A 144,179-nucleotide genomic window follows, 5' to 3' on the forward strand; every position below is an offset into this window, starting at 1 on the left:
TGGTGAAAACCAACAGAAGATAACATGACAATGTTAAACCATGTCTCAAAATAACAAAAATGAGTTATTGAATGCAATATAAAAACCCTGTTAATCTAAGAAATTAACTGACCTCTATAAGCAATTCTCGGGGCTGACTCATATTCTCCACTATGATAGGGCACCCCATAGTTTGAAGACCCAATTCCACTGTCGAGCTTGCACCACTTTCCAAGTTACCTTTTGAAAGAAATCCACCATCCTTATCAAGCACCTACATAGTTTCCAAGGTAATAAATAATTATACTTGACTTGCAAGTTTACAATGATATTTTTTCTTTTTTTAACTGTTGAAAGAACCAATTTATCAATTGGAGCACAACAGTCACTGCATGGATGGAAAATACATAAAGAAGCACAAGAAGATCAGAATTGAAAATGTAAATCCCCAGTATATCATAATGGAAATGTAATATTTTAAAGTTCTAGTAAACACCAAGAATGGAGGTGAAATACAAGTCTAGTTGTAGTAATTATAACTTGGTCAAGTTGTTGTTATAGTTGAGGTAGGATTTTGTTGGGTTCCCATGTTGCAAAAAATGTAAGGGTATTTGTGAGGGCATGATAGCTAAGGAGTGCCAGGGCGTGCTAAGGAATGAAAATGCATGCTAACACATGCCAGACAGTTTTGTGGTCTGATGGTTTGATTTAATTTTATGGTGTTATTTTTATTGCCTGCTTTGCATAACACTATTTTTCCTAGTTTGGAAAATTACATTAAACGAGTTTCAGGTGTGCTAAGGAGGGAGTGAAAAGTTATGCTATGCATTGCTACCAAGGCATGCTAGAGTTCTAGGGAAGCATACTAAGATGTGCCAAGCGCTAAGGTTTTCCAATCCATGCTAAGGAGTGTTAGGGAGTGCCAGAGAAACATAAGGGAGCACTAGTTCAAAATTCATGGAAATAAATGAATAAGAGTGTGTGATAAGGAGTGTCAGCGAGTTCCATGTGTGCTAAGGAGAGAGTGACATGGTATTCTAGGTTGTGCTAAGTCATGCTAGATTGCTAGGGTGACATTCAGCCAAGATGTTCCATGTGCCAGGGTGTGTCAACATGTGCTAGGACGTGTTAGGGAGTGCTAGGGAAACACAAGGGAGCACTAGGTCAAATTAGTGCATGCAAATGAACAAATAAGAGTTTGTGATAGGAAGTGTCAGTGAGATACAGGTGTGTTGAGGGAGTAACAAGGTATGGTAGGAAGTGTTAAGGCATTCTAGAGGCCAGGGAAACATGCCAAGATGTGTCAGGTGCTAGGGTGTGCCAATGCATGCCAGGGAGTGTTATGGAGTGCCAAGGAAACAAAAGGGATCACTAGTTTCAAATACATGGAAATGAATGAATAAGAGTGTGTGATAAGGAGTGTTAGTGAGTTCTAGGTGTGGTAAGGAGGGAGCGACAAGATATGTTAGGTAGTGCCAAGGAATGCTAGAGTGCCAAGGCAACATACCAAGATGTGCCATGTGCCAGGGTGTGTCAATGCGTGCCAGTGAATGTTAGGGAGTGCCACAAAAAAACAAGGGAGAACTAGTTCAAAATGCATGGAAATTAAGAGATAAGAGTGTGTGATAGGGAGTGTCAACAAGTTCCAAGTGTTTTAAGGAGGGAATGACAAGTTTATATGCTAGGCAGTGCCAAGGCATGTTAGAGTGCCAGGGCATGTCAAAGTGCTAGGTTTTGCTAGGGAGTGCAAAGCATGCCAAGAAATGTAGAGGATGCTAACACACGCCACATAAGGCTAAGAGATTGTTAGACGTGCCATGTGTTATGGCATGTCAAGATGTAAATTGTGTTTCTCAGTTGCTTTATGGCCATGGTTGGACGCGAGCCTTGAATTGGTAACTTATTAAGTGGGATGAGTTGAGATTGGACATGAGTAGCCTAAGATGTGTTATAGGCAGTTCTTAGGTGAACAAGGCATAGTATAGTAGTATCTATAACTTGGTTAAGTTGTTGTAGTCGAGGCAGGACTTGGTTGGGTTCCAACCAAGTCTAAAAACAATTAAGGGTAGTTGTGAGGGAATGAGAGCTAAGGAGTGTCAAGGCATGCTAAGGAATGAAAAGGTGTACTAACACATGGAATACCGTGTCAATGGATGGTGAGGAGTGTTAGGGAGAGTCAGGGGAACACAAGGGAGAACTAGGTCAAAATGCTTGGAAATGAAAAAATAAGAGTGTGTGCCAAGGAGTGTCAGTGAATTCCAAGTATCCCAAGGATGAAGTGTTTTAGGAGAAGTTCAGAATAGGACTTGTAGGAGGTGAGCCTATGGTTGTGATAAGCCATGGACAAAGTAATTTCAGAGAAAGGGAGACTTTGGGTTGGGCACAATATTGTTTTGCTAATGAATTGGTTGGGTTCCCAAGTCGTAAAAAAAGTAAGGTTATCTGTGAGGGTGTTAGTGTTAGTCAGTTCAGTCTGTCACCAGTGATCAAATATGCTCTTACAAGGTGTTGTTAGGGTGTCAAGTCAAATTTTTGTCATTTCAGTGAGTCTTCAAATAAAAATTTGGTCATTGGCTAGTGTGTCTAGGGCTATTTCCACTCTCTCAAGAATTTCATATGTCGGTCACTTTCATCACTCAGTTGAGTCTACCATCATGAAAAAATCATTAATATCACTTCAGTCACATCATCATGGTCTCCATTTAGCTTAGTGTCACCATTAGGTCATTAGGTTTAAGGTCACAAAATCGATCATTTCATGTATAAATAAGGCAAATGAGGAGTAACAATAGGTAAATGTGTTCAATAACACTTGATTTCAAATGTAATTTATGTTTTTAGATGTAATAATGTTCCTAAGGTTCTAAAGTTACAAGAAGAGGTCCTAAGGCTACAAAAATAAAAAAGAAAGTGAATTGGTGAGGTGGGCCATCCTACCTCATTAATCACTTAGACACCAAAATCAAATTATAAAAGCACATGGAGGAGCTCATTCACACTCATTTTCACTTGTCTACCATCCTAGCATCAAGATCCTCCCTCTCCTTTGCAAAAAATTGTGATTCCATATTCCTCATTGGCAAAAATTGACTCTCACTGCGCACAAAGAGCCTTCGCTGCGCATCTGGACAGCACACTGCGCACAGGAAGCCTTCACTGCACACAGGATGAAGTTGTCCAAAATTGATGTTTGACCACCAAAATTCATTTTTTAAAGCTCCTCTTCAGTCATTTCATCCTCCAAGCTCTATAACAAGTAAGTTTAATCATTTTCATGCCCTTCTTTGCTTCATATGTCAAGAAAATGATCAAATAATTATTCTTCTAGGGTTTACATGATTTCTATGGTTTTGATCCTCAACTGATGAGTTTCTACCCTAAACCCTATATTCCTTGTCCCTACATCTTGGTTTGAAGCTAATATACCATTTCCATCCATCACAAATCCTTATCCCCTCATTTTCTATCATTTTCCTCTATACCCTAATCTACCCTATCTTTTTCTAGGATAGGCCTGTGTTTTGGCCTTTTCCACCCCCTCCCCTCACTTATTTCCAAAAATTCCTTTTTCCCCTACTCACAAACATCATCCCCTGCCCTCCTAAATTTCCTTACAAATTTAGGCAACTCCTAAGTCCATCATACTACCTCATTCCCTCACAACATCAAATTTCACTTTTTTTGCTTGCCTTTCACCTAGGGTTTGAAGTATGGAGCCTGACTCATCACCATCAGAGAAGAGGAAGTACAACAAGGGGGGAAAGATACTGAGGTTTGAGCCCTCTAATTATAATGAAATCACCTCCTCCCCATTTTTCATGAAATGCTTTGAAGATGTCAATTGTTTAGGGTTTTTTTTCAAAGAGTGCAGGAAGTAGGTTACCATGAGCATCGCACAAGTATATTTGCCCTCGCCTCAAAGGAAGACAAGATCAAAATTGCAGGGACTGATTTCAAGTTTTCAGTGGATTCCATCTCTCAATATACAGGCATACCAAACCATGGTGAAAACTGGTTCAAAGGCATGAACCTAGACCTAGAAGAGTACAAACCCTACTTGAAATCACAATACAAAGGAGCTCACTCACATGTTTTCCCATTCAGATACTTGTTGGAGAGATATGCACCATTGATGAAGGTTGTCATGAATTTCTTCACATGTGAGGGCATATTTTCTAGGCTATATCAATACCACATAAGACTGCTCATGCACTTTACAACTGCCAAGTCTCTAAATTTGTCTAGCTACTTGTATAGGAGCCTAACCAAAATGTCTGAAAGGGTGAAATTGAAAGGCAAAGTGCATTATCCCAGCCTCTTTCACTATAGCTTGATAAATGTTATAGTACTCCATCAGTTGAAAGAGAAGAACATGACATGGGACAACTTCATTGAGGTAGCCTTGAAAACACATATAACCACTTCACCAAGCCAACACCAAACCATGTCAGTACAACCCATGGAGATCGAGTTATCAAGAAAACATGATGAGGTTTCCAAGGCACCTAGGCCTAAGGTGACCAAGACATATCAGAGAGACATAAGCCTTGTGTTTTCTCCTCAAATTGAGGAAGGGGCCAAACCTACTACATCAGTAGAACAGGGATCAACATCACATCATGAGGCTTCTTTGCATGATGAGGAGCCCATTGAGCATGACTTTGACCTAGTTGAATTGGAGGCACATGATGAGAATCAAACCCTACAACAAGTCATCAAAGAGAAGGATTCTCAGATCATGGAGCTCAAGGAAAATTTTGAAAGGGCCAAATTCATCATTTCATTCCTTGAGCAAGAAAACAGTCAACTTAAGGCAAAACAACTAGTCATGGAGAAAGAGAAATTCAAAGCAACAAAACAAGAGATGAAAGGAAAGGCAGTGATGGACCATGAGGACACTGAGCAACATGAAGGACATGTGGCAAGGAAGAGACCAAGGACAATGGGTCTTAGGAAGGCACTTCAGAGGGAAAGAGAACAAAAGCCACCAATGGAAGAATTGACCTTTGAAGAGAGGATTGCCATGGAAATAAATGAGGACAGGGAGTTTTGGATTGACAAATTAAATTTCCACCTTGAGAAGCTCCTTCACAAGGCCAACAGGGATAACAAGTTGCAAAATAGAATGTCCATCCATTATTACACAAGGAATCAGGTTGCCAAGGTCAAAATCAAGCAGTTGAAGGAAAAACTCAAGGAAACCCTAATCAGACAAGAGGATAAGGGTAAGTTAGGTTTTCTTGCTGATGCATCCATGATTGCATAACATACCTCATCAGGCATCTCTAGAAAAAATTTGGGAGGATTTGGAGAATTTTTTTTGTTTTGGTGCAGACTGGTGCAGACTTGCAATTTTTGGCAATTTTATGTCTAGGAGTGTAGCGAGCTCACGTTGTGCTTCTTCCTCAGGGCTCCAAATGATGGAAACTCATCATTTTTGGAAATCTTATGAGCCCCTCTCAAAACCCATTTTCCCACTTTCCTGGACTGGGGCTTAGCTTTTGAGAAATTTGCAAAAATGAGGACAAACATCATCTTTCTACCCCTCTTTTTCCATTTCATTGTGCACCTGAAGACACCTTGGGAGAATGGCCATATATCAGCCAAAAATGGGTCATTTTGAGTGCACAAATACTCTAAATACATATACACACTCCCATATTTCCATAAAAGGGTTCAGATTTGGATTTGGACTTCATAAAAACATTCAAAAATGGCCTCCAACAGCTCATTGCACACCTGTAAATTTTTGAGATGTTTGTAATATTTTCACTGTGTAATTTTTTGTAACTCCTAGTTTGACTTTGGTAAAAGTCAAAAGGGTGAAGTAGATGAATGTGAGGGGTAAAAGTAAATGTAAATAATGGGTGGTTAGTCTTTGTAATTTTTTTTAATGTAAATTTGACTTCATTTATGAGAGAGGTTGGAGTCAAAGTTAATTGTAGAAGTTGTTTTTAACTTTGCTAGACATTAGGGTTTGGTTATAATACCTCATGGAACAGTTCCTAGAGTCATGGATTCAACCCCTGAGAGTGGGAGATGTTGTTTTTGTCTTTATGTATCAGTCTCTCAGTGATAAAACGGGTTGGATTTCAGAGGAGAGAAATATTGTAGCTTGTACTTGGACATTTTATGGAAATCAAAGGACACAGTTTGCAACTATTATCTTGGAATTCATGTGCAGTAAGTTTGTGATGTTATTTTTTCTATGTTATAGCTTTATATGAAAGATATTCATCTTCTCTTTCCATTCATCAATTCTTCAATGATTTTCCTTACATTTTATAAACAAAATTCTTTGCATAAAGCTCTGTTTTGATGAAAAAATCATTATCATGTGTTACTTTCTTTCTTGCTTAATGAATTCATGTTTCATGCTCATTAATACCTTTTGCTTCTTCTAAACACTACACTACACCAACAAACCCTAAGATCCATCACAAAAGTAATTCTACCTTGCTCCTTTATATCTTTGTTGTTGTAACCCTTTGATCCTCTGACCTAGCTACCTAGTTTTTCTCCCTTATCCAGCAACAAAACCCTAAATTTTCCAAAACCCACCTGAGCCTAGTTATCTAGCCTAAAATCCTTTACATTCCAATCATCTCTTGGCTGTGATTTCATAGAGAGAGCCCTCTTTGGTTTGGTAGGGCTAGCTACCAAACTAAAATCTTGGTCTGTGGTTACCTCTGTTGATCTCCTCATCAGCGTAGGACATTGTGGAGGATGACATAAGGCATGATAACTAGGGAGTGCCAAGGTGTTCTAGTGAATGTAAGGTTCCCAGTTAATGGAAAAATGTAATTCTAGTTGTGAGGTCATGAATGCCAAAGTGTGTAAGGGAATGCTAGGGCATGCTAACATGTGTCAGATAGTACGAAGACATGTCAAACAAGCTAAGATGTGCCAAGTGCTAAGGCATGCTAAAATGTAAAAGGGTGTGACAATGCATGCCAGGGACTGTCAAGGCAACAAAATGGAGGAACAAGTTAAACTACAAGGAAATGAGCACATAATAGGGTTAATAAGTCATCAATTTACCTTTTCCATGAGGGGCATGCTAGGCACACCAACACTAGGTGCCAAGTGCCAAGTGTCAATGCATTCTAAGTGCCAAATATTCCTCTGTTTCTTCTCATCTAGTTTCCAATAATTGATCTCAAATAACTTTAATATTAAACCATGCCAAAGCATACCAAGTCATCTCAACACATGCCAAACATGCTAATACTTTCCAAGTGCCAACACATGCCAAGTGCCAATGTGCGTCAGGGAGTGTGATGCATGCTATGAAGTGGCAGAGCATATCGAAGAGTGCTAAGGTGTGCTAGAGAGTGCCAATGCATGCTGAGGAGTGTTAGGGAGTACTAGGACAACACAAGGGAGAACTAGGTCAAAATGCATGGAAGTGAATGAATATGAGGGTGTGTCGAGGAGTGTCAATGAGTGCTAGCTATCATGCCAAGGAGGGAGTGACAACGCATGCTAAGCATGGGTAAGGCATGCCAGGGAATATCAAGGAATGTCAAGAAGTGATAGAGTGTGATAGGTAGTTTCGGGGTGTACTAAAATGTTCCAAATAGTGCCAAGGCATGCCAGGTGCTAAGACATGCTAGGATATGTAGGATGCTAGAGTATGTGAATATGTGTCAAGGAGTTTCAAGGCAACAGAGGAATAACCAAGCTAAAATGCAAGGAAATGAACACATAAGAGGGTTAATAGGTCAGGATTTTATCTTTTTCAAAATGGGCATGCTAGGCACACTAATAATATGATCCAATACATGCAAAGTGCTAATGTTTGTCAATGCAATATTATGCCAAGGTGTTCTAGGGCATGCTAGGGACTACAGGGCATGCCAACACATGATAGGGGAGTGCTATGCTATACTAAGGCATGCCAACATGTGCATGGGCATCCTACTCATGGCAAGATGTTCTAGGTACAAAGATGTTCCAAGTACAAAGATGTTCCAAGACATGTGAGGTGCCAAGGAATGTTAGTGTACTGTTCCAAAGCATGTTAAGGTGTGCCATCAGTGTTGAGGAGTGTTAGGTCTCTCTCATTAATAGAATTGACAGACCTTGATTTTGTATTAAATAATATAGTTCCTACACACACTAGTGGAACTTTATTTAAAGGAAATTTGCTAGACAATAAACCTAATAGAGATGAATCATGTGTTGACTCATAGGAAAACTATATTCTTATGGCTTGAGGGAAATGATACACACTAATTTCTGCTTAACAAATTGACTGACTATTATAACCACTATGACCTTGGACACATAATGAAAAAGACTCCACAACAATGATCTTAAATCATTATCTTTTGAAAAAAATGTTAGAAAATTATATATTACAGAGCAATGGAACACATAAAATATTGCAGAAATATAAACACAGAAAACGCATAAAACAAGAGAGACACAAATATACATGGTTCACCCAGTTTGGGCTACGTCCACCCCAAACGGCCAGTCCTTCCTTTCTATTATCTAGCAAAATGAAGAGACACAACCTACAACAGATCCGCTGTAATATCCTCTGTTTTCTCTCACAGTCTCACCTCTCTGCTTCTCGCTTAGAGAATACACATATATTACACAGACTCAATACAATACCCTCATACAAAGAGAGGGGTTTCCTTCTAGGGCAAAAAACCCTAAACTAAACATAAGTTCTATCGTCAGATCATCTGCCTAATGAACGACCCAGATTGACTAGAAATTACTATACTTTTACAAGGAAATTTACATTTGTTTTTAGCTTTGGGGGCGCTGCCCCTAAGCCCCCGCCGGGGGACCGCTGGCCCACGGACCCCCCAGCTGGGGGGGAACGGCCCCCTCGCACCCCCCCGCGTGGAGGGGTGTACAAAATTCTTGGGGTATACATCCGGCTGAAACAAAGACCTCTGAACAATCATGCTCCACATCCAACAATCTCCCACTTGGAGAATGATCGTAGCAACTCCACCGCTACTTCATTTGCTGGACAACGACTCCTCTTTGGACCTGGCTGTTTCTCATCTTCATCATCATCCTTGAAGACCAATCGAAACTAAGCATATTCTCAGTTTCTCCCTGGTTACAACTTTTGTTAGCATATCTACAGGATTTTGGCTAGTGTGTATCTTTTCCAGCTTCAACTTTCCATCTTCCAACACTGATCGTATGAAATGGTACTTGATCTGTATGTATTTAGTCCTGGAATGAAATGCTGAGTTCTTTGCAAGATGAATGGCACTTTGGCTATCACTCTATAACGTGCCCATATCATGCTCCTTACCCAATTCACCCATAAACCTTTGTAACCAAATCATTTCTTTACTAGCCTCTGTAGCAGCAACATACTCTGCTTCTGTTGTTGAAAGTGCAACAACACTTTGGATTTTTGAAACCCAACTGACAGCTGTTCCACCAACAGCAAATACATATCCTGTAGTGCTCCTCCTATTATCTCTGTCACCTGCCATATCCGCATCAACATATCCCTGTAGAGAAATGTTTGAACCACCAAAGCATAATGCTTGATTTGTGGTACCTTTCAAATATCTAAGAATCCATTTCACTGCCATCCAACGTTCCTTTCCTGGATTGTTCATGTACCTACATACAACTCCCACTGCATGTGTAATATCAGGCCTTGTGCAGACCATTTCATACATTAAGCTTCCAACTACTATTGCATATGGAACTTTAGATATATAATCCATGTCTTCTTGGGTCTTTAGGCACATTTCCTTACTAAGTTTGAAATGGCTAGCAAACGGTGTACTAACTGGTTTTGCATTGTGCATATTAAATCTTTTCAATACCTTTTATATGTACTCATTCTTAGACAATGTTAATTTGCGATTTTTCCTGTCTCTAGTTATTCTCATACTAAGGATTTGTTTTGCAGCTCCCAAATCCTTCATTGGAAATGAATTTGCCAATTTTCTTTTGAGCACATTTATTTCCTACATGTTAGACCCTGCAACAAGCATGTCATCCACATAAAATAACAATATAATATAGCTGCCATCATTTTGCTTTTTCAGATAAACACAATGATCAGAGTGACATCTAGTATAACCTTGTTCAGACATAAACTTGTCAAATTTTAGATACCACTACCTTGAAACCTGTTTTAAGCCATACAAGCTCTTCTTCAACCTGGACACTAGTTTCTCCTTCCCTTTCACTTCATATCCTTGTGGTTGTTGCATATATATCTCTTCCTCCAAATCCCCATGGAGAAAGGTTGCCTTTACATCTAACTGCTCAAGATGCAAATCTTCAACTGCTACTAGAATTAAAATAGTTCTGATTGAAGTCATTTTAACAACAGGAGAAAATATTTCATCAAAATCAATACCTTTCTTCTGTGCAAACCCCTTCATGACAATTCTAGCTTTGTACCTCTGTTTTCCTCCATCTTCTTCCTTTACCTTGTAAACCCATTTATTCTTAAATGTAGTTTTTCCTACAGGCAACCTGACTAAGTTCCAAGTCTGGTTATGCATTAAGGAGTCCATCTCTTCTTCCATGGTTACCTCCCACTTCTTCCTACTATCAACCTGCATTGCTTCCTCATAACATTCGGGTTCACCAGAATCAGTCAACAATAAATAATATAATGAAGGAGAGTATCATTCAGGGGGTATACTTATCCTGGTAGATCTTCTAACACCACTTTTAGGTGTTTGGGGTGCCTATTTCTGTTGTGGTGGTTGTTGTTGTTGTGGTTGTTGATTATTATTATTTTCAAGCACCTTTACTTTTTCAGTGATTTCATCAAGAACTATGTATTCCTTGTTTTTTCTTCGTGTTTCTTTTCCTGCAACTAATTCTTATACAAGACCTTTTCATTGAATATTACATCTCTGCTCCTAATGATTTTGTGATTTTCATAATCATATAAGCGATAACCAAAATCCTTAACACCATATACAATCAAGGTACATTTCTTTGACTTTGCCTCAAGCTTTGTTCTATTTTCTTTATCAATATGGACAAAGGCCTCACAACCAAAAGGCTTTAAAAAGGAGTAGTTTACCCTTTTACCTGTCCATTCTTCCTCTGGAACACCACCATCCAAGGAAATTGAAGGCCCTTTGTTTATTAGATAAACAACAGTATCTACAGCATCTACCCAAAATTGTAAAGGTAATCCTGCATGCAATCTCATGCACCTTTCACGCTCCATGATTGTTCTGTTCATCCTTTCTGACACGTCGTTTTCTTGTGGTGTTCTTGGAACTGTCTTCTCTCTGCGAATTCCATGCTCTAAACAGTACCTATCAAACTCTTTGTTGCAATATTCACCTCCATTGTCTGATCTAAGACACTTCAATTTCTTTCCTGTCTCAATCTTAACCAAAGCTTTCCATTTCTTGAAAGTATTAAATACATCAGATTTTCTCTTAATACAATAAATCCAAATTTTTCTAGTTGCATCATCAATAGAATTAACATAATAACGAGAGCCACCGAGAGATGATACCTGAGCAGGTCCGCATACATCTATATGCACAGGCTCTAATTTTTTCGCTCTTCTTTTCTTTCCCAACTCTGAGAAATCTGACTCTCTTCTGTTTTCCATAAATGCAATTCTCACAAAAGTCCAAATCAACATTCTTCAAACCCGGCAACAAATTCCTTGAGTGAAGAATCTTCATCCCCTTTTCACTCATGTGTCCGAGCCTATGATGCCATAATGTTGCATCTTCTCCTTTGGAAGTTAAATCATTAATAGAGTTAGAAATACCATTGTGTAAATACAATGTACCAACCTTTTCGCCTTTTGCTATTACCAGGGCTCCTTTGGTGACCTTCTAAGCTTTATTTGTGAAAGTTGTCACACAACCTTCACTGCCTAACTACCCTGTTGAAATTAGATTTTTCTTTAGATCTGGAACATTCCTTACCTCCTTTAGTAGACATTGGTTTACATTCTGTTGTTTTACAAGAACCTTACCCATTCCAACAATTTTACAGGGTTTGTCATCACCCAAACGAACTTGTCCAAAATCTCCTTGAACATAGTCATGAAAGTATTTCTTATCAGGTGTGGCATGGAATGAGGCCCCTGAATCTACCACCCAGGAATCAGTAATATTTTCGAAAGAAAGAATCAAAGCATCTTGTAACACCTCACCTGTCACATTTGCTTCATGATTGTTTTCTTGTTGTGCATCTCCTTCTTTTCCCTTCCGAGATCTACAGTCTTTCTTTAGGTGTCCTTTCTTTCCACATTTCCAGCACACTATCCCTAATCTAGACTTGGATCTACCTTTCCTTGATTTACTGCGATATCCTGAGCTCTTTCCTCTTTCCATTTTTCTTCCCCTAGACTCTGCACTCAAAGCATTACCCGATGTCTCATCGGAGCTTTTCCGTCGCATTTCCTCGCTAAGGATAGCACCAACAACATCATAAAACTTTAAAGTACTAGATCCAGAAACAGAGTTACTAATGGCCATTACTAAACCCTTCCAACTTTCTGGTAATGAGCACAAGAATAACAAAGCTCTAACTTCATCATCAAAGTTTACCCCTACAGAACATAATTGACTTGTAACAGTATTAAAATCATTTGAATGGTCTGCAACAGATCCACCTTTCGACATCTTCATATTAAATAACCGTTTCATAAGAAATACCTTTTTTGAGGCTGAGGGTTTTTCATATAGTTTCTCCAACGCCTTAATCAAACCCTCTGTTGTTGTTTCCTTCGAAATGTTGAAGGCGACCGACGCTGCGAGGCACAACCGCACTGTTCCGAGTGCCTTTCTATCGAGAAGGTTCCATTCTTCATCTGTCATACTCGTCGGCATCTTTGTTTTTCTGCCCAATGGTAGGTATAGATATTTTTGATACTAATAATCTTCCATCTGCATCTTCCACAACGAGAAGTTTTGGCCGTTAAATTTCTCGACCCTAAACTTACCATCTTTCTCCATTGCTTCACTCGAACGAGGAACCCTTCTTTCCTACGAGTTTATCAGCCAAATAGACCTTCGACTTGATACCAGTTGTTAGAAAATTATATATTACAGAAAAATGGAACACATAAAATATTGCAGAAATATAAACACAGAAAACGCATAAAACAAGAGAGACACAGATATACGTGGTTCACCTAGTTTGGGCTACGTCCACCCCGAACAACCATTCCTTCCTTTCTATTATCCAGCAAAATAAAGAGACACAACCTACAACAGATCCGCTGTAATATCCTCTATTTTCTCTCACAGTCTCACCTCTCTGCTTCTCGCTTGGAGAATACACATATATTACACAGACTCAATACAATACCCTCATACAAAGAGAGGGGTTTCCTTCTAGGGCAAAAAACCCTAAACTAAACATAAGTTCTACCGTCAGATCATCTGCCTAATGAATGGCCCAGATTGACTAGAAATTAATATATTTTTACAAGGCAATTTTACATCTGTTTTTAGCTTCGGGGGCGCTGACCCTGAGCCCCTGCCGGGGGACTGCTGACCCCTGGACCCCCCAGCCTGGGGGGGATCGGCCCCCCTGGACCCCCGCGGAGGGGACAAGCGCCCCCCCCCCCCCACCCCGACCCCCCCGCGTGGAGGGGTGTACAAACTTCCTGAGGTATACATCCGGCTAAAACAAAGACCTCTGAACAATCATGCTCCACATCCAACAAAAAAGTATAGTAACAGGTACATAGGGTCATCAAAAACTCATTGGAATGATCAATGATGATGAGCATTTTTTGACCGTCACCAAAAGTAACCAAAAAGAGCGTTGGTGAGGGTCAATAAAAGATCGTCATTAGAAGTGTCACCAAAGATAAAATTAGTGATGGGCCTTTAACGACCCTCACCAAAATTGTCACCAAAGAGAGAATTAGTGACGGGCCTTTAACGACCCTCACCAAAAGTGTCATTGAAAATGGCTTTGGTGACAAACCTTAAAGGACCATCACTATATACAATTACAACAATGATTTTTTAAAGACTGCCACCATATGAGACATTGGTGGCGGACCTCACAGGCATGAAGCGTCATCAAAAACTCATTGGAATGATCAATGATGACGAACATTTATTGACTGTCACCAAAAGTAACCAAAAAGTTCATTGGTGATGGTCAATAAAAGATTGTCACTAGAAGTGTCACCAAAGAGAGAATTAGTGATGGGCCTTTAACGACCCTCACCAAAATTGTCACCAAAGAGAGAATTAGTGACAGGCCTTTAACGACCCTCACCAAAAGTGTCATTGAAAAGGGCTTTGGTGACAAACCTTAAAGGACCATCACTATATACACTTACCACAACGCTTTTTTAAAGACCGTTACCATATGCGACATTAGTGATGGAACTTTACATGACCCTCACCAATGACCTTTTTTCTTGTAATGTGCGGTAAGTTTTGAGCAGTTAAAGAAATTGTTAACAAATTCTCCAATGTCAAATATTGCAGATCTAGACAACTAGTTTGTGTTATGTACATATGCCTGCAAGAGAGGACTTGGTGGATTTATGGTGCAGGAAGGGCAGGTGGTATCCTATGAATCAAGGAAACTGAATGAGCTCAAGAAAAATTATCTGACACATGATCTTGAGCTGGCAGCGATCATTCATGCATTGAAAGTGTGGATGTATTATCTTCTTGGCAGGAGGTTTGTATTGATGAGTGATCACAGTGGGTTGAGATACTTATTCAATAAGTCGAACCTGAATGCTAGGCAAGCTAGATGGTTGGCCATGACTAGTGATTTTGACTTCGAGATCAGGTACATCAAGGGTAAGGAGAACACGGTTGCATATGCTCTTAGCAAGCGAATACTGGTGAATCAAATACCAACTATGATTTCTTATGGGACGGAATTACATGATCATATCTTACAGGCAAGTCAGCAGGATGACAGGTACACAAATCTTATGCACGATTTACATCAAAGTACGAGTATAGGTATAGGTGCAGGTACAAGTGATCAAGATGTGGACTATCTTCTTACATCAGATGGCTTGGTTAGATTTATAGATAGGATATATATGTCAGACAATAGTGAACTCAAGAATATCATCTTGAGGGAATTTCATGCTAAGTTGTATTCAGGTCACCCAGGATATCAAAAGACATTGACAACAGTGAAGAAGTTTTATTATTGGATGAATCTGAAGAAGGACGTGGAAAATTTTATGGCTAGATGCTTGCATGTCAGTAGGAAAAGATAGAATGTAAGCATCCAAGTGGACTACTACAACCGATTGCAATTCCAAAGTGGAAATGGGAGGTCATTTCCATGGATTTTATCACAGTTTTGTCAAGGACATCTAAACAACATAATTCCATCATGGTCGTGGTAGATAGGTTGAAAAAGGTAGCACACTTCATTCCAGTGAAGTCTACTTATTCAGCTAGTGATGTAGAATATTTCTTCATCATATATGTGGTAATATTGCATGGTGTTATGAAGAATATTGTGTCAGATAGGGATGCTAAGTTCACTTCAAAGTTTTGGAAGGAGTTATTTGCAGGTTTAGGGACATAGTTGGCCTTCAGTACAACTTATCATTCACAGACAAATGGACAGACATAGAGGGTCAACAAAATATTGGAAGATATGCTGAGGATGTTTTTGATGCATCAGTAGTGGAGGTGGGAAGAGTATCTTCCACTGGTTGAGTTCGCTTACAACAATGGGTATCAGGAATATCTTAGGATGATTCTGTTTGAGGCATTGTATGGGAAAAGTTTTAATACTTCCATCAGTTGGAGTGATCGAGTTAACTGATCCAGGTGGATATTGGTGGCCACCCACCAAGTCTACTTAGACCCCCACCATTGTTTCTTTCAGATTTTCAATTTCCTTAATTGTAGCACAGTTTACTATTTTTAGCAGTTTTTTGGGTCCTAAACTTCCAAAGCCAATTTGAGGCCCTAAACAACGTTTTTCGGGGAAAACTGGGAAAGTTGTAATACTCCCAAAGCTATAGTTCTCAGATAGATCTTTCTAACAAGATATTGTACGCATCAAACAGAGATCGTATGCCAAAGTTACAACCCCGGGAAGTTGATGTACCAATTTACCCAAACGGGGCCTACAGTTTGGTGTTTCATCTTCTAGGGTTAGGTTTTTGGATGTTTAGGGTTTTCCATTGTTTCTCAAAAATAAATAGGCCTTCGAGCCTCATTGTAACACAGTTCAGAGGCATGTAACCACCACATCTCTTCTCAGAGATAAGCTACCATCGCCCTAGCTGTTTATTTCCATTTTCTATTTGTAAGCATATCTCAGTATATTACATTAATGAAATGAAGTATTATTTCTACTGCATCTTTGTGTTTATGGTTATATCTGTAATTTGTTGCGTTCCTGTGTAAATCCGGATCAGTGGTATCAAAGCGGTCTGCTTTTTCTCTGTTTTTCTTTGCATGTCCCCAATGAGGTCGAGATATAAGGAGTTAGGGCTTGAATTGGTCGAACCTTTACAAGACCAACCTCGCAAAACCTGACGGCCTCCCATGGTGGATGAAAAGAAAGATGAGGGAGCAGGATATCTTATCAAAATATTGCTCGAAGAAGCCCTCGAGCGACAAAGGAATGCAATGATGGACAACTTTGCCCAGATCCTTCAGCGACTACCCAAGGGCGATGCATTGGCTTCCCACAGCTACTCTGGAAATGCCACGCCATTTAAGGTACAAGTTAATTTTGAAATCCCCATATTCGAGGGTCAGATAGATGCAAATGCCATCGATAAATGGTTAAATCTGCTAGAGGGTTATTTTTTAGTTCATGATTTTTCCAGTCGGGAAAAGATTATTTTCACTCCTCTCAAAGCAACACGCCCACGTCAAGGACTGGTGGGAAACCTACTGTGAGCAGAAGGATGAAAGTACTAGCTCACTATTTTCAGCCGCACCCACCTGGAATTCATTCTGGGATGCCATCAAGGAGCAGTACTACCCTGTCGGAAGCTATGAGGATCAATACATAAAGTGGACCACGCTGTGGCAGGGAATGGACCAAGACGTGCTGGAGTTTACCAATATTTTCCATACCCTTCGTACAAAGTTGGATATCAAGGATTCGGAGCAACATTTGATACTCAAATACCGTGGTTGCATGCACAGGTACATCCAGGAAGAAATAGAATTCCTGAACATCTCCTCGCTCGGCACGGCATACCAATATGCTGTCAAGGTCGAGAAAAAGTTTAAACAGAAGAAGCGAGACTTTGGATCTGCAAATCCGAAGCAAGGGAAAGGTGCCCTCAAACCGCAAAACAAAGGACAAAGCCAAGGCGGGGTGGCCCAAGACAACCTGCCAAATCTGCAAGCAAAGAATAGCGTCGCGAAGCCGAAAAAGGACATGGGAAAATGGTGTGAGTTCCATAAGAGCTCCACTCACAGCACAAGTGCGTGTCAGGCCAAGCAGTCACTGGTGGCTGAGCTAAAGGCTTTAGAATCACATGCATGTTCTGACTTTGAGTCAGAACCCGGAAAGGGGAATGACGAAGGGAAGCAAATTATTGATGCAGAGCCCAACGCCACCATTGCCACCACAAAGATCTAGAAGGAGGAACCCGAAGATCCAGAGGAGGAGGAGCCTCTCTTCCACTCCCAGATGTGGGTAAAGGGATCCCCGCTACAGTTCATTGTTGACAGCGAGAGCCAAAATAACATCATTTTCGTAGAGTTCGTGAAGCGGTTGGGCTTACCGACCACAGCACATCCACAACCGTACACCATCAAGTGGCTTCACCAAGGACGGGATCTTCGCGTGAGCCAGCAGTGTCGTCTTCCATACAACATCAAGCCCTTCACGGATGAGGTATTGTGTGACATTGCTCCCCTTGAAGTTTGTGATGTATTATTAGGACAACCATACTTGTGGAAGCGACATGCTGTGTATGAATCAAGGCCCCGTGCTGTTATTATTACTTTGGGAAATAAGTTGTACAGGATACCGGAGGTAGCACCGCCTACCACCATCTCTTTGGTTACTGCAAAACAATGTAGTAAGCTCATTTCCAAAACTGGGAAATTTGTTTTCCTGATGATACGCCCTCAAGGAAAGAAGAAGATGGTGGCCACGACCTCCAGACAAGGCCCCTCCGCATGACAACTACAGATGGACAAGGTCGTGGAGGAGTATGAGGACATCTTCACCTCCCTGCAGGGGTTCCTCTACACTGTCAGGTCAAGCACTCCATCGATCTGACCCCAGGTGCGCCACTGCCTAATGGACCAATCTATCGGTGCTCTGTTCTGGAGAACGATGAAATCAAGAGGTAGATTCAGGAGCTCCTATAGAAAGGTCACTTCCGTCCGAGTTCATCGCCCTGTGGGAGCTCGATCGTGTTGGTACAGAAGAAGGATGGGACTTAGAGACTCTGTATTGACTATCGGGCACTGAACAAGATCACTGTTCGTAATAGGTACCTGATCCCACGGATCGATGACCTCCTGGACCAATTGAAGGGGGGAAAATATTTCAGCAAGATCGATTTGAAGTCAGGATATCACCAGGTACCGATCAAACCCTCCAATGTGTGGAAGACTGCCTTCAAAGCCAAGGAGGGCCTTTTCGAATGGTTGGTTATGCCTTTCGAATTGACGAATGCTCTTACAACCTTCATGAGGCTAATGGATGACATCTTGTGGCCATTCACCAACTCATTTGTAGTGGTATACTTGGATGACATCCTGATCTTCAGCCAGAGTTGAAAAGAGCACCTCCAGCACATCCAATAGGTTCTCCAAACACTGCGGCAACACAAGTTATGTGCCAATTTGGAGAAATTCACTTTTGGCATGACCCAGGTTCAGTATCTGGGATACATTATTGATGAACAGGGGTTGTATGTGGATCCAACCAAGATCCAAGTCATTCGGGATTGGCCCTCTCCAACCACTCTAATGGAGCTCTGCAGCTTTCTAGGTCTTGCCAACTTCTGCCACAGGTTCGTGTTGGTATTTTCTCATATCACTTGGCCCTTGAGTCAAGTCACCAAGGGAGGAGTGAAAGCAAAATTATTTTGGTCTGAATCTCAACAGAAGGCATTTACAGAGTTGAAATACCACCTCTGCTCAGCACCAGTGCTCGCATTTCCAGACTTGCAACAACCATTTAAGTTCGAGACAGATGCCTCTGACTATGCTATTGGGGCAGTCCTTACTCAACATGGGCATCCAGTGGCATATCACAGTGAGACACTTTCAGACACAGTCCGGAAGTATCCCACTTATGACAAAGAGATGTATTCCATTGTGCAGGCCTGCCGACAAAGGAAACATTACATTTTGGGGAAGGAAACGGTTATCCACACAGACCACCGACCCCTCCAGTTCATACAGACCCAAGGGAAATTACAGAATGATCGCCATCAGAAGTGGTCCGCATACCTGCAACAGTTCCATTTGAATATCAAGTATAAGAAGGGCAGCATCAATAATGTTGCGGATTGCCTAAGTCAACCACCGATCATGTCATTAACCACCGTGCTGAACTCTTGTGGGCACAAGACTTCTGATTTGCCACTTGTCTACAAAAGCGACCCAGACTTTGGCCACACATACTAGACACTCTTGGAGGGTTGGCATGTTCCAGATTTCCACCTCCACGATGCCCTGTTATGCCACCTGGGTCACCTTTGTGTTCCTTCAAGCGAGCGTGACAAGATTATTTGGGAAGCCCACTATAGTCAGGCTGCTGGGCATTTTGGGGTTGAGAAAACGGTGGCAGTACTACAGAAGTATTTCTACTAGCCAAATCTTCGACAGGATGTCGAGAAGTACATCAGATCATGCACTGCCTACGCCATTGCCAAACCGACAGTCAATAAGCAAGGCCTCTATACCACGCTGCCTACCCATAGTCGACCTTGAGAATCCATCTCCATGGATTACATGTCAAGCCTTCCTTCCACTAAGCATGGAAACAACTGTGTTTTTGTGGTCGTCGACAGGTTCTTGAAGATGGCCATTTTGGCAGCTTGCAAGAAGAATATCACACAAGAAGCCACTGCTAAACTCTTCTTTGAACAAGTGTGGGTGCACTTTGGGATCCCATAGTCTATCATCTCAGATCGAGATAGCAGGTTCCTCAATACATTTTGGTCCAGTCTCTGGTCGATGTTGGACACCAAACTCACTAAGTCCAGAGCCTTCCATCCTCAAACTGATGGCCAGACAGAGGTTTTCAATAGGATGATTGTACACATTCTGCGCATGTACAACTCAAATCATCCATGCACATGGGATGAAAGGCTCCCCTATGTTCAGCACAGCTACAACCGGGCTCTCCATAGCTCGACTGGCCACAGCCCTTTTCAAGTGGGCTTGGGATTCCAGCCACTATGTCCCATTGATGTGGTCATGCCATTTGCAGCTACTCACGCAGATTCGACTCATGTCCAGTCCGAAACAGATAAGGCAAACAGCTTCATTGAGCACATCCAACATATTCGCCAGCAAGTCCATGACATTCTGGAGAAATCAAATGCCAAGTACAAGCAGTGACATGATCAACATCGGGTGCCACACAAGTTTCAGGTGGGCGACAAAGTCTGGTTGCATTTGCAAAAGGAACGCCTTACCGGAGCCTATTGGAAACTCAAACCACTTCGATATGGTCCTTACACCATTACCAAGGCTATGGGAGATAATGCATTTGAGCTCAGCATTCCCCCATTCCTTGGCCTGCACCCATTGTTCAATGTGGATCGCCTTTGGCCATACTTTCCACCATTACTAGACACATCTGACATTGCAAAACATCTAACACCCACATAGTTAAATCCAGATTGCATGGAACAAGTTGCAAATGATCGGATCATGGACATACAGATCAAGCACACTTGCCAGCAGAACATCCAACTGTATCGAGTTGTCAAAGCAGGCCAACTCCTTCACCAGGGCAAGTCGCTCACCAGGGACCAAGTTCAGCAGAAGTTTCCTCATCTCATGGAGGAACTCAATGCAATGGGGACCATTTCTTCCTAAGGGGGGAGGAATGATTTAGGTGGATACTGGTGGCCACCTGCCAAGTCCACTTGGACCCCCGCCATTATTTCTTTTAGCTTTTCAGTTTCCTTAATTGTAGCACAGTTTACTATTTTTAGCAGTTTTTCAGGTCCTAAACTTCCAAATCCATTTTGAGGCCTTAAACGACGTTTTTTGGGAAAATTGGGAGAAATATGGGTCCACGGATTGATGTTGCTCTTCCCAAAACTGTAGTTCTCAGATAGATCTTTCTAACGAGATATTGTATGCATCAAACGGAGATCGTATGCCAAAGTTACGACCTCAGGAAGTTGATGTACCAATTTACCCAAACGGGGCCCACAATTTGGCGTTTCATCTTCTAGGGTTAGGTTTTTGGATGTTTAGGGTTTTCCATTGTTTCTCAACAATAAATAGGCCTTCAAGCCTCATTGTAACACAGTTCAGAGGCATGTAGCCGCCACATCTCTTCTCAGAGATAAGCTACCATCGCCCTAGCTGTTTATTTCCATTTTCTATTTGTAAGCATATCTCAATATTTTACATTAATGAAATGAAGTATTATTTCCGCTGCATCTTTGTGTTTATGGTTATCTTTGTAATTTGTTGCATTCCTGTTTAAATCCAGATCATTAACAGGGTGTTGATTGGATCGGACATGTGGGTAGAAATGGAACAAGAAATGTAGGTAATAAAGAATAATATGAAGACAACATAGGATAGAAAAAAATTATGCAGACCGGAACAAGTTTTTTAAGGAGTTTCAAGTCGGGGAACAGGTGTACTTATGCATCAAGCCGAAGAATAACACCTTGCAGATTGGATCATGTTCCAAGTTGACACCTCAATTTTGTGTACCTTTCAAGATTCTTGAAACGATTGGACCAGTAGTCTATCGACTTGCACTTCCTCCAATAATGAAAGTCCATGATGTTTTCCATGTGTCATTGCTTAATAAATATGTTAAGATGTTGATCATGTGATTAACTAGTATGTATTGTAGGTGGGCCCATATGGATAATTCCATTTGGCACCTCAGTGTATATTGCAGAGAAAAATGCTCATGCTCTGAAACCGAGCAATTGAGCACGTTAAAGTGCATTGGAAGCACTTTAGTCCCAATGTAGCTACATGGGAGATGACGGATCAGATGTGGGCTATGTATCCTTCTCTATTCGTTGGTTAAGCGAATATTTTTGGTATATGGTTTATTGTGGTGTTTTGGTATATGTACATATGTATATGGATGTAAATACCGCCATCAGTGGTGTTATAAAGTGCCAATAAGCGGTATGGGTGTCATGTCATTATGGTTGTCATAAATAAAATAAAGGAAATTAGGAGAAAATGAAGGTGAAAGGTCACAGGTTGCATGTGAGGAGGAAAATGAAGTAAAATAATAGAAATTGAGGAAAATAGAGGCCTCATTAATAAAAAGGCTTATGAGGATCAATTTGCAACCTTTTGTCAGTTCAGTTTTGGAGCTCTCTCTCTATTCTTTCTCTCAGACTCTTGCAATGTTGCATTAATCATTATCGGGATAATATCGGCGCGAGGAAAAAATTGGAAAAAAATCGGAATTATAGGAAATAATTGGGAAATAATCGTTTGGTACAAAAATATTCAATTTTTTTTCATTTTTTTCAATTTTTTTAATATCTAAACCATCTACAACATAAAATAAATACATTGACACATAAATATGATAAAAAACTAATATATAATATGTTTAATATCATTTCTAATGCTAAAATCACACATAACATTGAATCACGTACTGAATAGTAAGTCTTGATTCCTGAGTCCCAACTCAGCCTCAAAATATCAACAAAAATATGATAATGTATCCCATCATGTCATAATGTCATATACAATCAAATGAAAGTCTAATCCTATTGATTTCCTCTGCCCCTCTTGCGAGAAAATGCCACAGCTTTCCCTTTCCCTCTAGATGTAGATGCTGGTGCCCGTGTTGGTGGAGATGGCAGTGGAGTCTAATGTGCTCTAGAAGCTGAAGAACTAGAAGTAGGAGCTATAGGAGGTAGACCACATCCTCTACTGGTGGCAGTGTTAGCCCGGGCAGGCGGTGTCACCTCCTCTTGTTCCTCCCCCTCCTCCTCCTCCACCTGCACCTCCTCCTCTTGTTCCTCCTACCCCTCCACTACATCCTGCACTAACCAATCATCAGCAGACTCCATGAGAGGCCTCTCGGCCTCAACCCTCCATGCAGCAGTGGTGTCAATCCCATCCAATGAGATGGCATCCACATGAGGTGTCCTCTCAAGTTGCCTCACCCACAATCGAAGATTGTAGTAGACGTAGACCATGTCATTAAGTCGCTAGGACTCCAACCTATACAAAGATCATGAAATAATAATTAATAATTATAAAAAAAATATTGTTTAATGAATTCAAAAATTTATTTGGAAATTTGCAATATTTTAAAAGTTTAAGTGTTAACCTATTGCACTTCTTGTTGTGTATTTTTTCAAATACACTCCAGTTGCGCTCACATCCTAAGGAGCTACATGTTTGGCTGAGGATGCGAATGGCAAGCTTTTGCAGAAGGGGTACCCTACCACCATGCATCTACAACAAAATTACAAATAAACTTTTAAATAAACATAAGAAAAAAATGGAATTTGAAGAGACAATGAAATTTGAAACAAAGTTACAAACTAAAAAATACCTAGCATTTTAATCGTCCTATCAGTGACAGCCATGTCAAAGCCAAATGTGCCACCTGCCATCCTATATCTCTCAATTTGTTTAGAGATCTCTATACGTTGTTCTGGAGATCGCACCATCTTCTGAACACAGGATAAGAATCCATCCATGATCTCAGCATCAAAATCAAACCCACATGCATAAGAAAATGCACAGTTCAGGAACAGCCCAGCAACATGAATGGGACGATGGAGTGTGTTGTTCCATCGCTCATCAATCACTCCCCATAAAAGGAGTTGTTTCTGAAACCCATCATCTCCCTTATCATCATATTAGGCCCGAATGGCTTCTTTGGCCCTATCCATGGCTTCATACAAATAGCCCATTGTGGGTTTCTCACCATCAACCAACCAAAGAACCTTTACCAAAGGTTCAGTAACGGCGCACACCTCCTGCACTCCTGCCCAAAAGTCTTCCTGGTATGAAACCAGTCTGCATACGGCCTCTCTCTCTGGTTTTTGGCTCATTGGCAAAGCATGCCACTCCTCTGAAAGAAACATTCTCTTCACATCCCACATAGAATTCAAGAGGGATTGAAGAGATATGAAACTGGTGGCAAACCATGTAATGGCGGGGTGCACCAACTCTTTGTTGTTGGTGAATCTTCTCATCAAGCTAATCACAGATGTATGGTTATATATAAATTTGTAATGCTTTTGGATGAATCAACAATATCTTTGACAAAGGGAATTTTCCCTATGTCCTCCAACATCAAATCAATACAGTGTGCAGCACAAGGTGTCCAGAATAAAGTAGGATGCTTATCCATAAGCATCCTGCCAGAAGCAAAATAATTTGCAGCATTGTCCGTTATGACTTGGACAACATTTTGTTCACCCACCTCCAAAATAAACACATCTAGCAAATCACATAAAGTTCTTGCATCTTTGATTTGTGCAGATGCATCAACAGATTTGATAAACATAGTCCCCTTGGGACAACTAACCAAAAAGTTTATAAGGGTTCTCCCATTTTGGTCAGTCCAACCATCTGACATAACAGTGCATCATGTTTGTGCCCATGATGCCCTAAAATCCTCCAATCTTTGGGTGCAGTCACGCTTTTCATTTTGAAGAATCTGGCCTCTGAAATCATGATAAGAAGGGAATTTGTACCCTGGGCCAACACTGGAAATAGCATCAACAGCAGGTTGGAAAAATGGATTATTCCTTACAATGCTGAAAGGAATATCACTCTAAAGGAGAAATTTTGCCAGCAACTTGTCAGCTTCTTCTTTCTCAGTTCTTTTTAGCATTGAACTGATAGATGGCTGTGAACCAGGTGTGGTTTGAGGAACAAAAAATGATGATGTAGCTACCATATTGGTTGATGTTGCAGTAGAACCAGTGCCACTTGGCCCACTTCCTTCAGCTGACCTTTTTAGTTGCCTTTTGAGTTCTTCTTAGGCCTCTCTAGTCTGCTCTAAAGTTTCCAATGCTCTCATGGCTCTTTGGATAAGTTCAGCAGTTGTATTTGTACAAGGCCCCACATCATGTCCAGGGATTTGTGCAAGGTGAAACTTCAACCTGTACACCCCCACTGACATAGGGTGACCACACAACTTGCAACTCAAGTTTGTTCTATCATTCGGAGAATCAGGTACACCATATTCCCAGAAAGGATCCAATTTCCTTGGCATGTTTGTTTTTGAACTTTGAAGTTGCAAATTTGAAGTCTTGAATGGTGTTTTGGTGCAGTTGTGAACCTATGGGAAAATAAGGATTAGGATTACAATTTAGCATTTACAAAATTACAAGTTACAAATTTACAAATTACAATTTAGTATTTTAATTCTTAGATTTTACATTGATGATTGTACAATGAAAATCCAAGTTACCCATAACCCAACCTAAAACAACCATTCCAAAGTTCAAAGTTTCAAACACAAATTACCCAACCATTCCAAACCCAAGTTACCCAACCAAATGAAAAAAAACATAAACAATGTTTAAAAAAAATGAAAACAAAAAAAAAAAATTGGTTCCCATAGTCATACCAAGTTACCCAACCTAAAACAATGAAGAAATACAAAAAAATATTTAAAAACAATGAAAACAAAAGAAAAATGGTGCCCATACCAAGTTTCCCAACCAAAAACAATGAAAAACATACAAAAACAATGTTTTTAAACAATGAAAACAAAAAAAAAAAAATCCACATACCGTTTCTATGGAGAAATCGGTGGTCTCCTCTTGATTTTCTCCTCTAAGCACTTAGATTTCGCTAAAAACCCTCTTCAACTTGGTCTCCAAGAGCTCCTCCTCCCTCCGCGCGCGACTGTCCAAATGAGTACATGAAAAACCCAAAAAAACGTTCTAAAACCATGCTGTCGCAACCCCCGGCGATTTTTTCTTAAAAAATCGCGATTTTTTCAATAAAAATCAGCAAAAAAAAATACCGGCGATTTTTTCGTTTATTTATCGCAATTTTATCGGCAGAGGGAAAAAATCGCAATTTTTTCATTTTATCGCGATGTTATCACGATTTTCACAACACTGCACTCTTGGACACTTAGAGTTTTCTTGGAGCACTTCAACATCAAGCAACTACAGTGGGATTATTTGCAAGTATCGATTTGCATGTGTGTTCTTAGTTCTCTTGCTATCATGGTCATGGGTTTTCCCAGGTGTGACAGTGTTCTTCAGCCTTGACTTTCCATTTCTAGATAGCCATTGTGTGATGGGTTCTCATGTTTTTGGTTGAGCTGGATTTCTGGATGGATTCGAAAATGAGTAAGGTGGATCTCTGAAAGAAACAACACATGGCCTAGTGACTCCTAAAATGGAATGTGGGTTACTGTAAAGCCGATTTTTTGTTACCTTGGTGGGCCTAGGAATCCTCAATCGGTGAATGGAAAGATATGTGGTAAATCCTAAAGGCAGGTGTTCTCCATCAAGCCTAAGAATACCAGGATGGGATATACAGTAAATCCTAGAGGGTGGAGTCTCAGCTAGGGCCTAGTGGTCTGGTGTGGATTATATTAAAGCCCAAAGACTGGAGTCTTTGTTAGGGCCTAGTGATTCGGTGTAGATTGCGGTAAAGCATAGAGACTAGGATATAGGAAAATTCCTCGCAATGTAGGTGGAGAAACTTTGTTGGCATTCATACATGTTTTGGCCTAGTGATCCAATGAGGATTGTGGTAAATCATGGTTCTATTGATGAGGGTGAGGTGGTGTAGCCTTAGGAAGCCCTAGTTGAGTTTTGGTTATGATTCCCACATTCATGGTTGGAATATGGCATGGGGGTGATTTGCTGAAAGAAAGATTTAGTTCAGCCAATCTATGTTTAGGTGGTTTGTGGAAGTCCCATACCTGACTGACTTTTGCATCCATTAATAAGAGTTCCTTTCCTTGGTATTTTATGAGAAAATGTACTAGTTCATATGTGGCATTTATGGTTGATGTATCCCTATTATTTATGTTGTTTATATGTTGGTTATGAGTATGTTTTATGATAGTAATGATGTATGGATTTCATCATGTTTTGATTTGTAAATGAATGAATAATGAATATATGATCTAATATATGATAATGCAGCTAATTTGATAAGGCATCAATGATTCCTAGAAATTCTCATAAAAGTATGAGATCCCTATGCTCATATATGTTGTTACGACCTGTAGATTGCATATTCTTGACATGTTTGATCAAATGGCTATCATGGCTAGTATGGGTCTAGTCAAGTCTTTATTCAAATGTTTACATCTGTATCATTGTCTTGATGTTAATTTTCATTCCTGAATGTTTCATGGAGTTCTAGGTATTGGCCTAAGTCTTGGCCCTGAAAAGGTAGCACAAAATCTGGGGTCGCGGGCTCAGAACTAGCTGAAAAAGACCCCAATCGCTTGCATTACCATGTTGTGAGAGAAATTGGAGGGCCCTAGACATGCATACCCATGTCATGGGAGTGACTAAGGATCTAGGGAAGTGAAGTGGCAAGTTGTCTCAGGGGTTGATAACCTAGAAGGGTTGGTTGGCTTCTGTACGTACTGTGACATGTGAAAAAGGTCAAATTGGTTTTGTTATGTTGGTTCCACTTCCCTAAATATACATGGGGAGTTGAATCAAATTGTAGCAGCCTCTCGTCACATTTTTACCCCAGCAAACCAGTTAACTTGGGTAAATGTGGGAGGAGTGTGTTACATCTTGCGCCCCTTCAAAAATGTTGTCTCTCCAATCAAATCCTCCTAAATGGGATATATCTAACTGGAGCATGATTCTTGCGACTTCAATGGCCATCTAGATAATGAACCCAACCAACATCAAATTTCCTCTGGAAGATCAAAATATGGTTGGAGATGACAAGAAAAATATTGATCTTTCTTGGAATGAAATGCTTCCATAGATAGATATCTCAATCCCTCACTGTTTACCGAGGAGTTTCGTCAGTTTTAGTTCACTCCAGACCCATCCTGATCATTTCATAGGTTTATATATTTAATGGTGAATGCAACTTCTAAAGCCCCAATGGTGTCCAGTGGTGTCCAAACAATATTCTTGAAAATCGTAATTATTTAATATTGGTTTTGTTAATATTGAATTCTACCAGTATTAGCTATGGTTCAAATTAGTTATTGTTAAATTCTTCTTGCCAAAATTTGTATAATCTTTCATTGTTATTATTGTTGAAATAAGGATTGTTGAGAGGGGGGTGAATCAATAATTTAGAAACTCTTTTTATTTTTCTTATTATGCTTACAGTCCCTTCTTATGTTCTTTAACTTGTGACAACATTCATTCAAAAAACAGTGAACCAACAATATTTTAGGCACACATATTCAAGCAATAATCACATGAGCAACACACACTTGACACAATGTTTTTCACGTGGAAACTGAGAGGGAAAAAACCAAAAATTGTTTGTTTATTTATGATGTAAATTAAGCACCCACTTAATTATATATGTTTGTTTGTGAGAACCCGCTCACAAGAGGCACCGACCCCCTTTGGTTAGAAAGCACCAACTAGCCAAGAGGAACCAACCTGCTCTTGCCACTGCACTACTATATCATACAATTTTCAAACTGAAAACAGAGGCATACAATAATACAAGTAAAATACCAGCAATGGCTACTTGCATATTCGACTTTTGCACTCTACCTTTTGTGATCACTTGCAGTAGATCTCCTCTTGTTGCTCGCAACAACACTTCCTCTGCTCTTTGCCTTCATTATCAAGGGCTCTTCACTCACTTCTCCTTAGTAATACCCTTTCAATTCTCCACACAATCCTCACACTACTCTTGCCATTGTATTATGTTGAGTCCTCTCAGGTGCTTCAACCTCTCTGCTTTGATGCACACACTCACAACATTGATCTATCACACATATGCTCACATCCTTTATTTTTCGTTGTTGGGGATGGTTTTGTTCTACTGAGGCACACTACACATGGGAGTCTCTTGACACTGTCTTGTAGCTGCCAATATGTACTTAGGCATGGCTTCACTTGTCTCTCTTGCATCTTCTGATAGTTTCTTGTCACAACGCCCAAAGCAAAGATGTTCTTTGTAGTTCTTTATAGTATTCCTGCACAGAGCTCCTGTACTGAGAAATTAATTCTCAGAGGATTTGGCCACTCCTCTGAGAGTCCCATGCTTATTTATCGTTTCACAGATCTTGACAGTCCATGAAGGTGACCATTTTGTTCTTATTTACCAAAACCATTTATGCACACAAAGCAGTCGATTGCTTCCTTCAAGCACTCTAATTCATTTATGTTGCCAATATTGTCCACTATTTCTTGTTGCAGAGTCTTCCACAGAATTAGCCCTTTTTCTATCACCAATTCCTATGTGCCTTCATTAAATATTGCAACTGCCAACCCATACATACTTTAAACCTATGTACTTCCTTATTGGAGTGATTCCATATTGCAATCTTCACAGTGGTGTTGAGTTCTAATATTCTAATCCTCCGGTTTTCGAGTTCCTTCTACTTAGTCCTCACAATGCTTCTCATCATAGGACCACTAGTTGTGACATGTTGCTTAGCGTTAAGGTGTTAAGCATTCAAACTCTGCGCAGGTCCATTCTCCCTTTATTAACAACTCTTCTCCCTTGGTTTGTTGAGCTCTTACAACCATGCGCCAGCCTTATATCGGAAGCCCTCTATATTGGAACTCTTCAAAACTTCAACTACATTAGTGTTCTGATACCTTAATCCTCCACTTGATGAGCTTCGATATGACATCATCACCTCCATGTGTTGACTCCTTAGAGGTGACACGTGTCATTTGGTTCTGGCCTATTAGCCTATTCGATACAATTAAATATGATTTCCACGTGTCTAGTTGTACTGCCACGTCATGATGATGTCAGTTGCCATTGTATCTTATCAGAGCCAATCATATGCTTCCATGTGTCCAGCTAGAGGAGAGAGAAGAGGACCCATCATCCTTGGTTTTGCACTAAAATCATTTTTTATTCTTCTTTTATAAAACCTCAGTGCTTTTAAAGGCTTATCGACACTTACCGATATCACAATTTTATGCAGTTCACTCACTTGAAGAAGTTTCGCTACTCCGATCTCTGGGGTTCCAATTTCCTCCAACCTCTGATTGTTAATATCGTCGATTATGTTGATACGCAAACATACCGATCTCGGATTTTCGATATCAATGGTTATGCCGATACGCAGACATCCCAATCTTCGATTTTCAGTACGCTGATGTGTCGATCTCTGATATTCCCGCCTGCCTAAAACTTCAAGTCACTAAACTTCAGTAGGCCATAACTTTTGATCCAGGAGTCCATTTTTGGACTTCCACATATCGTTGGAAGGCTTGTTCAGGGAAATTTCTAATGGATAGGGTCTGATGTAGGATTTGATTCCTTCAGCTGCATGGAAGATGACAACAAACTTTTCTTCTCCTTGACTCTTTGGACAGATGAACTCATAACTGCCATAATGATCATTTTATGGCTTATTCAATAAGCGTGCTACTGTGATGATTTTCTACAAGAAGTCTACAACTACCATGGGATTCCTTCCAAACACCCAATCATCATTTTATAGATTCATCAGTAAGCTTGCTACTGTGATGATTCTCTTCAAGAATCCTGCAGGTACCATGGGATTCCTCCCAAACACCTAATCATCATTTTGACCCTTGTTTGACATCAATGCCAACACTTACACAACCACCCATACACCATCAACTGTCCAACAATATCCCCCTTTAGAATTGATGGATGCACCATAAGCGCCCCCTCAAGATATGCATGTACTACTCTGTGCCAATCTTCTCCTCCTTTGACATCAGTGGCAAAGAAAACTTCTTGAGCACTCCCCCTGAACCATTGCAGTCTACTCTCCCATGAATTCCACATGCTGAGTAGTTGCCACCACCTTCCAAAATGAATTCATTTGGAGGGAGGAGTCACAACTCCTATCTATTTCCTGAGATATTCAAATGGTTCCCTTGTCGGTGGCTTGGTAAATATATATATGTCAGTTTCTCTTTAGTGGGTTCATATTCAAGTTTGACAATGTTGGATGCAACATGTTCCCTCAAGAAATGATACTTGATAGGAATATTCTTAGTCTTTGAATGCATGACTGGATTTTTAGAGATGTTGATGGAACTTGTGTTGTCACACATTATTGGTATGGGATCAGACAACTCTACCTTTATATCTTTCAAGGTTTGCTTCATCCATAGAATCTGCATACAACAGGTAGTAGCAACAATATACTCTACTTCAACAGTCAACAGAGAGATAGAGCCCTATTTCTTGCTGACCCACGACACCAAGCATTCACCCAAGAAGAAAGTTGCACCAGAAGTACTCTTCCTGTCATCAAGACTTCCAACCCAATCTACATCTGTGTAGGCCTTCAAATTGAAATCTTCACTCTTATCATACCACAGTCCATACTTTGTTGTACCTTGAAGATATTTGAAGATCCACTTGGCAGCAACAATGTGACTCTCTCGTGGAAAGGCCTGAATTTGTCAAATATAGTAAACTTCCAATCATTGACATGTATTCAGCCTAATTTACTAGCGGTATTCCATCTTATTTGCATAATTTGTAGCCTGTAGTCATGGGCGTGCTAACTGGTTTGCAATCTTCCATTCCAAATTTCTTCAGGGTTTCCTTGAGATATTTGGATTGGGATATAAAAACTCCTTGTGGAGACTGTGTAATTTGAAGACCCAGAAAGAAGGAAAATTCTCCAATCATGGACATTTCAAACTCACATTGCATACATTTTGCAAATTTATGTCCCAACTATTCCATATCACTGCCAAATATTACATCATCCACATACACAACTACTATTAGTACATGGTCACCTTCAGATTTTACATAAAGGTTACTATCAACTGTGCCTTTCTTAAACCCTTGTTATTGAAGATACCTGTCTAGCCTTTCATACCAATCTTTGGGGGCCTGCTTTAACCCATACAGGGCCTTCTTTAGTTTGCATATGAGCCCTTCATCGGTGGAGAGTAGAAATCCTTCTGGTTTCTCAATGTACACTTCTTCTTCTAAATCTCCATTGAGAAATGCAGACTTTACATCCATCTGATATACCTTAATATTCTTATGGATGGAAAGAGCAGGAAATATTCTTATAGCATCCATTCGAGCTACTGGTACAAATGTTTCTTCTAAATCTACCCCTTCTATTTGGGAATACCCTTTGCAAACCAATCAAGCTTTGTTCCTGATCACTTGACCCTGTTCATTCAGTTTGTTCTTGAAAACCCATTTGGTTCCAATAACATTTTTCTCTCATCCTTGGAACAAGTTCCCATGTATCATTCTTTTCAATCTGGTCAATTTCATTCATAGATTTCACCCAAAACTTGTCTTTACTTGCTTGACAAAGGTTCTTGGGTTCTCTCTATAATAATAAAGCCAAATTTTCATAACTTGTACTACCCACAAGTTTTCTTCTGGTCTAGACACCCTATCTTTTATCTCCAAGAATCTAACTCTTAGGATGCTCCTTCTATACATACTTGGAGGGCGTCTTTGGCCTTGAAGACATGCCTGCTTCCTCACCTTCACTATCTGAATTTGTTTCATTCAAATCGACAGACCTCAAATTTGAGCTTTCTTCATCATCTGAGTTCATATTATTTTTAGAGGATTCAGGTTGTGCACCTACTTCATCTACTATTATGTTGATGCAATCCTCAATCTTTCTTGTCCGCTTGTTGTAACACTTATATCCTTTGCTTCGAATAGAGTATCCGAGCAATATTCCTTCATCAGCATGTGATTCAAACTTCCCAGGGTTCTTTTCATTCGTTTTCATGAAGCACTTGCTCCCAAACACCTTGATATGTTTACCTGATGTAGGTCTTCCCTTTCATAACTCATAGGGATTTTCATCACTATTAGGCCTGAGTTGAGTTTTGTTTGACAGATATACTATTTCCTGGGCTGCTTCTCCCCAGAAGTTGTGAGACACTCCTGCTTCATCTAACATTACTCTGGCCATTTCCTAGATTATTCTGTTCTTCCTCTCTACTACTCCATTTTGTTGAGGAGTTCTAGCCACTGAGTATTGCCTCCTAATGTTGTGTTCTTCACAGAATTCCTCAAATTCTCTTGAGGTGTACTCTCCCCCTCTGTCTAATCTTAAGAATTTTATCTTTAAATATTTCTCATTTTCTACTTGAGATTTAAACTTCTTGAAATTCTTTAATGCTTCTGATTTTTATTTTAAGAGAACAATCCAAGTAGCCCTGGTGAAATAATCAATGAGCAACATGAAATACCTCTCTCCTTTTGAGGTTTTTTCTCTAGTTGGGCCATAAATATATGTGTGAATGAGCTCCAAAGGTCTGGATGAGGCGAACTCTTTCGATTTGAAATGAGTTCTAGTTTGCTTGCCAAATTGACATGACTTGCAGATTGTGTTATCGAGCTTTGATAGTCTTGGTAATCCTCTCACTGCTCCCATATTGCTTATTTTTATCAAACTGTCAAAATTCACATGCCCAAGCCTCTTGTTCCACAGCCGTGCTTCACTCGTTTTGCTCAAATAGTAGTTGACCCTGGAATCGTCAAACACATATACATTATTGTGGGTTCTGATTGATTTTCCCACCAGTTTTCCATTCTTTATGTTGCGAATCTCACAATATTTAGATCGAAAGGTCACATCATAGCCATTATCACACATTTGGCTAACACTGAGAAGATTGTGCTTGAGACCTTCTACATACAACACATTTTGTGCTTCTATTTTTTATCAAGATCAACTACTCCTTTTCCCTTGATTCTTGCTAGAGCGTTGTTTCCAAAACTGACTTTGCTTCCTCTTTCCTTTTCCTTAAGCAACAGAAATTTACTTTTGTCCCAGTCATATGTTTGGAATAAACATTTTCCACATACCATTTGTTTTCTTGATTATGAGCTAATAAGGCAAGTCCACATTGCATGCTCTTTTTATCCATTGGTTTCCATCTCCCTTTACCCTTTTGGGTAGTTGTCTGTCTAACACTTTAGGAATTAAACAGGTATTCAAACCTAAATCTGCACTCACTAGATTTGTGCCCAAAATTATTACATTTGAAGCATTCTACTTCACTTAGTAAGGGAGAGAATACATTCTAATTTCTGAGAGAGAAATTTTGAGACTTAGAAATCTGATACAAGTTATTATATCTGGGATTCTCATCTCTTTCTACTTTGATCCTTCTACGATCAATAGATTTATGTCAAAAAATATGACACTTATAGCAGTGGTCATAAAACAAATAGGCATGCCTATTGTTAGAAGAATTATGAGAATGTGCAGGGAAATACTTTGGTTTTTTGATTGATTCATTCATTCTCCATTGGTGGTTTCCTCTTTACACGATTGATCTTTTGCCTTCATTAGTTCTTTCATGATGCTTCTTCTCATGGCTCTGTGATTCTTCGAATCCTGTGGACCTAAAGTTTATCTTCCCAATAGAAGATTCTTGTGTCTTAGAGTATCCTAGGCTGGTTCTGATTCCTGAGGGCCTTTGACTATTCAGGATCTTATCCAGTCTCCTTGTTCCTTCAGCAAAGTTTCCATTTAGAACCTTCTCGATATTTGTCTTCTTAAGATCGTTTCTCAGAGAGACAACCTCTACTTCAAGATTCTAACAATTTTCTTCCCATTCTTGAATTAGGCCTCGAAGAACCTCTTCTTTTCGGCCTCCTCCAGCTCAATTTTCAAAGACAAAATATCATCTTTGCATATATGTGAGATCATTTCTCTTTTTAACTTGAGCAACTCTTGTTTCAACTGCTTGTTCTCCTCTTCTAGTCTCTCACAGTTTCCTTGGTTTTCTTTCAGTAGAAGGACTAGATTGTCCTTGCTTTTGATAGCTTCTTCTAGCTTTTCTTTTTGATAGGAAAACTCTTCATTATTAGAGTTATACATACCTTCCTCCACACGTTGTAACTATTCCTTTAGTTGCTTATTTTTCTTCCTTGCTTTCTTTAACTCATCGAGGGCACTGATGAGTTCCCCTTCAAGGTCTACTACTCCTTCTTCTTCCTCCTCTTCAGAGTCCATAATACCCTATTTTTTAGAGTCTGTTTCAAAGGCCATAAGAAGATACTTATCTGACTCATTTTCTGATGAGTCTTCACAGTCTGACTCTGGTGCTGAGCTATCCTCTTTGGAGTAGAACCCCTTCTTCTTATAGGGATTTTTCTTCTAATGTGTCTAAGATTTGTTTCCAAATTTCAGATCCTCTTCCCTTTCAGCCTTTTCTTTATAAGGGAATTTGGAAGAGAAATGTCTAACTCTTCCATAGTCAAAACAATTAAAGGGAAACTTCCCTTTATATTTTCCTGAGCCATGCTTCATTTTTATGGCTAGTTGAGCCAACTCCTGATTATATTCACAGATGGAGAAGCCTTGATGATATTTTTTATCCTTTCCCTTTCTACATACTTTGAACATCACTTCCTTTGGTTCAAATTTTTCTATTCCTACTCTCATCTCATCGGATGTGAAAGTGTCATGCAGCTGATCCATCTTGAGATCCTTTAAGTTAACCATTTCCTCAATAGATAAGATCTTGGAATTATATCTCATGGGTAGAGACCTTAATATTTTTTGAACAATCATCTATTCCTTTACTTCTTCACCAAGTCCTCTAATCATATTAGTCACTTCATCAACTCTAAGGAAGTATTCTGCTATGCTTTCATTCTCATTCATTCTCAAGCTTTCAAACCTCTGAAGTTTCGCTTACTTGACTTTATCATCTCCTTCATGACTCTGGTTAAGCTTACCCATACTTCCTTAGCAGATTTATGATGCATAACTATTACAAGTTCTGATTGACAAAGACCAAAGAGAATGACATTCTTGGCTTTAGCATTGTTCCTGTATAATTTTTTACATCTACATCAGTGGGAGGAATGTCATGGACATTGTAGTTTACTAATACTGAAGTCCAAACATCTACTCCCAGGGACATAAGATATGCTTCCATTCTCACTTTCCAAAAAGAATAGTTAGTCCCATCAAAGACTGGTATTCTACTCAAGTAAGCCTCTTGACTATCTTGCCTAAACATAATTCCTTATAGATCTACCTTCCAGATTTTAAATTGTTGCTGAAGGAACTTGGATCTGATACCAATTGTTGAAATAAGAAATTTCTAAGAGGGTGGGGGGGTGAATCAGTAATTCAGAAAATATTTTTATTTTTCTTATTATGCTTATAGTCCCTTCTTATGTTCTTTAACTTGTGAGAGCATTCATTCACAAAACAGTGAACCAACAATATTTCAGAGACACATATTCAAGCAACAATCACATGAGCAACACACATTTAACACAATGTTTTTCACGTGGAAACACAGAGGGAAAAAACAACCAATTTGTTTTGTGTAAAGTTTTCTTCCAGGATTATTGCATCCATAATTGTTTGAATCGACGTTTCGAGCCATCCACCGTGGCTCATCATCAGGATAGATCAATAAGTGTATTAGCTAGATCTCTACAGAATGAATGAATAGAGGTATGAGACAGTGTTGGAACGGGAATGATGTTAGCCGACATGTCTTAAGTAAGGTTAATTAATAATTAATAATAAAACCTAATAATTATTACAGTTAGTAATTAATTAAATTTTTAAATTAAGCTTGAAAAGATTTAATTATAATTAATTTAAATTTTATTTAAATATAATTCAGAATTTATTAACCATATTATTAAAATTTGTATTAATAATATTGTTATAAATATTTTTGGATTAATATTAATATTAATCCAAAAAGATTTATAGTTATGCATTAAGACTAAAAAATAAAAATATGATTTTTAATTCATTGTACAATAGGATTAAAATTCTTAGAATTTTTTTTTTAGAAATTTTCAAAAATATATTTATGGTTTAATAATTTTGATAAAAAATTGATTGAATTTGAGATTGAAAAATAATTTTAATTATAAATTAATTTTAATCATATGTAATTATAATTTTATTAAGAATATTATTGATAATTTTAATTTAATCATATTAATATTACTGTTAATGCCAATTCATTTTTTTTTAATTATTTTGGAGATTTAGATAAAAATAATTCTAATTAATTTTAATATAAAATTATATTAAAAATATCATTAAATTTTTTAATTAATATGTTTAATTAAATTTTTTTTTTTAAATTAATATGTTTAATTAATTTTAAATAGTATTAATTGATATTAGCATATTAGAATTATTTGAATTTTTTAATTAATTTTAATGTAGAATTTTATTAAGAATATCATTAAAATTTTTAATTAATCTTTTAAAAAAATTTAAAGTTTTTTTTTAAATATATAAATATCTTAGATTTTTAATTAAAATTAAAATTAAAATGTAAATTAAGCACCCACTTAATTACATATATTTGTTTGTGAGCACCCACTCAAAGGAGGCGCTGACCCCCTTTGGTTAGCAAGCAGCAACTTGCCAAGGGGCACAAACATCTTTAGTATGCAGGCACCAACCTACTCTTTCCACTGCACTACTATTTCATACAATTTTCAAAATGAAAACATAAGCATACAATAATACAAGTAAAATACCAACAATGGTTACTTGCATATTCGACTTCTGCACTCTGCCTTCTGTGCTCACTTGCAACAAATCTCCTCTTGCTGCTCAAATCAACACTTCGTTTGCGCTCTACCTTTGCTATCAAGGTCTCTTCACTAACTGCTCCTCATCACTACCCTTGCAATTCTACACACATTCCTCACGCTACTCTTGTCGTTGTATTACATTGTGTCCTCTCAGTTGCTTCAGCCTTTCTGCTTCGATGCACACACTCACAACACTGCTCTCTCGCACATATGCTCACATCCTTTCTTTTCTGTTGCTAGAGATGGTTTTCTTTTACTAAGGCACACTACACATGGGAGTCTCTCCACACTATCCTATAGCTTTCAATTTGTACTTAGGCATGGCTTGACTTGCGTCTTCTAATAGTTTCTTGTCACAACGCCCAAAGAAGAGATGGTCCTTGTAGTTCTTCATAGTGTTCTTGCACAAAGCTCCTATATTGAGAAATTAATTCTCAAATGACCTGCACACTCCTTTGAGAGTCCCATTGTTGAGAGATTAAATTGTCAGATTAAATCCCTTAATATTTAATTGTTAATCTGGGCTCATAAATATGAGTTGTCTTGTGCTTCCTTCATTCATTTCTAGGTCAGAGTTTTAACGTTTCCTTATGATGATCAGTTGGGTAAAATATACTAATGCTTGCAAACTTAAAATAAATCAAACATCTACTTAGCACAAGCAAACTCAACAATCAAATTTAATCTAGAGATTTCAAAAACCTTTACAAACGCTAGCATTCAAATCTAAACTCAACAAACTACTGAACAATGAATCTCAAGTGATAAAAATGGACTTCTACTCACACAAAACTTTACTCAATCAAACCCTCAAATGTTGGTACCAAACCTTCTATTTGTAATAACAGTTTGATCATCACTCAGCAAGTAATCTATAATGATGGCAATTCAATCCTTAAGCAAACAAACAAATCTGTAATAATAACCATTCGACCCTTAAGAAATCTACACAAATAACAATTCGCTCCTGAAGCAAATAAGAAATATATAACAAATCAATTTTTAAGCAAACAAGCAATCTATACTGATAGCAATTCAATCCAACCATTGATCTGTACCTAATGGTTTGTACCCTACCCTACTAACAAAGATTCAAAAGTTAAGTACTGATCTGGAGCAATCACTCTATTCTACTCTATCACTCACTAATTTACTGTCATACTCGCAATCAAGTAATCTACAGGTCTTAATTGATGAAAGCAACTCAAATACTTAGCCTATTCAGCACCTAGCAATTCAACCAACAATTCCTAAGAAACTGTACTCTAAACCATTATGTTATCACACCAATCCTTACTGGTGAATAACCTTACTTGGAGCCAATGCACTGTTGTTTGATATCTAGCTTCTGAGAATTGGAATCAATCACTTCACAAAGCAGGGGAAATCATTTATCTGGACAACTAATAGAGTTGATCTTCACACAAAACAGGGGAAATCCTTTATCTAACTAGATTTAATGAAATTGACCAACACACAAAACAGGGGAATCATTTATCTACTCTAAACTAATGAATTCGCAGTTAACAACCAATCATCCAAAGCACTCATTGGTATGCTATGTTCAATCCATGCAGCATGCCTCTCTTGGTTACAATAACCTCTCTTGGTTTCTCCAGAAGCATGCCGAAAGTGTCAAAAGCCCCAAATGGGCCATTTCCGTACTCTACTGGCTTGTGAAGAAACTTGGCGATGGAACCCTGTGAAAATAAGCTTAGAAAACTATCATTAGTAAATCATGGCATAATCATCTTTAATAATAAAAAATCTAATAAAACCAATGATAATCAACCACGAGGCATAGGATGTGATTTGGCGATAAATGATGGAATTAGGGTACAAACGGGTTAAAGACCTAGGGTTTTAGGGTATGAATGGTGATATTGCATGATGAAAACATGGGCATTTCTGAGGCCCATCATCCCCCCATGCCTGAGATTTTGCATGTCCTCATGGAAACAAATCTCTTGCTCTTTGATAGGTTTTTGTGGGACAACATTACTTGGATATTTGAAGGTGCTGGTTCTTGTGGAGTATCACTTACTTAAATGCTTGGAGGTGTTGGTTCTTGTGGTGCAACACTCTTCATACTTAATAGGTCACACTAATTTGTTGAGCAATACAAATTGAGGACAAGAAAGGGACGAGCGAAGGAGAGATGAGTGATGGAGATGGTGAATGGGCGATTAATACTCTATCTTCGTAAGACCAATGTCTATATGCGGTTTTCTTTATCATTTTATAGCAGTAATGACTTCATCCTAATGTTTTTTCATCATGGAAAAAGAGACATCATAGAGGCTACTTTATCAATGCACCTTAAGGTTTTTGCTTTTAACATGGTCTTGTAATCAGAGTATATGCAGAGTGAATGGAAGGATAATAAAAGGATGATGGTTTATGAAAGATGAAATGCATGGAATGAGAAGTGGTGAATCATTAAGTTTCTTTAACCTTCTAATGAATTAGAGAATCATAAGCCAAATTTACCTCAAGTTTTACCTTTATCATTGATGTGTCTGGTGCTGCAAGATGAAGTGGAAGATGAACTGGAACACGGCTGAAGGTTGGAGTTGGAATGACTGTTGCTGATGTGTATATGGATCTATTGAAGAAGGTTGAACTGGAGATAGTAAAGGAGGCTAAAAAATGAAGGTCCCCTTCTCCCCCCATGCCTAAGGAGTTGTATGTCCCCAAACAAAGAAGGAAGATGACTGCTGCAAATGATGATCAAGCTGCTATATGGAAACCTTTATTGAAACAAGATGATTGCTACAGGAAAAGAAAATTCTTCTACAAATGTCCACACTACTACAAAAATGTATTGGGATCACAAAACTATATAGTCTTCAACTGCTACACACCGTGTGCAATCCTGCTTATGTGAATAAATGGTGTCGATGTCGAACATAAGCAAGAATCATTGGATTACCGACCATTGAGGAAGTCGTTAACCAATGCAAGATATCCCACCTGTGATGTCAATGGGAATCAAGGCACTAGGTACATTCTACTAGCCATGAATAGATTTGTCGAAGTCAAATGGACTGCAAAATTCATCCACTAAGAAACATTGATGTATTCCCTTGGTAGATGACAAGGATACCTGCCATTAATGCATGCAGGCTCCTAAGTACCTGATCTAACCCTAGCCTTGGTCCCAGATAATTTGCTGACGTTGATGGGACAAAGCTTGTTGGCTAGTTGGCCTTAAGGGATCCCACATCAACCAACATGAGTACAAGACACAATGGTTTTAAATACATGATTTGAAGAACTCATACAAATTTACAAACATTATTGGGAACTTTGCCTACGAGTTACCTGGTTTTCAAGTCCCTGCCCAGTTGCACCAAACATGCTGGTTTTCACAAAAGGACTTATTTTCTCTTTACTATTTTAATTTATTTATTTACAATACAAACTTTCCTATTCTGTTGAAGAAAGGGAGATAAACTCCTTCAAGTGAAGGAGTACTTCCAATGAAGCCATGTGCGGAGCAGGTACAAATAGATATTCATGCTCATATTTAACATATAAACTTGGAAGTGTACATGAGCATGAAAAACCAACAAATGTACTTGATATGAAAACAAGAGTTTTAGAAGAGGAGAATACTGCCTCGCTTGAGTTGTTGTTCGGAACCAATGTTCGATGTAATCATGGTATTCTTGGTCCATTTCTTGATTTGGCCCATGTTGCTCATCCTCTTCTTCCATGTCATGTTGATTGTTCTCCGTAGGGTGAGTGACTCTTGATTCCATTCCGGATTTGCTGATAGGCATGTCAAGAACTCCTCGATCTCAGGTTCTAGTGGATGTTCTCCATTGATTATAGTGCATGATTCATTCATCTCCTTAGATGACTGGTCAGGGAAATCAAAAGAGACTTCCAAATCCTCTTGTGGTGGTGGAGAAATGGACAATTTCTTGACTATTGTCAAGAAGTTCTCTTCCTGAGAGGTAGAGGTCAAGATCCCAGCAACTGCTAGGGCTTGTGAGAGGTCCTTCATATTTATCATCTTCAAGTCCATCTGGTTGATTGATAGTCCCTGTCTCCACACACATATTAGTAATGGGGGTTCTTACAACACCCAAAAATTATATAACGTTAAAGATTGGAATCTGAAGATGAATTTAAAAGCTATATTGACTGAAATAAAACTCACCACACTTGAGAGAGAATCAGAATTTGATCTATTAAAATCAAAACAATTCGGAAATTAAATATCTCTATTGAGTGTTTTAGACTATTCTAAGGCCTATGCTGCTTGTGAGGCTTAGATATGGTTCATGTAGATGTGTCTTACTAAGTCTGTGAGATTTACAAACCTTTTCGAATTACATGAAATGCGTAAATGAAATCAAACTACTTCTACTTATATGCATAAAGATAAAGGAAATAGAAACTCAAGAACAAGCAGTGATCGGTTAGACTTTGGAGTAACCCCAACAAAAGTACATGCGTGGCTCTTCACTCACATCTTACCGTACACTCTCCACCCTCTGACAGTCCTGCAAGATCCTAAAACTCTGATAATAATGGTTACCTGAATAAGAAATGACAAGCTCCCCAGAAACGGCGCCAAAATGTTGAGAGATTAAATTGTCAGATTAAGTCCCTTAATATTTAATTGTCAATCTAGGCTCGTAAACATGAGTTGTCTTGCGCATCCTTCATTCAGTTCTAGGTCATATTTTTAATGTTTCCTTATGATGATCAGCTGGGTAAAATATACTAATGCTTGCAAACTTAAAATAAATCAAACATCTACTTAGCACAAGCAGACTCAACAATCAAATTTAACCTAGAGATTTCAAAAACCTTTACAAACTCTAGCATTCAAATCTAAACTCAACAAACTACTGAACCATGAATCTCAAGTGATAAAAATGGACTTCTACTCACACAAAACTTTACTCAATCAAACCCTCAAATGCTGGTACCAGACCTTCTATTTGTAATAACAGTTTAATCATCACTCAACAAGCAATCTATAATGATGGCAATTCAATCCTTAAGCAAACAAACAAATCTGTACTAATAACCATTTGACCCTTAAGCAATCTACACAAATAACAATTCACTCCTGAAGCAAATAAGCAATCTATAACAATTCAATTTTTAAGCAAACAAGCAATCTATACTGATAGCAATTCAATCTAACAATCGATCTATACCTAATGGTTTGTACCCTAAATATTCGAAAGTTAAGTACTGATCTAGAGCAATCACTCTATTCTACTCTATCACTCACTAATTTATTGTTATACTCGCAATCAAGTAACCTACAAGTCTTAATTGATGAAAGAAACTCAAACACTTAGCCTATTCAGTACCTAGCAATTCAACCAAACAATTCCTAAGAAACTGTACTCTAAACCATTCTGTAATCACACCAATCCTTACTGGCAAATAACCTTACTTGGAGCCAATGTACTGTTGTTTAAAATCTAATTGATATCTAGCTTCTGAGAACTGGAATCAATCACTTCACAAAGCAGGGGAAATCATTTATCTGGACAACTAATAGAGTTGATCTTCATACAAAACAGGGGAAATCCTTTATCTAACTAAACTTAATGAAATCGACCAACACACAAAACAAGGGAATAATTTATCTACTCTAAACTAATGAATTCATAGTTCACAACCAATCGTCCAAAGCACTCATTGGTATGCTATGTTCAATCCACGCGGTCCACTACTCAATCCAAGAGTCTATTTACCAAATGAAACAGAGCCAAACGATAGTAAATCATCCAATACTCATGAAAGCAATCTTCAATCCAAATAGCTTGAAACTAAACCGAGGGTATTACAACGTTTAAACAATCAACGAGGATTCCTTTATGTAGTATTGCCTATAAAACAATTCAAATAAAGAGTCAATCCATCCAGTTCCTGAGAGGAATGAAGAACAGTTTGGTGGTCAGACAAATCTTGTTGAATTCACGAAATAGAGTCAAATATCAAAGTAATCTCAGCACTCTCAATGTATAAACAATTCGTTTCATTCATTAGATGACCATGTGGCACTCCTCTATTGATTATAAATCAATGCGATAGCAAGCATAACGTTGTTCTGAAATCAAATCAAGGATCACACAAAAGTTCAATTGTGAATTATGGAAACAAAGGGATTAAAGAAACATCAATGCATCTACACTCTCTAAACAACCGAATTAAGATAGTTCGCATGCAGCAAGCCAAACCAAACCAATTCATAATGAAGGAAAAACTAACCGTGACTAGTCACACAGTGTTTTTATCCTGAAATATACAAAGCAAACTCGAATGGGTGGGCCCGGCCACAGTTGGGAGCTGGCTACTTACAGTAAAGGAAAGATCTTGACCGCAATCAACTGGCTATCATCAGCAATCCATCAAACGATTAATCCCAAAATTCAAAGAAAAACCATTTTGATTTCTTTGATTAAAAACGAGTTATGGAATACACGTCAAATACTTCAATGTTTGAGCGTTGTCTTCTTTCCTATGCTTGCTGCTCTACTTTTATACATGTTGTAGATTAATTAAAACCAAATTCATGCCGTGTTTGAATTCTCTAGATGGCCTTCAAATAGCCAATGGTTGATGTTGATGAATTTAGGGATGGAGGACAAGAACTTATCAAACCGTAACTATGGCATAAAAATATGCAGATCCGAATTTGACCAAGTACAAATCTGGACATTTTATATAAATTGGCCTCATAGAACTCTACATATCTCCCAAACTGTAAGGAATTTTAGAAAACTATTTTAGGGTTAGTAAATTGGCTATACTAGGACCAAAACCCATGTGCCATATTTTCTTCATTCGCCTTCATCTGCATGGAAATCGAGGCAGAAGTTGGAAGTTTGAAAATTATTGCAGATTTGGGCAAATTTATGAATTTCCTTCTAGAGACCCACATGAGTGACCTGGGTGCAATCCAGGTTATGGAAAGGTATTACAACATCATTTTTGACAATAACCTCTCTCGGTTTCTCTGGAAGCATGCCGAAAGTGTCAAAAGCCCCAAATTGGCCATTTCCATACTCTATTGGCTCGTGAAGAAACTTGGCGATGGAACCCTGTGAAAATGAGCTTAGCAAAACCATCATTAGTAAATCATGGCATAATCATATTTAATCATAGAAAATCTAATAAAACCAATGATAATCAACCACGAGGCATAGGATGTGATTTGGTGATAAATAATAGAATTAGGGTACGGAACGAGTTAAAGACCTAGGGTTTTAGGGTATGAATGGTGATATTGCATGATGAAAACATGGGCATTTTCAAGGCCCATCACCCATGCTTATTTATTGTTTCACATACCTTAACAGTCCACGAATATGACCGTTCTATTCTTATTTACCACAACCATTCGTGCACACGAAGCAGTCGATCGCTTCCTTCAAGCACTCAAATTCATTTATGTTACCAATGTTTTCCTTTGTTTCTTGTTGTAGAGTCTTCCATAGAATTAGCCCTTTTTCAATTACCAACTCCTATGTGCCTTCATTCAATATCACAGCTACCAGCCCATACATTCTTTAAAGCTCTGTACTTCCTTATCAGAGCGATTTCATATCACAACAATTCCATATCACAATCTTCATAGTGGCGCTGAGTTCCGATATTCTGATCCTCCGATTGTTAAGCTACTTCTGCTTAGCCCTCACAATTCTTCTCATCATAGGACCGCTAGTTGTGACCTACCACTTAGCATTAAGGTGCTAAGCCTTCAAACTCTATCGGGGGCCATTCTCCCTTTGTTAACAACTCTCTGCCCTTGGTTCATTGAGCTCTTACAACCATGTGCCAGCCTTACATTAGAAGCCCTCTATATCGGAACTCTTCAAAACTTCAACTGCACTAGAGTTCTGGTATCTTAATACTCTGATTGCCAAGCTCTATTATGACGTCATCACCTCCACGTGGCGACTCCTTAGAGGTGACATGTGTCACCTGGTTCTGTCCCTTAGCCTACTCGATGCGGTTAAATATGCCTACCACATGTCCAATTGTACTGCCACGTCATCCTAACATCAGGTGCCATTGTAGCTTATCAGAGCCAATCATATGCTACCATGTGTCCGCCTAGAGGAGAGAGAAGAGGACCCACCATCCTTGGTTTTACACTGAAATCCTTTTTTATTCTTCCTCTAGAAAACCGTGGCACTTTTAGAGGCTTATCGACACTTATTAATATCGCAAATTTATGCGGTTCACTCACTTGAAGAAATTCGCTACTCCAATCTCCGGGGTTCTAATTTCCTCCAACCTATGATTGTTGATATCATTGATGATTCCGATACGCAGGCATCCCGATCTTTGATTGTCGATATCGTTGATTATGCCGATATGCAGACATCCTGATCTCCGATTTTCGATTTCTGATTCGCAAATGTTTCGATCTCCGATATTCCAGCCTTCTTAGGACTTCAAGTCCCCGAACTTCAACATGTCATAACTTTTGATCCAAGAGTCTATTTTTAGACATTTTCATATCATTGGAAAGATTGTTCAGAGCATTTTCTAATGGATGGGGTCTGATGTAGGCTTTAAGTCCTTTAGCTACATGGAAGATGGCTGTAAAATTTTCTGCTCATTGACTCTTTGGACAGCTAAACTCACAACCACCATAATGATCATTTTATGGCTTCTTCAGTAAGCCTGCTACTGTGATGATTTTCTACAAGAAGCCTATAGCTAACATGGGATTCCTTCCAAACACCCAATCATCATTTTATGGCTTCTTCAGTAAGCCTACTACTGTGATGATTCCCTACAAGAAACCTGCAACTACCATCATGGGATTCCTCCCAAACACCCAATCATCATTTTGACCCTTATTTGACATCAATGCCAACACTTACAAAACCACCCATACATCATCAAATGTCCAAAAATTATCCCATTGGGAAGTATATATCAAATAAATCTCTAAATGGTTCCAATTTCCAATTTAACCATATAGAGATGACAAGAGGTTATAAATGTGTCTAATGTGAAGGCCCTATTAGCAATTAGGGTTAGGGTTTTGGTTGCATAACATTTTTAGGATTTGAGTTTATATTTGTTGGTGAAAGTTTTACCTATACGCCTATGGTGTATATCAACCAAATTTGTTAATGTGGTTGTACTAGTTGTAATTATATCCTCCTTTACCAACCATTTAATTTATATATTACTTTCCAATTTTGTAAAGTTGAATAATTTCACCTCAAATGATTGAAGTCTTTCTCCATACTAATAATTTCCAATTTTGTAAAGTTAAATAATTTGACCTTAAATGGTTGAAGTCTTTATCCATGCTAATAATTTATATAAAATATAAAATACATAAATCGAGTTGTTAAATAACTTTGAATAACAAAAAAACTCCATTTGTGAATGAACTTTTTCTTGGGAAGGACCAAAAAGAGCAGGACTAGGAAAAAGTACTTCTCTTTCACCTTTCAAGCTCACACGATAGAAAACCACCCAACCACTAATATGTCACTTTGTGTGCTCTCTCTAGCATCTTCCCCCCTTCCATTAAACACCTTGTGTGGCACCTACTCTAGCAGCCACCACAATTACAATGGGTGTTGCAAGGCTCACAATGCTTAAACAAGCTATAACCAAGACATATATGTCAAACTGAGAAGAAGGCTCAAACTCATCCATGGAAGAAGAGATCTAAGATTTGGGGTATAAGCCAATCATGCCTCCTACAAACCATTCTGGCCAGGTAGTAAAGAAGAGCACAATAACCTATAAAACATGGAACAAAGGTAATTGTAATTGATTTTAGAAACAAAATTCTATATGAGTTGGGTTCAACCTACCAATACTTTTTCCAGTTTGGTGGAATCATAAAATTACCAAAAGTCTATATTGAACTTTTGCAGATTAATATTTTAATCCAAATTTTTATTTTACTTCATAAAAACATTATCTCATACTTCTTCAATCAAAATATGTATCTCATCATTAAAAATGAAAGATGTTGTAAAACAAATATAACATATTATCAAATTATATAATTATAAAATTACCATGCAAATTGTAAAATGAGGCTTCAGTAAGGAGAGTTATTTAGATATTCTTCCTTTGTATCCATCACATTAGGATTTATTCGTGTCAACATTTAGAACCAGCTAATCTGGTTCATCATCAGGATAAAGTGATGAAAAAAATTGATCAAGCTACAAGACTAAATAGGAGAGGGAGAGAGAGAGCTAATGGACTATTTCCTTCTTTGACTTTGCACATTAGCTCTCTCCGTCCCTCTCTTATTTAATCTTGTAACCTAATCATAGTTTCTCTGTTACTTCATTTTGATGATGAACCACATTAATTGGTTCAAAATGTTGATAGTAATAAATCTTAATATCATGCAACATGTAAAATAAAATGACATCGAAATAATAAAAAGAATGATTGTGTTCTTCCTGTCGAACACACAAATCTAGGCTAACAAGTTTGCATAGTGGAAGGTGTTACCACTCAATTTAGCAGGGTTCCTAGGAGGGGTTCCAAAGGGACTACTACTAAACCAAGTGGCATCAATGGACAAGGATCCATTGTCACCTTAGTCAATGTCCCCTGCTCTTTACAAACTTTCACCGATGGGAGGGGTCTCGGTATGATGAAAATCACTAGAATGATGAGGTTAATAACAATGTACAATGTGATTTCCAAATCCCATTCAAAGGATATGATAAAATAATAGGTTTCTTGTTTTAGAAGCAAAATAAGGGCTCTCCAAGAAAACCTTGAGGGAAGGAGGCCTAAACCTAGGTGAAAGGATATTCAATAAAAGAGTTATACTTAGGTGAAGATTTCCTAGAAAGGGAGGAGGACCTCTCTTAAGGTCTTGTGAAATATAGATCATACAAAGGTTGGGACCACAATAGATACTTAGGTGATCCAAGTGAGGCCTAGGGTTTGGGGTGATCATCAACAATATGGCTAGGTCAAGCAAGGATTAGAAGGAAGGGTAGAAGAAAGGTGAACTTCCGATGATTTTTTTAGAGCAAATGACCCTAGAAATGCCTCTAACCAAGGAAGGTGAAGAATATAAATGATTTTGGAGCCAGGGCTTGAGATTTATCTCAAAATAGCCACAGGAATTACTTAAAAATTTGAGGGCACTTAGAAAAAGGGACAACACAATAGTATACCAATTTTCACCCCAATGAGATGTCTCTAGTGAAATTCGTGCTAGGCCCTAATTAGCCTTCTAGATTTAGGCCAGGAAAATAAGAAAAAGGTTAAATAAAAATAGTTTTAGGGTTTACCATCAAGGATCTAGGACCAGTGCTTGACTATTAGGAAGATTGGATTCAAAATGATCAAGGTTTGGGAACTTTGCTCTTCAAGGAGGCCTAAAGAAGAAGCTTCATTACTAATGGATGTAGCTACATGGAAACTTTAGACATTTATACTTCGATATGCAATGTTTCATGGAGTTCAAGGTAAAAGGTGCACAACCTACCCTTAGGAAAATTCATTGTTCTTGCCAAGATGAATAACATATGCAACGAGCCAAGATTACAAGTGTCTCATAAATTCTCATTAATTTTAGGGAACAAGAAAAATAAAAGCATAATGTTCCATACATTATTCATAAATTATCAAGAAATTCGCATGAAAAGAGCACTTACATGACAAGAGAGCATATCCATCCATCACATTCACAAAATAGACGCTCCAAGAGAAACAGTGAAAATATTCCACGCATCAAAATGCATTTAATCATCGAAATCATTCCACAAATTGTAGGTCTGAAATATTTATAAATATATATCCCAAATCTAACTGATGATGAATGAGAGAGGATGCATGTCTTATATTTATACAATCCTGTAAAGGGTTCGAATGGCCTAATTTATCCTAATGATGCCCCTGCGATAAAATAGTGTGAAAAATAACAATACTTTTGGTGACAAGCCCACCAATTAGTTCCATAACATGAATAATTAGCCTCTAAAGAAGGTCAAACTGATCGGAAAGTAACTAGAAGGGTCATTGGAAGGCCAAATGAAGCCCCTCATGTGCCATAATGAATAGTATGTCTCCAATAATAGTGATGAAGGGGGTGGCCCCTTGATCTTCAAGCAAATGATCTGTGATGCTCCCAAGTGGTTGTGGGGGAACAAAGAATATCCTCATGGGTCTCCAATTGGATAAAACAAGCCTATGCTCCATTTGTAAGGGCTAGAACAATGATGCAATCCCTCCCTTGTTTCCCTAGGTGAGACAAAACCCCATCTGGGCCATGGATCAACTGTCAAGTGTGTGGTGCAAGTGGGTAGTTGGATGGGCAAGGTGGTCCAGGTGCATCATCATCATTGAACAAGTGGGACACGAGAAAACAATAAGTGGTGTTGAGGTTCCCATGGTGTGGTTATCTTCTCTCTGCTATATTGGAGTCCCATGGATCTCAAAGCTCACCTTATAAATTCCATTAAGACCCTATGGAGGGCTTGGATCCCATATAGGGAGATCAAACCCCAAGATGAAGACCCATCTGAAATCCTATATAAGATCAAATGTGTCTCCTCTCTTTCAAGTACAATAATTCATTAGTGAAATTGAGCAAATGAACTTACAAATCATGGAACCAAGTGAACACTTCATACTGGCATGCCCTTCCATAATGACCTTTAGAAAATACCGGTGTCCCCAGGTTCAATAAGGAGGTTAAGAAAGGACCCTATTGGGTAGTTTCAACCTCTAGGGGAGTGACAGGTCCACGGTTCATCTGTCAGATGGTAGTTGTCATGTGAAATAGTAATGGAGCGGAGTGGGGTAATAGGGGAGGCTCCAAGCCACATGCCATGGTACAAGGATAATGATAATGAGAGAAACCCACACTTCTGTGTATAGATGTGGGAGGGAGTTATTGTGGTACATGAGTTACCTCGACCTTTTTTTTTCCACCCATCATATTCCTTTTTCCTTTTATTGATTTTTCATTTTATAACTTCTTGAGGTTCCAAGGAATCAGAGCATGATGTGAATGATATAGCAGTGAATACCTCCTTTAGATTGGGCAGTTCATTTCCCACCAGGGGTTGGGACAATCATGGGTTCCTTAATGATGCAGGTGGCTCACATAAGGTGCCCTAGGAAGCATGGTGATGGCCATAATGATAGGGGTAGAGCTCATGTTTAGATTTTCCCCACATGCTAAACTTTTATGTCTCATCCATCTTTTGCATTTTATGGTACATTTCCTGTTATAAGTAGAAAAGTTATGTTTTTAAATTTATTTTTAGCTGCATCAAACTTCGGGGTATCGTTTCACGCCCAACCCAAAGTGTGGACAAGGGGAGGGGAAGGCTAACTCCTTGTGGACCCAATGGACATATGTGGACACAGATGGGAAATATGTGAAAAGGGGCTATAATTAGCAAAGGGGAGTGATGTATGTGCTGTCGAGAAGTAGGACCAAGCAACGAAAATCAGGATTTCAAATGTAGTGCCACTCTGAAAGCTAGTAGCCAATAAAGGAGATCCCACGGGATTAGGATACAAGCTTAACCACAACATTGGAAAAGGGGAAAAGGGTAAAAACCAAGCCCATTATTTCCGCCAAATTCCCCCACTAATCCATGCCCATAAGTGTCTATGATAAGTAATAAAAAATACCCAACTACATAATGAAAGTCATACATTTGGGGTTGGAAGGCACACCTTCAAACATACGATCATGACATACGAGAGAGGGTGCATAATGGTTGGATCGAATGGAGGAGATGATGGCACATCAAGCTATCTGGTGGCTCCAAGGGGTTGTTGGATGTTGGCTGAAAACAATCTAGAAGAAAACTTTATCCTATGGGTGTCACCCACAGGTATTGGGTAGCATATGGCTCCAATTAGGATATGATCACTCAGTAGGGTGCACAAACGTACTCGAACGAGGAGGTCATGCGAACACCAACAATCTCTTGGGACAGTAGACCTATAATCTGCACAACAAAGGCTCAGCACATAGGGGAACATGTTTTTGTGTCATCTTATGATCACCCATGCTTTTGTTAGGCCATAAAAATCAACAAGAAATAAAATCTAATTCTAAATGCAAATCCTAATATAGCATGATAAAAGGAATATGATATTACTTCTAATACAAAAATCAACATGCAATGCATCCTACTCTAATATGCATATTACACTATAGAAATACTAAGTGTAATTAGAGAACCAATGCAACCAACATATCATCCATTCAATATGAGAGAAGTTGTCCCTCTGCTTACTATGCAATAGATTCAAAGGCAAGGGCAGGAATGGCTACATGGAAGGTCACAAGGGTGGGAGATGGGAAAATAGAATGACCATACATAGAGTATCATGGGAGAAGATGGAGAAAAGGGATGTAATCCACTCCACTAGATCTTTTCTTCCAACCAAAAGATAGAGATACCAATAATCAAGCTCATAAACCTCCAATGGATGGCAAACTTAGGCATATCATCCCCATCATGGTCCTTATCATTCATATCGCGCTTGTAATAGCCCTGGTCAAAATTCCATGTAATAAAGTTAATAAAGGAAAAATAATAACCAAGGTCATGGGACACGTATTCCAAGCTGAGTGTTGGGAAAAACATCCTAGTGTGGTTGTTCATTTGGTTTATTATGGCTAAGGAAATTGGCAAAGGCAAAGGCAAAGGATTTGGAAAGGCACGAGGCATTATTTGGCATTTTATTTATGAAAATAATGGAAATTAGGAGAAAAGGAAGGTGAAAGGTCACAGGTTGCATGTGAAGAGAAAAATGAAGGAAAATAATGGAAAATTGAAGAAAATAGAGGCCTCATTAATAAAAAGGCTTATGAGGATTAGTTTGCAGCTTTTTGTCAGTTCAATTTTGGAGCTTTCTCTCTCACACTCTTGGACACTTAGAGTTTTCTTGGAGCATTCTAGCATTGGATCAAGGAGAGCAAAGGAAGGACCAAGAAGGAAAATGAAAGCAAAGATAAATCAAGGAAGAGCAGGATCATGTGGCTACAATGGGATTACTCATAGGTATTGATTTGAATGTGTGATTTCCTTACTAGATTTGGCATTCATGGTACATGCATGTGTGTATTTGATTCTCTTGTTGTCATTGGCATGGGATTTTCCAGGTGTGATAATGTTCTTCAACCTTTCCTTTCCATTTCCGGATAGTCATGGTGTGGTGGGTTCTCTTGTATTTGGTTGCACTGGATTTCCAGATGGTTTGTAACTGAGTGAGGTAGTCCCTGAAAGAAAGAACACATGGCCTAGGAATCCTTGGATCGGAGAAGGTGGGATTGCGGTAAAGCTGAATTTTGTGTACCTCGGTGGGCCTAGGAATACTCGACTAGTGAATGGCAGGGTATACGGTAAAGCCTAGTGGTGTGTGCCCTTGATTAGGCCTAGTAATCATCGACCGATGAATGACGGGATATACAATAAAGCCTGGAGGGTGGAGTCTCGATTAGGCCTAGGAATCCTCGACCATTGAATGGCAAGATATATGGTAAAGCTTAGAGACTAAGAAGCAAACAAATTCCTGATGGTGTAGGTGGAGAAATACGGTGGAATCCATGCTTTTTTAGGGCCTAGTGATCCACTGGGGATTGCAATAAATCTTGAGGAAACCTAGTTTGGTTTGGTTTTGAGTCCCACATTCATTATTGGAATATGGCATGGGGGTCATTAGGTGGAAGAAAGATTTGGCTTAGCCAATCTATGGGCGGGTGGTTCGTGGAAGTCCCAAACCTAGTTGGCTTTTGCATTCATTAATAATAGATTCCTCTAATTTGTATTTCATGTGTAAATATATTGGTTTATATGTGCATTTTATGGTTGTTATATCCTTGTTATTTCTATTAGTTATATGTTGGTTATGAGTATGTTTTATGACAGACTCAATGTATGGATTTCATCATGTTTTGGTTAGAAAATGAATGTACAATGTATATATGTCCTAATAGATGATAATGTCGCTATTGTGATAAGGAAACAATGCTTATTTATGAATCTCAGATAAGTATGAGACCCCTATGCTTAGATCTGTTGTTATGACCTGTAGATTGCATATTCGTGAAGTGGGTTAGAGACATCAGGACAGGAGACTTAAGTTGGCATAAATTAAAGAGAATTTTCAGGAATAAGTACTTGTCAGAGAGGTACTATGACATCAAAGCCAATCAATTCTATGAGCTAAAGATGGGATTGATGACAGATGAGGAGTACAAAACTAAGTTCCTGGACTTATTGAGGTACGTGCCGCATCTTAAGGTTGAAAAGGCTAAAGGTTAGAGGTTTTTCAGTGGATTTTCATTAGCATTTAGAGATCGGATTGAGTATGATGAGCCTCAATTGTTTGAGGAAGTTTTGGGAAATTGAAGCATTGTTATGAGGATTCAAAGTGCAAGACATAATCTCAGGAAGGTTGGAAAGGGAAAGACAAAGCTAAAGGTAAATGGCAACCGAAAAGAACAAGGCCTCGGGATGCAGGTGAGAAATAAAATGTTGCACCTTACAAGAAGTTTAATGGGTCACAACATCGAGGGCAGTAGAATAAAGGTGATGGTACAAGACAATTGCAATGTTGGACATGTGGTATCGAGCATATTAAGAGGGATTGTCCACAAAATCAGGGTGGTAAGACTCATATCTATAGTGCATCAGAGGCGCAGACTATTTGGAATGTTGGGCAAAGTATTCCTTGTATCTATGCAACATTGGATAACAAGCAAGCAAATCACCAGGCAACTATTATTGAGATGGACAATAAGCTTTGTGATCAAGTTGTTTCTATTTTGATTGACCCTGGATCTAATTATAGTTATGTTAGTCCTGACCTGGTGGATAAGTGTGGTTTGAATAAGGAAGTGCATGCAAAATCCCAGTTAGTGCAATTGGCTACAGGTACAAAGAAGAGAGTGTATTATTGGGTAAGAGCTTATGCATTCGAGTTGAATGGTATGTCTACGTCAACACATTTGAATGTATTTCCTTTGGGATCATATAGTATGCTTTTGGGTATGGAATGGTTGTATCTTCATAGGACCAAAGTGGATTGTTATTACAATTCCATTGAGTGCTTAGACGACAATGGAGAACAAAGGATCTTGTAGGGTAAGAAGAAGGCAACATCAATTAGAATGGTGACAACTATGTAGGGAAAATGTAGTCACAGAAAAGGGTGTGTGTTATTTGCAAGGCATATTTCTAGTGATAAAGGTAAAGATGTTGAGGATGTAGAGGTATTGATCAAGTACTTGATCTTGCAGTAGTTTCAGGATGTGTTTCCAACAGAGATTTCAAAGTTGTCGCTTCACAGGGAAGTGTATGTTTCCATTGAGTTGGTACCAGGGGAAACACCATCATTGAACGCACCGTACAGGGTAAGCACTCTAGAGTTGGTAGAGCTAAAGTTATAGTTGCAGGAAATGCTTGACAAAAGATACATTAGGCCAAGTGTATCACCTTGGGGTGGATCGATGTTGTTTGTAAAGAAGAAGGATGGTACTCTTAGGATATGCATTGATTACAGATAGTTGAACAAGGTAACCATCAAGAACATGTATATGTTGCCGAGGATTGATGACTTGTTTGATCAGTTGAAGGGAGTCGCAGTGTTCTCAAAGATCAATATGAGATGCAGATATCATCAGGTACGCATTAAAGAATAGGACATCTACAAGACTACTTTCAAGACCAGCTATGGACATTATGAGTTTGTTTTAGATCCATTTGGTTTGAATAATGCTCCAACTACTTTTATGTGCTTGATGAATAGTGTATTGCATCCTTATCTGAACAAGTTTCTTGTTGTATTCATTGATGACATCTTGATATATTCTAAAAATGAGGAAGAGCATGTTGACTACTTAGTAGCAGTGTTGAGATTACTGAGAGAGCATTAGTTGCATGCCAAGCTTAGCAAGTGCAATTTCTTTCAAACAGAGGTACATTACTTGGGACATGTTGTTTCCAAGTAAGGACTAACAATAGATCCGGAGAAGATAAGGGCTATCATGGAGTGGGCAGCTCCTCAGAATCTGGATGAGGTAATATCATTCATGGGACTAGTAGGTTACTATAAGAGGTTCATCAGGAACTTCTCTCGAATTGCATATCCTATTACGTCATTGCAAAGGCAAGGCAAGAAATTTGAATGGACAGAAGAATGTGCAACAAGTTTTGAGAAATTGAAGTAGTTGTTGAAGAATTATCCAATGTTAAAGATTGCATATCTGATCAAAGAGTTTGTGGTGTGTACAGATGCCTGCAAGAGAGGACTTGGTGGAGTCCTTATCCAAAAAGGACAGGTAGTGTGGTATGAGTCATAGAAATTGAATGAGAATAATTCTCTGACACATGATCTTGAGTTGGCAACGATCATCCATGCATTGAAGATGTGGAGACAATTTCTTCTTGGTAGGAGTTTTGTATTAATGAGTGATCACCAGTGGATTCAGGCTTCTATTTGACCAGCTGAAACTGAATTCTAGACAAGATAGATGGTTGGCCACGATTAGTGAGTTTGAATTTGATATCAAGTACATCAAGGGTAAGGAGAAAAGGGTTGCAGATGCTCTTAGTAGAAGAGTATAGGTGAATCACATAGCAGTTATGATTTCTTATGGGACAAACTTACATGATCAGATCTTACAGGTAGGGCAACAAGATGGCAGGTACATGGAGCTTATGGATAGGTTACAACAGGGCACAGGTGGTTAGGATGTGGACTATCATCTTACAGCATAAGGTTTGGTCAGGTTTAGGGACAGGATATATGTTCTGAATGACAGTGAGCTTAAGAAGACTATCTTGTGAGAGTTTCATGCAAAACCTTATTTAGTTCATCCAATATACCATAAGACATTGACAATAGTAAAGAAGTTTTGTCATGGTTGAATCTGAAGAAATACGTGGCAAAGTTTGTGGCTAGATGTTTGGAATGTCAGCAGGTGAAAGTTGAATTTAAGCATCTAGGTGGACTACTACAGTCGATTATGATTCCATAGTGGAAGTGGGAGGTCATTTCCATGGATTTCATCACAGGTTAGATGAGGAAATCTAGGCAACATGATTCCATCATTGTTGTGGTTGACAAGTTGACAAAGGCAATGCACTTCATTCTAGCGAAGTCTACTTATTCAACTAGTGATGTGGCACAGGTATTCATCCGAGATGTAGTGACATTGCATGGTGTTCCAAGAAATATTGTGTCAAAAAGGGACGTTAAGTTCACTTGCAATTTTTATAAGGAGATGTTTGTAGGTTTGGGGATAGAGTTGGCCTTCAGCACAACTTATCATTCGCAGACAGATGGACAGACAAAGAGGGTCAATAGGATATTGGAGAACATGTTGAGAATGTATGTGATGCATCAACAAAGGAGATGGGAGGAGTACCTTCCATTGGTTGAGTTTGCTTATAACAATGGGAATCGTGAGTCAATGAGGATGAGTCCATTTGAGGAACTATGGGCGGAGTTGTGATACTCCCATCAGTTGGAGTGATCCAATGAACAAGGTATTGATAGGACCGGACATGTTGGAAGAGATGGAATAGGAAATGCATATTATCAAGAAGAATCTAAAGGCAGCACAAGACAAGAAGAAAAGTTATGCATATTGGAACAGGTTGTTTAAGTAGATTTAGGTTGGGGAATGGGTGTATTTGCACATCAAGCCCAAGAAGAGCTCCTTGAGGATTGGATCTGTTATCACTCAGGTTGTTCCCTAAGCTCCTCAAAGGGAATACGGCCGAGGTAACCACTAACCAATCTTTGGGCCACAGATTCTAGCCAATCTACAGCCAGAGAGGGCTCTCTCTTTATGATTTAACTTTGTTTTTGTTATGTTAGGCTAGATATGAAGTGCAGGGTTTTGTTCTAAATTTGGTTGGATGATGATTTCAGGCAGATCTGGGATGCAGTCTCAGAACAGTCTAAACTATTGGGCAATGGAGTCAATGGTGGTGTACTGCTGAAAGTGTTTCATGGGAAAATGTAATGCTACAGAGCCAGACAGGCATCTATGGAACAATCCTTGAAATCTGAGATATGATGACATGAAATCAGGGAATGAAAGGCAGTCAAGGATCTTTCACTATGCTGATAGAGGGAAAGTGTGAGAATATTATCTAGGAGCAATTAAGAATTCCTAAACAGCATTCATAATGAGAGAATTAGTGCAAACATGAGCAATTAAGAATTCATATTTATGACCAATTCCGAAGAAAACATAATTAGAAACAGGGATTGAGCAGAGGGTGTATTTAAACAAGTCCTGAGCTATTCTTCTTCTCTATTGCTAAGTTAATGAAACATATATGTGAATTAAGCAAACACAGAAAGACAAAACGTGGTTTAGAATAACTTATTGTTCCATTAAACAACACAGGAATTCTGTAGCAGAACGCAGATCATCACTTTCACATCCAAACAGTGCAGAGACCATGAACTTTCCCAGCCATTTGTATTAGAGAGTCTGAAAATTTACAGCGCAGTGTCTTAGAAAGAAAATCACCAACGACCAACCCCAAATATGTTCTGTGGGGCAGTATATATACAAAAAATGAGTTACAAAATATCTAGTTGATGAGTTAATAACTCATAACTTCTTTACCAACTCTTGAGGAATAGTAGATGAAAGAGTAAATGATGCAGTAGATATTTAGGGTATTAGCTATCCGTTCAATAAGAGAATTTAGACTTTTGGGATTAACTGAGTCAGCTAAGGCTATGCTTTTAATTTGTGATTTTTGGGCCTGCTGCCCTGGTGCTTTGCTGAGTCACTGTTTTGTTATCCTGCTCTTGGTATGCATACTTGACCTTCTTATAAAATTGTCGTTGTCATATCTTTACTCCCTCTGCCTGCTGCCCTTTTTTTTTAGTTCTCTGTTTCCAGCGTTGCCTCTTGCAAATTTTTGGGTTTTGCAGGTAGCCGAGCAATAGGAAGCTCTCCTTCTTGAGTAATATTTCTTAGCGATGTGCGATTAGCTCTAAGCGCTAATCACGCATCAAAAACTGCCTCTGTTTCTCGATTCAGGCATTTTTTGACGCAATTCTCGCCCTTTGCGCCTTTTCTGTGATGACGTCAACATGACGTCATCGGCAGGTCCCGGGTATGGTAGGGTGACGTGGCAGTGACGTCAGCAGAGGACAGGTGGCGGATGACATGGCAGTACGGCAGGGTGACGTGGCAGTGACGCCAGTGAGACGACGTGGCACAGGATAGAAGGCGGTTTGCAGTTTTATCGGACCGCCTTCTATACGGGGGCGGTATGTGTCAGAGCCCTCCCGATGCAATAAAAGGCGGACACACGTCCTTTGTATGATGGCAAAACCACTGTGTTATCGGACGCTAACTCCCATGCGTCAGGGGCGCCCCGAAGTCCACCTAGGCCGTTGGATCTGGGAGGGCGGATCGAAGGGCCGACGGAGCGCGGAGCTGGCGGCAGGTTAATGTACGGGGGCCCGTTATATATTATATTGATTTATTTATGTGGCGGGGGGTTCAAACCTTTGGAAAGCGGGTTATATGTGTTATATGCGTTGGAGAGGAGTTTAATGTTTAATAAACATTTAAACACCAAACTTTAAAATATGAACGTGAAGGGTGTAGTAACAAATTTTAATGAACGGAGAGGTGGGCAGCGGTTGTTAATTTAACCAGAGGTTAAACTAACTCCAGGTTAAGACGCGGAAGGGTTCATAATAGTCCCAGATGGACTATTATTTCCCAAGACTGCATTATAAGGCTATAGTGCCATGGGGTGGGAATATTTATTATTTTTTGGAATTTTATATAGCTTTTTGTAGCAATAGGGATAGGAACATAGGTTAGGGAGCTATATAAATAGAATTAGAAGTTAATATGAGTTTGCGAGGTGAAAGAGTAGGGCAGAGGTTAAGTTTATGGACTGAAACTTAGACATAAGAAGTGAATGGAATGTGGAGAAATGATTTTTACACAAGAAATGTGGCTTCTTTTCATTGAAGAAAGTCAAAGCTTGACTTAGTATTTTACAAAAATGAAGTGATAACAGGACTGGTTGGGCAGATCCCAAGGTCCTCAAGGGGATGTTAGTGAGTGATTTATGGGGGAATAGAAGGGGAATTAGACATTCTTCCAAAGTTCTGCCATCAAAATAACTGCTTTGACACTTCTGTCATTGATGAGAGGAGCTCTGATTGACAATACATGAGGTGATCAAAACCTTGCTTCTGCAACCTTAACTACCTACCCAGCCTAATACACCTAACATTTTTTCATCCTTCTGAATGGGTGCACTTAGACTTGCAGACCCTGATTATCTTCTTTTCTTTTGACTGCCCTCCTATCTAAGTGTACCCTTATCTCTTCCAAGGGCCCAGATTAAGCAGTTGGGCTCCTTCATTTCTCTACCTAGCTACTCATCTGCCAAGCTTAAGCTGTTTGGACAGGCACTTTTTCTCTATTCTACAACAGCAATTTAAACATGGCATGGTCCAGATTGCACTGTTGGGCCACCCATCAAGTGTGAAAACAACAATACTTGCACATTTTGGACTTGCAAATAAGGTAGCAGTGGCATTTTGACTGGCCACTTTCCTGGTCTTTCTTTGGGATTCATTTCTATTATTTTTTCTGACTAATTCATTTTCTTGCCTTCTGATCATTGTTTTAAGGCATACCCTCTTTACATTTTTTAATTTTCTCTGTCTCTTTTGAAATATGGAACCTTTGCAGCATGGAAAGGATGAACATATTTGGCACTTCCTAGTCAATCATGAAAAATGACACCTATTGGTATAGGAACCTAACAGGATCATGTGCCAAGCGGGCACCTCAGTTTTGTGAACCTTTCAAGATTCTTGAAATGATTGGACCAGTAGCCTATCGACTTGCACTGCCTCCGATAGTGAAAGTCCATGATGTTTTCCATGTGTCATTGCTTAAAACGTATGTTAAAGATATTGATCATGTGATTGATTAGTTTGTATTACGGGTGGAGCCAAATGGATAATTCTAGTCAAAACCTCAGTGTATATTGCAGGAAAAGATGTTCATGCTACAAAACCAAGAAATCGAGCAAGTTAAAGTGTAGCGGAAGCACTTTCGGCACAATGAAGCTATATAGGAGATGGCGGATAAGATGCAAGCTATGTATCATTCTCTATTTGTTGGTTGAGCGAATGTTTTTGGTATATGTTTTGGTGTATGTACATATGTATATGGATGTAAATACCGCCATGAGTTGTGTTATAAATCTCTAATAAGCGGTATGGGTGTCATGTTGTTATGGTTGTTATGTTGTTATGTGTCATGTTGGTTTTCTTCTCAGCAAGTTAATCATTGTAAATACCGCATCGAGCTAAGTTATAAAGCTCCATGGGTAGTATGTCTTTATTCTCAACAATCTTGTTGGTCGTAGGTGGCATTGAACACTGAGGATGATGTTCCCCCAAAGGGGAGGGTTCTGTATCAGTCTTGGTCAAAATTCCATGTAATAAAATTAATAAAGAAAAAATAATAACCAAGGTCATGGGACATGTATTCCAAGATGAGTGTTGGGCAAAATATCCTAGAGTGGGTGTTCATTTGGTTTATTATGGCTAAGGGAATTGGCAATGGCAATGGCAAAGGCAAAGGCAAAGACTTTGGAAAGGGATGGGGCATTAATTGGCATTTTATTTATAAAAATAATGGAAATTAGGAGAAAAGAAAGGTGAAAGGTCACAGGTTGCATGTGAGGAGGAAAATGAAGGAAAATAATGGAAAATTGAAGAAAATAGAGGCATCATTAATAAAAAGGCTTATGATGATCAGTTTTTAGCTTTTTGTCAATTCATTTTTTGAGCTCTCTCTCTATTCTCTCTCACTCTTGGACACTTAGAGTTTTATCAGAGAATCCTTGCATTGGATCAAGGAAAGGAAAGGAAGGACCAATAAGGCAAAGGAAAGAAAAGATCTAGCAAGCAAGATCAAGATCAAGCGCTACAGCGGGATTACTTGCAGGTATCGATTTGCATGTGTGATTTCCTTGTTAGATTTGGCATGCATGATACATGCATGTGTGTATTTGATTCTCTTGCTATCATTGGCATGGGATTTTCCAGGTGTGACAATGTTCTTCAGCCTTGCCTTGCCATTTCTGGATAGCCATGGTGTGGTGGGTTCTCTTGTATTTGGTTGGTTTCAAAACTGAGTGAGGTGGTCTCTGAAAGAAAGAACACATGGCTTAGGATTCCCTAGACTAGAGAAGGTGGGATTGCGGTAAGTATATATTTTGTGTATCTCAATGGGCCTAGGAATCCTCGACCGATGAATGGTGGGATATATGGTAAATCCTAGAGTTGTGTGCCCTCAATCAAGCCTAGGAATCCTTGACCAAGGAATGTCGAGATATATGGTAAATCCTGGAGGGTGGAGTCCCGATTAGGCCTAGGAATCCTCGATCAGTGAATGGTGGGATACGATAAAGTCTAGAGACTAGGAGGCAGAAAAAATCCTCACGATGTAGGTGGAGAAATACAGTGGCATCCATGCTTCTTTAGATCCTAGTGATCCAGTGGGGATTGCGGTAAATCTTGATGAAACTTGGCATAGTTTGGTTTTGAGTCCCACATTCATGCTTGGAATATGGCATGGGAGTGATTGGATGAAAGAAATATTTGGTTCAACCAATATATAGTCAGGTGGTTCATGGAAGTCCCAAACTTGGTTAGCTTTTGCATTCATTAGTAAGAGATTCCTCTCATTTGTATTTCATGTGTAAATATATTGGTTTGTATGTGGATTTTATGGTTGTTATATCCTTGTTATTTCTATTAGTTATATGTTGGTTATGAGTATGTTTTATGATAGACTTGATGTATGGATTTCATCATGTTTTGGTTACAAAATGAATGTACATTGTATATGTGTCCTAATATATGATAATGCAGCTATTATGATAAGGAAACAATGCTTCTTTACGAATCTCAGATAAGTACGACACCCCTATGCTCATATATGTTGTTATGACCCGTAGATTTCATATTTGTGACATGTTTGATGAAATGTCAGTGATGTCTAGTAGGGGTTAGATAAAGTACATGCATCATTAATTGCATTAGTAGCCTTATTCCATTGTTATTTATCATTTCTAAAAGTTTCATGAAGTTTTGGGCAATGGCCTGAGTCCTAGCCCTGAAAAAGTGGCACACAATTTGAGGTCTCTTGCTCATACCTAGTTGAAAAAGTCCATAGTCTCTAGAATGCCTAGTTGTAGGAGTGACTAAAAGGCCTTAGAAACATGCATGGCTTGTCATGGGAGCGATTGTGGGTCCAAAACATTCAAATTTCAAGTCATCTTATGGGTTGATCACATAGAAGGGTGGGTCGGCTCCTGAAGGTTCCGTGATATGTGTGGAAGGTTAGAATGGTTTTGTTTTTGTCAGTTCCACTTCCTTAATTGTACATGGGGAGTTGAATCACATCGTAGTAGCCTCTCATCACATGTTTTACCCTAGTAGACCAATTAACTTGGGTAAATGTGGGGGGAGGGTGTTACAATGTTATATGGCCACCCTAGGGTCATGATTGGATAGAAAGGGATACTGATGACATGGGGAGACACTACAAAAAAGGTTCTCATCATTATCATATTCAGGAGAGAGAAATGATTCTTTTTTACAAGAGGGGTTGAGGAAAGGTTCCACATGCAACTCAACTGCAATCCGAGGATTGTGAAACGAGACAAGGGTCCTATTGATATCCTCATCATCGGTGTCATAGATAGGGACCTTGTCAAAATGATTCCCATGAACCTCCCATTTCCATTCCTCAATATCTAAGTAATCATTAGTATCAATATTTGAAGAGGTTACAGGATCACCTTCTCCAAGGTCTTCAAATAGTGTATTATGAGAAATAGTATCCTAGGAAAAGGTAGGGTTAATCTCAACTTCACTTTCCATAGACTCATCCTCCCTATCACACATGTTCTAAAATGTGTCTTCATCACCTTTTTCATCATGTGGACCTAGGGAAGACCCTCCTTCCTGCTCATCATCTAGATTCCCAAGGTCATTATGATGTTTAATGAAGGCTTCCTCTTGAATGTTTGAAGAAGGCTATACTTGAATATGTCAAAGAATTCCATCAAAGAATTCCTCAATAGGTGAGATGCTCCTAGGTTTGTGATTATGCAACCATGAATTATGAACATGGAGGGATCTCATGAACAACAATATAAGGACATCCTGGTGGACCATTTTCATCTTTGATGCACAATAAATCTTTCTACATGATCAATTGCAAAGAGTGAATCACCATCAAACATGGGTACCATACATACCATCCTGTGACATGATTAGGGTGCCTAAGGATGCTATTGATGTCCAAAGAGGGAAAATCATAAAAAAAAATGCATTCTATTAAGATATAGAAGTAAATTATGTTGGAGTCACCAGGATGAATTTAGAGATGCCTAGAGAAAAGCTTGCTCCGCCCTACAAGCATTGACCTTAAAGTTCAATGAAGAACTAGGGCTTCATTCTTCTAATGGAGTGGCCAAGAATGATATAGCAATGATGTTTTAAGGGTAATAATGCACACATCTTGTGTCCCCTAAAACGAAGCCCAAAATGTTACCGCTCAATTTAGTAGGGGTCCTAGGAGGGGTTCCAAAGGGACTACTAGTAGACCAAGTGGCAACAACGAGACAAGGATCCATTGTCACCTCATTCGATGTCCTTGCTCTTTACAGACTTTCACCAATAGGAGGAGTCCTGGTATGGTGGAAATCACTAAAATGATGAGGTCAATAACAATGTACAAATACAAGGTGATTTCCAAATCCCATTCAAAGGGGAGGCTCAAATAATAGGTTTCTTGTTTTAGAAGCAAAAGAATGGCTCTCCAAGTAAGGCTTGAGGGAAGGATGCCTAAACCTAGATGAAAGGATATTAAATAAAAGAGTTATGCCTAGGTCAAGGTTTCCTATAAAGGGAGGAGGACCTCTCTTAAGGTCTTGAGAAATATAGATCATACAAACGTTAAGACCACAAGAGAGACTTAGGGGATCCAAGCAAGGACTAGGGTTTGGGGTGATCATCAACAATATGACTAGGTCAAGCAAGGTCTAGGGTTCGGGGTGATCATCAACAATATGACTAGGTCAAGCAAGGATTATAAGGAAAGGTCAAATAAAGGTGAACTTCCAATGAGGTTTTGAAAGAAAATGACCCTAGAAATGCCTCTAACCAAGGAAGGTGAAGAATAGAAACAATTTTGGAGCTAGGACTTGAGATTTCTCTCAAACTAGCCACGGGAATTTCTTGAAACTTTGAGGGAACTTAGAGAAAGGGACAACCCAATAGTATACCAATTTGCGACCCAAGGAGATGTCTATAATGCAAATCGTGTTAGGCATTAGTTGGCCTTCTAGATTTAGGGCAGAAAAATAAGAAAAAAGTGAAATAAAAATAGTTTCAGGGTTAACCATGAAGGATCTAGGACTAGTGCTTGGCTATTGGGAAGATTGGAGTCAAAATGATCAATATTTGGGAACTTCACTCTTCAAGGAGGCCTGAAGAAGCAACTTCACTACTAATGGATGTAACTACATGACAACTTTAGACTTTTATACTTCGATATGAAATGTTTAATGGAGTTTCAAGGTAAAACATGCACAACCTACCCCTATGAGTACTTGTTCTTCTTGCCAAGGTGAATAACATATGAAACGAGCCAAGATTACAATTGTTTCATAAATTCAGATTATTTTAGGGCACAAGAAAAATCAAAGTATAGCGTTCCATACATTAGGCATAAATTATCAAGAAATTCACATGAAAAGAGAACTTACATGACAAGAAAGTATATGCATCAATCACATCTACAAAATAGAAGCTCCAAGAGAGATAGCGAAAAATATTTCACGTCAAAATGCATTTAATCATATAAATCATTCCACAAATTGGAGGTCCAAAATATTTAGAAATATATAGCCCAAATCTAAGTGATGATGAATGAGAGAGGATGCCTCTCTTATATTTATACAATCCTTTAAGGGGTTCGAATAGCCTACTTTAGCCTAATGATGCCCCTATAATAAAATAATGTGCAAAATAACAATACTTTTGGTGACAAGCCCACCAAATAGCTCCATAACATGAATAACTAGCCTCTAAAGAAGGCTTAAATGATAGGAAAGTAACTAGAAGTGTCGTTAGAAGGCCAAATGAAGTCCCTCATGTGCCATAATGAATAGGAGGGCTCCAATAACAATAATGAAGGGGGGGTGGCCCCTTGATCTCCAAGAAATTGACCTTTGGTGCTCCCTAGTGGCTGTGGGGGCACAAAACACATCCTTGTGGTCCTCCAACTAGATCGTACAAGCTTCTGCTCCATATGTAAGGGCTGAAATAATGATGCAAGCTCTCCCTTATTTCCCTAGGTGAGACAAAACCCCATCTGGGCCCTAAATCAACTGTCAAGTGTGTGGTGCAGATGTGTAGTCGAATGGGAAAGGTGGTCCATGTGCATCATCGTCACCGAACAAGTGGGACACAAGCAAACAATAAGTGGTGTTGAGGATTCCATGGTGTGGCTATCTTCTCTCTGTTGCAGTAGAGGCTCATGGATCTCAATACTCACCCTATAAATTCCATTAAGACCCTCTAGAGGGATTGGATCCCGTATAGGGAGACCAAACCCCAAGATGAAGACCCATCTGCAATCCTGTATATGATCCAATGCATCTCCTTGCCTTTCAGTACAACAATTCATTAGTGAAATTGAGCTAATGATCTTACAAATCATGGAACCAAATAGGCACTTCATAGTGGCATGCCCTTCCATAATGGGCTTTAGAATATATATGTGTCGTCAGGTTCAAGAAGGAGGTTAAGAAAGGACCCTATTGGGTGGTTTCAACCTCTAAGGGAGTGACAAGTCCATGGTTCATCCGTCAGATGGCAGGTGTCATGTGAAATAGTAATGGAACGGAGTGGGGTAATATGAAAGGCTCCAAGCCACATGCCATGGTACAAGGGTAGCTATAATGGGGGAAGCCCACACTTGGGTGTATAGATGTGGGAGGGAGAAATCATGGTACATGAGTTACCCTAGCCTTTGTTTTTCTACCCTTCATCATATGCCTTCTTCCTTTTATTGGTTTTCCTTTTTATAACTGCTTGGGGCTCCAGAGAATGAGAGTATGATGTGAATGATATAACAATGAATACCTCCTTTAGTTTGGGCAGTTCATCACCCACCAAAGCTTGGGACAATCATGGGTTCCGTAATGATGAAGGGGGCTCACATAAGGGGCCCTAGGAACCAGGGTGATGGCCATAATGATAGGGGTATAACTCATGTTTGGCTTTTTCCCACGTGCTTAAAATTTTATGTCCCGACCATCTTTTTCATTCTATGGTACATTTCATGTTGTAAGTGGCCAAATTATGCTTTTAACTTTCTTTTTGGATGTATCAACCTCCAGGGCATCGTTCTAGACCCGACCCAAAGTGTGGACAAAGAAGGGGGAGGCTGACTCCTTGTGGACACAATGGACAGATGTGGACCCAGAGGAGAAATATGTGAAAAGGGGCTATAGTGAGCAGAGGGGAAGTGATGTATGTGGTGTCAGGAAGCGAGGCCACATAACCAAAATCGTGATTTCCCATGTAGTGTCACTCCTAAAGCTAGTAGTCAATAAAGGAGATCCCACGGGACTAGGATACAAGTTTAACCACCAAGTTGGACAAGGGGGAAAGAGTATAGATCAAACCCATTATTTCCATTGAATCCCCCCATGAGTCTATGCCAAAAGTGTCCATTATAAGTAAGCAAAAATACCCAACTACATAATGAAAATCATACCTTCAGGGTTGGAAGGTCCACCTTCAAACATACAATCATGACAAATGGGCGACGGTGCATAATGATTGGCTTAGGTGGCAGAGATGATGGCACATCGAGTTATCTGGTGGATGCAAGGGGTTGTTGGCTGTTAGTTGAAAACAATATAGGAGAAAAAATTCTCCTATGGGTGTCACCCATAGGTGGTGGGTAACAAGAGGCTCTCAGTCACCTGCTAATTTTCTCCTTACACATTGTTGTTTATGTTCTCAGACAATGGGTGTCCCTTGGTCTTCCTGACCAACCCCCCCCCCCCCCGTGCAACCATTATCATTCACCAACACTGAAAATCATCAGATGACTCACCGTCTTATCAAGATTGAAAACTTTCTTACAAAAGGATAAGGCTTTATTTCTCTAGAAGATCCCTCAACACCTAACTGATGTCTCTACTCCTGTTTAGACTGCTATGACTTATTATATCATTTTCTTTCCCTTTTGGGATATGCATCATTATATGGTCACAATTCTTTATAAGGACTAGGTAGATATTTTGTAATTTTGGACTTACTCGACTATCCATGACAGCCATGTCACCTATGTTTCTAGTGTCAGTCCTCTTCCTACTTATGATGTCAATTTTGGTTCTAAGAAACTCTTCTTCTGTCACTGGTCTAGTTTCCCTAGTGACAAACAGCAGTAAGAAGCCCCATTGATGTACTATGTTTTCTAGTCAACTAATCGATTTCTTAAATCGTTGTGTTAGAATCATTGAAGACGATCCAAGTATACCAACTACATTTAATAATATGATTGTAGTAATTTTACTAAATCTATCTAAGAAGGAAACTACTATTCTACTAATGAACATTTTACCATTTAGACTAAGCAATTTGCAATTTTGTCTGCAAACTTCTGCATCAGTGGGTTAACCATTTACATTGCTTCAACAGACCGAACTTATGTAGCTCTTATATGAAGCACTCTAGTTTCATTTATTGCTCCACCAATGACTCCATCACCTATTCGTTTAGCAACCAGTCTCGATTCAACTCTTACCATACTTTCATTTACATGACTTCTTCCCCAAACAACCAAACCATCCACAAGGACTTTCTCACCTAGTAAAATCTTAATGATATCATTGAGTTGGATAAGTTGACTTCTTATTGTACGTTCAGATAAAGCATTCTGATAATTGTCACGAGTCAATAAAGTGGTTGTACAGGTGACAAATTCATCAAAGGTGTTTTCTAAATATTACAACCTTTTGGAGTTTTTCGGCAATTTTTTTTTTTCCAAATTTTGATTTTTGTCATTTAAAACTAATTGGGCCAAATTTTGATATTTGTCATTTACAATCAACTCTTGACTCTATATATAGATTTAGCACCCTTAAAAATCTATGGGACTCTCCAATTGTGGAGAGTTCACAACTCAAACTGGTGCTTTCAGATTCTAAGCAAATTAGACTAGAAAATATACCAAAAAGCAAATTAGACTAGAAAATATACCAAAAAACCCTCCAAAATGTATAACAGACTATAGTCTTATTATATTTATAATAGAATATAGTCTTATTATATTTATAGACAAAAGGTATATGTTTACAAAATGATTGATTACATGAAAAAACTCTATTTTCATTAAGATTCATTGACTTATACAATTCAACATGCCTTAAAATTGTTTTTAATTGGCTAAGAGCTAGTCTTCCTCACATAAAGCAATAGGTTAAGGGCCCGGGGCCTAGAGGCATTTGGAAGGAGTGAATGTTGCTTCCCAATGATGATGTGATTATTCTTGAATAACAATGATGAGTCACCCTGCATTCACTGACGAATGATCATTGTCCCACCATTGATTTAACAACTGAGTCAAGAGAAGTTTTCCAATTCAAATTCAACATTACTGCCTCACCATCCTCATATGTTATATGGAAAAGTTGACTTTATTATAATTTTGTCAATTAATATGAAAATGAAGTGTATCATTTAAATATTAACATCATTCTCAATACCATGTGTGCCATTTAAATATTAACATCATTATCAATAATAATATAGGAAGAGTAGTAGGTCACAATTTTTTGTCGAAAATAATGGAAATTTTGACAAAAATATCCATGAATTTTTTTTGGAAATTTAAATTATAATTTAAGTATGGGGGATTTACGCAGTGCATTATATTAGATATCATTTTTGGGATTCAACTGCGTTAAGTAAGTCATTCAAACGTATGACCATTTCCATGAGAGGTAGTCGTAACTGACTAATTTCTCATGATTTTTGAATAGTTCACTTAGCACTCATTACATCGGGTGATGCTCACAGAGGTGAAGAAGTGGAATTGAAACTAGTGAAATGTGGAGAACGAATCACATAGCATCAATCATCACTTCCGGGGCTTGCACCCGGTAACCAGGACTTCCCAGGAGGTCACCCATCCCAGAACTCCTCTGGCTCAAGCGCGCTTAACTGTGGAGTTTTTCCCCACAATACTTGCTAAGGTTTTGCAAATGGGGTAGCAAGCTAAGTGGGCTTGATTGTGGGGAAAAACTCCACAGTTAAGCGCGCTTGAGCCAGAGGAGTTCTGGGATGGGTGACCTCCTGGGAAGTCCTGGTTACCGGGTGCAAGCCCCGGAAGTGATGATTGATGCTATGTGATTCGTTCTCCACATTTCACTAGTTTCAATTCCACTTCTTCACCTCTGTGAGCATCACCCGATGCAATGAGTGCTAAGTGAACTATTCAAAAATCATGAGAAATTAGTCAGTTACGACTACCTCTCATGGAAATGGTCATACGTTTGAATGACTTACTTAACGCAGTTGAATCCCAAAAATGATATCTAATAAATTATAATGACTTACTTAACGCAGTTGAATCCCAAAAATGATATCTAATAAATTATAATTGTTAAGCTTCAAGATTTTGGATGCCCAAAGGTTTTTAATAGTGTCGAATCCATTTCCCCAAGTACAAACAAACTTATGACCTCAATAGAAAATACCTATATTCATAATTTAAATATTAAATTATGAACTCAATAGAAAACGCATATATTCATATTTTAAATATTAAGATCATTAACTATAATGCCAACATTGTATGATATAACCTTATACAAGTACAGAGTACAGATAGTTAAATAGCCAGGTGCGATGTAATCGAAAGCATTACCTACAAGTTGAAAGAGGTACGTAAGGTGGTACGTAATTAGCTACAAGACATTCGTAGCCTGAAACATCAGAATCAGTGAGATTTTGCAATATAAATTGAGCAGCTGAGCCGTCGCTTCAACGGGCTGCAGGTTCGTTGGATAGTATCAGATTCACAAAATCAATAAATTAAGTTGTGGAAGTTTTGTTTTTTAACTACAATTCACAATATCAGACGCAAGCACCTGCAAGTTGAAAGAAGTACAATGCAGGACGTAATTAGCTACAAGACATTCGTTACCTGCAACATCTCAATCAGAAAATGAGATTTTGCAATATAAATTGAGCGGCTGAGCGGTGGCTTTAACAGGCTGCAGGTTCGTTGGATTCATAAAATCGGTAAAAAAAGTAAGTCGGAGCAGTCAGCCATTAGATATATAATTTTTTTTTTCGCGAATACAAGATATTGAATTTTAATCCTTTAAAACGTGTTTTTAATAAATGAATAAATCTAGCCACCTGTAAAATTTATGGGATAATTAATTGCTAAAAAAATTATACAACAGAAATCCAAGGATAACAACTATTGTAAGTTTGTCAGCCATTGTAAGTTTGTCAGCCATGATTACCTTAAAGGGTGACATATATTGTCGCAATGCATTAATGAAGTTATAGCTTCACAAATATTGGTGGCTCAATAATATTATTAGCATTAAAATATGAACTTTGCAACACAGCATAATTTTTAAAGTATAGTGTCCACCATAGTTACCAAATTCGTCCAAATTGGAAAAAAAAATATGGAAATTAACCAATTTGGTTTTAATGTTGGCTGAAATTCAATCTAATTGGTAGCATAAAGGTTAATTGTGAGGGTAATATAATTGCTAATTTTGTGGCGTAAGATGCCTTTAGAGGACACTAACTGAAAATCTATGGCACATATCCAAAAGGATTATTCATTAGTTGTTATGGGATAACAAATGACACTAACTCTATGGCACATATCCAAAAAAATTATTTATTAGTTGTTATAAAATGCTCTGAACAGAAATAGATAGAGGTGGGATGGGATATACAAATGCTCCGAACAGAAATAGATAGAGGCTTGATGGGATATACAAAGAAGGAAAAAAATGGTAGAAAAAGGAAAAAAAAGAATGGAAAATAAAAATGAAAATAAGAAGGAAAAAAAATATTCTTCTAAACCTTCAAAACAGGATAGGAAAGAATATGTGTAAAAGTATAAGATGCTCTAAATAGAAATATATAGAGGTTGGATGGCAAACACCAAAAATGAAAATGAAAAGTAAAAAACTCAAAACAAAATAGAAAGTAAAAGTGATATATTCATGATTTTTCAATCCTACGGATTGAAATGGAAACGTAGAAAAGAGGATAACAAGGAATGTGTGAAGTGGCTTCATTTTATAAGTGACTGGCTTATATTTATGCAGAGTTATATATTAACAAGTTTTTAATATAGATTTTATAAATGTGCATTTATTACATAAATAAATTTCTTTAGTTTCAAATTAATGAAGGATATGATATCAAAGTTTTGAGAAAAAGTATGTTTTTGGAGGGAGAAGATGAATAATAGATTCTTTAACTGAATTTTATTTGTAAGATTGTTATATTATTTGGAATTAATAAAAGTTATTCAAAATTTAAGAAGAAATTTAATAAAAAGGCACATGTTTATTATGATTTTTCTTTTTAAAAATATTCAAAATTATCGATTTTTTTTTGGAATTGAATAACTTTTATACAATTCTTTTATCGTGAATCTGAATTTGAATTTGGTAACTATGGTGTCCATGCCTTATGTGGACTTTTTGAAGTTTCTGGTAAATTTCTAATTGGAATTGGGCGAAAAAATGTGGCCAAATTTTGATTTGTGTTGTTTAAAAAACAAAATTCTTTTATCGTGAATCCGAATTTGAATTCAGTAACTATGCTGTCCATGCCTTATGTGGGACTTTTTGAAGTTTTTGGTAAATTTCTAATTGGAATTGGGCGAAAAAATTTGTGGCCAAATTTTGATTTGTGTTGTTTAAAAAACAAATTTTGATTTGTGTTGTTTAAAGAAAAATGTCGTGGCAGAATTTTGATTTGTGTTATTTAAAGAAAAAATTTATGGCCAAATTTCAATATGTGTTATTTAAACTAGTTTTTTCATTGCATATATGAATTCAACACCCTCAAAAACATCTAAACACACTTGGATTACTAAAAATTCTAGAATTTATGATTTGATAAATCTCTACCGAATTCTAATAAATCAAAAAATAAATCGACTAACAAGTTGGCACAAAGGCTACTCACACCACAAATATTTAAATTCGAAAAGGCCAGTCATTGACCTTCAAACTCAAAACCCAGCAATAAATTTGCATGATTTGTGTTCAGCCACCATGGTTCAGCTAATCTGAGGCTGGAATTAGATATTTTGTGGCAGAGAGAGATCAGAGAATGGGGAGCATGCCCTTAGCTTTGTCATCCCTGGAGAACCTGAAACGCAGGGAAAGTGGAGGGAAGCAAGAATCCCTGGATATCGTTGTTCCGCCTCTGCGATGTGTATCAATGCCGAGGTATGTGTATGATTCTGTTGGGTCCCTATAATACTAGTGATTACCCCATTACTATTGTAGTTATACCCCTTATTTATATTGTTGTTCCCCTATTACCTCCATATTGTTATTTCTGTGCCCCATAGAATCCCTCTATTGTTATTTTTGTGGCTTTATATTATTATTGTTAGGTCGGCTGGATTATATTGTGACTCCTTAGACTCCTATATATAGAAATGAGGTTTTGTCATTTGTATCATCCAAGAATTGTTTATTTATGTAATGTAAAAGAGGTTGCCCCCTCGAAGAGGCTGAATTCCAAGGCGTTGATCTATCATAACATTTGCTATCAGAGCTTTGGATTCTAGGGTTTCGCTGCTCCAAATAGGTCATCGTGGCATTTTCGCTATAACTTTTTTCTATGACGTTTCAGAAGTCGCAAAAAAAACCCATTTGAGAAGAAATCGCGCTGAACGTTGGGTCCGAATTTCAGAGCTTTTCGCGTGATATTTGCGGAGATATGATCTGAGGAAGTTGGTCTTTTTGCAGACTCCTGAATTACATTCAAAACAGGTGACCTGGGGAAAATCGTCATAACTTTCTCTCTGGGGATCGGATTGAAATTTTGTAAGAAGGTACAGAAAGAGGACGGACTGTAGTTTCTTGGGTGTGTGTTTCAGATTCAAAGGTTGAAACAGTGACTCGTGGCACGTCGTACAAGTTCGCTTTACTGAACCAGTCTAAAAGCAAGTCACTATGGGAGATTTCACATAACTCTTCCTTGGAGAATCCAATTTGGCTCAGACTTCTGGCATTGGAAAGATGACGCAGAAGGCTACTACAGGTAGCAATTTCAGAACTGGATGATCCGAAATTACAGAGATACATCAGATTCAATATCAGGCTTCTATAAAGTGAAAAAAAAGGTGTGTAGTTTTTTTTTAATTTTTGTGTAAGCTTGGTTTAACGGAATTCAAAGGGCATAGTAAAGCATTATTATCGGTAACTGATGCCCTGAGGAAAGAAAATGAAAACACCTAGTAAGGAACCTGAAAGCTCTAGCATGACTCATGAAGAAGAGGAAGAAATGCTACATGATATATCAAAATTACAAGAACAAGTGCAACAAATGTCACGCTCACAAAAGCTAACAGAAGCTAAGATAAGTGGCGTGGAATCTAAGATAAATGGCATGGAATCTAAGATAAAGGGCATGGAAGCTAAGATGGAGGATTCGATGGCAGATTTGAAGATAGACTTGAAGACAAACATGGAAGAATTGAAGAAGTTGCTACAAGAAAGGGTCACTAATGGTGAAAAGGTAGTAAAGGAAACTCATGATGAGAACAAAAGAAATGTTAATCATGATTCCATAGATGCTAATGTTGGATCGAAGAATCACCATATTCCAAAAATCGATATGAGGAAGTTTGATGGCAAGGATCCCGCCACATGGATATTACAGATGGAGCAATTCTTTGATCTCAATAATGTGCAAAACGCACAAAAGGTACGTATGGCAACTGTATATTTGGAACCAAATCAGTTTGTATGGTATCAATGGCTTTGCTCTCGTAAACAATTTATCACTTGGGCAATTTTTACGGAAGAATTGATAGCACATTATGAAGATACAAAAAACAACACTTTTTTTAGCCAATTGATAAGTCTCAAACAAAAGGGTTCAGTAATGGAGCACATTGAGGAGTTCCAAAAATTGAACATAAGGGTAAAAGATATTCCAGAGGAGCATAGGATTGATGTGTTCATAGGGTCTTTAAAGGATAATATCCAACATGATGTTCGCCTTTGGGAACCTGATTCATTAGAGAAGGCATTCAGGTTAGCAAGAAAAATGGAAAGCAAAATTATGGCAACCAGGAAGCATACCACTCACAACTATAAAGACGGAAGTGTTGTTGCCCCTAGTCTTCCACAACCTATAAGGTTGACACCACAACAATTGGAAGAAAAAAGAGCAAAAGGGCTTTGTTACAGTTGTGATAGCAAATACACTAAAGGTCATAAGTGTGCTGAGAAGAAATTATTCTACATAGATTGTGAAGAGGAAGAAGAAAAGGAGCAAGAAAGGTCAAAAGAAGAAGATATACTCCAGGAACAAAGCCTAGATGAAGAACAAATAAATCCGACCATATCTTGTAATGCATTGGCGGGAATTACCACTCCTCAAACCATCAAGATAGAAGGACAAATCAAGAAGAAAAAGGTAATAGTGTTGATTGATTCAGGAAGCACCCACAATTTTATTCATTGTAGGGTAGCAAAAGAATTGAATTGCTTCCTATATCCAGCACCAGAGTGTCAAGTGATGATTGCAAATGGAGGAACAATAAATTGCTCTGGAAAGTGCCATAATATCAAGCTATCCATGGGAGAATATGTATTGACTAGCCCAATGCTTTCCATTCCAATGGGAGGTGCTGATGTTGTACTAGGAGTCCAATGGCTACAATCCTTGGGTACAATAGCTTTTAATTTTCAAGAACTTTTCATCAAATTTTCTACGGAAGGAAAGGAAGTTGAATTAAGGGGTATTGCAGGGAAACCAGGAAAGATAATCAGCTCTAATGGCATGACAAAGCTTCTAAAAAAGGAGCAAAGAGGTGTAATTGCACAATTATGTTCGCTAGATGTTTCCACATTGGAATCATCTATTTCTCCAGATCTCCAAAAAGTCCTGGACAATCATTCCAAGGTATTTGAGACTCCCAAAGGTCTCCCACCTATGCGTGATCATGATCATGCTATTCATCTGATTCCAGGAAGTGTTCCTCCAAACATCAGGCCGTACAGATATCCCTATGTCCAAAAAAGTGAAATTGAACGTATGGTTGCAGAAATGCTAGAGGCTGGTATAATTCAACCAAGTCAAAGTTCTTTCTCAGCTCCAGTAGTATTGGTGCACAAGAAGGATGGATCATGGCGCATGTGTCCGGATTATAGGGAGCTCAACAAGCTCACTATTAAAGATAAGTTCCCCATTCCTGTTATTGATGAATTATTGGATGAATTTACTTCACCAAGTTGGATCTCCATTCGGGATATCATCAAATCAGAATGAAGATTGAAGACATTCTGAAAACGGCATTTAGAACTCATGAGGGTCATTATGAATTTTTGGTCATGCCTTTTGGCCTTACCAATGCACCTTCAACATTTCAAGGTTTGATGAATTCAATTTTCAAACCATTCCTTAGAAAATTTGTGTTAGTATTTTTTGATGATATACTAATCTACAGCAAGTCTTGGAAGGATCATGTTGAACATGTTGACAGGGTGCTACAACTATTGGAGGAGAAACAATTATATGCAAAAAGATCCAAATGTTTCTTTGGAGTCCAGGAGGTGGAATATTTGGGTCATATTGTATCTCATGAAGGAGTTAAGGTAGACCCTAGCAAAATTAAAGCCATTAAGGAATGGAAAATCCCCACATCCATAAAGCATCTGCGAGGATTTCTTGGGTTGACAGGGTATTATCGCAAGTTTGTTAAGAATTATGGGAGAATAGCAGCACCTCTAACAACATTATTGAAGAAAGATTCATTTTCATGGACTTCGGAAGCAACAAAGGCCTTTGAACATCTTAAAGAGGCAATGTGCCAAGCACCGGTCTTAGCTACACCGGACTTCACAAAAACCTTTATTGTGGAATGTGATGCTTCAGGAAATGGAATTGGTGTTGTTCTAATGCAAGATGAAAGACCCATTGCTTTTGAAAGTCGTCCAATCAAGGGAAAGTTTTTAAGCAAAGCTATTTATGAGAAGGAAATGTTGGCAATACTCCATGCACTTAAGAAATGGCGACCCTACCTAATGGGAAGACACTTCAAGGTAAAAACGGATCATGATAGCCTTAAATACTTTTTAGAACAAAGATTATCCTCTGAAGAGCAACAAAAGTGGGTCACAAAGATGTTGGGTTATGACTTTGAAATCATCTACAAAAAAGGGAAGCAAAATGTGGTGGCAGATGCACTCTCAAGAAAGGATGAGGATGTGGAAGCATTGTTGTGTGCCATTTCTATTATCCAACCAGATTGGATAAACGAAGCAAGGGAGGAATGGAAGAATGACGAAGAAGTGTGGGCACTTATTCGAAAGCTACAACAAGATTCCAGTACTTCTGATACATTTAGCTGGAAAAATGATTCGTTATGGTACAAAGATCGCTTATACCTCTGTAAGAATTCCCAGCTAAAACAAAAGATTCTTATGGAATTGCACACTTCTCCCTTAGGAGGGCACTCAGGATTTTTAAAAACTTACCACAGGGTTAAGAAGGAATTTTTTTGGGATGGCCTTAAATCAGATATTCAAAAGTTTGTGGCGGAATGTTTGGTTTGCCAACAAAATAAAGTTGAAACAATTAAGACACCGGGTCTATTACAACCTTTATCCATTCCAAGCCAACGTTGGGAGGAGGTTTCAATGGATTTTATCACAGGTTTACCCAAGTCTGAGGGAAAGAGTGTCATCATGGTGGTAGTTGACAGACTTACCAAGTATGCACACTTTTGTGCATTATCACATCCATTTAAAGCCAGTACAGTTTCTACTGCATTTATGGAAACAGTTCAAAAGCTACATGGAAACCCAAAGATTATTGTAAGTGACAGAGATCCCATTTTCACTGGAAATTTTTGGACAGAATTATTTTCTTGTCTTGGTACTCAGTTAGCTCATAGCTCATCTTATCATCCTCAATCTGATGGGAAAACTGAGATAGTAAACAAATGTTTGGAAGGATATCTTCGTTGCTTTGTATCTGATAAACAGACACAATGGGTCAAATGGTTGCCTCTGGCTGAATGGTGGTATAACACTTCCTTCCATACAGCAACAAAAATGACCCCATTTATGGCACTTTATGGGTATCAACCACCATCCATCACATCATATTTAAGAGAAAATTCTAAGGTTCAGGCAGTGGAACATCACATCGAACATCAACAACAAGTCCTCCAACTCTTAAAGGATAACCTCGTGTTGGCACAAAATAGAATGAAACAACAGGCAGATCAACATCGCAGTGAAAGAAGTTTTGATGTAGGTGATTGGGTATTCCTACGGCTACAACCATATAAGCAAATGTCCCTAAAGCAAGCTAAGAAGGATAATAAATTATCACCAAAGTATTATGGTCCGTACAAGGTGTTGCAAAAGATTGGTACTATGGCATACAAATTGGAGCTTCCTGCAGCTTCTCGATTGCACCCAGTTTTCCATGTTTCATGTTTAAAGAAGGTTATAGGTGACAAGCTCCCAATTCAAACAATATTGCCAGAACTTGACGAGGAAGGAAAAATTATATTGGAACCGGAAGCAGTCACAGAAACAAGAACTCGACAGCTACGAAATCGATCAATTTCAGAGTATCTTATCAAGTGGAAGAACTTATCCGCTGAAGATTCCACATGGGAGGATGAGAATTTTATGCAGAAGTATCCAGAACTACTCAAGCGTTGAGGACAACACTTTTTTGAAGGAGAGGGGCATGTTGGGTCCCTATAATACTAGTGATTACCCCATTACTATTGTAGTTGTACCCCTTATTTATATTGTTGTGCCCCTATTACCCCCATATTGTTATTTCTGTGCCCCATAGAATCCCTCTATTGTTATTTTTGTGGCTTTATATTATTATTGTTAGGTCGGCTGGATTATATTGTGACTCCTTAGACTCCTATATATAGAAAGGAGGTTTTGTCATTTGTATCATCCAAGAATTGTTCATTTATGTAATGTAAAGGAGGTTGCCCCCTCGAAGAGGTTGAATTCTAAGGCGTTGATCTATCTTTTCTATCTTTTCTTGAGCTGGTTTCATAACAGATTCATCACAGGACGAGGTTGGAAAGGCAGCGTTGGAGGTTTATAGCACGAGGCGCTCTGGATGCCCTGTCGCCATCGAGAAGACCGTTAAACAGATCGAGGATACCCCCTCCATGTTATTCCCTCCACGGCACAAGTAGTCCTCAATGTAAGCTTTCTTTCCATGTTTTTTCATTTCCTTGAATATGCTTGCAGGTGTTAAATTTTTGAATTTATGGATTGAAAGCTGGACAGAATTTAATTACAGATATAGAAACATTAGCAAATCTTTATATTTCTCTATTTTCAATGACACTTTTTGAAAAAAAATCAGTAACAAGAGCTTTGAGATAATGTCTCTCACATATTGCAGTATCTAGAGGGTTTCAATTATCCTTTATTTCGTGGAATATTAAAATATTCTTAAAAAACTACTTAATAAAGGTAAGGAAAAAGATTTATTTATTTTTATCAAACTTGCTTAATAATATCTTTAATTAATTTAAATATCCCATTAGGAGAGATGTAAGAAATTATGATCTTAGAGCTCAATTCGATCTAGGGATATTCTTACGATTTGTTAGTAGAAATAACTTTGCCATTATGTTATGTTTTTTATATATTAAAATTATGGTCAAATGTAACATAAAATGGATTATTTTTATTCAAGTGTTATTACTTTTTTTTATAACATGAGATATAATTGGTTGATTTAGCTTAATAAAACCAAAGCAATCACAATCTTCTTTTTGTGTAATAGAAAAAGAAAAGTATAGACATCTTTATGAGACAATGAGCTATGTAGAGGGATCATATATGTTATGTGGTGATATGTAGAAGGATAATATATGTTATGCGGTGAATATCAAATCCAACACATGATCTATAAATGTTGAAGTGTGAAAGACATTAGTATAGCAATAAGACAAATATCAAAATGGTTGTGCATGTTAAAAAAGGTTGAAATTTAATTAGCAAGCTCATGGCAATGGTGGTCGAGGGAAGGCAAAGTCTGGAATGTCTACTTTGAGGTCTCAAAAAGTGTGGTCTGTAATTCTCAGGTGGAAGGATTGCGCATTTCCTAAAGTCGGAAAAGTATTCAAAATGCATTAGTGTAAGGGCTCTCACTTAAATAAATAGCGAGAACATAAATATGATAACACAAACACAATATTTTATTAAACCAAGCCAATGCCCAAAACTGATGCACAATATGTGATAGGGTCTCCTTGTAAAGGATAATAACAACTACTCAACTATAGTTGACTCATCTACTTAACTGCAATTGACTCATACTGAAAATGATGACTTCTACGAAATCTCGAACAATCATGATTCGAGTTCTACACAGTCTAGAACATTCACTCAAGTTCTACATAATCCTGGACATCCTATTTCCCCATTAACTCTAAGTCTCCCCCTTAATGGAGAAACAAATTATGTATCCCACATAACTTGTCTCTACATAACATAAACGTATCTTTTCCTAAAGGCATAGTAAAGATGTCTGCCACATTATCATTTGTATTACAATAGATCAAATTAATTTCCTTTGACTATATCTTTTCTCATACAAAATGATGTTGTGTCTCAATGTGTTTTGATCTTGCATGATAGACTAGGTTGTTTGCCAGTTTGATAGAGCTTTGATTGTCACACTTGATAACTATTGGTCCTTCCTGTTTTTCTCCCATGTCTTCAAGAATTCTTCTTAGCCAAATTGCTTCACAGGTTGCACTACATAAAGCTTTGTACTCAGCTTCAGTGGAAAACAAAGAAATAGTTGGTTGTTTCTTGTTGCTCCATGACACAATACTGAATCCAATACTGAATGCATAACTAGAGGTGGACTTCTTGTCGTCTAGATCTCCTTCCCAATCAAAGTCTAAATAACCTATCAACTCAACATTTAAATCATTAGTATACTCAATACCAAAATTTTCAGTCTCCTTCAAATATCAAAGGAATCTCTTAGTTTCTTTCCAGTGACTTTCATGTGCCTCAGCCATGAATTGACTAAGTATGTTGATTGAATATACAATACATGGCTTAGTTGTAGTTAAGTAATTCATACTTCCTGCCAATTTTCTATATAATGTGCCATTCATTTCTTTTATTTTATCATCACTAATGAGTTTAACATTCTATTCCAGTGGCATCGATATTGTTTTACATCTATTCATATTGAATCTCCTAATTAATTCATGTGTCTATTTGCTTTGTGTGACAAAGGTTCTACCATTATCTCTCTAAACTTCAAGTTTTAAATAGTAATGTAAATCCCCAGAGTCCTTAATTTCAAATTCATGTGAAAAACTGCTTTTAATCTTTTCAATTATCTTGGTAGCACTTCCTGTTATGATCAAAAATATATACAAAAATCAAAACAATATGTCATTGTTCATCCCTCTTGATATAGAAATTTGGATTTCCTTTACTTTTAGTAAAACCTTGTTGAGAGAAGAATTTATCAATATTCACATATCAAGACCTGGGTGTCTATTTGAGTCCATATAGTGCTTTATTTAACCTACAAACAATATGCTCTTCTCCATGTTTTACAAAACCTTTTGGTTAAACAACATAGACTTCTTTTAATTCTCCATTCATAAATGCTAATTTGACATCTAACTGATTTAACTTCCAATTATGCTTAGTTGCCAATGCAATCATCATTCTAATGGTGTTCATTTTAGCTACAAGTGCAAAAGTTTCTTCATAATCTATCCCTTCTTTCTATGAATAACCCTTTTCTACCAGTATAGTTTTATATTTATCAATAGCTCCATCAACATTAAATTTAGTTTTGAACAACCATTTTGATCCTATGGGAACTTTATCCTTAGGTAACTTTATCAATTCCCATGTATCATTTTTATAATAGAATCATATTCTTACTTCATTGCATTTCTTCATTCTGCATGTTCATGTAGATATATGGTGGTAGAATTACAATTGCTCAAGAAATTTAATCTAAATCAAGAGACACAATTTTACACTATTGATCTGTGGAAATCAATTCACAATTTAGAACAACATTCGCAAACATGCATCCATCACATACACAAGTAAACAGACTTACCTAGGGGAAACCAACTGGTAAAAACCCCTTTAGTCTGCTTGCATTAATCAGATTAATAGAGGATGTATTATAATTGATTTCTCGCTTTGAGATCAAACTACAAGTGAATAATTGTTCTCTCTTCTCAATGAAAAGCTCTAGCCCAAAATTAGTCAATTTTTGCCTCCACATGAGCTCCTATTTCCTTGCACAAATCCTGAGGAATTGGGACTTAGTCAATTTTTGCCTCCACCTGAGCTCCTATTTCCTTGCACAAATCCTGAGGAATTGGCCCTTATTTTTTAAGAATTTTCCTCCAATTGATTGCCCAATTCCCAAGGATTCATCACTGATTGCATGCAACACCTGTACACTCAAAATTAGCCTTACAATTGATGGTACACTACCTTGGAATCTCCACCACAGTTGAGAAATTCAAATTCCTTACATGCATGAGCTATTTTTGGTTGATTGATCAGTTAATTGGATGATCACTGAGTTAGACTATTGTCCCACTACACAACTGACCTCCAACTAGTTATATTAACAGTTAGAACTAGTTCAACTGGATATAACTGGAAATATCTAAACTGGATTGCTATAAATTAGCAATCACATATGCATAAATGAACTCCAAACCCTCTAACTCAAATTTACTGAGCTAACTGAATGAAAAGAACCATGTCACCTCAGTTAACTACCTCCAAGTCATCTATTGATGTGGAAATTTCGAATTTACTCAATTTGACCAAGGCAAAGTCAAATTGAGCCTTTTTGCTACACTTCTCAACAAAGGGATTTTCAACCACCCCTCTCCTGCACTTGTGGAATTCGAACTTCCCTCTTGACAAAGCCTTTGTTAAGTTTATAACATCTTGTTCCTCAGTTGGAATGTATCATAGCAACATTATCCTCCTCTACACATAGTCCCGTAAATGATGATACCAAATATCTATATGCTTGGATCAATCATGAAATACCAAATTCTCAGAGAGCTTAATGAAACTCTGATTATCACAATAGATCATAGTTGGATCCATCTCCTGACCAAACAATCCCACAAGTATATTTCTCATCCAAATCACCTCACATGTTGCTTGACTTGCAGCCATGTATTCAACTTTTGTCGAGATGAGCACCACAAACCTCTACTTCCTGATGTACCAGGAAATTGTTGTGGACCCAACACTGAAAATTGCAACTGATGTACTCTTTCATTTGAATGGACTCCCTCTATATTTTTATACCATAATCCATACTGGGTAGTACCTCTAAGGTACCTTAAAACATGTTTTGTTGTCTTCCAATACAATTTGGTTGGCCTAACCATAACTTGGCTCATTTGGTTGACTGCATAGCACATATTTGGTCATTTGTTCACAAGACACGTCAGTGAACCCACTAACTATCGAAAAATGGTAGCATCAACCTCTTCACCTAAAGAGGCATTTTCCTTCCTCTAGTTGGTTGCTATAGGTGTCTCCATGGGCTTACAACTCTCCATGTGAAATATCTATAATATCTCATTGGCATACCTACCTTGAGACACAAACAATTCCCCATCACCTTGCCATACTTCCAGCCCGAGGAAGTAGTGCATTAGACCCATGTCTTTCATCTCAAATTCCATTGCAAGGTCCTCCTTGCAAGAGCTGATAAGTTGTTCATCTCCTGTCAATATTAAATCATCAACATATAAAACAATGATAATCAATTTACCTTCTACCAAAATATGATAGAGGTTCGCATCCGCTTCACTTTTGTTGAATCCCAATCCAGTGAGATAACTATCAATCCGAGTGTACCAAGATTGCGATGCCTGTTTGAGACCATATAATGCTCGAATGAGTCTACACACATGAGACTCCCGATCAAATGTCTCAAACCCTTTTGGTTGCTCTATGTACACTTCCTCCTTAATAACACCATTGAGAAATGTTTTTTTAACATCCATCTAGTGGACCTTCCACCCCATTTGCACAACTAGTGAAAGAATTGATATAATGGATGAATATATTGCTATTGAAGAAAAAATTTCCTCATAGTAAATTCCCTCAACTTGAGAGAATCCTTTGGCCACAAATCTAGCCTTATACTTCTCTATCCTTCTATATGTCGCATGCTTAACCTTGAATATCCATCTCAAACCCACAATTGATTTATTTGTCGGTCTTGGGACCACTTCCCAAACACTGTTCTTTGTGATGGATTCGTATTCCTCCACCATTGCATCAACCTAAACTGGTTACTCAACTGCTTCCTCAAAAGAGGATGGATCGATCTCTATAATATTAGTCATTAAAGCCATGTAGCTAGTGTATCTCTTAGGTGACCTCCTTTGCCTGCACAAATTTGAAGTAGCTCCCATGTTCTCCCTTGCATCCTGCACCAATCTATCAACTTCCCTAGTTCTTTTTCTACCTTCTTTGGATGGTTCTGCTTGAGTGGATGTCTCCACTCATCCTCCTCTCTACTCTTGCATTTGCGGCTACTCCACAACATCTTGAGGTCCCTCCTTTGGAGCTAAAATATTCTCTTCTTGTGGGATTTTTAGCTCCCTCTCAAGAGAGCATCTCATTACTTTCTCTTCATCAAAATTTACATTCCTTGGCTTAACTGTCATTCTGAGGGAAGGTACGTACACCTGATAGTTTTTTGGAGTATCGGTGAAACCCACAAAAAATCCCAACTCTACTATTGGCTCAAGTTTCTTCCTCGAATCTTTGGAGACATGACAATGAATACATGCTCTAAAAATTCTAAAATGAGACACATTTGTCTTTCTCCCCGAGAAAGCCTCCTTTGGTGTAATCATACCAAGAATCTGATAAGGACTTCGATTTTGCAAGTAGACTGTTGTGTTACATGCCTTTGCCCAAAAAAGCAGTGGTGAGACTTGGTCATGTAGAATAGCTCTTGCAGCTCCCACAATGCTTTGGTTCTTCCTCTCATCTACCCCATTTTTTTGTGGGTTGTGGGGGGTTTTCAGTGCTCTTTGAATTCCTTCTTTGGCAAAAAAATCCTTGAATTCATTCGAAACATACTCACCTCCATTGTCGCTCCTGAAAGCCTTTACCTTCTTGTAAGTCTCTATCTCAACCAGTGCCTTGAATTCTATAAATTTTGAGAATGTCTCGTCCTTCTTCCGCATGAAGAAGATCCAACACTTTCTTGAGAAATCATCAATAAAAAAAGGCATAGTACTTATGTCTAGCAGTGGAGGCTATTGAGAAGGGTCCAAAAACATTAGAATGGACTCTCTCCAAGACTACATTTTCTTTGTTGTCTCGATCATGGAATGTGCATTTTACATACTTTCCCAAGTACAACCCTTGCAGCCATGTTTCTGCTCAAGTGATCCTTTAGGGAGGCCAGTGGTTATTTGCTGCATAATCTTAAGGGTGCCATGGTGCAAATGGCCCAATCTCTCGTGCCAGAGTTCACCGACATCGCAACTTTTCACATTCTCTACCTTACTGCTTAATGCAACACAATATTCCACATCAATTTTATATAGGTTCTTCACGCTAATCCCGATCTACTTTACCTACCCAATAGCTATGAGTCTCATAAAGGCTTTCCCTTTACTGAAGATTACATCATAACCACAGTCTTCCAAAACCACGATAGGGATGAGGTTCTTCTTTAGTTCTGGTACAAACATGACATCTTTGAGGTGAAGAAGAGATCTCGACTCCCTCTTAAAGGTTATTGTACTAATCCCCTACCGGTAACCTCATTCATATCAGTGGTCACAGTTATTTGAAACCACTGGGTAAGATGGCTACTGCGTAAACCAAAACAAAACATGAAATTCAAATGAAACTTATAATAGGATTTTCTAATGGAATAACATATTCAACAGGCCCTCTGGGACCATCTTGTTTAGCCATGATGTCATGGATCATTTCCACTCATTTTTCCAATGGCGGGCATCTGTGCGTCCTTGTAAGTTCTATAGAGCGAGAACTACTACAACTACACCTTTGAACTCATCAACCATAACGAATCATGCACACAAGTAAAAACATATACCAAGCAAAACATATGCATCCATATCTAGCCAGCTACTCCATAACCATCTAACACATACACAAGTCAGAGAAACCTTGAACAATATTGGGGGCTCCCACATTCTCCCTCGCATATTGCACCAATCTATCAACTTCCCTATTTCTTTTTCTACCTTCTCTAGATGGTTCTGCTTGAGTGGATCTTTCCACTCAGCCTCCTCTCTGCTCCTCCATTTGCAGCTGCTCCACAACTTCTTGAGGTTCCTCCTTTGGAGCTAAAATCTTCTCTTTTGTGGGATTTGTAGCTCCCTCTCAAGAGAGCATCTCATTGCTTTCTCTTCATCAAAATTTGCATTCCTTCGCTTAACTATCATTCTGAGGGAAGTTAACTATACCCGATAGTTTTGTGGAGTATCGGTGTAACCCACAAAAACTCCCAACTCTACTATTGGTTCAAGTTTCCTCCTTGAATCTTTGGAGACGTGACAGTGATTAGAGGCTCTAAAAATTCTAAAATGAGACACATCCATCTTTCTCCCCGAGAAAGTCTCCTATGGTGTAATCATACCAAGAATCCGATAAGGACTTCGGTTCTGCAAGTAGATTGTTTTGTTACATGCATCTTCCCAAAAAAGCAATGGCAGGCCTTGGTCATGTAACATAGCTCTCGCAGCTCCCATAATGCTCCAGTTCTTCCTCTCATCTACCCCATTTTGTTGTGGGTTGTGGGGGGTTGTTAGTTCTCTTCGAATTCCTTCTTTGGCACAAAATTCCTTGAAGTCATTCGAAAGATACTCACCTCCATTGTCGCTCTTGAGAGCCTTCACCTTCTTGTCGGTCTCTTTCTCAACTAGTGCCTTGAATTCTATAAATTTTGACAATGTCTCATCCTTCTTCCACATGAAGAAGATTCAACACTTTCTTGAGAAATCATCAATAAAAAAAATATAGTACTTATGTCTAGCGGTGGAGGCTATCGAGAAGGGTCCACAAACATTAGAATGGACTATTTCCAAGACTGCATTTTCTCTGTTGTCTTGATCATGGAATGTGGATTTTACATACTTTCCCAAGGTACAACCCTTGCAAACATCTTGTTGCTCAAGTGATCCTTTAGGGAGGCCAATGGTTATTTGTTGCATAATTTTAAGGGTGCCATGGTGCAAATGACCCAATCTCCTATGCTAGAGTTCACCGATATTGCAACTTTGCACATTCTTTGCCTTACTACTTAATGCAACACAATATTCCACATCAAGTTTATATAGGTTCTTCATGCTAACCCTGATCTGCTTCACTTTCCCAGTAGCTATGTGTCTCATAAAATCTTTCCCTTTACTGAAGATTACATCATAACCACAGTCTTCCAAAACTGCAATAGAGATGAGTTTCTTCTTTAGGCCTGGTACAAACATGACATCTTTGAGGTGAAGAAGAGATCTTGACTCCCTCTTAAAGGTTATTGTACTAATCCCAGTAGCACTGTACCTTTCACCTTTGTTGTGAAGGTAAATCCCCTCTACAGACAAAGGCAATCCCTCTAGCCCAATGAGTGGGTCTAGCAACAAAATAAACAAACTAACATACACTTTCCTAGCTTATGTTTAACAAATGTAGAGAGAGAGAGTGGCCTACCTCACTCTGATGTTAATCGCTCAATCCTTTGGAGATAACTTTGAATCCTTACTTCCAGGCTCACTTCTTACTTGTTCTTCATGTTCGAATACTTGCAAGAAAGATCAAAGAGCAATACAAGGTACAAGAGCATATATGGCATACATCAAACATAAACTACACAATAGATCAAGGAGTATTAAGCTAAGAGCATAAACATTTACTCAATTATGGAAATTGAACATCAGATGTATATATTAATAAGCTAAAAAGGCAAGCATACAACCTATGCCTTAATGTTGGAGACCTCCTTTTGGTGGATGTCCAATTCCAAGCAAAGACTCTTCAAGCACTCCTTCTCCAAGTTCAAATGGGTAGCATGTAAGCATAATATCAATATAGGAATGCAGCGATCAATGACCAACCATTTGGGGATGGAAGGGAGTTGATTTATAGGAAGGGAGACAGAGTTAGGGATCCACTTAAGAGGGAAGAAGGTCCACATCTCAAGGGGAAATCCCATAATGATAAGATCAAGGGGTCCAAATGGGAGAGCTTGACCATATCAACAACAACCAATATGCAGCTCGATGTTCTCAAAATTTCTAGTGCACCAAGCTTCTCCTCCAATTTGGAAAAACCTACCAAAAGAGGTTTAGCATGGTTTTTCATATCAAAAAACACACTGGTAGCGCTAGGGTAAAGCAGAGAAACCTACAATCAACATGGGAAGGCAGTGGAGAAAAATGTGATGGCCCTAAAAATTAGGGTTTTAGCTAACCTTCTTCAGAATTGACATAGGGCAATTTTCCTTTGGTTCTGCAGGGAGGTTTTGGTCTGTATATCATGATGGATATGCTTCACAGTTGTCAATGTTTTGGCACTTCGAGATATGGAACATGAATTTAACAGGAGGTGTGACAAGATATTGTGTAAAAGATGACCCCTAAAGCATGAATATGGAACAGGGAGTGATGGTTGAGATGTTGTACAAGTCAGTGAAAGGACTAGAACAACACCATTAGGAGAACTGCAAATCAAGCATATACATATACATATACATATACATATCTGACATCTCTGATGATCATGCCTAATGATACATGAATAGGCATATAATGATACATGAATCCATAGTATGGACGCAACCATCCGAATAGAAGGGATCATGTGTATGGATCCACGATATGGATGCAGCCATCCGAATAGAAGGGATCATGTATATGGATCCATAGTATGGTCTTAGCCATCCGGATAATGAGAATCATATATATGGACACATGGTATGATTGCAACCATCTGTACAGAGGAAAACATGTGTACAATCATGAATAACTCATAACTCCACGTAACCTAGATTTATCAGATAAAATCCAAGGTCTTGCGTTCCGTCTTGACCCGATCAATGTATGAATTCTAACATGATGTGTCAAAGTCGAACATGATAGAAAACCACCTGATTACCAGTCAATGATGTAAACCCTTAGCAGGCACGAGAGAAACCACCATAATGATAATGGATCTCAAGGTACAATCAGCATAATCCATGAATGTGAATAATGAAGCTAAAGTGAAATACCCATGGAATCATTCAATCAGAGGTCAATGATGTAAACCTGTCATCAAGGAAAGTGTATGCTAGTTTGTTTATTTTTTTGCTAGACCCACTCATTGGGCTAGACGGATTGCCTTTGTCCGCAAAGAGGATTTACCTTCACAACAAAATGACGACTCCGCTAGGGATGACTTTGAATCCTTGCTTCCAAGCTCGCTTCTTACTTGTTCTTCACATCCGAGTACTTGAAAGAAAGATCAAAGAGACATACAAAGTACAAGATCATATATGGCATACATCAAACATAAACTACTTAATAGATCAAGGAGTATTAATCTAAGAGCATAAATATTTACAAAATTATGGAAAGTGAACATCAAATGTATATATTAATAAGCTAAAAAAGGAAGCATACAACATATGCCTTGATGCTGGAGAACTCCTTTTAGCGGATGTCCAAGTCCAAGCAAAGACTCTTCAAGCACTCCTCCTTCAAGTTAGAATGGGCAGCATGTAAACATAATCTCAGTATAGGAATGCAGTAATCAATGACCAACCATTTGGGGATGGAAGGAAGTTGATTTATAGGAAGGGAGAGGGAGTTAGGGATCCACTTAAGAGGAAGGAAGGTCCACATCTCAAGGGGAAATCCCATAATGATAAGATCAAGAGGTCCAAATGGGAGATCTCGACCATATCAACAACAACCAATATCCATCTCATTGTTCTTGAAGTTTCTAGTGCATGAAGCTTCTCCTCCAGTTTGGGAAAACTTGCCAAAAGAGGTTCAGCACAGGTTTTCATATCAAAACCCGTGCTAGCAGTGCTGGGTAAAGCAAAGTAACCTTCCATCAGCACGGGCAGGTAGTGGAGCAAAACGCATTGGCCCTAAAAATTATGGTTTTAGCTAACCTTCTTCAGAATTGACTCAGGGCATTTTTCCTTTAGTTATTCAGGGAGGTTTTGATCTGTATATGATGATGGATATGCTACACAGTTGTCAATGCTTGGCACTTCGAGATATGGAACAGGAAGTGAACAAGAGGTGTGACAAAATATTGTGTAATAGTCTTCCCCAAGCTCAATATGCATATGGAGATCTTTCTCCTCTAGGTCACTGAAAAACTCTCTACACCCTGTCATGTCGAACGAGGAACCTGAATCCAAGTACCACACACTCCCCATCACAATGCTGGCCATGCATGCTGTCAGGGTGAATTCTAGCTCGAAATGTGAAGCCAATGCTTCACCTGCTACTCATGAGTTCTTCTTGCTACACTTTTTTTGCGTGGACACTTTGTATCATAGTTATTGAATTCATGACAATTGAAGCATTTTATTTTGGACAAGTATTTCTTCTTGCCCCCTTAGCTGGGTTCTAGTTTGGTTTGAGATTTATTCTTTTTGCCCTTCTTTCCCTTTCCCACCAATGCAAAATTTTCTTCATCCTCTCCCTTGGATGAAATTTCATCTCTGGTATTTCGTCTTATTTCTTCTTGTACCAAATCAAACCATAAGCATTCCCAATTCGGTAATTTCTCCCTCTCGTTCACTGATTCCTAGTAGCTATGCCAGCTTTTTGGAAGGCCTAGAAGAGCTAGGATCACTAGGTCATCTTCTGCAACATTCAACTTAACCCCTCCAAGCTCATCCCAAAATTGTGTAAATCTAGTGAGATACTGCAAAATAGTATTATTCTTTTGCATCTTAATATTTTGAAGTTTGTCTTTGAGGGCTAATTTTCTATGGTCAATGTTATTCTTGAATAGCCCAGTCAGTGCCTTCCACATTGAAAAATGAGTTTATTTTCCATGGACATTTGAGACAATTTGGTCTCTCACTCCCCCCAAGCTTATTCTCCTCGCCTTGGCTAAATCTTTCTTCCATTGGGCTAGGTTTTGGGCATCAGAGGATCCTGGTTTTGGAATGCATGTCTTGACATATTCCAACAATCCATTGTCATCAAGCATTGTCTCCATGCGATCCTTCTAGGCAATGAAATTTGCGCTTCCTTCCAAGGCATACTCTAATCACAGTCCATTGAAGGCCATTATCCCAACTCTGAAGAAATCCTGCTACACTAAAGTTGCAAATTTGAAGCTCCCTAGGAACAACTTTGAAATCCTTGTTCTAATGTGAATCCTGCTCTGATACCGTGTATAAATATGGTGATATAATTGCAACTTCTCAATAAATTTAATATAAATCAAGAGACACAATTCTACTCTATTAGTCTACAGAAATTAATTCACAATTTAAAACAGCATTCACAAACATGCATCCATCACATAAGCAAGTACACATATTTATCTACGGGAAACCACCTGTTAAAAACCCCTTAAGCTTTTCTGCATTAATCAGATGAATAGAGAAGGTATCATGATTTCTTTCTCGCTTTGAGCTCAACCTGAAAGTGAATAATTGTTCTCTACTCAATGAAAATCTCTGACCCAAACTTTGTCAATTTCTGCCTCCACCTGAGCTCCTATTTCCTTGCACAAATCTTAAGGAATTAGGCCTCTATTTTTTTTAAATTTCCTCCAATTAATTGTGCAATTCCTAAGGATTGATCACCAATTACATGCGACACCATACACGCAAAACTAGTCTACAACTAATGTTACATTGCCTTGGAATATCCACAACTGAGCAATTCGAATTCCTTGCATGCATGAGTTATTTTTTATTTATTGATCGGTTAACTAGATGATCCCTAAGTTAGAATGTTGTCCCATTGCATGACTGACCTCCAACTAGTTGTATTAACAATTAGAACTAGTTTAACTAAATATAATTGGAAATAACTGAATTAGATTGCTATAAATTAGCAATCACAGATGCATAACTAAACTCCAAGCCCTCTAACTCGAATTTATTGAGCTAACTAAGTGATAAGAGTCGTGTCACCTCAGTTAACTGCCTCCAAGTTGTTTGCTAATGTGGAAATTTCGAATTTACTCAATTTGACCAAAGCAAAGTCAAATTGAGCCTTTCTTGCTACACTTCTCAACAGTTCATTAGCTTCTTTAAAGTTCAAAGGTTCTAGGACATTCATCACTTTATTCATCAAGGCATAGTCTTTGTACCTTACTGGTGGCTGAATTTAGCATGAGTACCTTCTTGGTTGTTCATTTCTTTTAGCATTTCTCATACTTTTTGGTGACTTATTTGATCCTATAAGTTTTCTTTCACTACTTGAAGTGTGCATATCACTATATGTTTCCTCTTTTTTCTTCTCAGGTTGTTTTTCATCAACTTCTTTTGTGATATCATCACAATCATGGGGAATATGTCATGCATCATAATTTTCCTCCCTATGGCCTTCATCAACATGTTCACAATGAAACAAAGCATCTATGCATGCAAAATTTTTGTGAGTAGAAGGATCAAACATCTTGTATGCTTTATGATCAAAACAATAACCAATGAAAATACACTTGATAGCTTTGGCATCAAGTTTTCTCCTATCTTTTCTTAGAACATGAGAAAACACTTTGGTTCAAAATATTCCTAAGTGGCTTACTATTGGTTTATAACCATAAAGAGCTTCAAATGGAGTCTTAAGATTTAAACCTTTTGTTGGACTTTTATTTTTAAATAAACAACGATACTAATAGCTTTAAACCAAAAAGCATTAGTAAGATTTTTATCTTTCATCATTCTCCTCGCACATTCCACTAAGGTTATGTTCTTCTTTTCGGCCACTCCATTATGTTGTGGACTATGTTGGGTGTGTATTATATTCTTTCGATGACTAGTCGCGAGTGGGGGGGAAGGGGGGGGGGGTGTGCAGCCACCCCTATTGGGGGGGTTTCAAGGGGGGAGTAGCCCCCCTATAGGGGGTTCAAGGCAGCGCCTCAGGAATTTTTTTTTTGTACCCTATATTAGGTGGGCAAACCAACCTATGGTTTTGTACATGGGTTTCACACATGGTTTTGGGCATGATCGTTTTCTAGCCATGGTATTTTGTAGATCTGGTTAAGAGAACTACGGTTATGTTCTAATCTAGGGTTAATGGATTTGGGTTTATGAATGCTTCGGTGTGTATATATATGTATTGCAACATTGAAAGGAACATAATGAAAAACCAATCTGGTAGTCCCAGTTTTGGGATCCAGGGGAAAATCTTTGTGTATATCTGTTTTATGTTTTATGTTCTCGCTATTATTTATTTTCTGTTTGTAGAATCCATATGTAGGTAATTTATGTACAGGGTTAAAACCTGCAGAGTATATGGCACCATGTACTATTGTACAATTCCATGGGATTTGCAGTATTTGACAAATACTCTTAATGTATATTCTTCCCTTTAATCAGATCAAAGTATATTGATGTATTTTCTTATTTGCTTCTCAACCAAGTTTTTAAAATATTTGAAATATTCAAATACATCACTCTTCTTTCTCATGAAATAACCAAGCATATTTTGTGCAATCATCAACAAATATCAATAAATAATATGTTCCTCCTAATGATCTAGTTTGCATAGGCCCAGACACATCTGTATGCATAGGTTCAAGAGTGTCCATTTTTCTTCTACATGTGTAAGTAGGTAACTCTTCCCTATGCATCTTCCCTAAAGCACACCCTTCACATGTTGAATATTCATTCTTTAACAATGGAAGTCCCTCTACCATTCTTTGTTTTTGTAGTAGCAACAAGTCATGATAATTAAGGTGGCCATACCTTTGATGCCAAAGAGCTTTTGTTGTCATGGTAGTGGATTCCAACGCATGATGACTTTTTTTGGTCACATCAAGCTTGTATAAGCCTCCCATTCACACTCCTCTTGCTATTATGTTGTAGTTATCCTGTATATCCTTGACAACACAATGTGACTTAAGAAATTCAACTTTGAGATTTTGATCTGCAATGGTGGACACAGAGATTAGATTCTTCTTGATTCCAAGAACATACATCACATTTTGTATTTGTCTTACATGACCATTTGGTAAGGTTACACATACATCACCATAACCTTTGATTTCATGAGATCAATTATCTCCTAGATAGATGTGAGTACCATTATTATTTTCATGATAGGTATCAAACCATTCCTTTTTGCATGTCATATGAATTGAAGCACCAAATTCAATAAATCATACATTATCATCATCAAAGTTTGTTGATAAGGTAGCTTTTGAAATAAATAATTTGAGATTATTAATATTATCCCTAATTGAGGCTTCTTAATCAATAAAATTGCATGAATTCCTTGTATGCTAGGACTCGTCAAATTTATTTTTATGGCAATCTTTAGCAAAGTGTCCAGGCTTATCACAATAGAAGTATACATCTTTCCTCTTCATATAGGTATTTTTCCTTGGTGGTGTTGTGTCTTGATGTGGTTTTGATTGAGATGTATCACAATCCCTAATCTGTGGAATAATATTGTCATTTATAGACATTTTCACTAGTACCTTGGCCTTGGTCTCTCTATGCTCCCAATCTTGAACTGAAGCTGTTCGTATTGTTTGTTTGGTTTCATCCCCTGTTATTGTTGACCAAACATGGACTCCTTCCAATACCGTGTGCAACTTAAATTTCCAATTTATACCATTTTCTCCATCTAACTTTGTTTGGTCAGTTACATATAAATCAACAAATAGATTTTCCATTTATAAAAAAAATCCAAATATCAATTCACCAATCAACAAAACTTGTAAAAGTCCTTTTTGCCTTTTTAAACTAACCAAATCTCAAAAAATATTTTTTTAATCAACCATATACAAACATAATTTCCACCATAATCAAATAGAATCTTCCTTATAACAAACATTATATGACATGAATCTTTCTTATAATATACTTTATACCATGCCAAAAAGACTTTTACAACGCCAGAAATACTTTATGTGAAAACCAGGAAAATGGATTGCTCTAAACTCTAAACGAATTACAAAGCCAACAAAATTAATTGAATATCTAATTTTATTACGCATATTATGGTATTGGTGACTTTGATATAATAAGTGTTTTTGAAAGACAACCTCTTAAACCTTTGTAAGTAATCAGAGTTTTCGTTCAACGACGTTCCACCCACGTTGACAGAAACAACTTAAGTAAACGGTGTGGTTTCCGACAGTTGAGGTCGGTAACCTCCTTTCACAACAATGGCACAAGACTTGCCAGACAATAGTTTAATGAACACTTAGTCAACGACTTTTCCAATCAAAGTTGCACACGACTCTCTAGCAATCGGATCTGATTGGTTGTATCTCTGCCCAATTAAACGATGGTTCAATGATTCTCACGTAGACTGCAACAACTCTTACATGGACTTAACAACAACAGCCATTAACCGGCCTCTTTAACAACTCATATTTGAATCCAGTATCTCAGATCTTTGTTCACTAGCTCTGATACAACTTAAATAAATAGCGAGAACAGAAATATGATAATACAAACACAAGATTTTATTAAACTAGGCCAATGCCCAAAAATTTTCAAGGAAGAAAAAGCTGCATATATATTATTATATCAGAAAGATAAACTGTATATTCTGTAGATTGTATCTGTATTCAGTCCAGTAGCAGGAAGATAGCAAAAATACAAAATATAACAAAAACCTGATGATTTTTCCAGTATATACTTATTTCTGAAGATTGTTCATTTTCTGTTTAGTGGAGCAAAAAAAAAAGTTTCCATGAGCTAGAAATTTTGATCGAGATCTTGAAGCATACCAGATTTTTGATGACACTAGGCCAATGCCCAAAATTGATGCATAGTACATGACAAGATCTCCTTATAAAAGATAATAACTCCTACTCAACTATAATTTACTCATCTACTTAACTACAACTGACTCATACTGAAAATGATGACTTCTACAAAATCTACAACAATCATGACTCGAGTTCTACATAGTCTAGAACATTGACTCAAGTTCTGTACAATCTGAAACATTATATTTCTCCATTAACTTTAAGTCTCTCATCTATTTGGATATTTTTGTAGTATATAGTAGAAGAGGTGCTTGAGCTAGCTGGGAATGTAGCACGGAATACCAAGAAAAAAAGGAGTGTACCTTAACATATTCAGTGAGTTGTTAGAAATGATGAGGAGCTCAACAAATTACTAGGTTTTGTGACACTTGACAACGATGGGTAGTGTCCCAGCCAGTTGGGAAAGCAGTCAAAGGATCGAGAGACGACAAGTGTTACCTAAAAATACAAATATATATAATATTGTCACTTCTTCCTCCTATTTGTATTAGAGGTGCTAACAATTCGCACATAGTGAAAATACAATCGCTCAGAAACAATTTTATTAGTTCTACCAAGAATTTTCACGTAGTGAAGATATAAGCACCCATAAAATATTTGAATCAAGTACTCAACAAGAGGGTACGTTTTAACTCCGTACCAAAATTACCTGCATACGGATTCTTAAAAAAAACATAAAATAAACAATGGCGAGAGCATAAAACATAAAATAGATATACAAAGAGATTTTCCCCTGGATCCTAAAACCGGGACTACCAGATTGATTTTTCATTATATTCTTTTCAATGTTACAATACATATATATACATGTTGAAGCATTCATAAACTTCATCCATTAACTCTGGATTAGAAGATAACCGTAGTTCCTTTGCCCAGATCTACAAAAATACCATGGACAAAAAACCATCATGCCCAAAACCATGTGCAAAAACTATACACAAAACCATTTTGGTAGGTTTTCCCACCTAATATAGGGTCCAAAAAAAAATTTCCCCGTGGCGCTATCCCAGACCCCATAGAGGGGGACTACCACCCCCTCGCTCATGGGGCTAGTCATGGAAAGAATATAACACACACCCAACATTCTCCCACTTATTGTTTTCTTTCCACTGGAAGCCACAAGAGAGCTTAGTCATTGGTCCAGCCCTACAACGCCCATTGTTTCTCTACACCAAGAGAAATTCTCAATGCATCTGCAGTATTATTCAAAGTGTCCACCTTTACCAGCAACACCTTTTTGTCCTCAACCATATCCCTTACAAAGTGATACTGAACAACAATCTACTTTGTCTTTGAATGATAAGCAGGGTTCTTTGCCAAGAAAATTGCACTTTGGCTATTACAGTCTATCCTTATAGCTCATTGTACCAACCCCATACTTGAATACAATCTCTGCAACCAAACTGCTTCCTTACTTGCATGAGTGGTTGACATGTATTCTACCTCTGTAGTTGAAAGTGCCACTACAGGTTGTCTCTTAATCATCCAACTGACTGCACCTCCAAACAGGTTAAATACATACCCACTTGTAGATCTTCTCTGATCCAGATCTCTAGCCCAGTTTGCATCATCAAATCCACAGATGTCCAAAACTCTATTCAATACTGGTCTTGCTTGGTAGCACATACCATAATTGCTAGTGCCACACAAATACATGAAAACTCGCTTCATTATTGCCCAATGCTCCTTCCTTGGTTTTGGCATAAACCTGCTCAATACTCCCACAACATGTGCAATGTCTGGTCCAGTGCAAACCATTGCATACATCAGGCCACCAACTACACTTGCGTATGGAACACGGGACATGCCCTCTTCCTCTTCTTGTGTCTTGGGACACTTTTCAATAGATAACTTTACACCTACAGGAATAGGAACCTTCACCGGTTTAGTATCTCCAATATTAAACCTCTGCAATATTGTCTCGACATACTTCCTCTGGTTTAACCAGAGCTTCCTTTTTTCCCATTCTAATTTAATTTCCAATCCCAAAATATAGTTTGCAGCACAAGGATATTTCATGTTGAATTTGGAGGACAATTGGGTCTTCAATTCCTGGATAATTTTTTTGTTATTTATAAATCAACAACATATCATCCAAATACAATACCAAATAAATAACACGGTCACCAATTAATTTAAAATACACATGGTGATTTGCTTTTCTTTTGGTGAACCCAAGTTGTATATATGTATCAAATTTATGACACCACATCATTGGTGACTGTTTTAACTCATACAAAGAATTTTTTAACCTGCATACAAGTTCTTTCTTACCCTTCATTACAAAGCCCTCAGGTTTCTTCATGTAGATCTCTTCTTCCAGATCCCCGTAGAGAAATGTTGTCTTCACATCCATCTGTTCTACCTAAAAATCAAAAGCAATAGCAACAGATAAAAGTAATCTAATAGAAGCTACCTTGACAACAGGAGAAAAAATATCACCAAAATCAATTCTCGGCACCTGGGAATAACCTTTTGCTACTAATCAAGCTTTGTACTTCTCCATCTTTCCTTTTGCATTCATCTTCTTCTTAAACACCCATTTGCTACCAATGGGTTTCCTTCCAGTCAAAAACTCCACCAGATCCCAAACCTCATTTTTGTGAAAATATGTCATTTCATTAACCATGGCCTCTTTCCAGAGTTTGCCATCCTCTGAATCTACTACTTCCCCGACAGTTCTGGGATCATCATCAATAATAAATAAATAAAATTTTGAACAGAAAGCAGCTAGACTATACTTTTCTGGCTGCCTTTTTTCTCGAACTGATCTTCTCACAACTAGAGTTTGTGGCTCTCCATCTTTTGATTCCTCTTCTGTTGTAAAGTTTGATTCCTCCTCCTTTAGCTCAAATTCTATCTTCTCGTGTTCCTTTGGTAGGAATTCATGTTTAATAACATCTTTCACCTCTCTAAACACAACCTTCCTTATTTATGGGTTCCAAAGCTTATAACATTTTAAACCATCCTTATACCCAATAAAGATGCACCTTTCATGTTTAGTATCCAACTTGGTTCTTTTCTCCTTTGGAACATGTACATATGCACCACATTCAAATACCCTCAGATGTGAAATAGAGGGTTTCTTAACAGTCCATACCTCTTGTGGAGTCTTATCCTCCAATGTTGATGAAGGTGATCTGTTGACCAAGTAACATGCAATCTCCACTGCCTCTGCCCAGAATTCCTTTCCTAACCCGACACCACTGAGCATCTTTCTTGCCTTTTCCATCAACGTCCTATTCATTCTTTCTGCAACTCCATCTTGTTGAGGTGTGTATGGAGTAGTGTTGTCTAGATAAATCCTCTCTACAGACAGAGATGATCCCCCTAGCCCCATGAGTGGGACTAGAAACCAACATGATAATCTATGAGACACTTTCCTAAATTACAATCAAAATGAGAGAAGAGGAAGGAAACCTACCTCGTTCTGATGTTATAACGCACTCCTTTGTTGAAGATCTTGATCGCTTGCTTCTCAGGCTCAGCGCTACTGCTCACATCATTTGAATACCTACACAAGAGGCAAAAGACACAACAAAGCATATAAGTGCAACAAGCACAATCAAATGTAATCCACTTAACATATCAAGGAGCATTAAGATAAATGATGTATTCACACAAGCATTTATGAAAAGAGAACCAACAGTTGTATATATTAATGAATAAAAGTGGAAGCATACAGCCTAGGCCTTGATGTTAGTAATTCCTCCTTGAGCGAATGTCCAAGTCTGAGCTCAATCTCTCCAAGCACTCCTTCTCCAAGCCAAATTATCAAAGACCATCCATTTGGGAATGGAAGACGATGAATATATAGGTAGGGAAAGGGAGTTAGGATTTCTCCAAAGACAGGGGAAGGCCCTCATTTCAAGGAGGAAGCTCATAGGGATAAGATCAAAGGGAAATATTGGGAGAATTCGACCACATCCACAATGAACAACCTACATCTCGTTGTTCTAGAAGACTCTAGATCACGAAGCTTCTTATCCTATTTGGGAAAAATTTCCTTTTAGGGATCAACGCGAGTATCCAAGTAAAAACCGCGCTGATAGCGCGATGCTAGAATGGTGCAACCTGCCATCAACACGAGTTGGCAGTGTCAGAGTCGCGTTGACACTGAAATTAGGGTTTTCAACTCACTTCTTTAAGGAAGGCTCAAGGCATGTTTTTATTAAGTCTTCAGAGAGGATCTGGACTATGTATAATTGCCAAGTTTTGGGCACTCCGGGGTATGACACAGGGAAGTGCAGGAGGTGTGAAAAAATATTGTGTAACAGATGCCCCCTAAAGCATGAAGGCAGAATAGAGAGTGATGGATGAGATGCTTTACGAGATTTTGCAAGGACGAGAACAAACACTGTCAGGAGACCTACAAATCAAGGATGCATATACATATACATATCTGATATCAAAACATGAATCCACGGTATGGACGCAACCATCTAGATAGAAAGGACTATGTGAAAATATCCATGGTATGGGTGCAGCCATCCGAATGAAAAGGATCATCTGGAAGTCTAAGATCTAAGGTATGGACGCATCCACCCGATATAGAAGGATCAACATCATCATAAATACAAGGTCCCACAGTATGGTTGCAACCATTCGTATAGAGGAAACATGTATACAATCATGAACAATACATAACTCCACGCAGCCTGAGTTATATCAGACAAAATTCAGGGTCTTGCACTCCATCCCAACCCGATCAAAGTACGAATTCTAACATGTGAATGAATGTGTCAAAGTCGAACATGCTAGAAAACCACCTGATTATTGGCCAATGTAAACATGCGCTAGAGAAACCACCAATAATGACAATGCTCCTCAAGGTATGACAATACAATCCATGAATGTGAAAATGAAGTTGAAGTCGAATAGTCATGGAATCATCCAATCAAATGCTAATGATGAAAACTTGTCGTCGGATATGAAGAACTTGCCATTAAGGCATGCAAGCTCTAAGGTACTGAAAGGGGGACTCTAAATCATCCCCCTAGATAATGAGCTGAACTTGATAGGAAGTGACCTGCCGAAGGAGGGCCATAGTGATTCCCTCATCATCAACACGAAACAAGGAATAAAGTGGAATAAATGAGTATGATCCAAAACTGTAGCAAAAGGTCACACAATGTATAGGCAATAAACTACAGATAGGACTTCTCTTGAACATATTGTCTACACGACTTCGGAGTGTGGCAAAATTTGACTCAACATAAGACCAAGGGTCATGATGACGAAGTGATATAGTCATATGAGAGGCAAAAATGGATTACCCAAACCCAGGAGGATAAGTGACTGAGTGAGGATATCCAAAACCTGACATGAAAAGCAGATGAATGTCATGTTCAAAAGTGACATGCTGCATATACAAGAGATGTTTCACTTTAATTTTTCGCCACTATTTCTAGCGAATACCCCAATTATTTTTAATCACAAGCTTGAAGGGGATAGCATATGTTTGTCGTATAAGTTCATTCTTCGAATGAATCCATCCTAGTAAGTTTTACGAGCCCTAGGAAGGAGAAACTCAGTCTCGTCATGGTGACAGGTCTTTCATCGTTTATTTTTGTATGAGTCTGACAGAAGAATAACGCAATGTCTTTTTCATATTTAGAGAGTTTGAAAAAGAGACGAAAGAGAAAACCCCATCAAGTCCCCTTTCGTAATTTGTCTCTCGAAACCGAAAAGGTAAAAAACAATATTCGAGAGAACCTCTTGACCATGTCAACCAAGGTGTACCTTTTTCGTAAATAGTCAATCCCAACCGGAAAAAGGGCTAAACGTATACTGAGATGATGTCAATTCATTTAATTTAACGAGTTTGAAAAGACAACTACTCGACGATCTTTTCATATTTCGAGAGTCAGAAAAGAGCTTAAAGATGACTCCAGGGGGGTTCATTTTCCATTTATTTTTAACGAGTTCGAAAAAAAGATAAAACAAAAACTCGTTGAATTGGACAAAAATGATCACTGTTACTACCAAAAAGACCCTGTAACTACAAAAAAATAACCACACATCTTTGATATCGAGAAAAATAATAAAATATTGGCAAAAATGTGTTTAAAAAATTATAAATAGACCAAAAGTAAAAACATTTTTACCGTTTCACTTATAGTAAATTGGAGAGTTCATTTTACCCCATTTTCCTTGATTCTTCAGGCAAGCAGTGTGGGAGATCTAGGGCACCATTTTTCGTGTCATCAGCTGCAGGTAAGAGCTCTTCCTTTTCTCTTTCTTTTCATAATTATTTCATGCCATTTCATAGAAATTTTAGCTAGTTAAGGGGAGGATTTTCATTTTTAAAATCAAGGGCGACCAGCACGAGTCTGATCATCGGATCCGCGTTGATCGCCCCTGAGCCCAAAAGGCTCTCGCGCTGCCAGCGCAAAAACAATTCTGACAGTCATGTTGGATGCAGAGCGGAAAATAAAATGAAAAATCCTCTCCCTTGATCGGTTTTTTCAAGATTTTGATCCGTGGAAAGGCATCTAAATGATGTTTATGGGTTGTTTGCAAGAGATTTCGATAGACATGGCCATCGAATGGAAGGAAAGAGGCCACAAGGCAGAATATCACCAAGTTGCCCAAAGCATTGAATGTGTCAATGCTCTGAGGGGCTGCGGATTATTGAAGTTCTTCCGAACCCCGGGACTCAAAGCTCAAAATGAGCTGCTAGAATATCTGATTGGACTATGGCATGTCGATCATAAAATCTTCATCATTGGAGATTACGAGCTAGAGCTAGAAGTAGCTGATATCTACTTCATCACTAGATCATTCATAAGAGGGGAGAGAGTCCAACTCTTCGGAGCTCGTACTAGAGGAGAGAGAACCAACACCTTGATCAGAAGTCATTGCTCGGGTGCAGAGACAACTGTGAGCGGGAAGGTGAAGATAACAACCATCAAAAACCTTCCCTTGAGGAATATTCTACACACCATGGCCCATATAGCTGGGGCATAGGCGTTGCATGAGGCAACGAAATCACAATTCCAATATGTCGTGGATTGTCTTGCTCCAACAATGTTCAACTGGTGCGAAGGACTGCTGGTCAACATGAAGAGACAGCTGACCAAAGGCAAGTTGGAAACTTGAAGCAGTTCGACTTTGGATCGATTTTGGTCACTTTCTTTTTGGAGCGTGTGCCCCTATTTCAATACCAGTGGGTAGAGGTGGATTATCCAACTCCAAAAGATCCGAGGCTGCTCAAATGGAGTGAGATCATGCCTTGAGGGGGAGGAGGCCAGCGGATGCATTTCCCTCCGCCGTTATTTGGTTGGCTACATCAACAACTAATCGTCGTGGATGACTATCACTATGTGGGCACAAACTTCAAAGGAGATCCAGATCTTCCTCTACCACTGGGTGCATAATGGACCGATGCAGGTAAAACTTTTTTTTTGGAATTTTTCAAGTTTTATGATTTTTTTTGTTTGAAGTGTATCTGAGAGTTTACTTGTGATAATTTTGTAGATGTAGGACTAGAAAGGCCTCCTGGCATGTCACCAATAGCACGACAAGTAGCACATTAGATAGAAGATGCTCCATACGAGGAAGGAGCAGATCCTATGGTAGAAATGGAATAAAATCTGGAAGTGATTACTTGAGGGATTCCAGAATATGCAACTATAGATGACGTGCCACTATGATACCAGAGGCATACAGTAGGAGTGTCTGCGAGACTGCGTCGATTATTAGGCCGAGTGATCAGAGCGGTCTCCTTCCTCTTCTCTCATTTTGATTGTAATTTAGGAAAGTGTCCCTAATGGAGTTGCCATTTGTTATCTAGGTAAATCCTCTTTACAGACAGAGACAATCCCTCTAGCCTAATGAGTGGGACTAGAAACCAACGTTACAATCTGCGAGACACTTTCCTAAATTACAATCGAAATGAGAGAAGAGGAAGGAGACCTACTTCGTTTTGATGTTATAACGCACTCCTTTGTTGAAGATCTTGATCGCTTACTTCTCATGCTCAACCCTACTACTCACAACGTTTGAATATCTGCACAAGAGGCCAAAGACACAACAAAGCATACAAGTGCAACAAACATAATCGAATCTAATCCGCTTAACAGATCAAGGAGCATTAATATAAATGATGTATTCACATGAGAATTTATGGAAAGTGAACCAATTGTTATATATATTAATGAATAAAAGAGGAAGCATACAACCTAAGCCTTGATGTTAGTAAGCCCTACTTGAGTGAATGTCCAATTCCAACCTCAAGCTCTCCAAGCACTCCTTCTCCAAGCCAAAGTGAATAGCATGTAAGCACCATCTCAACATAAGGGTGCAAATAATCAGAAACCAACCATTTGGGAATGGAAGAGGATGAATATATAGGCAGGGAGAGGGAGTTAGGATCTCTCCAAATATATGGGAAGGCCCTCATCTCAAGGAGGAAGCTCATAAGGATAACATCAAAGGGAAATATTGGAAGAATCTGACCACATCCACAATGAAAAACCTCCAACTCGTTGTTCTAGAAGCCTCTAGATCACGAAGTTTCTTGTCCTCTTTGGGAAAACTTGTCTTTTAGGGATCAGCGGGAGTATCCAATTAAAAACCACGCTGACAACGCGATGCTGCTATGGTGCAACCTGCCATCAGCACGAGTTGGCAGTGTCAGAGTTGCACTGACCCTGAAATTAGGGTTTTGAGCTCACTTCTTCAGGGAAGGCTCAAGGCATGTTTTCATTAAGTCTTCAAGGAAGGTCTGGACTGCATATTAGGATGGGTACACTGTATAGTTTCCAAGTTTTGGGAACTTCGGGGTATGACACAGAGAAGTGCAGGAGGTGTGACAAAATATTGTGTAACAAGTTGTCTTTTGTTGTATTATACCACACTTCCTATAGAACTCTTCAAATTCCTTCTTACAAAACTCTCCACCGTTAACTATCCTCAAAACCTTTATCTTCTTCTCTATCTGGTTTTCCACCAGTGTCTTAAATTCTTTAAACCTATCAAAGACTTCAAATTTCTTCCCGATGAAATATATCCATGTATTCCTTGAGAAATCATCTATAAATGATATTTAGTACACAAAATTACTCAATGATGGAACTGACACAGGTCCAAACACATCACTGTGCACAAGCTATAATATTCGATTCTCCCTCTTAGCACCAGAGGGGAAACTCACCTAATTTTGTTTCCCATATACACAATTTTCACAGAAATCAAAATCCAGAGAGAAATTAAACATACCTTCTACCAAACCATTACCATGAAGTATTCGAAGATCCTTCTCTCCAATATGTCCAAGCCTTTGATGCCATAGCATGGTCTTTTCTCTAGAGACAACTATATTTTCTGCTCCACTTTCAAGAAACACAAAACTGTTGCACCCATCAATAACAGTGCCACCCTGAAGCTTGTACAGAGTTCCAATTTGAGCTCCCTGCATCAATACTAGTGCTCCCCGAACCATCTTGTAGGTATATTTCTCGAACACTGTTTTTATACATGCATCATCAAGCTTACTTACAAAAATCAGATTTCTGGCCAATGCAGTAATATGCAGAACACCAAGAAGTGTTCTAATCCTTCCACCTTGCAACTTCAAATTGACTTTTCCACGACCGATGATTTTAGCCTTCATGTCATCCCCTAAGAAGACATTACCACCATCATATTTATCATACTCGCAAAACCACTCCCTATGGGGAGTGAAGTGAAAGAATGCACCTGAGTCAATCAACCATGCCTCATGATCTACATGTGTACTTGAAGAAGAAGCCAAGTGCTCATCCCCACCTTCATTTGAGGTGGTTTTCACCTCTGTATAAGGAGCATCATCAGATCACTTTCTTTTCTCATGAACTTTAGATCTACAGTCTTTTTTGAAGTGTCATTCCTTTCCGCCTTTCTAGCACACCTTTAGAGGTTTTCCTAGAGATTTAGATCTCCCTTTTGATTTAAATCTCCCACTTGAGGATTTATTTTTGTTTATGTTCTATGACCGCCCTCGTCCAGACAAGGCATCACCATTCTGAACCTCCATATTTTTCCCTCTCATCTCCTCCGACAGCAAGGATGAGACTATTTCATCAAATTGCAAGGCAGTCACATTGCTACCTATTGCAAAAACCAGACTATCCCACGAATATGGTAGAGAACACAACAAACTGATGCACTTATCTTCTTCTAAATTTTTTGTATCAACAGAAAACAACTGGCTTACCACAGTATTAAAGACGTTCAGATGCTCTGTCACCGAGTCTCCATCCTTCATCCTTATGTTATACAGTTTTCCCGTAGGAACAGTTTATTCACCAGAGACTTAGATTGGTACAAAGTCCCTAACTTGTCCCACAAATCCTTCGATGAAGCTTCCCCTGATACATTCAACAACACTGAATCTGAGATACACAGCTGCATTGTTCTCTTTGCCTTCCAAAGCAACTTCTTCCAGTGTTCATTGGACATTGTTGTTGGTTTAGTACCCGGATCTACCACGATACATTAATATTTATCCACTAGCAGATCCTCCATCTTGAGTTTCCTCAACTCAAAACTCTAACCATTATATTTCTCGATCTCTATCTTTCCACTACTCTTCATCTTCTTTCACCTCAAGAATCGATCCCACAGATCTCCCACTGAACATGCTCTACCACAGGCCCAAGCAAAACCCCTCAGCAACAAAGGTGTCCCCTTGAAGCCAAAATAGATCTGATACCAAATGTAGGTTTTAACCCGGTACATAAATTACCCGCATACGAATTCTAAAAAAATAGAAAATAAACAATGGCAAGAGCATAAAACATAAAACATATATACACAGAGATTTTCCCCTGGATCCCAAAACTAGGACTACCATTATATTCCTTTCAATGTTACAATACACATATATACATGTTGAAGCATCCATAAACCCCAATCCATTAACCCTTGATTAGAACATAACCGTAGTTCCCTTGACCGGATCTACAAAAATACCATGGACAAAAAACCATCATTCCCAAAACCATGTGCGAAAACATGCACAAAACCATAAGTAAGTTCACCCACCTAATATAGGGTCCAAAAAAAAACCCTTGAGGTGATGCCCTAGACCCTGTAGAGGGGGGCTACCTCCCCCCTCAAACCCCCTAACAGAGGGGATGTTATAGTGGCTACAACCACCCTCCAAAATTTTGGCCTGCACCCAATTTTGGAGCCTCCCTTTAGAGTTTCACTTAATGACTGCATGCACTCGGATTCACTCCATGAGCTTGTGTGAGTCTTCACACCCACCTTGCTTGATCATTCCACCCAAGCATTTGCATGTTGATGTCATTGTCATGCTTGCGACCGAGTTCTGGTCATACTTAAGGTCTTTGCTTCGTGTGTTCATGTTGTGTTCACTATGTAAACATTTGTCGCACTCATGCACGGAGTCACATACATTGTCATGCAAGCGTTGTCACAGTCAACTAATGATCAACCATAAGTTTTGTGCTTGTCGCTTACACCATCGGTCAATCATGTTCAGCATGTGTGTCTAGATGGCTTGAGTCGTCTCGTTTTCTAATCATGTAAGTGTGAGCGTGCAAAGTTACATATGCATCTTTCGCTTGTTCACACACTTAATCGTTTTATTGAAGTTCTGACGACCAGATCCCCCTCTGACAACCGGACCATCACCCCGCCATTGACTCAATCAATTGTTACCCAGAACAATGTAGAAGCACCAAGCAAGCCATTTAAAGTTGCGTTGTCCGCAACCAAATCAATCAACCTTCATGCTGGTCAACTGGAGAGTTTGACTCGGCAGCCACCCCGGGACTGACTCCCCTCAAAAATTGTGCAGAGGCTACAGACCTTACCCGCTCCGCTGACTAAGAAAATTTCACAGACATGCTGGATAGACACCCAATGCCATTCCCTGTCTCCCTCAAAAAATTGCGCAATTTTTCCAGCCATCCCTCCCGACAGTCGACCAGCTGCTCACCCAGAAAATTATGCAATTTTCATGAGCAAGCCCTCTGCTGCCCAGCACTCCGCTCAGCTTAGAAATTGTGCAGAGGTGACCACCAGGCCAGCCTCCTAGCATCAGCATAGTTTTTCCTGCCAGCAGGTCCTAGCAGCCGACTGACAGTTCCCTCAGGAATTGCGCAGTTTTTGCTGCCAGTGACCCAGCAGGTGATTGCCAGTTCCCCTCAAGAATTGCGCAGTTTTTGCTGCAAGTGAACCAGCAGCTGACTACCAGTTCCCCTCAAGAATTGCACACTTTTTTCTTCCAGTGACCCAGCAGTTGACTATTAGTTCCCTTTAGGAATTGCACAGTTTTCGTTGTCAGGCTCCCGCTGCTCGCTCGTTCTGGAAACTGCGCAGATTTTTCCTGCCCAGTCTCCCCGCAGCCTGGACTGTTCCTCCAAAAAACTGCACAGTTTTTTCCTCCAGTTGAGCTAGATCCCCTGGACAGTGACTGTCGATCCAAATTGCCCATCTTCATCACCCAATGACTCCTGCGCAGTTTTCATCAGCAGTTCCTAGAGCCTCCATCCCATCTCACAACCTTGTCTCCGCTCCCGGTCACCTGCATCTGAAATGATCATGCATCATGGTAGAATAGGAGGTTTATAGATTTGATGTCATCTCGTCATGAGATTACAGACACAAGTACACAAACAAACATGGAGCGACGACATATGCGATGAACAAAAGGGGTACATGTAGAAGAACAGGTTCACCAACAGACGAACAGACGATGTATGCAAAGAGATGTGCTCACGAATGGATGATCATGCAAAGATGTGTTTGCGGACGAACGAATGAGCAAACATGCAAGATGTGTTCACGGACGGACGAACGAACAAACATGCACATTTCATAAACGGACGAACCTGTCAAGCTTACCAAGATACAAGCAAGGAGCAATGTGTGAATGCAACATCAAGTGAACCAACGACCATCAAAGACTCCGTGCACTTTTCCATGTGGAAGTGAAGCTGTGACACACCATGAAGACATCCATCACCCAGCAGCACCGCAGCTCAACATGTACACCATCAGCAGCACGAATGTACCAACACTGTCATGCTGAGTCTTGTCATGAGTCATGTTGTCCACATCTCTACTGTGGGCCATACCGTCAATCAATGTAATGTAACATGGAAGTCCAAGAGACCCACTTGTTGTATGAAGAGTCATGTAAAGTCGAAAAGTGATGGAAGTCAAACAGTCATGAGAGTAATCGAACAACCACAAGGGTCAGTTTCACCCTTGGCTATAAATAACCCCTCATTTGTACATGCAAAGGACTTTTCATCTCAGCTCTTCCCACATAGCCTTGAGAGTTTGTAATATTTTATTTGAGGAGTAAGTAGTGGCTCCACCACCCCTCATACGGGGTTAGTGATGTATGGTGTAATGATGTGTCTTCGAACTTCTGCTTAATTCAGAAGCCTTCTAACAGGCCAACACATTTTCACACATGTATTGTAACTGTTGTAAGACTACTCTTGAACACTTGTAATGCATGTTGCTTTAACCTGTGTTTAACACTTGAACTAATTCACTTGTTGTAATACATATATGTTAATGAAAATGTGTTGTATATGTTGTTAACGTTGTCTCACCCGTGTAGACTACTCTCCCAGACATCAGACAGACCTTTCACATAAAACTTGCTATAACAACCGTTGCACTCACGCGGACTAATTTGTTGAGTGTTATACGTGTTATCTTCCCTTGTGTGTTGTGACTGCTGCATCCGTGTGGACTGTTCCATCAAAAGTTGTGCATGTCCTATTGTGTTGTGTGTTCCTAGCAGAGTTGGGACTTCTCCCAACCGACTTGGGACTCACTCCCACCCTCTCCCTCTACGGTGAAAGAACCATTGACACAAGTGACACTTACAATCACCAGGCACGTGAACCTCACTTCTCGAAAGACAAAGTAGACCACTCTCATGTGCTGACAAGTAAGAGTTGAGGAAAATATTTAAGATAATGGCAACTGGACCATCATACCAGATGGGACTCCCACACCAAACAGTGTGAGGTCTATTTGGGACTTCATACCGAGGTGATCCCCTGAATGTTGGCAGGTCCAACACCATCAACATTTCTGGCACTAGAAGGAGGGCAACCAGTTGTATATGGATGAACATCCTCTCACACTCACTCATCAACCATCTAGTCAAGGCAGTAACTCACACTCCCTCTCACCTACGCATGACTCTGCAGTTGGTTACTTCTCACCTCCCAAGACTGAACACGAAATTCCGTATCATCACCTTCGCTCTGTCCATCCCATCACTTTCTAGTTTACCAAAGCAATCAGACTGATCCCAGGCATACAACATCTTCCATACACATTAAGGAAGCTAAAGGCCACTCCCACATGGGTTGTTATATCATCAGTTGAAGAAGCAATTCCTGCCACACTTGAAGGTTTGGCAGAAGCTATTGAAGATGAAGAGGAGCCTCTGGTCTTCTGACAAGGTGAACGAGACACCCTTGTGATATTGGGATCAGAATCTAGTACAGGAGGCAGAGGGGAAGGCAGCAGAGGAGGTGGAGGCGAAGATGAACCAATGGACTCAGAGCCGGAACCGTCAGATTCTGAAAGAGAGGAGGAGGACGAAGAAGAAGAAGAGATGGCTGACCCAAATCTGGAATGGATGACTCAGGGACCATTGGCTCTCTCGATTTTTTTGCACAATATGCCGAAGCGAGTGGAGAGAATGAACATCAAGTTCAACCCTAACAGCACGGTGAAGGCAAAAGACCATTTGGATAACTTCTACCTGCAGTTGCAGACCCTTGAGGTACGACATGACGACGTAGCTTGTAGATTGTTTCCATGTACCTTGGATGGTCACATAGCTGCATGGTATCACAGCCTTCCACCAAACTCCATATAGAACTAGGGTGCATTCAAACGCATGTTCCTTGAAAAGTTTGTTGATGACAAGACCCCAGTTATGTTACTCAAAGAATTGGGAAGCCTGAAGATGGAGGGAAAAGAAAAGGTAAAAGACTTCAATCAGAGGTTTACACACATATTGAATAAATTTGCAGTGGACACCAAACCTCATGACTCCATCACTGTTGATTACTACACGTCTACACTATCGACCAGCATTGTGCAGTTCGTCAAGCGAGCTGTGAAACCAACACTTTTGGAAAACAGCGAAGAGGCTATTGTTGTAGAGAAAGACCTACACGCGATTGGAGTCATCAAGGATCATGAACCAGCAAAGGACTCCAAAGATTCAAGCAGGAAGTCCCAAGCGATGACGAGCAAAGGTAGAGACAAGGTGTTGGGATGGGCTCCCCTAGGTCATTTTTGGGGCGAAAGCCCAAGTTTTGATGTAAAAAGATGTGAAGTATCTGCAAATTGTGGACACGAAGCGCGGAGTTAGTTAAGAGTCAAAAAGGGTTTTTACCCTCATTCATGTAAACTTGAGTCGGTTTTTGAAAATCAACCCATGGTCCGTGGACCATGGGATTGTATAAATAGGTGTGTCTTAGAGAGTCTAAGGCAGATAGATAGAGATAGAAGTCTTTTGTCTATGGGTACGACAGAAGAAGTCTAGAGGGTTAGCGCAAGAAAGTAAGAAGAAAGGTTTTGTAGCTGATTCTGCAGAGGCCTAGAGTAGTGTCCACAACTGAGTGCGTGGACCCCTATAGCTAAGTGCATAGGGAAGTATTGAGTCTGTAAACCTATACTGAAGATCAATAAAGAATACTTTTGCAGAAAGTCTTGTGTTTTATCTCTTTACTTCTGTTATGTATGATTGTGATATATGTTGTGATGAAATGATGTTTTTATAAAATAATTTTGTATTGATGCGTGAATTTACTTGCTCCGTCTTATTATCTGAATGCAATTAATGTTAAGTGATTACATGAAGATCATAACACTTTTTTATAAAGTTATCGAACAAGGTCTGAGTAAATGTTGATCTAAGGGTAATCTATGGTGCACGTAAGTAGCTAATTTTCCTGTTCAGGGTTCGCAAAAGCCAGTGGTATACATTCTCGGAGGTCTAGAGGCCGATTGAGGGGAGTTATAGCACTAAGCCTTAAGGGCTTAGAAATCTGCATGAAGGCAAATCTAGGTCAAAGAAAGACATCACACTAATCTCTGAATGCAAAAAACTTGGTTCCAGCATCCCCCCATACTGCTTCGGGTGAGACTTCAGTTCGTGCTATGTGGATTGATGTTGAAAGGGACAGTAGTGTAGGGATTTGTTTAGCGCAACTAACTCTAAACCTGGGTCAAGACCCACTAAGCCAACAAATGGTTCTATTACCGGGACCGGGATCTGCATAAAGAGATGTGTGATGTTGCATCACTGGAATCCGACCAAGAAGGAAATTGAGAAGTGGTTGGATAGAAAGATCCACGAATTTACGGCGCAGGAAAACAAGAATCTGTGCCTAACAGAAGAACAGTGGTTGGACATATACTTGAACACATAAATACACGAAATTTTCTTCTGCACCTTCCCTATTGAACTATAAGAGTGGATAGCTAAACTTGTAAACGACCAAGGAAGGTGGAGGCTTGACAGTCCAATAGTGTGGACTTCGGAGCTAGTGTAGAGGTTGGAAGCTTCTGCAGATAAGATTGTGCACGTTGTTGACCATTGGCTTGATCAGGTTATAGGAGGATTTGTTACAGAGTTCGTGGTTGATACCTCAGTCAATTACAACGAAGCGGAGCAACACTTCTTCAAGGGACCACGAGGTAAGTATTTGAGGTCTTTGAATACCTGGATTAAGATGCTCTTGTGTGAAAAATGGGTTATGCCATTGCCTTGATGTTTGGATCTACGCGAAGTAGAAGGAGCTTTAGAAACAAAGAAAAAGCAGGTCCTGAATATACCTTGTTGATTGGACCTCGTTCAAGTGACGATGAAGGAGCGGTGCAGGGCTCACCATGAAGCATTGTCCAATTGATAAGGCAGGGTTTTCTGCAGATACATCATCCATCCACAACACCTCCACCTTCACCTCCACAACCTACACCTTCATCCACTCCACCACCACCACCACCACCACCACCGCCATTCGACATGTAGAATACCATGAAGTTTCCAGTTTTCAAGGGCTTAGGAAGTGAGGATCTGGATCAGTTTTGGTTTGTTGTGAAGGTTGTATGGATAGCACAACATATTACAAATGATAATATAAAGAAGGCACAGTTGGTTACCACTCTGCAGGATCACGCGCTAACATGGTACGTTAAGTACTGCACTGATAATCCGTTGGCGTCATTAGTAGATACTCAGACCGCTTTGAACAAAGAATTCGGTAAGCCTAAGTCTGACTTGCAATTAGTAATTGGATTTAAGGAAATCACGATGAGGGCCGGAAAAATGCCCTAGGAGCTAGATCAAAGACTAAAGTGCGTGATCTGTGAAGCTAATATGCATCTCACAGATAGCCAGCACTGCGAGTAGTTTTTAGCCTTACTCCTGCCCCACCTAAGGATTGATTTATCACAGCAAAAGATAGGAACTCAGGCGGAAGCTCTGGAAATTGTGATGAGATTGCATGAAACACCTATTCAGGACATGTCTTTGGGATTCCAACAAATTCACTCGCAGTTGTAGAACCTCTATTTTGAGTTGCAGAGCTTGAAAAAAGAAAAGGAGGCAAGGACAGAGCTGCATGAAGAAGTCTGGTGCCTCAAGTGTAAGGGCCAGGGGCATGATAAGGATCATTTCCCTGTTTTCACAAATTATATCACAAGGTGGGGCCGATGACCCTGAGGCAGGAAGCTCCAACAAGACCAAGTATGGGCCCACGCTATGGTGCACTATTTGTCAGGTGGATGGAAAACTTGTAATGGATATCTGTCAGTTGCTGCAAGCATTTGTGCAAACACCACAACAATTGTTCTACGATTTCTGCAAATCGGTGGGCCACGATGAGCTCCACTACTGTAGCTATGAACTAATGATGGAGAGGATGCCTATGTATTGAATGCAAGCAGACACTTGACCTCCAGATCAAGGTGCTGGGGGAGCACGCAGAGAATATCAAGGGCGTGGATGCGGCCAATGAGGAGGAGGACCTGGTAGAGGTTGAGAACATGTCATTTGTTATAACTGCGGAACACCAGGGAACTACGCACGGGAGTGTATGAGTCAGACACTCCTGTCATGTAAATACTTCACTAAATTTGACCACACATTTGAAGAATGCCCTGTGTTGATAGCGAAGATGCAGGAGAAGAAGGTGCAACCTGAGAATCCTACCTAGAACTTGCAGATGATGAGGGATGAGCCCCACGAGGAAGATCCAAATGTGAATAGCGTGCTGAGAAGTGGAGTAACGACTGGTGATGATAAAGGAAAACAACCTAAAAAAAGTGGGTAGGTCCGCAAGGTCCCAGAAAAGGAGAGTGGTTTTGATCTGGAGTGTGTGAAGGAAACACTTATGGAAGCGAAGAAAATCTTCACTGAGGCCTCTATCTCAGGAAGACAGGACAACCTGCAAGAAAATGCCATGCCTACAGAGGTTGACCCCTCTGTGCTTACTACCTTCTTCGAGACTTGTATGAAACTGTTGTGCGATAGAAACACTGTGAAAGGATACAAGAATTGATAAACAAGTGTGCTGGTATGGAAAATGCTCCTGAGGGACACCGCGTAGTCCATGAGATGAGGCTCACCGCACAAATAGGGGACTATGAGATGGACCAGGTTATTCTAGATCTAGGGTCTGATGTGAAAGTTTTGCCTAAACAGATGTGGGAGAGAATGGGGAGACCCGCGCTACATTGGTCTCCGATTCAGTTGAGGATGACGAACCAAAAGAATATTTTCACTATGGGATGTCTGCACAGAGTTACCGTAGATATAGAAGGCGAAAGCACGCTGGCTGATTTTGAAGTGATATAAATTGTTGATGACGACAATCCATACCCCTCGCTCCTTGTAATTGACTGGGCTATTGATATGAATGGGGTAATCAATTTGAAGAAGTGGACAATGTCGTTTGAAAGGAAATCACTCTGTGTTGTAGTACCATTGGACCTTGCAGAAGGACCACACTATACTGAACCAGTCTGCGACTATGAGGAAAGTGATGATGATTTGGATCAAATCTACAAAATTACAGCACGAGACCAAGATTGGGTTAATCCAACAGCTAATGGACAGATTGCATGGGACCGCGAAAGCTCTTGTACCTCAGACTCAGATGAAGAATTGGAGCATTGGCAGAATAGGCTACATGAAGTATCTAGCTGCGCTACAATATGATGATTAAATCACTACACTGTGTGTCATCGGAGGTAAGAAATTTACCTTATTACAATGGTTTAATCGATGTAGATAAGTTTTTGGATGCTTTTGAAAGAGAAGTCCTGGAGGATCATCACTTTTAGGCGCTAGATTTGGCACTGCACGCTACACCCGCTCGATGGTGGGGTACGCACAAGGACAACTTTGATGAATGGCGCGATTACAGGAGGATGATGAGGATGTGATTTGGTCATCCTAAAGTGGTTAACTAAGAAATATGATGGGAGGAATGATCCGCGCAATCATTTAGCAAAGTGGACTAAAGTCTACGGAACAGAGCCACAACCAGAGTGGGTGCACTTATTCTGTCACACTCTGGATATAATCCCTATGAATTGGTACCTGGAAACAGAGCTCCGCCATGGCACCGCGGAGTGGGATATCTTAAGGGAAGGATTTTTTATGACCTTCAATTTTGAAGATGGATTCGAAAGAATTGATGAGGCGCTGTAGGAGGTTAAGGCAACGATCTTTAGAATTCCGCAGGATCCTTTGGAATTGGTTCAACCGGATTGGAGCACCCAGCGCCATGCACTAGAATGCTATAATGTGACTGCTGAAGGGGAGGATGAGGATCCAAGGAATATCAATATCCCAAAAATGGAAGGCCACCACGAGGTCGAAGGTCCGCAGATAGAGAACTCAGATATCACCGCACCGTTGAAGACTAGGCAAGTAAACATTGGTACTGAAGCAGAGCCAAAATTTGCAAAGATTAGGGATTATTGGGATGATGCCACAGTGGATAAGGTTGTTGAATTACTCCATGAATATCAGGATTTATTTCCTACAAAATTTTTGGACCTAAAAGGCATCATAGGCGACCTGGGTGTGATGAAGATTACCTTGAAACCAGATGCGAAGCCTATTAAGCAGAGTTCGTATCGCCTTAACCCCAAATGCAAAGAAAAAGTCTGCTTGGAATTGGACAAGATGCTTGAGGCAAGTATTATTGAACCAGTGGAGGAATTTGATTGGGTGAGCCCAATAGTAGTTCAGGAAAAGAATTAGAAGGGAGAAATAAGGATTTGTGTAGATCTAAGAAACCTTAACGATGCCTGCATTCATGATCCTTTCCCAACGTTTTCTACTAATGAGGTACTGGATAATGTTGGAGAACAGGAGGCCTACTCATTCACAGATGGGTTTTTTGGGTAACATCAAATTAAGATTGCGCTGAAAGATAGGAGCAAAATAACCTTCACAACAGAATGGGGTTGTTTTCAGTACACAATGATTCCATTCAGACTCAATAATGTGCTGATGGTATTCTCCTGCGTAGTCATCGTGGTGTTCAAGGAATTCATTCATAAATTCTTGGAGGTATACTTTAATGACTGGACAATGTTTGGTAAAGTAAAGCTCCATGTAGCCAATCTACACGTAATGTTGGATACATGCCGAAGATATCATATCGCACTGAACTTGGAAAAATGCCTGTTCTGTGTCCCTTTTGGAATTTTGTTGGGTCATGTGGTGTGCAAGCAATGACTAATGGTGGATCCTACCAAGATTGCAGTAATAGTCAATTTGGAGGGCCCAAGGAGTGTCAAATAGTTTCGCGCAACGCTAGGCCATACTGGGTATTATCGAAAGTTCATTAAGGCTTATGCTCAGATTACCGAGCCTATGGGGAAGCTATTAAAGAAGGACGCTACATTCTGTTGGGATGAAGAATGTCAGTGTAGTCTGGATGTATTGAAAGCAAAGATGGTCAACGCCGATCTTGGTCTTCCCGGATTGGAAGAAGGAATTCCATGTGCATGTTCATGCCTCGTGTATTGCATTAGGAGCAGTGCTGACATAGGCTAGCGAAGGAGAGATGGATCACCTAGTCAATAAGCCTATGTTGGGGGGGAAGATACGCAGATGGTTGTTGTTGTTTCAAGAATATGCCTTTGAGATAATTGTGAAGCCAAGAAGGTTGAATGCAGGCCCTGACCATTTGTCGTGAATTGAAATGAGGGAAGAGCCTACTAATTTGGAGGAAGGGTTGCCCGACGCGCAGCTCTTCGTAGTGCGCATAGAAGATAACCACTTTTCAGATATTATCCACTTTTTTACCACAGGGACGACTCCAGAGGGATACAACAGTCAGCATAAGAAAGAGTTGGTGGTACGCGCAGCCAATTTCTCCGTAATTGTAGGACATTTGTATAAGTTAGGATCGGATGAGATACTCCGATGATATGTGCCCAATTTTGAATGAAATAGCATCCTTGTTGAAGCTCATGGAGGAGTTGCGCTGCGGGAGGACATTATGAAGGAAAAGCAACAACGCAAAATATTTTGCGTGCGGGTTTGTGGTGGCCTACATTACATAAGGATACCAAAGCATATTGTAGGGTGTGTGATGGATGTAGGCAGAACATCACGAAGGGATAAGCTGCCTCTGAACCCTTAGGTTTCATTGCAGCCATTTGAGAAATGGGCAATCAACTTTGTAGGAACGATTCAGCCCCTAGGCAAGAAAATAGGTGTGCACTATATCATCACCACGACAAAGTATCTAACCAGATGGGTGAAGGCACAGCCTATGAGGGATTGTATAGGGGCTACAGCATCTAAATTCTTGTTTCAGTACATGTTAACCAGGTTCGGTTACCCAAAAGTGTTGATGAGTGATCGCAGTACACACTTCCTCAATGAAACTCTCAGCACGCTAATCGACGAGCTCCAAGTTTATCATCAAAAGAGTACACCATATCATCCTCAGGCTAATGGAACAGTTGAGGCCTTCAATAAGATATTCAAGAATGCACTGACAAAGATTTGCAACGTGCAACGGAATGATTGGGACATGCACATACCGATAGTATTATGGGCGTACAGGACTACTTGCAAAAAACTAATAGGTTAGACACCTTTCCGATTGGTCTATGGCGTAGAAGCTATGATGCCTATGGAATATATCGTGCCTAGTCTACGCATAGCAGCTTTCATAGGGATGGTGGACCGTGGAGCCTTGGAAGAACGGCTCGCGTAGTTGATGGAGCTCGAAGAGGACAAATTCTTGGCTGGATTTCATCAGCAAGTACAGAAGGAACGTGAAAAAGCATGGCACGATCGACACATCAAGCTGCGCATATTCAAGGTAAATTATTTGGTATTATTATATGATAGTAAGTTCGATAAGTTTCCAGGAAAGTTTCAAATGCACTGGTTGGGGCCATATGTCATCAAAGAAATCACAGATGGGGGCGTGGTTCAACTCGAAGAGCTGAATGAAGAACCTTTTCTGGGAAGGGTGAATGGGAGTCGGTTGAAGCCGTATGCAAGATATCTGGCTCAATGACTATATGGCGGTCGAACAGTCTTGATGCTCCAGGAAGCTATATGTGAATGCGGGACTATAAACTACACTGCCCAGTTTTGGGGACTACGCGACAAGGGGGCTGTTCGAAACAAGGTGATGTCACAGTACCAGAAGCTACGCAAAGGGAGCTGCGCTATGAAGGGAGATACCATGCAACACAACTAGAAAATGACCATTTGAGTCATTGTTCATGATTTGAAATCCAGGAGACTATTAACAGGAGCGGGTGGGCGGCAATTAAGGTTTAAATATTTGGATATCTACCACCAAATCAGCATTAATGGACGATTTTGGGGGGAACAATCGCATTTGAATTCAAATTCCCCTATAAATTACGCATGCCAGTCCAGTAGAGAACACTTTGCACCCTTAGAATTTTTAAGTTGTGCTGTCTGTCACTTATGAATCGTGATTTCTTTGAAGCTTTGATCGCAAGCCCTGCATTCGATAAATTTCCCGAGTTAGACAGGAAATTCATTTGCGACATCATGTCAGGACCAGGTCCTACTGAGACTACAAGCACTGGAGGAACTATCGCCTCTGAAGGAGCTGCTCTAGAGGTTGTGAGCATGGAGGCTCCAGCTCCTATGCCTACGGCGTTGAGGTCACCTAGGCCAAAGCCTACACCTGTGAGAGAGACCCAAAAGCCAAAGAAAGACAAGTAGAAGAGGCTGGTGCCAGTGTGCGAGTCGCCTAGGAAGCATTCTACTGCCTAGGTGCAGAAGAAGGATAAGCAACCTGAGAAGGTTGTAGACTTGGAGGCCAAAGAGGGCGCTAAATATATAGATGTAGAGCGCATGGAACCTATCAACAAGTTGTCAAAATACATCCCTCCGCGTGAAGGGAAGACGAAGGTCACTAAGGACCCAGACTCGGAGAAATTCATCATTCACACGCCCCTGTTGCCAGAGAAGATAACCTTCGAAGGTCTGCGCTTGGCACGCGTTCCCCTTTTAAAGATGGAATATTGGGACCTGGCTGACCATGAGAGGTTCCCCCACCTCGCGACGGAGAATTATATGAGGTGGGTGTATTACAAAGACTTAGGTGTCACTGAGTTAGATACAATTGAATGGATCTGCAGAGTAGAGAAAATTGGATTGCTGAACCTGCTGTGGGTGCCCCACTACCACCGCTCCAACATTAATACCACCTGTATATAGCAGTTGCTTACTCTAGTGCACGATGGGTGCTTATGGCTTGGCATGCCCATCCCCATCACAAACCATGGGCGACGACGCCAAGCCACAAGCACGATGGGCGACGACGCACTGCATATAGGTGTGACGGTGGAATTGAGACCACGGGAGCAACGCGCTCTTAGTTTAATTAGCGAGTAAAGCATGAACAACAAACAAATGTTCATCGAGAAGAAGGAGGCCCTAAAGGAAAGGGATATAATCCAGGCGCAGAATGCCCAGTTGGCGATAGCAGTTGCAGAGGTGTGTCGAACAGTGCCGGAGTTGCACATCCCTGAGGAAGCGCAACTAGAGGCCAAGATCCAGAAACTCGCTATGAAAATCACAAAGCTGGAACTCAAGTCACAGCCTTCAACTCCACCCAAGGTCAGGCAACAGCACAGAGTTGTCGTCAAGGAAGGGATAGCTACTGTGGATGTCACGGTTGCTGACTGTACAACTTTGTTTGAACAAGTGATGGAAGTGGTGACGACCCTGCAAGAAGATCCCACCCTACAGATATTGAGTACAGAGACCCACGAGCTCCAGCAGTAGTACGACGAATTAAGGGCGACGATGCACTCCATTGCTACAGCATAGTGCCTCACCAAGTTACAGGAGGGAAAGCATCTCCTTGCACAAGTGGAAGAAGCATAGGAAAAAGAGGAAATGCTTAAGGCATAGTTGGGTCCTTGGTTGGATGAAGCCTACCTAGTCTCGGCCAACATTCAGGAAAATTTGATGAACTTGCAGCTTACACAACAGAAGATCAAGCGAGTCAGCGAAGGACTAGCTATAGAGCAACTGGTCGAACAGGTGAAGCAAGAAGCCACGCAAAGCGCGGCTGAAGTAGCAGTTGTGCAGGTGGAGCTGGGGGATCTTCACAGCAAGATCACTACACCAACCGAGTGACTCAAGGGCGAGTCACAACCTTTGTTTTGGGGGCTCGTTGGGATGGGGTCCCCTGGGTCAGTTTTGGGGCAAAATCCCAAGTTTTGATGTAAAAAGATGTAAAGTCTCCGCAAATTGTGGACGCGGAGTGCGAAGTTAGTTAAGAGTCAAAAAGGGTTTTTACCCTCATTCATGTAAACTTGAGTCGGTTTTTGAAGATCTACCCATGGTCTGTGAACCATGGGATTATATAAATAGGTGTGTCTTAGAGAGTCTAATGCAGATAGATAGAGATAGAAGTATTTTTTCTATGGGTATGATGGAAGGAGTCTAGAGGGTTAGCACAAGAAAGTAAGAATACAGGCACTGTAGATGAGTGCATAGACGCCTAGAGTAGTGTCAATAGCTGAGTGCACAGACCCCTGCAGCTAAGTGCGTAGGGAAGTATTGAGTCTATAAACCTATACTGAAGATCAATAAAGAAGACTGTTGCAAAAATTCATGTGTTTTATCTCTTTACTTATGTTATGTATGATTGTGATATATGCTGTGATGAAATGATGTCTTTATAAAATAATGATGTATTGATGCGCGAATTTACTTGATCCATCTTATTATCTGAATGCAATTAATGTTAAGTGATTATGTGAAGATCATAACACTTTCTGTTAAAGTTATCGAACACTTAGGTAGATCTGAGTAAATGTTGATCTAAGGGTAATCTATGGTGTGCGTAAGTAGCTAATTTTCATGTTCAGGGTCTGTAAAAGCCAGTTGTAGACCTTCGCGGAGGTCTAGAGGCCGATTGAGGGGAGTTACAACGCTAAGCCTTAAGGGCTTAGAAATCTACGCGAAGGAAGATCTAGGTCATAGAAAGACATCACACTGATCTCTAGATGTGGAAACTTGGTTCCAACATCCCCCCATATTGCTTCGAGTGAGACTTCAGTTCGCTCTACGCGGATTGATGTCGGAAGGGCCAGTAGTGTACGGATTTGTTTGGCACAACTAACTCTAAACCTTGCTCAAGTCCCAGTAAGCCAACACAAGGAAGAAAATGATATTGAAACCCTCACTTGCCTCGTTAAGAACCTGAAAACAGAACTGTGCAAGCTTAAACAACAGAAAACAGACACATCTGTAAGCAGCCATCTGCCCAGATAGAGATAGGGAAGCAGCTCATCAGGCAGCAACCAGTACACTCCAAAAACTGCACAGGGCTCTGTGTTCAATGTTGAAAAGGGCACATATCCTGGGTTCTGTTCGTTCCCCGGAGAACATCACCCCAAGAACTCTTGTTCGGACTGGAAGTGAGTCACAAACTTAGTATAAAGCCATACATTAGATGCAGAAAACTATGTAGGAGAAACCGGATGACAAAGATGATGATGAAGATGTTGCATCTGATGAAGCATCAAGTTCTGGGCATGTGGTGAACACATATCAGTGCTCGCGAGCAATGCCGAAGACGAACACCGAGAAGAAGCCCCCAAGACAAAATGACCGTTACAATCTTAGGAGTAAAGGGGCTCCCCTTACACTTGGGGAAGTACAAGAAAATATGAGATTGCTGATGAGGAAGGCTGATCCACCAGCGACCCCGAAGCAGAAAACATAGAACAAGTCTGGTAACAAAGAGGTGGACAAGAGTACGTCCGTGAGCAGCAAACTGCAAAACACTCCGTCAGACAACACGAACATCAGTCCTACCCCGGACACCTCAGTGAGTATTCCACCTCTAGACTACAACATTGTAGATGACATGAAGAAAACTCAAGAAAACATCAGCGTTTTCGAGTTAGCCAAGATCTAGAGTCAGCAAGACATCCTGTTGTGTGCATTGGGACAGACAGCAATGGGCAGTGCAACCTCTACCAGCAAGGTAACAAGCACAGCTCCCAAATCACTTTCTACTATGCTCAACACACTCCGAATGGAAGAAGAAAACTCAAGTTTCCCTCCATTCCTGCTATCATTTGAAATCTTTAACTGCAATGTTCACAACTACTTGGTTGATTCTGGCACGGCATCCAACGTCATGGCACTCTCCATTGTTAAAAAGATCAATGCACAATGGAGCGAGACATCTGTGCGGATCATCCAACTTGATTGAACATTAGTACTAGCCATTGGTGAACTACGAGATGTGATCATCTGACTATCTCATGACGGTCGAGTCCACCAACGCATCAACATAGTTGTTGTTGACATACCAAAAGCATATGGTCTACTATTCAACAGAGACTGGTCCAACAAGCTGGACGGATATTTTTCTATAGATTGGTCGCACATGTGGCTTCCTTACAAGGGTAAATGAAACCAAATCGAGGTATTGTTCGAGAGGTATATGAAGCACAATGTCACTCCCTTAACTGTGAGAATTAACTGTTGGCCTTCGCAGAACTCATGTTTGGAAACTGCCTCCTGGAAACAACATTGGGATGTTATCTTGCACGGCCAGCCCCAACCCCACCAGACACGTAGTTGGGACTCCTTCCTTTCACAACTGATGGTAATGAAACATGTACAGTCCATTGTACCAATAGTAGCAGTAGTAATAGCACATCAAGCAATCTGTGTACAGACAAGTTGTGGACCATGTACTTTGACGGATCAAAAACACATGACGGTTCAGGAGTCGGGTGTGTCTTGATCGACCCATACAACAAGAAGCATCTAGTTTCAAGTCGCTTGGATTTCAAGTGCGCAAACAACGTTGTTGAGTATGAAGCACTTATGTTGGGCTTACAGAAAGCCATCAACCTCAACGTGGTCACGCTCAAAGTGAGATTGCATTTCATGGCCAATGTTGATGTCTTCAAAGATGCAGCGATAGATGATGACAAGCACAAGTGCTCCCTGCATGCAGAAGATGGTAACATGAAAGGCCACCATATCACAAAGAGTGTGGCAACATTAGAAAAGCTTTATGACTTGCAAGAACGTTTTCAGGGGCCAAGGAACAACAAGACCCATAGTTCCACCATGATGCACGAACTGATCAACCTGGGAACAGAACAAGATCTGAAGTTTGTCAATCTTGGTACATGTTGCACATAGCAAGAGCGACAAGCCTTTGTCTACTTGTTCAAATAGTACCGAGATGTGTTCATGTGGATGTATGATGATCTGAAAACCTATGACACACGAATCATCCAACATGTTATTCCGATCAAAGAAGGGGTCAAGCCATATTAGCAGAAGCTGAGGAAAGTACATCTGTCACTTGAACCCCTCATACAAAAAGATCTCACTAAGCTATTGGATGCATGGATCATATACAAAGTTCGTCATTCCACGTGGGTTTCAAACTGTGTTCTTGTACACAAAAAGTCCGAGGAAATCCACTTGTGTGTTGATTTCCGAAACATGAACCGCACCTCAGACAAATACAACTACCCCATGCCGCCTATGGCCCACATTCTACAAACAGTATCTGGGGCATGGATGTTTTCTCTTCTCAACAGTTTTTAGGATACAATCAGGTTCTGGTAGCAGAACCTAACAGACTTAAGACTACCTTCCATACCAAGTGGGGCACGTTCACTTATAGATGAATGTCGTTTGGGCTTGTAAATGCAGGCACAACCTTTCAGCATGCCATGGACATTACTTTTCGCGAACTCATCAAACAAAGCATAATGGTATACCTCAACGTTGTGACTATGTTCTCAAATAGTCGTGAGGACCACATATGTCATCTGAAGAAAATCTTTGAGCAATGTCGGAGATACGGGATCTCCTTCAATCCCAAAAAGAGCATATTTGCAGTGTCTGAGGGAAATATTCTTGGACACATTGTTGCCAAAAGTGAGATCAAGGTGGATCCGGACCGGGTTCAAACTATTACACAGATTCCTTACCCTAATAACAAGAAATCTATGCAGTCCTTCCTGGGCAAGATAAACTTCCTCGGTAAGTTTATCTCGGATTATGCACAGATAGTCAAGCCCATGCAAGACATGATCAATAAAGATGTAGTCTACAGCTAGGGCAAGAAGGAAAAGTATGCATTCACCCGAATCAAGCAAGCTATTGTAGAAGCGCCTGCACTCTACAACCCAGACTCAAGAAGGATTTCTTGCTATACACCTTCGCCTCCAATAATTCCCTCACTACAGTACTCACTTAGAAGGATGAAACAAACGATGAACGTTTCATCTCCTTCATGAGCGCAAGCATGCAAGGACCAGAACTCAACTACCCCGTCATTGATGTTGGGTTGTGTTATATTCTTTCAATGACTAGCCTATGTAGTTTACGGGTGGGTTAGAAGGGGGGTGGAGCCCCCCCTTCGTTGCATTGATTGTGTAGCGGGGGGGTCACACGGGGTTTGAGGGGGGCGGTTAGCCCCCCTCCACAGAGTCTAGGGCAACACCCCGAGTAAAAAAAATTTGGACACTATATTAGGTTGGGCGGACCTACCTATGCTTTTGTGCATGGTTTTCACACATGGTTTTGGACGCGATGGTTTTAAGTCCATGGTATTGGATTATTTAGTATGTATAAATATGTATTGTAACATTGAAAGGAACATAATGAAAAATCAAGCTGGTAGTCCCGATTTTGGGATCCACAGGAAAATATCTATGTATATGTGTTTTATGTGTTATGCTCTCGCATTTTTAGAATTCGTTTGTAGGTAATTTCTGTACGGGGTTAAAACCTACATTTGGTATCAGAGTTGTTTTGGCTTCAAGGGAACGCCTTTGTTGCTGAGGGGTTTCATTTGGGCTTGTGGTAGACCCTGTTCAGTGGGAGATATGCGAGATCGATTCTAGTGGTGAAAGAAGATGGTGAGCAGTGGAAAGATAGAGATTGAGAAACTTAATGGTCAGAGTTTTGAGCTATGGAAACTCAAGATGGAGGATCTGTTGGTGGATAAAGATCGGTGGATCATGGTAGATCTGGGTACTAAACCAACGGGATTGTCCGATGAAGAATGGAAGAAGTTGGATCGGAAGGCAAAGAGCACAATACGATTGTGTGTCTCAGATTCAGTATTGCTGAATGTATCAGGGGAAGCTACAGTGAAGGCTTTGTGGAACAAGTTAGGGAATTTGTAACAATCTAAGTCTCTGGTGAATAAACTATTCCTGCAGAAAAATTTGTATAACCTGAGGATAAAAGAGGGAGACTCGATGACAGAGCATCTGAACGCATTTTATACTATGGTAAGTCAGTTATTGTCTGTTGATATTAAAATTTCAAATGAAGATAAGTGCATCAGTTTCTTGTGCTCTCTACCAGATTCGTGGGATAGTCTGGTTATTGCAATAGGTAGCAATGCCACTGCCTTGCAATTTGATGAAATAGTCTCATCCTTGCTAACGGAGGAGATGAGATAGAAAAATATGGAGAGCCAGAATGGTGATGCCTTGTCTATACGAGGACAATCCCAGAACAAAAACAAAAATAAGTCATCGAGTGGGAAATCTAAATCTCCAGGAAAACCTGTAAAGGTGGTTTGTTGGAAATGCAGAAAGGAAAGGCACTACAAAAGGGACTATAAATCTAAAGCTCCTGACAAAGGAAAGGGATCTGATGATGCTCCTTCTGCAAAAGCAAAAACCACCTCAGATGAAGGTGGGGATGTGTACTTGGCTTTTTCAAGTACACATGTATATCATGAGGCATGGTTGATTGACTCAGGTGCATCCTTTCACTTCACTCCCCATAGAGAGTGGTTTTGCGAGTATGAGAAATATGATGGTGGTGATATCTTCTTGGGGGATGACATGAAGGCTGGAATTGTTGGTCGCAGAAAAGTAAAGTTGAAGTTGCAAGGTGGAAGAGTTAGAACACTTTCGGGTGTTCTACATATTTCTGCATTAGCCAGAAATCTGATTTTTGTAAGCAAGTTGGATGATGCAGGTGTAAAAATAGTGTTCGAGAAGGATACCTGCAAGATGGTTTGGGGAGCATTGGTATTGATGCAGGGAGTTCGAATTGGAACTCTGTACAATCTGCAAGGTAGCATTGTTGTTGATGGGTGCAACAGTTATGTGGTTCTTAAAAGTGGAGCAGAAAATCTAGTGGTATCTGGAGAGAAGACGATGATGTGGCATCAAAGGCTTGGACATATTGGAGAGAAGGGCCTTCGAATACTTCATGGTAAAGGTATGGTAGACGTTATGAGTAATAGCTCTCTGGATTTTTACTTCTCTGAAAATTGTGTATATGGGAAGCAGAATCGGGTGAGTTTCCCCTCTGATGGTAAGAGGGCAAAACAGATATTAGAGCTTGTGCACAGTGATGTGTTTGGACCTGTGAAGGTTCCATCACTGGGTAAGTCTATGTTCTATGTATCATTTAGAGATGAATTCTCAAGGAATACATGGATATATTTCCTTAAGAAAAAATTTGAAGACTTTGACAAGTTTAAAGAATTTAAGGCTCTGGTGGAAAACCAAACAGAGAAGAAGATAAAGGTGTTGAGGTCAGATAACGGTGGAGAGTTTTTCAACAAGGAATATGAAAAATTATGTAAGAAGTGTGGTATAGCATGGCAGAATAATACTCCATACACACCTGAGCAAAATGGAGTTGCAGAAAGAATGAAGAAGACATTGAGGGAAAGGGCAAGAAGCATGCTCAGTGGTGCCAGGTTAGGACAAGAATTCTGGGCAGAGGCGGTGGAGACAACATGTTACTTGGTCAACAGATCACCTTCATCAACGTTCGAGGATAAGACTCCATAAGAGGTATGGACTGGTAATAAACCCTCTCTTTCACATTTGACGATATTTGGATGTGATGCATATATACATGTTCCAAAGGAGAAAAGAACCAAGTTGGATACTAAATCTGAAAAGTGCATCTTTATTGGGTATAAGGATGGTTTAAAGGGTTATAAGCTTTGGAACCCAGTAACAAGAAAGGTTGTGTACAACTGAGATGCAGTGTTCATAGAGGTGAAAGATGTTATTAAACATGAAGTCCCATCAAAGGAACCTGAGAAGATAGAGTTTGAGCTAAAGGAGGAAGAATCAGACTCTACAGCAAAGGAGGAATCAGAAGATGAAGAGCCACAAACTCCGAGTGTGAGAAGATCAGTTCGAGAAAGAAGGCAGCCAGAAAGGTATATTCCATCTGCTTTCTATTCAATTTTTTCTTTATCTATTACTGATGATGATCCTAGAACTATGAAGGAAGAAGTAGATTCAGAGGATGCAAAACTCTGGAAAGAGGCCATGGTTGATGAAATGGCATATTTGCACAAAAAATGAGGCTTGGGATCTGGTGGAGTTGTTGGCTGGAAGGAAACCCATTGGCAGCAAATGGGTGTTCAAAAAGAAGACAAATGCAGAAGGAAAGGTGGAGAAATACAAATCTCAGTTGGTAGAAAAAGGTTATTCCCAGGTGTCGGGAATTAATTTTGGTGATATTTTTTCTCCTATTGCCAAGGTAGATTCTATTAGATTACTTCTATCTGTTGCTGCTGCTTTTGATTCTGAGGTAGAACAGATGGATGTGAAGACAACGTTTCTTCACAAGGATTTGGAAGAAGAGATGTACATGAAGCAACCTGAAGGTTTTGCGGTGAAGGGTAAGAAAGAAATGGTATACAAGTTAAAAAAGTCTCTGTATGGGTTAAAACAGACACCAAGGATGTGGTATCAGAAATTTGATACATTTATACGGGGACTTGGCCTCACCAGAAGCAAAGCAGATCACTGTGTGTATTTTAAATTAATTGGTGACCGTGTTATTTATCTAGTTTTGTATGTGGATGATATGTTTCTGGTTGGAAATGGCAAAGAAATTATCCAGGATTTAAAGACCCAATTGTCCTCCAAATTCGACATGAAAGATCTTGGTGCTGCAAACTATATTTTGGGCATGGAAATTAAAAGAGATCGAGAAAAGAGGAAGCTGTTCTGGTTAAAACAGAGGAAGTATGTCGAGACAATAACGTAAAGGTTTAATATGCAGGATAGTAAACCGGTGAAGGCTCCTATTCCTGTAGGTGTGAAGTTATCTGTTGAACAGTGTCCCAAGACACAAGAAGAGGAAGAGGACATGTCCCGTGTTCCATATGCAAGTGCAGTCAGTAACCTGATGTATGCAACACTCTGTACTAAACCAGACATTGCACATGCAGTGTGAGTATTGAGCATGTTTATGTCAAAATCAGGAACGGAGCATTGGACAACAGTGAAGCGAGTTTTCGGGTATTTGCGTGGCACTAGTGATTATGGTTTGTGCTACCAAGGAAGACCAGGATTGGACAGAGTTTTGGATATCTGTGGCTTTGTTGATGCAGACTAGGGTGGAGATCTGAAACAGAGAAGATCTACAAGTGGGTATGTTTTTAACCTATTTGGAGGTGCAGTCAGCTGCATGAGTAAGAAACAATCTGTAGTGGCATTATCAACTACAGAGGCAGAATACATGGCAGCCACTCATGCAAGTAAGGAAGCAGTTTGGTTGCAAAGATTGTGTTCAAGTATGGGGTTAGTACAAGGAGCTATAAGGATAGACTATGACAGCCAAAGTGCAATTTTCTTGGCAAAGAACCCTGCTGATCATTCAAAGACAAAGCATAATGATGTTCAGTATCACTTTGTGAGGGATATGATAGAAGACAAAAAGGTGTTGCTGGTAAAGGTGGACACTTTGAAGAATACTGTAGATGCATTGACAAAATCTATGAGCTCTGAGAAGTTCTCTTGTTGTAGAGAAACAATGGGCGTTTCAGGGATGGATAAATGACTAAGCTCTCCTGTGGCCCCCTATGGAAAGAAAACATCAAGTGGGAGAATGTTGAGTTGTGCTATATTCTTTCCACGACTAGGCTACGTAGTCTACGGGGGGGTTAGCCCCCCCTTCGTTGCGCCAACTGTGCAGCGGGGGGGTCACAGGGGGTTTGAGGGGGGCGGTTAGCCCCCCTCTATGGGGTCTGCAGCAGCGCCCTGAGGAAAAAAAATTTGGACCCTATATTAGGTTGGGTGGACCTACCTATGGTTTTGTGCATGGTTTTTGCACATGGTTTTGGACGCGATGGTTTTCGATCCATGGTTTTGGACGCGATGGTTTTCGGTCCATGGTATTGGATGCTTCAACATGTATAAATATGTATTGTAACATTGAAAGGAACATAATGAAAAATCAAGCTAGCAATCCCGATTTTGGGATCCAGGGGAAAATCTCTGTGTATATGTGTTTTATGTGTTACGCTCTCGCATAGTTTATTTTCTATGTTTTAGAATTCGTATGCAGTTAATTTTTGTACGAGGTTAAAACCTACAGTTGATAAGCAAGCATATGTACTTTACAAGGTAGTGAAACACTTCAAGTCCTACTTGCTGAAGAACCATTGCATAGTCTTCATCCCCCACCCAACAGTCCGCACATTTCTTGTACAACAAGAGCTCGGTGAACAACGTGTGAACTAAATGACAGGCTTGCAAGAGTATGATCTTGCAATCAAGCCAGTTCACACGATCAAAGGACATGGGCTATGCAGACTTTTATCTTAAGCAATACACACACCAGAGAGTGAAGAAGAGCTCACTGGTTGGGAGCAAGAAATTGAGATGTATGATATAAGGTGGGCAACAACCACTAAAGACGGAACCTCTTGGTACGCATATGTGCGCCAGTACCTTGAGCACGGCACTGTACCCTCTCACTTTTCTATCAGACAGAAGAGGGCATTGCGCCTCAAAGCCTTAGCATATCAGTCGGTGCACATAGTGCTTTACAGGAAGCACAGTAATAGAGTTTTTCTCAAGTGCCTCAAGGCACATGAATCAGAGAAGGTACTAAAAGATTTGCATGATGGACCCGTCGGGGGTCACTTTGCAGGAAACACCACTGCGCAAAAAGTTATGTGAGCCAGTTTCTACTGGCCCACATTATTCAAGGATGCACATACCTATGCCCCCAAGTGCCTCGTCTGTCAGCAATTTGTCGACAGGACACAAAGATTAGAAGCCCCATTGTACCCTGTTGCAGTGACTGAACCATTCGAATAGTGGGGCCTGGACGTTATTGGGGAAATCTTCCCACATTCATCAAACCAACACCGCTACATTCCAACAGAAACTGATTATTTCACGCGGTGTATAGAAGCAATACTGCTCAAACAAGTGAACGACCAGGAGGTCATCAATTTCCTCCAGCATAACATCATCTCACGCTTCGACATTCCGATATCACTTGTTTTTGATAATGCAATACACATTTTGTCTTTGAAACTTTATGATTTTGCATTACAGAATGGTATTGTGTTGAAACACTCATCTAACTATTGCTCGCAAGGAAACGGTCTAGCAGAATCCACAAATAAAAACCTCATCCGTATAATCAAAAAGATTGTTTTCTCTAAGCAGAGCAACTGGCATACTACCCTGACGAATGCATTATGGCCTGACCGTGTAATGACCGAGCCCTCTCTGAATACCTCCCTGTACTTCCTAGTCTATGGTAAAGAATCCATCCTTCCACCCAATATCTATTTTCCTGCACTTCGGCGTTCCCAAGAATCCCAAGGCAAGCCTTTCCAGCTAGTTCAGCGTAGGATGGATGCTCTCCATAAGCTTCAGGAAGAAAGGATGAAAGCAAAATGAAAATTCACACTCCACCAAAACTGTATCAAGAGATGGTTCGATAAAAAGTCTGCGGGGAACGCTAACTTCAGTGTGTGTGACTTGATTCTGAAATGGGATAAGTCCCATGAAGATAAAGACAAACATACGAAGTTCTAGTCCCTGTGGATTGGTTCGTACACAGTCTAGGAGAATCTTGGCCCACACACATACTGTCTGAAATCACTTGATGGGAGGGTTGAAAACCTTCCTGTCAACGACCAAGATCTCAAGCATTATTTCCAGTAGGTCGGGCTGTGCCTCGTGCCATGTACATAGTCTGCTTGCTGCTTGTTGTTTTCATTTTGTTTGCCTTGCTTACTATCTTTGTTTTTATTTGGTTTGTTCTGCTTACTATTTTTGTTTACGTTTGTTTTGTTTGCTTGATACCTTACTATTTTTGTTTCCGGAAATAAGTGTTGCCAACTACTACGTTCTGGATTTTGAATAGAGTATGTGGCTGAGATTTGAAGAGACTTGTGATGCTGCATCACTTGGCTAGTCTTGTGTCTGTATTCTCTGTGCTTGGTTGTAACCTTCAGCCGATGAAGTCTTGATGGAAAATAAAATTCGTCTGCAAGGGAATTTTTGGTCCAACCATGAACCTGTATCCACACTTGGAAGTCACATGCCTGCACTCAGCCTTCTGCTCTGTGTTCAAGCTCATCCAACTAGTAGAAATGGAGAAGAGGAAAATCTAAACGAGCAAACCTATGTCAGAGGTCTTAAATGCTTCTCTAAAGGAACAACTGCTTCTGCTCTCAATAAGTCGAGATCCCTCTTCCACCCCAAAAATAAAAAGTGCCTATGCACAGTCCTCTTGAAAAAATACAAAGGCGAAAGAAGAGAAAGGCTTCCTGCGTAGATAGGTGAAGCATGGAACTCCACAGGGGTACTGCCCAGGCTCACTGGCAGTGGAGAAATGTGTGTGTTCCTGCGTGACTCCATCTGGGTACTCCCCAGGCCTGCTGGCAGAGGATCAAAACCAAAGATGAAAACTTATACTCTGAAAATCTTTAACTCACGAGCTAAACTACCCTTCCCAAATTCAAAACACTATGATCAAGTTGAAATTTTGATTGTGTTTGACTGAGTTAGCAAAAGGTGAACCATGTATGTCCATGGGGTAAGTGGGGAAGCTGGAGTAACCTGCACAACGATTCAATACTCCCCAAAAGACCAAGGCGTTGTGTTATCAATGAACCAAAATAGAAAACTTAGAGTTCTACCAGTGTGTCACCAAGTGTTGTAGCGGCTACAACCACCCTCCAAAATTTTGGCTTGTACCCAATTTCAGAGCCTCCCTTGAGAGTTTCACTTGATGACTGCATGCACTCGGGTTCACTTCGTGAGCTCGTGTGAGTCTTCGCAACCACCTTTCTTGATCATTCCAACTAAGCTTTTGCATGTTGATGTCATTGTCATGCTTGCGACCTGTTCTGGGCATACTCAAGGTCTTTGCTTTATGTGTTCATGTTACGTTCGATATGTAAACATCTGTCACACTCACACACGGAGTCACATACAGTGTCACGCAAGCATCGTCACGGCTGACCAATGATCAACCACAAGTTTTGCGCTTGTCGCTTACACCATCGGTCAATCATGTTGAGCATGTGTGTCTGGATGGTTTGAGTCGTCTCATCGTCTAGTCCATGTAAGTGTGTGTTTGCAAAGTCACGTATATATCTTTCGCTTGTTCACACACTTAGTTTCTTTGTTGAAGTTCTGACGATGGGATCACCCTCTGACAGTCGAACAATCACCCCACCATCGACTCGATCGACTATCACCAAAAACAGCGCAGAAGCACCAAGCAAGCCATTTCAAGTTGTGTTTTCCACAAGCAAATCAATCAACCTTCATGCTAGTCAACCGGAGAGTTTGACCCGACAGCCACCCCGGGACTGACTCCCCTCAAAAATTGCGCAGAGACTGCAAACCTTACCTGCTTCACTAACTGAGAAAATTGTGCAAACAGAAAAGACAGACACCCAGTTCCCTTCCCTGTCTCCCTAAAAAAATTGCATAGTTTTCATGAGCAAGCCCTCTGCTGCCTAGCAGTCTGCTCAGCCCAGAAACTACGCGGAGGTGACCAGCAGGCCAGCCTCCCAGCATCAGCATAGTTTTTCCCGCCAGAAGCTCCTGGCAGCCAACTGACAGTTCCCCTCAGGAATTGCACAGTTTTTGCTGCCAAGCTCTCGGTAGCTCACTGCAATTCCCCTCAGGAATTGTGTAGTTTTTGCTGCGAGTGGCCCAGCATCTGGTTGCCAGTTCCCCTCATGAAATACATAGTTTTTGGTGCCAATGACCCAGCATCTAATTGCCAGTTCCCCTTAGGAATCCCATAGTTTTTGCTGCCAAGCTCCCATTGCCCGCTCATTCTGGAAACTGCGCAAATTTTTCCTACCTAGCCTTCCAGCAACATGGACTGTTCCAGGAAAAAAACTGTACATTTTTTTCCTCCAACTGAGCCAGATCCTGTAGATAGTCACTGTCGATCAGGACTTCCCATCTTCATCACCCAGTGACTCCTGCGCAGTTTTCATTAGCAGTTCTTGGAGCCTCCATCCCAGCTCACAACCTTGTCTCCTCTCCCAGTCACCTGCCTCTGAAACGATCATGTATCATGGTAGACTAGCATGTTTATAGATTTGATGTCTTCTCGTCATGAGTGACTGCAGACACAGGTACACAAACAAACATGGTGCAACGACAGATGGGATGAAAAAAAGGGGCACATACAAAAGAACAGGTTCACCAACGGACAAACAGATGATGCATGCAAAGAGATGTGCTCGCGGAAGGATGATCATGCAAAGATGTGTTCGTGGACGGGCAAACCTGTCAAGCTTACCAACATAGAAGCAAGGAGTAATGTGTGAATGAAACATCAAATGAACCAACAACCATTGATGACTCCGCGCACTTTTCCATGCAGAGGTGAAGCTATGACACACCATAAGGACATCCATCACCCAGCGTCACTGCAACTCAACATGTACACCAACAGTAAAACAAATGTACCAGCATTGTCATGTCGAGTCTTGTCATGAGTCATGCTGTCCACATCTCTACTATGGGTCATACTGTCAATCAATGTAATGTAACGTGGAAGCCCAAGATTGATCCGGACTTAAACAGGAACGCAACAAATTACAGAGATAACCATAACACAGATATGCAGCGTAAATAATACTTCATTTCATTAATATAAAATACTGAAATATTTTTACAACAGGAATGGAAATAAACCAGCTAGGACGATGGTAGCTTATCTCTGAGAAGAGATGTGGTGGCTACATGCCTCTGAACTGTGTTACAATGAGGCTCGAAGGCCTATTTATTGTTTAGAAACAATGGAAAACCCTTCACATTCCAAAACCTAACCCTAGAAGATGAAATGCCAAATCATGGGCCCCGTTTCTGGGTAAGTTGGTACATCAACTTCCCGGGGTCGCGAATTGGTCATATTATCTCCGTTTGACGCGCATGATAGCCCGTTGGAAAGATCTCTCCAAGGACTATGACGGAAAAGATGATTTTTTGATATAAAAATCGCTAGCAGTAGATTTCCCAAAAAACGTTGTTTAGGGCCTCAAAACGGCTCCGAAAGTTCAGGACCCGAAAAACTGCTAAAAATAGTAAGTTGTGCTACAATTAAGGAAACTGAAAATGCTGAGAGAAACAATGGTGGGGGTCCAGGTGGACTTGGCAGATGGCCACCAACATCCACCTAGATCAAAGATACCCACTTGTTGTATGAAGAGTCATGTAAAGTAAAAAATTCATGGAAGTAAAATGGTCATGAGGGTAGTTGAACAACCACAAGGGTCAGTTTCACCCTTGGCTATAAATACCCCCTCATTTGTACATGCAAAGGACTTTTTACCTCAACTCCTCCCACATAGCCTTGAGAGTCTATAATCTTTTCTTTGAGTAAGTAGTGGCTCCAATGCCCCTTATACGGGGTTAGTGATGTATGGTGTAACAATGTGTCTTGGAACTTTTGTTTAATTCAGAAGCCTACTAACAGGCCAGCACATTTTCACACATCTATTGTAACTATTGTAAGACTACTCATGAACACTTGTAATGCATGCTGTTTTAACCTATGTTTAACACCTAAACTAATTCACTTGTTGTAATACATATATGTCAATGAAAATGTGTTGTATATGCTGTTAACGATGTCTCACCCATGTAGACTACTCTCCCAGACACCAGACATACCTTTCACATAAAAATTGCTATAACAACCACTGCACTCGCACAGACTAATCCACTAAGTGTTATACATCTTATCTTCCCTTGTGTATTGTGACCGCCGCATCCGTGTGGATTGTTCCGTCAGAAGCTGTGCATGTCCTGTTTGGTGATGCAGGAGCATGAGGATTATAAAAAAAAGCCTTCATTTTATTCCAAAATCCAAAAAAAAATTACAAGCAAAGGAGTGGGATCCTTTAGTTGTCAATTTACAAAGTTTTCTAGATAGGAGTTGAGCTAGAATATAGGTATTTGAATGATTTTGTAATTAATTCAAGTAGTTCAGACTTAGTTCAGTTTCTTGAGGAGAATATCAAGCAGATTAGGTAATTATCTATGATTAGACAGATTCTATCCTTGGATTGAGGATCTGATTGTTGGATGTAAAGTATTTATGTAAGTTTCGAACTATTGTAAGAGGATTTGGCTGGATTTGAAAAAAAAAAAAAAAATTGATTGCAGAACTTTGGAATCTCTCTGTATCTCTATGTATCTATGTATAATTGGTCAATCCCGAAGGTTTTAATTCCCTCCAAAACATCTATGTATTAGTTGATTTCAGGTTGGTCCTCTAGAATTTGATTTTGTATAAATCGGGTGTTATTGTGCTTAAATCTTCATTCGTTGTGTATTGGTATAGCCAGAATATGTTCTAAGAATATAACTTAGAACCAATCTAAGTTGGCGGAAATGCTAACCTTGGTGGAACAAAGGAAAAACTGACAAATTGTAGAGAAAACCCAGAAGATAACGGGAACCGTCTGATCAATAGATCCATAGATCGACAATCATCGCATGGCATAGATGTGTGGGCGTTAAGCAACAGAGGTGGTCTTCATAAGGTGGTAAGCGGATTTTCACGCAGCCTCAAAACCATAAGTGGTATCCCCGAAGACGGACATGATAAGGTTATGAACCAAAACTTAACCCAATTGAAGTCCAGAGGTGATTAGACTGTCCATTGAAAGACTGATCGGATGCATATCGCGTGCAAACAAGCGCGGCTGTTAATTCCCAAATTGGACCTGGTGAATTTTTCTGAAACTGACTTAAAATTGCATTGAGATCCACTGATCAAGACCATCCATCGGTTGATTTATCGGATGAGGATCACGCTCGAATGTGCGCATGGGTTAATGGCCTGAGCCGACCCAATGAATTATGAGCTTTGGCTTTATTCCTTTTCGGTTCCGCGGGTAATTTGAAGGTTTACCATATTCCGAGTGATTTAAGAAATTCTGCTATTTTAGTAGAATAACTAAGTTTGGAGGTTGATGATTGAAACTCCAAGGGAAATAGAAGAAGAAATTCCACCTGCACTAGAGGAGATTATTTCATGATTTGAACGATTATCCCTCACACCTGCACCCAAGCAAGCATTTGTGGTATCAGAGCAAATTACTGACACTGAATAGGATCTCAAGGATCAGAAAAAGAAATCCAACATGGCTTTTAGAGTTGGAGGAAGAGGTGGTGGTCGAAGAAGAGGAAGACCAGTTGCAAATGTTGAAGTGTTGGAAGCTATGCAACAGATGCAGGCTAGATTAGAAGCAATGGAAATGGGAAGAGATACAGATGCTGGAGATGTCAGTGAACCTGAAGCTGAAGCTGCAGAAGAAGAGGAACCTGCAGATGTAACTCCTGAGATGAGATTCTTTAAGTCAGTATTGAGGTCCACATCTAAGCCCAGACTGGAAGTTTCAATTTATACAGGAAGCTTAAGCCCTGAGGAATTGATAGATTGGATAAATGACATGGAGAAATTCTTCGATTATGAAGAAACAGAAGAGGGAAAGAAAGTGAAGTTTGTTGTCACCAAATTGAAAGGACATGCAGCACTTTGGTGGGATGGAGTGCAGGCAGAAAGAAGAAGACTTGGTAAACAACCAATTAAGAATTGGAATAGGATGGTGGCAAAACTAAAAAGTAAGTTTTTTCCAAGTGATTATTAGCAGACATTGTTTAGACAGATGCAGAACCTTAGACAGAGGTCTATGACAGTAAAGGAATACACAGAGGAATTCTACAAAGTAAGCATAAGAGCAGGACAAATCCAAGATACAGATGAGAAGGTTGCAAGATATGTAAATGGACTCAGAATGGAGATCCAAGATGAGATAAGTGTACTGTCTCCTAAAATAGTAGAAGAGGCTTATGAGATGGTATTGAAAGCCGAAGAAAAACTCATGAGGAAACAATCTGCCAGAAATAGGGGTACTTTCTGAGGAAGGGGAAGTCAAGGTGGTAGAGGAAGGTCTACAACACCTAGAGATGGAGCTAGCAGCAGCTCAAGTCAACATGCACACACAGGGGGTGATGTAAGTGGTAGAGCGAGTTTTTCTAGAGGAAGAGGAGGCAAAGGTAGAGGAAGAGAAGTCAAATGTTACAGATGTAACAAGCTGGGACATAGAGCTTATGAGTGCCCAGAAAACATAGGGATGAATCAGAGGAATGCAATTGTTGCTAAAACTGAAGAGGAAGAAACAAAGATGATAGAGGAAGAAAATGTACCAGAGAAAGGAGAGTCTTTGGTAGTTAACAAAGTTTTATTAAAGCCAGTTAAGGAAATTGTTGAACCAGCACAAAGAAAGACCTTGTTCAAGACTGTCTGCAAGGTTCAAGGGAAGTGTTGTTAGATTATAATTGATAATGGCAATACAGAAATAGGGGTACTTTCTGAGGAAGGGGAAGTCAAGGTGGTAGAGGAAGGTCTACAACACCTAGAGATGGAGCTAGCAGCAGCTCAAGTCAGCATGCACACACAGGGGGTGATGTAAGTGGTAGAGCGAGTTTTTCTAGAGGAAGAAGAGGCAAAGGTAGAGGAAGAGAAGTCAAATGTTACAGATGTAACAAGCTGGGACATAGAGCTTATGAGTGCCCAGAAAACATAGGGATGAATCAGAGGAATGCAATTGTTGTTAAAACTGAAGAGGAAGAAACAAAGATGATAGAGGAAGAAAATGTACCAGAGAAAGGAGAGTCTTTGGTAGTTAACAAAGTTTTATTAAAGCCAGTTAAGGAAATTGTTGAACCAGCACAAAGAAAGACCTTGTTCAAGACTGTCTGCAAGGTTCAAGGGAAGTGTTGTTAGATTATAATTGATAATGGTTTCATGGATTCAAAAGGGATATCAAATGATAGTAAATGAGCAATGTGAAGTAGAGTTACAGTTGGGAAAATACAGAGACAAAATTCTGTGCGATGTGATGCCTATGGATGTGTGTCACATATTGCTGGGAAGGCCTTGGCAGTATGACAGAGGAGCTATGCATGATGGAAAGAAGAACACATATAAATTTAGCAAAGATGGTGTCAATCATACATTGCTACCTATGGAAGAAGAAGATGTATTAAGAAAACCTGATCCAAAGATCCTTTTGCTGAGTGGAAAGGAGTATTGGCGACAGTTGGAAGAAGATGATGTAAGTTTTGCATTGGTTTGCAAACCCAAGGTAATAATAACTTCCACTAAAGTTTATGATTTACCAATTTAAATTCAAAAGATGCTCAATAGTTATTATGACATCATTGTAGATGATTTGCCTAATGAATTACCACCCATTAGAAAAATCAGTCATCACATAGATTTGATTCCAGGAGCAAATCTACCTAATAAAGTAGCTTACAGGATAACTCCCACAGAGAATGAAGAGATAAGGAAACAGGTTCAGGAACTTTTAGACAAGGGGCTGATTAGAGAGAGTTTGAGTCCTCGTGCAATGCCAACAGTGTTGAGTCCGAAGAAAGATGGAGGCTGAAGAATGTGCACTGGTTCAAGAGCAATCAATAAGATAACAATCAGGTACATATTTCCTTTACCTAGAATTGAAAATTTGATGGATTGTTTGAGTGGAGCAAGATATTTTACAAAGTTAGATTTAAAAAGTGGTTATCATCAAATAAGAATTAGAGAAGGGTGTTGGGTTTGGAGCCTGATTATCTTCTGTATTCAAAGGTTTCAGCCGGATGTATACCCCAGGAAGATTGTACACCTCTCCCGGCGGGGGTTCGAGGGTAGCGCCTCCGAAGCTAAAAATAGATGTAAAATTGCCTTGTAAAAGTATAGTAATTTCTAGTCAATCTGGGTCGTTCATTAGGCGAATGATCTTACGGTAGAAGTTATGTTTAATTTAGGGCTTTTTTTCCCTAGAAGGCAACCCCTCACTATAAATGAGGGAATTGTATTGCGTCTATGTATATCTGTATTCTGAGTGAGGAAGAGAGAGGAGATTGAGAGGGAAGAGAGAGTTACAGCGGATCTGCTGTAGGTTGTATCTCTTTAGTTTGCTGGATAATATAGAAAGAAGGACTGGCTGTTTCTCCGTGGACGTAGCCCAAACTGGGTGAACCACGTATATCTGTGTCTCTCTTGTTTTATGCATTTTCTGTGTTTATATTTCTGCAATATGTTATGTGTTCCATTTCTATATAATATATAATTCTCTAACAAAGGGGATGAATGGAAAACTGCTTTTAAGACCAATGAAGGATTGTATGAATGGATAGTAATGCCTTTTGGGTTTTCAAATGCTCCCAGTACATTTATGAGGCTCATGAATGAAGTTTTGAAAGAATTTATAGGTAAATTTGTAATAGTATATCTTGATGATATATTAGTTTACAGTAAATCAAAAGAGGAACATGTGAGACATCTGAATTATGTCTTACAGAGGCTACAACAAGAGAAATTACTGTTAAATTTAAAGAAATGTTCATTTATGAAGGAGGAGTTGGTGTATTTGGGTTTTGTTGTTTCTGCTGATGGGTTAAAGATAGATCCTGAGAAGATTAAGGTAATCATGGAGTGGCCTTCACCAAAAAGTGTCTTTGAGGTAAGAAGTTTTCATGGTCTTGCTAGTTTTTATAGGAAATTCATAAGGAATTTTAGTAATCTCAATGCTACTATTATTGATACCATAAAGAAGGACAGACGGCCATTTAAATGGATTATTGAAGCAGAAAAGAGTTTTCAACTATTGAAGAGAAAGATTACTGAGAAACCTATTTTGATTTTGCCTAATTTTAATAAACCTTTTCAAGTGAAATGTGATGCCAGTGAAGAAGCCATTGGAGCTATTTTAAGTTAGGAGGACAGACCTGTTGCTTATTTTAGTGAAAGGTTGAATGAGTCAAAGAAGAAATATTCTTCTTATGACAAGGTATTTTATGTAGTGGTGCAGTCTTTGAAGAAGTGGAGACATTACTTGATGTCTAAGGAGTTCATATTGTATTCAGATAACCATGCATTGTAGTATATTATGCAACAGCCAAAGCTTAACCAGAAGCATGCAAAATGGGTAGAATACCTTCAAGGTTTTAATTTTGTGTTAAAACATATAACTGGTCAATCAAACAAAGTAGCAGATGCCTTAAGTAGGAAAAGCATTTTAGTGCAAGAAAGTCAAATTCAAGTGTTGGGTTTTGATTTTCTTAAGGAATTATATGAAGAAGATCTAGATTTTAAAGAGGCATTTGAAGCTTGTAGAAACCTTGTTTTGTTAGACAGAAGCAAGTGGCTAGATTATTTCTTGCAAGAGGGGTTGTTATTTAAAAGGAATCAACTGTGCATACCAAATTGTTCTATGAGAGAAAATTTGATCAAGGAGAAACATAGTGGTGGACTTGGGGGACATTTTGGTGCAGACAAGACTTATGAGCAGTTGAACCGGTTTTATTTTTGGCCAAAGATGAGAGTTGAAGTGGAAAAGTATGTGAAGAATTGTAAAGTCTGTCAGTATGCAAAAGGAAGGAGCCAAAACACAGGTTTGTATGTTCCATTACCTATTCCAAATAGGCCTTGGGATATGGTAAGTATGGACTTTGTTTTGGGTTTACCAAAAACTCAAAGGGGACATGATTCAATTTATGTAGTAGTTGATAGATTTTCTAAAATGGCAAATTTTATTCCATGTTATAAAACTAGTGATGCTACTCATGTTGCTAACTTGTTTTTTAAGGAAATTGTAAGGTTGCATGGGTTACCTAAGAGCATTGTTTTAGACAGAGATACCAGATTTGTTGGACATTTCTGGAGGACTTTGTGGAAGAAACTTGGTACTAAACTGAGTTACAGTTCTACTTATCATCCTCAGACTGATGGACAGACTGAAGTTGTAAATAGAAGCTTGGGTAATCTTCTGAGGAGTCTGGCAAGTGAACATCCGAAATAGTGGGATCAAGTATTGGCATGGGCTAAACATGCTTATAACGATTCTCCTAATAGGAGTATAGGGAAAAGTCCATTCCATATAGTTTATGGAATGCACCCAAGAGGAGTGTCTGAATTAAGAGATTTGGGTAAAGCTGAAATGAGGAGTGCTCTAGGAGAAGATTTTGCTTCAGAGACTCAAACAGTTCATGAATAGGTAAAATAACAGCTACAAGACAGCAACATAAAGTACAAGAACAGAGTGGACTTGAAGAAGAGGGAAGTAAATTTTGAGGTTGGAGATTTGGTTTTGGCACACCTAAGGAAGGACAGATTTCCAAAAAGGGAGTATAACAAATTAAAATTCAAGAAGATTGAACCATGCAGAGTTTAAGGAAATTTTCTGCAAATGCATATGAAATTGAGTTACCCCTTGGTATTGGAATATCTCCAATTTTCTTTTGTTGCTAATTTGTACAGGTATGAAAAAGGACAGGCAAATGACACATCAGAAGACAAGGAAGAATAAGAGGTTGATTAGGTAAAACAGTTACCTATAGTAGAGGCATTACAACCAGAGAGAATATTGGATAAAAGATTGTTTAAGAAGGCAAGAGGATAGGAGTATTTTCAACCGATTGCTGAAGCTACTTGGATGACAAAAGCCAAGCTATAGAAGTTGGGCAGTTTTGTAGAAGAGCTCATGGATAGGAGCCCATGAAGAATTTTTTCCTCAAGAGTCTGATGCAGGAGCATGAGGCTTATAGACAAAAGGCTTCATTTTATTCCAAAATCCAAAAAAAAGTTTACAAGCAAAGGAGTGGGATCCTTTAGCTGTCAATTTACAAAGTTTTCTAGATAGGAGTTGAGCTAGAATGTAGGTATTTGAATGATTTTGTAATTAATTCAAGTAGTTCAGACTTAGTTGAGTTTCTTGAGGAGAATATCAAGCAGATTAGGTAATTATGTATTATTATACAGATTCGATCCTTGGATTGAGGATCAGATTGTTGGATGTAAAGTATTTATGTAAGTTTCGAACTATTGTAAGAGGATTTGGCTGGATTTGAAAAAAAAAAAAAAGAATTTTGATTGCAAACCTTTGGAATCTCTCTGTATATTTGTGTATCTATGCATAATTGGTCAATCCCGAAGGTTTTAATTCCCTCTGAAACATCTTTGTATTAGTTGATTTCAGTTTGGTCCTCTAGAATTTGATTTTGTATAAATTGGGTGTTATTGCACTTAAATATTCATTCGTTGTGTATTGGTATACCCAGAATATGTTCTAAGAATATAACTTAGAACCAGTCCAAGTTTGTGGAAATGCTAAACCTTGGCGGAACAAAGGAAAACCAACAAATTGTACAGAAAACCCAAAAGAGAATGGGAATCGTCTTATCAATAGATCCATAGATCAACGGTCATCGCATGGCATAGATGCATGGGCGTTAAGCAGCGGAGGCGGTCTTCATAATGTGGTAAGCGGATTTTCGCGTAGCCTCAAAACCATAAGTGGTATCCCTGAAGATGGACCCGATAAGGTTATGAACCAAAACTTAACCCAATTGAAGTCCAGAGGTGATCAGACCATCCGTTGAAAGATTGATCGAATGCATATCGTGTGCAAACAAGCGCGGCTATTAATTCCCAAATCGGACCCAATTAGGTTTTCTGAAATGGACTTAAAACTGCATTGAGATCTGGTGATCAGGACCATCCATCGGTTGATTGATCGAACGAGGATCGTTCTCGAATGTGCACGTGGGTTAATGGCCTGAGCAGACCCGATGAATTATGAGTTGTGGTTTTATTCCTTTTCGGTTCCGCGGGTAATTTGAAGGTTTACCATATTCCGGGTGATTTAAGCAGTTCTGCTATTTTAGTAGAATAACTAAGTTTGGAGGCGGATGACTGAAACTCCAAGGGAAATAGAAGAAGAACTTCCACCTGCACTAGAGGAGATTGTTTCAGGATTTGAACGATTATCCCTCACACCTGCACCCAAGCCACCATTGTGTTGTGTGTTCCTAGCAGAGTTGGGACTTCTCCCAACCAACTTGGGACTCACTCCCACCCTCTCCCTTTATGCTGAAAGAACCATTGAGATAAGTGACACTTACAATCACCAGGCATGTGAACCTCACTTCTCGAAAGACAAAGTAGACCACTCTCTTGTGCTGACAAGTAAGAGTTGAGGGAAATCTTTAAGATAATGGAAACCAGGCCATCATACCGAATGGGACTCCCACACCAAACAGTGTGAGGTCTAGTTGGGACTTCATACCGTGGTGATCCCCTGAATGTTGGCGGGTCTAGCACCGTCAACTGGGAGCTATCCCCCCCCCCCCATGTGTGGGGCTAGTCGTGGAAAGAATATAACACACACCCAACAAA

This window comes from Pinus tabuliformis, chromosome 3_1 (assembly GCF_031772625.1).
Source record: "Pinus tabuliformis cultivar Carrire ecotype Pingquan chromosome 3_1, CPIR1, whole genome shotgun sequence".
Taxonomy (NCBI): domain Eukaryota; kingdom Viridiplantae; phylum Streptophyta; class Pinopsida; order Pinales; family Pinaceae; genus Pinus; species Pinus tabuliformis.